The 130,000-nt window shown below is 46.9% G+C and overlaps 5 protein-coding genes across 6 annotated transcripts in view; 3 read left to right on the top strand and 2 right to left on the bottom strand.

The window, feature by feature from the left end:
- RPN1 (ribophorin I) overlaps positions 1-158 on the bottom strand; it is a 21,478-nt gene extending 21,320 nt beyond the window's left edge. The window contains exon 1 of the mRNA XM_040358961.1: positions 1-158. This exon is cut by the window's left edge and continues 174 nt beyond it. Within this exon, the coding sequence (XP_040214895.1) occupies positions 1-51 (51 nt within the window). The 5' untranslated portion in view covers positions 52-158.
- A 17,803-nt stretch (positions 159-17,961) lies between these two features.
- On the top strand, positions 17,962-74,901 carry RAB7A (RAB7A, member RAS oncogene family). 2 transcript variants are annotated; one of them, XM_040358959.1, is made up of 6 exons: positions 17,962-18,090; positions 64,295-64,362; positions 66,659-66,785; positions 70,449-70,667; positions 72,067-72,195; positions 74,613-74,901. In XM_040358959.1, the coding sequence occupies exons 2-6, from the start codon at positions 64,310-64,312 to the stop codon at positions 74,706-74,708; spliced, it is 624 nt and encodes a 207-aa protein (XP_040214893.1). In that variant the 5' UTR covers positions 17,962-18,090; positions 64,295-64,309; the 3' UTR covers positions 74,709-74,901. The 2 variants fall into 2 exon arrangements, with proteins under 2 accessions (XP_040214893.1, XP_040214894.1); XM_040358960.1 differs by lacking the exon at positions 17,962-18,090 and adding an exon at positions 31,043-31,067.
- Positions 74,902-89,287: 14,386 nt separating this feature from the next.
- Positions 89,288-90,468, top strand: LOC120945094 (histone H1.10-like). The gene has a single exon (XM_040358958.1). It carries the CDS (start codon positions 89,406-89,408, stop codon positions 90,081-90,083), a length of 678 nt encoding a protein of 225 aa, XP_040214892.1. The 5' UTR covers positions 89,288-89,405; the 3' UTR covers positions 90,084-90,468.
- A 7,398-nt stretch (positions 90,469-97,866) lies between these two features.
- On the top strand, positions 97,867-98,558 carry LOC120945093 (histone H1.10-like). Its single transcript, XM_040358957.1, has one exon. The coding sequence runs from the start codon at positions 97,910-97,912 to the stop codon at positions 98,465-98,467; it is 558 nt and encodes a 185-aa protein (XP_040214891.1). The 5' UTR covers positions 97,867-97,909; the 3' UTR covers positions 98,468-98,558.
- Positions 98,559-111,544: 12,986 nt separating this feature from the next.
- Positions 111,545-130,000, bottom strand: part of HMCES (5-hydroxymethylcytosine binding, ES cell specific) — a 19,030-nt gene continuing 574 nt past the window's right edge. The window contains exons 2-7 of the mRNA XM_040358956.1: positions 125,428-125,639; positions 121,285-121,428; positions 119,558-119,677; positions 117,302-117,462; positions 112,270-112,462; positions 111,545-112,182 (exon numbers count right to left, since the gene is read on the bottom strand). Coding sequence (XP_040214890.1) covers positions 111,979-112,182; positions 112,270-112,462; positions 117,302-117,462; positions 119,558-119,677; positions 121,285-121,428; positions 125,428-125,616 — 1,011 coding nt within the window. The 5' untranslated portion in view covers positions 125,617-125,639 and the 3' untranslated portion in view covers positions 111,545-111,978. The remainder of the gene's footprint in view (positions 112,183-112,269; positions 112,463-117,301; positions 117,463-119,557; positions 119,678-121,284; positions 121,429-125,427; positions 125,640-130,000) is intronic.

Raw genomic sequence — 130,000 nt, 5'->3', positions numbered from 1 at the left:
GGCGGACAGGGCGAGCAGGAAGAAGAGGGCGCCGATGGCGGGACGCTCCATGACTGAGGCCGGGAGGATGGAGGCGGATAGAGCCGGGACACTGTCACTTCCTTGTCAGAGGAGCCTCTGCTGGCCACTCATTCATCCGCCAAGAGTAGGGGGGGGGGGAGCAAGATGGCTGCCGGAGGACCCCTTCACGTAGCCTGGAAACCGAGGGCTGTCAATGAAGGTGCCTGTTCTAAAAACATAACAGAATTCTTTTCTGCGTACAAGTTTAATTTACAGGCAATTCCGGTAAACGGGACTGGATTCGGAAAAGTGCTGAAAATATACTACGTAGTTTTATAGAAGAGAAACGCGTCGCTTTTTTTATCAGGCACGCGAAGGACAGCTTCCTGTGAAGCGTCTTTGGTTACCAGCAGTCTAGAGATGAGCTGTCCAAATCAGAGGGAGGGAGGGGGGCGGAGCTTCCACATACACACTGATTTATCCAACTGTCATAGGGAGGAAGTCACCGGCCTGTCATTGGTGGCCAGTTGTAACTGGAGCTGTACTGACATTATTACTATGGAATGATTACTTAAAGTGGACCAATCAGTAACATTATAAATAAAATCTGCCATGTCACCATATACAGCAACGCCGACATTCTTAGCTAGATTCAGGTAGGGGCGCGCAACGTTAGGCAGGCGTAGCGTATGACATTTGCACTACGCCGCCGTAAGTCAGAGAGGCAAGCACTTGCCTCCTAAGTTACGGCGGCGTATCGTAAATTGGCCGGCGTAAGCGCGCCTAATTCAAATGAGAATGAGGGGGCGTGTTTTATGCATATTAACTGTGACCCGACGTGATTGACGTTTTTTACGAATGGCGCATGCGCCGTCCGTGTACATATCCTAGTGTGCATTGCGCCAAAGTACGCCGCAAGGACGTATTGGTTTAGACGTGAACGTAAATTACGTCCAGCCCCATTCACGGACGACTTACGCAAACGACGTAAAATTTAGAAATTTCGACGCGGGAACGACGGCCATATTTAACATTGATTACGCCTCCTAGGGGACAGCTTTATCTTTACGCGGCGTATCTCTTACCGAAACGGCGCCGGGCGCACGTACATTCGTGAATCGGCCGTCGTAAGTTTAAGTGTATTCTCAAACTGAGATACACTTAAACCTATCTAAGATACGACGGCCTGCGCCGTCGTATCTTAGGGTGCAATATTTAGGCTGGCCGCTAGGTGGCGCTTCCGTTGAGTTCGGCCTAGAATATGCATTTACATATTCTAGGCCGAACTCAACGGAAGCGCCACCTAGCGGCCAGCCTAAATATTGCACCCTAAGATACGACGGCGCAGGCCGTCGTATCTTAGATAGGTTTAAGTGTATCTCAGTTTGAGAATACACTTAAACTTACGACGGCGCAGATTCAGAGTTATGTCGGCGTAAATCTTTCTGAATCTAGCTATCTATCGTTAGCCACTTCAGCCCCGGAAGATATATATATATATTTTTTTAACCAATAATATTTATTGAAACATTGCACTAATACAATACAGGGAAACCAAGGTCTGCAGCCCCTGGAAGATTTACCCCCCTCCTGACCAGGCCATTTTTTGCGATACAGCACTGCGTCGCTTTACCTGACAGTTGCGCGGTCGTGCGACGATGTACCAAAATTAAATTGACGTCCATTTTCCCCACAAATAGAGATTTCTTTTGGTGGTGTTAATGGGTGTTAAACAGAACCAGCGCAAAAGTGGAGAGATAATGAGTAACAACAACTAGAGTAATTAAGCGGGCATGTCCAAAGTCCGGCCCGTGGACCAATCGCGGCCCGTGTTCTGGTTCTAAACGGCCCGCCGGGTTATTTAGACATATATATATCTTTTGTGGCCCTCGACGATCTCCCAGCGCCGGGCCACAAAAGATGTATATGCCTTGGAACGGGACAGGGAGGAGGTGGGACGAGCGCCGCCGCTCTACATACATAGGAGAATTTCCTGTTTACGGGCGGCCTCTGTAATAGGAAGTCCCGCGCTGCCATTGGACGACATTTCTGTCCATCAAAAGAGGCGGATCTTTCTATTAAAGAGGCCGCTGTGTACACAGGAGATTCTCCTGCAATAAATTTTTGGCACTCGTGAGTGCGTTCCTGGCAAATGGTGAGTGCGTTCCTGGCAAATGGTGAGTGCGTTCCTGGCAAATGGTGCTGCATTCCTGGCAATAGTGCTGCATTCCTGGCAATAGCAGGTGCATTCCTGGCAATTACGGGAGCATTCCTGGAAATGGTGCTACATTCCTGGCAATGTCAGGTGCATTCCTGGCAATGTCAGGTGCATTCCTGGCAATGGTGCTGCATTCCTGGCAATGGCAGATGCATTCCTGGCGAAGGCAGGTGCATTCCTGGCAATGGCAGGTGCATTCCTGGCAATGGTGAGTGCATTGCCACGTTACCTGTCACAATTTGTGGATTGTCACTTGCCACGTCACCTGTCACACCTTGCAGATTGACACTTGCCACGTCACCCGCCCCCACTTTGCGGATTGTCACCTGCCTACTAAGAGTTGTGTTTTGCTTGTTTCTTGCTGTGTCCCAGACTCCCAGAGTCAGGCAGCAGAAAGATAATGTAATCTCCCTGCTGCCCACGCTGCCTGCGCAGTGAGGGTGGAAGTTACAACAGGGATGCAGGGCGGTGAGATAGAATCTCATCTCTCTGCTCCCCCGCCCCCCGGCTGGCTGATTGGCCAGCTGTTAGCTCACGCCGAGCCGCCCACACACTGACCCACCAGCCCACAAACCGCGATGACCACCCACAAACCGCGCCGCAGAGCCTCTCGCGGACCCGCCCGCTCTCTCATTCGCCCGGCCCGCAACAAGTTTCTCGGGGTGGCAATTTCCCTGTTGCCCCCCCCCCCCCTGGATCCGCCCCTGCTCTGAGCCCAGTGGTCGAACTCCAGGGCCTGGCTTCAAGTGCATTTGTGACCCTGGTAGTTCCGTCACTGGTGTCAGTATTTTTATTATTATTTTATTCTTTTTTTATATTATTTTTTTACCATTATTTTTTATAATTTTATATTTTATAAAAAAACATATAAAACATTTTAAGAGCCCCGTTGGGGGGCTTTGGTGAAATATCAGGGGGTCTAAACAGACCTCTGATGTTTCACCTTTGAGAAAGGAGATGGAGGACACAGACTATTCTTTCACAAACTGAAGCAAAATAAACACAGGGAGTTATTTATTAAAAGTAGAGAGTGAAAAATCAGGTGCAGCTCTGCATAGAAACCAATCAGTTTCCAAGTTTTATTGTCAACATTTAATTTAATAAGCTGAAGCTAGAAGCTGCTTGGCTACCATGCACAGCAGCACCAGATTGTGAGTGCTCCATTTTTAGTAAATCTCCCCCATAGTTTACTAGGCTTCAGTTATGAATGGACAGAGTCAGTGATTGGTACTGATCACTGATTCTGTCTATTCAGAAAAAGAAGGGGCTGGTTAATGACATATTTACCGGCCCCTTCTCCGCTCTCCATCCTGACAAATCCCTCACAGCAACTGGCAGGAGAGGGTGGGGGGAAGCCGTCAAAGCTACGAGGGATTGGGGGGGGGGGGGCAGGGGAGAACACAGAGGCCCAGGGGCAGTAGAAAGAAGAGGAAGCTGGATAGGAGGGGCGGCATATATAAGAACCATTCCCCTCCATTTAGTTTCTGCAGTTGCTGAATGCCTGCAGGAGGGGGAGCAGAAGCTGGCTATTAGTGGCTGCAGGAGGCACTTGGAAGGCATCGGTTCTTCTATATGCCGCTGATCCTCTTGTCCAGGTTTACAGGGGAGCACGGGCCCCCTGCAGCATAGGGCTGGGTCGCAACTGCGACTCCTGTAATTACACCTCAGCCATTAGCCTTAAGTAAGTCAACCCCATCATATGGCAAGTTTTTCATATATTCTGTACAGTAGGATGAATGTAACTTGTGTAATTCCAGTTGTAAACTGAAGAGGGCAGCAACACCCTGATGCAAAACGGTATTAGCAACATCTATGTGTTTAACCACTTCAGAGCACACAGCGCAGAGCACAAGAGCATGCAGAGCACAGAGCAGAGCACATAGCACACAGTGCAGAGTACGCAGAGCACAAGAGTACACAGCAGAGCACACAGCACTGAACACACAGCACAAGATCACACTGCACAGAGCACACAGAGCAGAGCACACAGTGCAGAGCACACAGAGCAGAGCACAAGAGCATACAGCGCAGAGCACATAGAGCAGAGCACACAGCACAGAGCACACAGCACAGAGCAGAGCACACAGAGCAAACAGCGCAGAGCACACAGAGCAAACAGCGCAGAGCACACAGAGCAAACAGCGCAGAGCACACAGAGCAGAGCACACAGAGCAGAGCACACAGCACTGGGCACACAGTGCAGAGCACACTGCACAGAGAATACTGCACAGAGCACACTGCATAGAGCGCAAGAGCACACAGAGCAGAACACACAGAGCAGAGCACATATCACACAGTGCAGAGTACGCAGAGCACAAGAGCACACAGCACTGAACACACAGCACAAGAGCACAGAGCACACTGCACAGAGCACACAGCAAAGAACACACTGCAGAGAGCACACAGAGCAGAGCACATATAACACAGTGCAGAGCACACAGAGCAGAGCACAAGAGCACACAGGGCAGAGCACAGAGCAGAGCACATAGAGCAGAGCACACAGCACAGAGCACACAGAGCAAACAGCGCAGAGCACACAGCACTGGGCACACAGTGCAGATCACACAGCACAGAGCATACTGCACTGCATAGAGCGCAAGAGCACACATAGCAGAGCACAGCACAGATAGCAAGAAATACTTGCGACACATTTGTGGCAGTGCTGAATTGTAAGTCTGTTAACTTGCTGCACATTTTCACTGGCAAGTTGTACACTTGCAGAGCACATAAAATACAAGTTTTAGTTGACAAGTTTCCAATTTCTAGCAAATTTGCGTGGCAAGACTCTTGCAAGAGCAAAGTTGCAGTGGTGAGTCTACAGCAAGAGCTCTGCAAGTCTACAGCATAACAATTTAGTCACAGTGACCCCTGTGGTGGGATGACTATTACACGACATAACTGAACCAGAACTTGCAGAATGTTTGCAAAGAAGGTTGATCTGGAGTCATGCAATGCGGACTTGCTGCAATTGTGTAACAAACTTGGGAAGCCTGGCAAGTCATTTTCAAACTTGCAGCTCAATTGCTTGCTATCAGAGCAGAGCACACAGCGCAGAACACACAGCGCAGAACACACAGCGCAAAGCACACGATGCTCTCTGTATATTCAGTACATACAGAATGCTCTCTGTATATTCAGTACACAGCAAGGATCCAGAAAATAAAACCAATGTTTTTAAAACAAAAGCTTCCTGGTGATATTTTATACAGTGGAACCTCAGATTGTAACGCGGTTAACAAGCGTTTCGCAGTACGAGCGCTGTATTTTAAGAGCCGAATGGCGCCGATCTTTCAGGAAATGCACGGAAAGGCCAGAGGATAGCTCGGCTGACCTCGGAAAACCTCGCAAAGGCTCGGGAACTGGGTCTTTCCGAGGTTTGCCTTGGTCAGCCAAACTGTCCTCGGGCCTTTCCGAGGCTCTCTGGCGCCACCCCCCGCCTCTGCTTGCATGCGGTATTGCATGCCATTGAAGTTAATGTGGAACAAATTATTTTTGTTTCCATTGACTTCAATGGGAAAACTCGCTTTGATATGCAAGTACTTTGGATTACGAGCATTCTCCTGGAACAGGTTATGCTCGTAATCCGAGGTTCCACTGTATATTTATAGAGTGTATGGCCAGCGACCTCCCGACGGACATTCACTTTATGGAACGTTATGGGTTGGAAGTGGTTTACCGGGGATATGGATGCAGCTGTCAAGATTTTCAGCCAGACATTTTCTTTTCAATAAAAGCAATCGGAGCACCTGATTAGTCACAGGATCTCTTTTAGAAGCAGTGGGAGGGGTCATTCTCTAGGGCAGGGGTCTCCAAACTGCAGCCCCTTCCCTGCCTTTATCTGGCCCTCAGGGCAATAAAGATGGGGCACTATTTCTTCCACTGATACCAATTATGGGGTATTATTCCTGCCACTGACACCAATGATGAGGGGCAATTCCTCCCACTGATAACAACAATCAGACACTATGCTTCCCACTGACACTAAAGACAGTTAAGTTTGGCGCCATCCCACGAGTGTGCGCAATTTTAAAGTGTGACATGTTGGGTATCTATTTACTCGGCGTAACATCAGCTTTCACATTATACCAAAAAATTGGCCTAACTTTACTGTTTTGTTATTTTTTTAATTCACGAATCCATTTTGTTTTCCAAAAAAAGGCGTTTGAAAAATTATTGCGCAAATACCATGCAAGATAAAAAGTTGCAATGACCGCCATTTTATTCCCTAGGGTGTCTGCTAAAAAAAAAACATATGTAAGGTTTGGGGGTTCTGAGTCAATTAGGAGAGAAGTGCCCGAATAGGCAGGAAGTGGTAAGGAAGTGGTTAAACGTCGCCTATGGAGATTTTTAAGGGTCAAAGTTTGTCGCCATTCCACGAGCGGGTGCATTTTTGAAGCGTGACATGTTGGGTATCAATTTACTCGGTGTAACATTATCTTTCACAATATAAAAAAAAAATTGGGCTTACTTTACTGTTGTCTTATTTTTTTATTAAAAAAGTGTATTCCCCCCCCCCCCAAAAAAAAATCGTGAATGTGAGACCGTTGCGCAAATACGTTGTGACATAAAGTATTGCAATGACCGCCATTTTATTCTCTAGGTTGTCTAAAAAATATATATATAGGGGCAGATCCACAAAGAAATTACGCCGGCGTATCTATTGATACGCCGCGTAATTTCAAAATTTCTGCGTCGTATCTTTGTTTTGAATCCTCAAAATAAGATACGACGGCATCTCAGCTAGATCCGACAGGCGTACGTCTTCGTATGCCGTCGGATCTAAGATGCAATTTTTCGGCGACCGCTAGGTGGTGTTCCCGTCGTAATCCTCGTCGAGTATGCAAATGAGCTATTTACGGCGATCCATCGGCCCGTTTTTTTTTTTTTTTTTGTCGTTTGCGTTCGGCTTTTTCCGGCGTATACTTAAATATACTGAGGCGTACTCAATGTTAAGTATGGCCGTTCTTCCCGCATACAATTTAGAATTTTTTACGTCGTTTGCGTATAGGAATTTGCGTAGAATGACGTCATCGTCGTAAGCATTGGCGGTTTCAGGTTTAATTTAGAGCATGCGCACTGGGATACCCCCGGGACGGCGCATGCGCAGTTCCAAAAAACGTCGTTTACGTCGGGTCACGACGTATTAACATAAAACACGCCCCCATTAGATCCATTTGAATTCCGCGCCCTTACGCCACGAGAGATACACTACGCCGCCGTAGCTTACGGCGCAAATTTGTTGAGGATTCAAACCAAAGCCAAGTAAGTTACAGCAGCGTAGCGTATCTTACATACGCTGCGCCCGGCGCAGATGTATGTGGATCTGCCCCATAATGTTTGGGGGTTCTTTTCTAATTTTCTAGTAATTTTCTAGCCCAAAAAAAAAAAAAAAATTTTAACTTGTAAACATCAAATCTCAAAACGAGGCTCTGTCTTTGAGTGGTTAATGAATGTAAAGCTACATTGTTTCAAGTCTTTAGCTTTAAATGTCGTGTTTCTGATACATTTTACATGCTTTGGTCTGATGTGGAGACTTTAGATTACAGATAGTGTACTTCCAAGGATCACGTGCAATCAGAGCATGAGAAAGAGTCCATGTTGTGGAAAGCCATGCTAGAAATATGAAAACCTTTGATCTCACCCCGACCAATCCCTGACATACATGGTTAGATGACGCACACTATGTACAAGGTCAGACGACTATTGTTGTCCTTAAAGAGGAACTGCAGCCTGCTCACATCATTTGTAATAAAAACATAAATGTTTGTTAGAATGAGGGCCTAATAGAGAGGGAAACCCATCTTCCACACACTCCACGCCGAGGGGACGCCAGCCCGGCATATAATAGGAAGGAAAAGTATTGGAAAAGATGGGCTTTTAACCACTTAATCACCGCCTCATAGCCGAATTACGGCTACAAGGCGGTTCCTTAACTCTGGGAGGACGTCCTCCCAGAATCGCGCTCCCACGCGCCCCCTGGGGCGCGCACACGGGAGTGTCCGTGACCGCCGGGTCCTCTGATCGCGGTAAATTGCCGCTGATAGCGGCTGTTTACCACGTGATCGCTCCGTCCAATGACGGAGCGATCACATGTAAACAAACCGGCGTCAATTGAACGATAAAAATCGCTGATCGCCAACATTACTAGTAAAAAAAAATTATTAATAAAAATGCCATAAAACTATTACCTAATTTGTAGACGCTATAACTTTTGCGCAAATAGATCAATAATCGCTTATTGCGATTTTTTTTGTCAGTCAAAGTAATGCAGTGTAAGGCCCCATACACACGAGAGGATCCATCCGCTGGAATTGATCCGCGGACTGGCTCCAGCGGATAGATCCCCTGGTGTGTACAATCCAGCGGATCCCCAGCGGATCCCCAGCGGATAAAAATTTGAAGACATGATTTCAAATCTATCCGCTTGAATCCATCCCAACGGATTGATCCGCTGGTCTGTACAGACTCACCGGATCAATCCGTCCGAATGGATCCCCCGCATGCGTCGTAATGATTCGACGCATGCGTGGAATTCCTTATATGACAGCGTCGCGCACGTCGCCGCGTCATCATCGCGGCGACGGCGCGACACGTCATCGCGATGGGATTTCGGCGCGGATTTCGATCCGATGGTGAGTACACTCCATCGGATCAAAATCCTCGAGAGGATTTATCCGCGGAAACGGTCCGGTGGACCGTATCCGCGGATAAATCCTCTCGTGTGTATGGGGCCTAAGGCCTCGTACACAGAAAACTGCTGGCAGAGCTTTTATGCCGAGTATACCAAGCGTGTGTACGAGGCTTTCAGGTTTCTCGTCTGGAAATCTGCGCAGAATCTCGACGAGAAAAATAGAGAACATGCTCTCTATTTTTCTCGTCGTGAAATTCTCTGCAGTTTTCTTGCCGAGAAACCCGAGAGTGTGTATAATTACCTGTCGCCGTGGAAACCCGCGCATGCTCAAAATGACTTTGACGCATGCGTGGTAGCTTCCTATGCATAGGTAGGGTGCAGCAAGATGGCGGCGACGGCATCGAATGTGACGAGCGCATTCTCGTCGTACGCGATGAGACGTCACCGCGTTCTTTCCTTTCAAGAAACGACAGTCTGTACACTCGGGCGGCAAGAGATTCTTGCCAAGAATCTCGTCAGGAAAAAAACATTTTTTTTTCCTGATGAGATTCTTGCCCGCGTGTACAGGGCTAAATGCCGCTTACAAGCGATTGGAATTTCCGACAAGAAAACCGTGGATTTTTTTCAGACGGAATGTTGGCTCAAACTTGTCTTGCATACACACGGTCAAACAAATGTTGTTGGAAATTTCGAACGTCAAGAACGCGGTGATGTACAACACGTACGACGAGCCGAGAAAAATGAAGTTCAGTGCTTCCGAGCATGCGTAGGATTTTTGTGCATCGGAATCGGCTGCAGACGATCGGAATTTCCGACAATGGTAGAGGGCGCTATACCACTCAGTTACTTATCACTGAGGGGTATAGAGCCCTCTACCTATCTCTTCATATATTACAATCAGCATTGTTTAAGAGGTACAGCTTATTTTGTTTTTTATATTTATTTTATTATATTTTTGGCGCTGAATTTTACTTTTTCACTTTTAAGGAATTTCCGACAAGAACTTTTCCCGTCTAAAAATTTGAGAACCAGCTCTCAAATTTTTGCTGTCGATAATTCCGACAGAAAATGTCCGATGGAGCCTACACACAGTCGGAATTTCCGACCAAGAGCTCACACCGAACTTTTCTTGTCGGAAATTCCGATCGTGTGTACGCGGCATCAGAGTGGAGGTTTCCCATGGGAATTTTGCCTGGAAGGGGGTGGGGGATTGTTGTTTTTATATTGCTTTTTGTGTTTTTCTAGTTTTGAGCCCTGCGTGGCGAACAATTTTGTTTTTCTTTTCTACTTTATGCATAACCAACAAAATAAATGTACAAAAAAAAGTACCACAGTGTCAAAAAGCACAAAATTACCTGGTCATGAAAGGGGGTAAATCTTCCAGAGGACAAGTGGCAATACAATCTTTCAGAGGCTTCTCTCTAATTATGCGGTCACCTTAGGCCTCGCCCCCACAGGGGCCTCGCAGCCGCCTAATTTGTCTAAAGAATTGGTTAGAGAAAATGCTATAAACGGTGAATTCATAGTCCATACAATTTAACCACTTAACCCCCGGACCATATTGCTGCCCAAAGACCAGAGTACTTTTTGCGATTCGGGACTGCGTCGCTTTAACAGACAATTGCGCGGTCGTGCAACGTGGCTCCCAAACAAAATTGGCGTCCTTTTTTTCCCACAAATAGAGCTTTCTTTTGGTGGTATTTGATCACCTCTGCGTTTTTTATTTTTTGCGCTATAAACAAAAATAGAGAGACAATTTTGAAAAAAATGAATATTTTTTACTTTTTGCTATAATAAATACCCCCCAAAAATATATAAAAAAACATTTTTTTTTCCTCAGTTTAGGCCGATACGTTTTTTCTTCTACATATTTTTCGTAAAAAAAAATCGCAATAAGCGTTTATTGATTGGTTTGCGCAAAAGTTATAGCGTTTACAAAATAGGGGGTATTTTTATGTCATTAATATATTTTTTTTACTAGTAATGGCGGCGATCAGTGATTTTTTTTCGGTATTGCAACATTATGGCGGACACATCGGACACTTTTGACACATTTTTGGGACCATTGGCATTTTTATAGCGAACAGTGCTATAAAAATGCATTGGATTACTATAAAAATGCCACTGGCAGTGAAGGGGTTAACACTAGGGGGCGGGGAAGGGGTTAAGTATGTCCCTGGGTGTGTTCTTACTGGGGGGGGGGGGTGGCCTCACTAGGGGAAACACTGATCCTCTGTTCATACAATGTATGAACAGAAGATCAGCGTTTCCCCCGCTGACAGGACCGGGAGCTGGGTGTTTACACACACAGATCCCGGTCCCCGCTCTGTAACGAGCGATCGCGTGTGCCCGCCGGCGATCGCGCCCGCCGGGCACACGCACGGGAGTCGGGGGCGAGCGGGGGGCGCGCGCGCGCCCCTAGTGGCGGCTGAGAGAGATGACGTTATACTACGTGCTCTCGCCCAGCAGAGCCAACTTGCTGACGTAGAACGGCGGTGCGCGGTCGGCAAGTGGTTAAAACTCTTAATATATGCAATTTATACAGTTAATTTTTATCGCTTGAATCATTTTTCCCAATATTGATGTGAATTGGGACCTCATGTCTCAGATTTGCCTAAGGCCTCACAAAGCCTAGAGCCGCCTCTGCAATCTTTTATTGTATTATTATGTATATCTCATCTCCAATAAAACTGTATGCATGGGTTGGACTTGATGGTCTTTTTTCAACCTCACCTACTATGCAAGTACCGTATACACTCGAGTATAAGCCCAGATTTTCAGCCCTTTTTTTAGGGCTCAAAATAGCCCCCCCTCGGCTTATACTCGAGTCAGTGTACCTGTCGGGTTGCGCCGTTGCGGGCGTCCATTTTTCAAAAGTCGCAGCTTCCCCCTGGTCTGTGATAGGCGTTTGACACTGTGTTCCGCTGCCGCCTATCACGGAGGTCCTCTCATCCTCGGACTCAGTTTCCCAGCAGACACTGTGTTCAGTGTTCCGCCTATCGTGGATGTCCTCTTGTCCGAGGATGAAAGAAGGTCTGTGATTGGCGGGAACACTGAACACACTGTCTGCTGGGAAACTGAGTCCGAGGATGAGAGGACCTCCGTGATAGGCGGTAGCCGAACACAGTGTCAAACGCCTATCATGGACCAGGGGGAAGCCGCAACTTTTGAGAAATGGATGCCCGCGGCCTGTCAAGAATACAGGTAAACTGAGGCTGCAATGGGCACAGTAAGGCTACAATGGGCACAGTGAGAATAGGCACAGTAAGGCTGCAATGGGCACGGTAAGGCTGCAATGGACACAGTGAGAATGGGCACAGTAAGGCTGCAATGGCACAATGAGAATGGGCACAGTAAGGCTACAATGGGCACAGTGAGAATAGGAACAGTAAGACTGCAATGGGCACAGTAAGGCTGCCATGGGCACAGTGAGAATGGGCACAGTAAGGCTGCAATGGGCACAGTGAGAATGGGCACAGTAAGGCTGCAATGGGCACAGTAAGGCTGCAATGGGCACAGTGAGAATGGGCACAGTAAGGCTTCAATGGGCACAGTAAGGCTTCAATGGGCACAGTGAGAATTGGCACAGTAAGGCTGCAATGGGCAAAGTGAGAATTGGCACAGTAAGGCTACAATGGGCACAGTGAGAATAGGCACAGTAAGGCTGCAATGGACACAGTGAGAATGGGCACAGTAAGGCTGCAATGGACACAGTAAGGCTGCAATGGGCACAGTGAGAATGGGCACAGTAAGGCTGCAATGAGCACAGTGAGAACAGGCACAGTAAGGCTGCAATGGTCACAGTGAGAATGGGCACAGTAAGGCTGCAATGGGCACAGTGAGAATGGGCACAGTAAGGCTGCAATGGACACAGTGAGAATGGGCACAGTAAGGCTACAATGGGCACAGTGAGAATGGACACAGTAAGGCTACAATGGGCACAGTGAGAATGGACACAGTAAGGCTGCAATGGGCACAGTGAGAATGGACACAGTAAGACTGCAATGGGCACAGTAAGGCTGCCATGGGCACAGTGAGAATGGGCACAGTAAGGCTGCAATGGGCACAGTGAGAATGGGCACAGTAAGGCTGCAATGGGCACAGTAAGGCTGCAATGGGCACAGTGAGAATGGGCACAGTAAGGCTTCAATGGGCACAGTAAGGCTTCAATGGGCACAGTGAGAATTGGCACAGTAAGGCTGCAATGGGCAAAGTGAGAATTGGCACAGTAAGGCTACAATGGGCACAGTGAGAATAGGCACAGTAAGGCTGCAATGGACACAGTGAGAATGGGCACAGTAAGGCTGCAATGGACACAGTAAGGCTGCAATGGGCACAGTGAGAATGGGCACAGTAAGGCTGCAATGAGCACAGTGAGAACAGGCACAGTAAGGCTGCAATGGTCACAGTGAGAATGGGCACAGTAAGGCTGCAATGGGCACAGTGAGAATGGGCACAGTAAGGCTGCAATGGACACAGTGAGAATGGGCACAGTAAGGCTACAATGGGCACAGTGAGAATGGACACAGTAAGGCTACAATGGGCACAGTGAGAATGGACACAGTAAGGCTGCAATGGGCACAGTGAGAATGGACACAGTAAGGCTGCAATGGGCATAGTGAGAATAGGCACAGTAAGGCTGCAATGGGCACAGTAAGGCTACAATGGGCACAGTGAGAATGGACACAGTAAGGCTGCAATGGGCATAGTGAGAATAGGCACAGTAAGGCTGCAATGGGCACAGTAAGGCTACAATGGGCACAGTGAGAATAGGCGCAGTAAGGCTGCAATGAGCACAGTGAGAATGGGCACAGTAAGGCTACAATGGGCATAGTGAGAATAGGCACAGTAAGGCTCCAATGGGCACAGTAATGCTACAATGGGCATAGTGAGAATAGGCACAGTAAGGCTGCAATGGGCACAGTGAGAATGGGCACAGTAAGGCTGCAATGGACACAGTAAGGCTACAATAGGCACATCAGGCATGCAAATGGGCACAGTGAAGCTGCAAATGGACATTGTTGACCCTCTTTTCCAGTAGCTGCTGCATTCTCACCCTAGGCTTATACTCGAGTCAATACGTTTTCCCATTTTTTTGTGGTAAAATTAGGTGCCTCGCTTATACTCGGGTGGGCTTATACTCGGGTCGGCTTATACTCGGCTGGGCTTATATTCGGGTGGGCTTATACTCGGGTGGGCTTATACTCGGGTATATACGGTAACTACGTATTCTCATCCTTGTTCATGTAGTTACATTGTACATTGCTGTACTTTCAGGTTAGGCTGGAATCAGTTTCCATTTCTTTTCTGACAGGTGGATTGGAGGCTCTTCTATTTCTTGTTGTACTGGAAGCCGTTCTGTAATTGTTGTTTTTTACATTTTTCTTGCGTATGGAATTCAAAAAGTTGAAAAACGTCATTCTTCTTTAACATAAAAAGCCTTGATGTCTTGTAGATTCAACGAAAAAAAAAAAAAAAAAAAAAAATCTCTCCAATGTGAGGAAAATCCCCCCCCCCCCGGTTCACACCTATACAGGCTTCAGTTTCCATTTTCCGTCTTTCAATACACATTTTTGATCCATTGAAGTCTATGGAACCAAAAACCAGATGGGCCATCCCTCCTACAGTTAGAATCACTCCCTAGGACACACTTAACCCCTTCAGAGCCCCCTAGTGGTTAACCCCTTCCTCACATTTACACAGTAATCAGTGCAGTTCTATAGCACTGATCGCTGTATAAATGTGAATGGTCCCAAAAATGTGTCAAAAGTGTCCGATGTGTCCGCCGCAATGTCACGGTCACAATAAACATCGCAGATCGCCGCCATTACTAGTAAAACATAAATAAAAAAAATGCCATAATTCTATCCTCTATTTTGTAGACAGTGTGGGGCAGATCCACAAAGCGAGTACGCCGGCGTATCTACTGATACGCCGGCGTACTTTCAAATTACCCGCGTCGCATCTTTAGTTTGAATCCTCAAACCAAGATACGACGGCATCTGGGTTCGATCCGACAGGCGTACGGCTTCGTACGGCTTCGGATCTAAGATGCAATTCTTCGGCGTCCGCTGGGTGGCGTTCCCGTCGTAATCCGCGTTGCGTATGCAAATTAGCTATTTCCGACGATCCACGAACGTACGCGTGGCCGTCGCATTCTCTTACGTCGTCTCTAGTCGGCTTTTTCCGGCGTATAGTTAAAGCTGCTGTTTTGCGGCGTATAGTTAGATTTTCCATGTTAAGTATGGCCGTCGTTCCCGCGTTTAATTTGAATTTTTTATTTTGTTTGCGTAAGTCGTCTGTGAATCGCGGGATGGACGTAATTTCCATCCAAGTCTAAACAATGACGTCCTTGCGACGTCATTTCGCACAATGCACGGCGGGAAATTTAAGGACGGCGCATGCGCAGTTCGTTCGGAGCGGGAACGCGCTTCATTTAAATGAAACTCGCCCCCTACCCGCCCAACTTGAATTCCGCGCCGTTACGCCGCTTGAGATACACTACGCCGCCGTAACTTACGGCGCATCTTTATGGATTCGAACCAAAGCCAGGTAAGGTACGGCGGTGTAGCGTATCTCAGTTACAATGCGCCGGGGCAGATCTTTGTGGATCTGCCCCTGTAACTTTAGCGCAAACCGGTCAAATAAGCTTATTACAATTTTTTTTTAACCAAACCTATGTAGAAGAATACGTATCGGCCTAAACTGAGGAAAACATTTGTTTTAAAAAAAAAAATGATATTTATTGTAGCAAAAAGGAAAAAATATTGTGTTTTTTTTAAAAAAAATTTCGCTCTTTTTTGTTTATAGCGCAAAAAATAAAAACCGCAGAGGTGATCAAATACCACCAAAAGAAAGCTCTATTTGTGGGGAAAAAAAGGACGTAAATTTTGTTTGGGAGCCACGTCGCACGACCGGGCAATTGTCCTTCAAATTGCGACAGCGCTGAAAACTAAAAATTGGTCTGGGCTGGGGGTGAAAATAGCCGGAATTGAAGAAGCGGCATTGTGGGCACGCGTGCGCCCGAGAGCTCCGACCACGGGTCCCGTAGACATTCCTGCGATCGTCTCACAGAGAGGCTAATGTAAACAAGGCATTTCCCCATTCTTCCTAGTGACAGGACACTGATCACAACTCCCTGTAATCGGGAGAGGTGATCAGTGTCCTGTCACACATAGCCTATCCCCCCTGCAGTTAGAATCACTCCCTAGGACACACGTAACCCCTTCAGTGCCCCACTACTGGTTAACCCCTTCTCTGCCAGTGTAATTTTTACAGTAATCAGTGCATTTTTATAGCTCTGATCGCTGTATCAACGACAGTGGTCCCAAAATGGCTTCAAAAGTGTCCGATATGTCCGCTGCAATATCGCAGTCATGATAAAAATCGCAGATCGACGCTAATTACTAGTAAAAAAAAAAAAAATATTAATAAAAATGCCATAAAACGATGCCCTATTTGTAGACGCTATGGGGCAGATCCACAGACAGAGTACGCCGGTGTATCTACTGATACGCCGGCGTACTTTCAAATTTCCCGCGTTGTATCTTTAGTTTGAATCCTCAAACCAAGATACGACGGCATTTGGGTTAGATCCGACAGGCGTACGGCTTCGTACGCCTTCGGATCTTAGATGTAATACTTCGGCGTCCGCTGGGTGGAGTTTGCGTCGTTTTCCGCATCGGGTATGCAAAATAGCGATTTACGACGATCCACGAACGTACGCGCGGCCGTCGCATTTTCTAACGTCGTCTGTAGTCGGCTTTTTCCGGCGTATAGTTAAAGCTGCTATTTTGTGGCGTATAGATAGACTTGCCATGTTAAGTATGGCCGTCGTTCCCGCGTCGAAATTAGAATTTTTTTTTGCGTAAGTCGTCCGTGAATAGGGATGGACGTAACTCACGTCTAAGTTAAAAAAAAATGACGTCCTAGCGACGTCATTTAGCGCAATGCACGGCAGAAAATTTCGGGAGGACGCATGCGCAATTCATTCGGCGCGGGGACATGCTTCATTTAAATGAAACCCGCCCCCTAATCACTGATTTGAATTTCGCTGCCAGAAATACACTACGCCGCCGTAACTTACGGCACAAAATCGTTGAGGATTCGAACTAAAGCCAGGTAAGGTACGGCGGCGTAGCGTATCTCTGATACGCTGCGTGGATGTAATTGTATGTGGATCTGCCCCTATATCTTTTGCGCAAACCAATCAAACAAAACGCTTATTGCGATTTTTTTTTACCAAAAATATGTAGAAGAATACGTATCGGCCTAAACTGAGGGAAAAAAATAAAATACATTTTTTTTTGGAGATAATTATTATAGCAAAAAGTAAAAAATATTGTTTTTTTTTTTTTAAAAATTGTCGCTCTATTTTTCTTTATAGCGCAAAAAAAAACGCAGAGGTGATCAAATACCACCAAAAAAATGCTCTTTTTGTGGGGGGAAAAAAAAGGACATCAACTTTGTTTGGGAGCCACGTCGCACGACCGCGCAATTGTCAGTTAAAGCGACGCAGTGCCGAATCGCAAAAAGGGGCTAGGTCCTTTACCTGCCAAATCCTCCGGGGGGTGTAGTGGTTAGATGGACTGTAGTGCGTTTCCGCAGAACTGAAAGTGCACAAAAAATAAATAAAACAATCCATAGGTGTGAATCAGGCCTCAGGGTGATCATACACATTCCAATGTGATTGTACAATCTATAGAAGATCAGGGATTGTGGTTTTTGGGATGTCTGCCCAGCTACAGAAGAAAACATCCTCCTTCTCCTCCTCCTCCTCCTCAGCAGGTGACCCCTCCCTTGTGAATAGAGGAAGAGTCACATACAGTGGTCACATGACCTCTTTGTGTCCCTATACCCCTCCTCCCTCTATGAATACAGCCTGGGGCCCCTCCTATAAGCCCCTGCCGTGCAGAAAACATAAGTAGACCCCTACATGGCCTCCTTTTTTTATTGGACAAGCGCCCCAGACACCCTTCCACACCTGGCCCCAGGTAACATGGCGGCCAGGAGGTGACACAGCACGTCACATGACGCAGCCCTCCATCCCCCCCGCCCCTCCGGGCGCGCTCCAATTGGCGTGCGGGAGGAGGGGGTGACGTCAGCTGCCTCATGACCGCTCGTCACTTCCGGTGGGCAGAGAAGGGTTAGCAGGGAAGGAAGCGGAGAGCATCGGAGAGCCCGGCGGACATTGACACCGGCCCCGGGGAACACACCGACACCACAGCTCTACACAGCGCCGGTAAGTGACTAGGGGGGGAGGTCTTCGCTTTCCTCTGTGTACAGCGCGCCCTGTCACCGGCCTGCTGGGCTGTGTTCATACCGGGGCCTGTCATCCCCCCTCATAAGGGAATACAACCCTTCCCCCTCACTGTGTCCTCCTATACATACCCGGACCTGTCATCCTCATCCCTGTCACCCCAATACTCTCCTCCCCCTCTGTATCCTAGTAACCAACCCTCATCCATAGGCCTGTCCCTGGGGGGACCCCTTTTATATGTCCCCATCACCCTCATCCATAGGCCTGTCCCTGGGGGGACCCCTTTATGTGTCCTCATCACCCTCATCCATAGGCCTGTCCCTGGAGGGACCCCTTTATGTGTCCTCATCACCCTCATCCATAGGCCTGTCCCTGGGGGGACCCCTTTATGTGTCCTCATCACCCTCATCCATAGGCCTGTCACTGGAGGGACCCCTTTATGTGTCCCCATCACCCATAGGCCTGTCCCTGGAGGGACCCCTTTATATGTCCTCATCACCCTCATACATAGGCCTGTCACTGGAGGGACCCCTTTATATGTCCCCATCACCCTCATCTATAGGCCTGTCCCTGGAGGGACCCCTTTATATGTCCCTGTCCCCCTCATCCACAGGCCTGTCCCTGGAGGGACCCCTTTATGTGTCATCACCCTCACCCATAGGCCTGTCCCTGGAGGGACCCCTTTATGTGTCCTCATCACCCTCATCCATAGGCCTGTCCCTGGGGGGACCCCTTTATGTGTCCTCATCACCCTCATCCATAGGCCTGTCACTGGAGGGACCCCTTTATGTGTCCCCATCACCCATAGGCCTGTCCCTGGAGGGACCCCTTTATATGTCCTCATCACCCTCATACATAGGCCTGTCACTGGAGGGACCCCTTTATATGTCCCCATCACCCTCATCTATAGGCCTGTCCCTGGAGGGACCCCTTTATATGTCCCTGTCCCCCTCATCCACAGGCCTGTCCCTGGAGGGACCCCTTTATGTGTCATCACCCTCATCCATAGGCCTGTCCCTGGAGGGACCCCTTTATGTGTCCTCATCACCCTCATCCAAAGGCCTGTCCCTGGAGGGACCCCTTTATATGTCCTCATCACCCTCATCCATAGGCCTGTCCCTGGAGAGACCCCTTCATGTGCCCATCACCCTCATCCATAGGCCTGTCCCTGGAGGGACCCCTTTATATGCCCATCACCCTCATCCATAGGCCTGTCACTGGAGGGACCCCTTTATATGTCCCTGTCCCCCTCATCCACAGGCCTGTCCCTGGAGGGACCCCTTTATGTGTCATCACCCTCATCCAAAGGCCTGTCACTGGGGGGACCCCTTTATGTGTCATCACCCTCATCCATACGCCTGTCCCTGGAGGGACCCCTTTATGTGTCATCACCCTCATCCATAGGCCTGTCCCTGGAGGGACCCCTTTATGTGTCCTCATCACCCTCATCCAAAGGCCTGTCCCTGGAGGGACCCCTTTATATGTCCTCATCACCCTCATCCATAGGCCTGTCCCTGGAGGGACCCCTTTATATGCCCATCACCCTCATCCATAGGCCTGTCACTGGAGGGACCCCTTCATGTGCCCATCACCCTCATCTATAGGTCTGTCCCTGGAGGGACCCCTTCATGTGCCCATCACCCTCATCCATAGGCCTGTCCCTGGAGGGACCCCTTCATGTGCCCATCACCCTCATCTATAGGCCTGTCCGTGGAGGGACCCCTTTTATATGTCCCCATCACCCTCATCCATAGGCCGGTCCCTGGAGGGACCCCTTCATGTGTCCTCATCCATAGGCCTGTCACTGGAGAGACCCCTTTTATATGTCCCCGTCACCCTTGTCCATAGGCCTGTCCGTGGAGGGACCCCTTTTATATGTCCCCGTCACCCTTGTCCATAGGCCTGTCCGTGGAGGGACCCCTTTATATATCCCCATCACCCTCATCCATAGGCCTGTCCATGGAGGGACCCCTTTATGTGTCCCCGTCACCCTCATCCATAGGCCTGTCCATGGAGGGACCCCTTTATGTGTCCCCATCATCCTCATCCATAGGCCTGTCCCTGGAGAGACCCCTGTGTCCCCATCATCCATGGGCCTTTAACTGACAATTGCGCGGTCGTGCGACGTGACTCCCAAGCAAAATTGGCGTCCTTTTTTCCCCACAAATAGAGCTTTCTTTGGTGGTATTTGATCACCTCTGCGGTTTCTATTTTTTGCGCTATAAACAAAAAAAAAACGTAAATTTTGAAAAAAAAAATACAATATTTTGTACTTGTTGCTATAATAAATGGCTCAATTAAAAAAAAAAAAAAAAAAATCAGTCTAGGCCGATACGTATTCTTCTACATATTTTTTTTTTTTTTTACTAGTAATGGCGGCGATCTGTGATTTTTATTGGGACTGCGACATTATGGCGGACACATCGGACACTTTTGACACATTTTTGGCACCATTCACATTTATACAGCGATCAGTGCTATAAAAATGCACTAATTACTGTATAAATGTGACTGGCAGGGAAGGGGTTAACACTAGGGGGCGAGGAAGGGGTTAAATGTGTACCCTGTATAGTGTTCTAACTGTGGGGGGAGGGGGGTGACTGGGGAGGTGACCGATCTATGTCCCTATGTACAAGGGACAGCATCGATCTCCTCTCTCCCTGACAGCACCTGGATCTGTGTGAGCCGGCAATGAGAAATTATCTCATACAGTATGTTTACATATGAGATCATCTCTCATTGGCCGCACAGATCGCCTACCAAACGGCCACTCTGATTGGCCGTTCACGGCGATCTGTGATTGGCTGTGTCCAAGGGACACGGCCAGCACAGAAGTTCCCCGCTGCGCGCTCGGGGAACGAGGAAAGGGGCGGCCGTAAAAAGACGGCATCCCAGAGAAGTAAAACCACCCTGCGGCCGTATATAGTCGTACGGCCTTCGGGAAGGGGTTAAATCAATTTATTTTTTTATTTTTATATATATTTTTTTTATCCATACTGCCCCCCCCCCCGTATATGTAATACATAATATAGCTTTCTCCATCTGTGTGTGTGTATATATATATATATATATAATATAGTGTATGCATGCATCTATCATGTGGCTTCTCCCATCTTTCCCTCTGTACATAATAAATTATTGCTCCATTCATCTGAATTGTCCCAGGAAGAACCCCGGCACTGAATCCCAATATCTGTATATAACATCATATAGACACTGGCCTGTCTTTGGAAGGACCACTCGCTGTTCCCTCTCCCCTCCCCGTAGCCTGACCCTGGAAGGACCACTCGCTATCCCTCTACATATCACACCTCATATAGCCTGACCCATCTGGCCTGTCCCTGGAGGGACCCCTTTCTGTATCCTGTTATATATATATAATACATTGTAGAGCTCCATTCATCTGACTTGTCCCTGAAAAGACCCCCCATCTCTGTATTCCTCTTTGTTGCACATTGTATTACTTCATCCATCCTGCCTTGTCCTGAGATCCCACACCACAAATCCTCTATACATTGTATGTATTCATCTATCTATCCAGTCTATGATAGAATGATGTTTAGTAAAGACACCACTCTTTATTAGTTAATTCACTTGTAAAAGCAGGACTTTCTTTTTGCCTAAGGTCGATTTTGTTTGATAACATGCTTGTACAAATGTCAACTACACAATAAAGATCTTTTGACAAGGAGAAAAAAAAAAAAGAAAAAAAAAGAATGATGTTTAGTGTTCATAATATACATCATAAAGCTCTATCTATCTGGTCTTGTCCCTGGAAGGACCGATCACTGTATCCTTGTAATCTCTTCTGTATTGTATTACTTCATCCATCCCACGTCATGTTGCCTAATGTTCCCCCATATTATCATGTGTTCTATATGGAGAATGTATCCCCCGGTCTCTCTGGAAGGAAGACAACTATTATGTAATGTCATCCATCCGGTCCTGGTGATTCCCCTCCAATGTATTCCAGGAACATGTTCTATCCGTCCTCTTCTGTCCCTGGATCTTATTCAGTAAATATTATGTATTGTATAGTGTGATCTATCCCGGGATTCCCCTCATTACATTCTAAATACTATCGCTGTTGCGCTACATCTTGGTATTGAGATCTTTGCTGTATTCTAATCTCTATTTTTGTAGAAAGATCTGTTTTCCTTGTCCCAGGACCATGTACCCTGATAACCCCCCCCCCCATATTTATATTAGTTTTATCCAGCCCCGGCCGCCCCCCCCCCCCTGCTCTGTTCCGTGCCGGCTGTACTGTATCCGAACAATTTTCTGTATTAGGCGTTGTATAATTTCATTCTTCCACCCCGTCCCAGGACTCTTCCATGTGTCTTCTGATCACCCCTATTCTTTATATCCCGGCTTCTCTGTCCTGGCATCCGATGTGTTGTATAAGCTTCATCCTTTTCACCACGTTCTGGGATCCCCTTCAAGATATCCTCATAATGCATTATATCATATGTTATACGTATAACTTGATATAGCTAAAAAAAATCCAATAACACCGCTTAAAAGCAAACATTTTTATATTGTAATTTACCAATTCTTAAGCCCCATACACACTATCCGTTTTTTCTCTTCAGGTTTACCAAAACCATCTAATGATGTCAAACCTTAAAGCGGAGGTTCACCCAAAAAACAAGTATATAACATTACATTCAGTATACCTCAAACATGTACAGTATGGGTTTTTTTTTTTGGGGGGTGTACATACGGTATTATCGGTATTTTCCTCCCGGCTTCCGTGTACTCACTCCCGCAGGAGTGGGTATTCCTGTGCAATGCCATCTGGGACTTCGCCCAGATGATTGAGGTGCCCCCCCGGCGGATAAGGCGCGTCACGACTTTCGAAAAGTAGCCGAACTGCGAGTCGGCTCTATACGGCGCCTGCGCAGTCAGCTTTACACGGCTCCTAGTCGGTGCACAGGCGCCGTGTAGAGCCGACTCGCAGTTCGGCTACTTTCGGAAAATCGTGACGCGCCTTATCCGCCGGGGGGAGTTTTTTCAGGCACGTCAATCATATGAGCGAAATCCCAGATGACATTGCGACACTGCACAGGACCGCCCAGTCCCACGGGCGGAAAATACAGATAATACTGTATGTACACCACCCCCCCCCCAAAGAAAACAGCATACTGTACATGTTTGAGGTATACTGAATGTAATGTTATATACTTGTTTTTTGGGTGAACCTCCACTTTAATGCCGCGTACACACCATCACTTTATGTGATGGGGAAAAAAAAACGTTTTTAAAAACGTCTATTTAAATGACCGTGTGTGGGGGAAAACGTTGTTTTATGTCTTGTGAAAAACGACAAAAAAAAAAATTGAAGCATGCTTCAATTTTATGTGTCGTTTTTCAAAACGTCGTTTTTTACTTCACAGAAATTGACCGTGTGTAGCAAAAAAACAACGTTTTTACACCCGCGCATGCCCAGAAGCTAGTTATGAAACGAGCTTTAATGGGAAAAAAGTGGTGAACGTAACCGCGCTTTGCTAGAGCATTGTGAAAAAACGATGGTGTGTAGGCAACTTCGTCTTTGAAAATTGAAGTTTCAAAACCGTCGTTTTTTACTTCACAGAAAATGTCGTTTTTTTTCATCACATAAAGTGATGGTGTGTATGCGGCATAAGGGTTTACAACCACTTTAATGGGATACAATTCACGCCATCAATGAGGATAATGGTACCCCATCATTGGTGTCAGTTGGTGGAATAATGACCCAGGGGCCAGATAAAGGCAAGCACAGGGCCAAATCTGACCCCTGATCTAGAGGAAGGCAAAAGAAAACTGATAAAGCCCAACAAGGGAAAAATTCCTTCCCGACTTCTAAGGCAATCAATCGGATATTCCTGGATCTACGATCTCTGATGTTATTAATGTTCATATCTAGTAATATTCTGTGCTTGTAGGAATGCATCCATCTTTCTTTAATCAAATCTCTTCACATTCCATCTAATCCTCCTCCTTTCTTTGTGCCTAAAACTTGCTGAGCTGATATTTCTTTATCTCTTAGTTCTTTCTATTGTTCTGTTGCAGTGTAATCATTTTATTGATAAACTAATAACTTCTCTTACATACATTGTCCTTATTCACCAAACTCTCCCAGATATGAAATGTTACTTTCAATTTCTCTTCTCTTGCTATGTTGGGGAAGATGTTGTTTTTGGTTACATTGTTGCTGTATGACGCTTCTACACTGCAGCACACAATGTTCTGTGTTTTGTTTTTCCTCCTGGATAATGGTGTGTGAATTTGTAAATGTATAATTGACACAGGGTGGCCTGTCACAGCTAATTGAATTTGTATTACAAGGACAAAGCTTCTGTCAGGTCTCCCCTCCCCCCTCCTCTTCAGCACTATGGCCCTTGCTACCCCCCTTCCCCAATATGTGCATTTCACTTTATTTACTGTGTTGCTTTTGGTTGCACCTCCTAACATCTGTGTATTCTGTTCCCAGAGAAAAAGTCAGTCCTGTCTGTTCTTTAAAGATTGTTTTATAGTGCAACTTTCATTTTCCTTTTGGGCTGTTTTCTTTTATCAGCTGTGAGGGTGGGTGCAGCTCAAAGTACACAGATCACACAAGAAGTGGCATTACATTACACTGAGAACTTTGTGCCGGTGTTCTGAGACATGCCTTCCATCGAAAAAATCCTCTGATGGGTCTGCGCATGCGCAGTACACAATGTTACTCCAGCTGATATGTTGATCAGCTGGTGTGAAGTTAACACGGTGCAGATCGTCGGAGGCAGTATCTGATGATATACTAAGCACAGAGAGAGAATTAAATTGTCAGATTTGGCCTCACAGTTGCAGGGCAGGTTTTGGCTGTATTGAACAGCGTGTTTTATGTTGCATGGCGACTTGAGTGCGTTAAACTGATTTTTGGCTGTGTCTGAGGGCAGGTGAAAACAAACCCACAACCAGGCCCGGACTGGCCATAGGGCATACAGGGCATATGCCCGGTGGGCCGCGGCGGGCTGCATGTCACGTCTCCCCTCAACCCCCCCCCCCCCCCATGTACGTGGTCCAGAACTGTTAGGGGGGTGTCTGTGTAACAAACTGTGGGGGGGCTGTGTAATGTAAAGGGGCCCAGAGGTTCAAGGTGCTGGAACCCCACATCCCATCATTAACTGCCGCCGCGGGCCTATTTTTTTGTCCCAGTCTGGGCCTGTCCACAACACTCTCCGACGATCTGCACATGCGCTGTTGTCGTCACACCAGTTGATTAACATATCAGATGGAGTGACGTTGCATAGTGCACATGAGCAGACCCATCAGAGGCATTTTTCGACGGAGGGCATTTCTCGATGGAACCCTGGGACAAGGTCGTCTAGAGCCCAGGGCGAACAAACAAAACTGCCTCCCCCCCCCCCCCCCATGATGTATAAGCATCATGTGTCAATAAGATTCCCTCCATAAAAACACTGAACGCTTATCTGCATGCTTGCCCCCTAAGCATAAATTCCCCTTCCTCCCAGTACAAATCTGTCCCCCTGCTGCAATTCCTCCTCCCAGTACAAGTCTTTGTCCCCGTCCCCCCCCCCCCCCCCCAAAAAAAATCCTCTAAAAATTCCCTTCCTAGAACAATACCTCCTGCTAAACCCCAAATTCTTCCTTCCAACACAAATCCCCCTTTCCCCCCTCAATCTCATTGTGGGCCCCCCCCCCCAAACTCACATACCAGCTCCTCCTGCCCACCCCTTGTCCAGGCCCTGAGAACTACAAACCTAAACACTAGTTAAAAATAGTGCCTGAAAAACGGCCCGCTGAAGTCTCGGTGTGAAACCCAATGCTATGAGTCAACACTGAAGTTGGTGTGAAACGCGTCAGCTGTCCTAGGTTCCGTTGCTGTGATTTGTAGTACCTGTTTCCAGTTTTTTACATTAAAGTTACGTTGGATTGGAGTGCGGCTGTCCTGATCATCTTTTTGTTCTTATTGGCTTTCACACTGAGGCAATGCGCTGGCAGGACGTTGCAGCTGGTAGCGGGGGTTAAAAGCGACCCGCTAGCGGCCAAAAACGTCAGGAAATGACGGTAAAGCGACTCTGTGAAAGGACCCTCAAAGTTTGTGTGCTTGTTGTTTTTTATTTTTTCAAAGTCAGTCCCCCTAGTGCCTCTGACACTGAATACCGAGCGATCGAACGCTCGGTTCTCATAGCTTTGGGGGCAGAGCTGGTGCTTGTCGGTAAGGATGAGCTCCGGCGTGTTCGCACAGAACACGTGCAGAGCCCGCCAGGAAGTCGGCACCCGCGCTGCGCTAATCACAGCCAGGCAGACATTGTCCGATGCTTGGCTGCAGAGATCAGGAAATGTCTGCCTGGCTGTGATTAGCGCAGCGCGGGTGCCGACTTCCTGGCGGGCTCTGCACGTGTTCTATGCGAACACGCCGGAGCTCATCCTTACTTGTCGGTGTCTGTGCGCATGCTCACTGGAGCGCTGGGCTGTGAAGGGAGCAGCCTGCTCAGGCTCTTAGCGGCTTGCTGAGCCAGGTGCCGACTCCATTGTCATGATCTTGTCCATGCCTGAATTGGCTCTGTGGCATCAGCTGACAGAGAGCTTCAGCTCACTGTCTGCTGAAAACGGGTCACAGGAGTGCAGAGTTAACTGCACTGCTGTGATCCACAGGAAAAGTACAGCCAAACGAGTTTTGGCTGTAGTCCTTCTTTAATTCATTTTTAATCATCAAAGCAACCCCCCCCCCCCCAATCCATCCAGGTCTCCGTGCTTTATTTTGCTGAAAAATAATTTTGAAAATCAGTGCTGGAAAATAATGGTGGCCACTCAAAACATTGACACTTTGAGCTCAATTTTTCACTTAGGGGTGTACTCACTTTTGTTGCCAGCGGTTTAGACATCACTGGCTGTGTTATTTTGAGAGGACAGCAAATGTACACTGTTATACAAGCTGTACACTCACTACACAACATTGTAGCAAAGTGTCATTTCTTCAGTGTTGTCACATGAAAAGATAGAAGAAAATATTTACAAAAAGTCTCACTTTTCTGAGATGCTGTACAGTACGGCTGTCAAATTGGAAGCTGCAGCTGTCTGTGGAGCTGCAGCATCCCAAATGAAGTGACTGGTTCTGCTTGTGAATCCCTGAGTGGGCAAACGTGGCCCTCGCTCAGGTCAGGTGTAGTACGGCCCATGTGAATGACGTCTAATAATCTGAATTTGATTGATCTCTACATTCTGCATGTTTTCTACCTTTTCCTCTGACTTCCTCTTCTATTCTTCCTCTTTCTGAAGATTGTTGCCGTTGATGAAACTTGTAGCAATGGGATGTAGGGGAAGGGCTGACTTTTCACGGTTCTGACTTAGAAAGGGAAACCAAAAAGGCCTGAAATTTCTGCCAGTGCCCCCCCCCCAGACTCCACTTTCCTCTTTGTACTTTGCTGGCAGATTGTTGAACTAGAAGACTGATCTGTCATGTTACTAAACTGTTACTCTATTAGGCTGAATTCTCTCCTTTCTGGTAAAATACAAAAAAGCAATAAAGATTACTTTGGCAGCTCGCTTTGGTTGGGTTGTCGTTCCTTAAAGGGGTTGTAAAGGTACAATTTTTTTTTTTCCCTTAAATAGCTTCCCTTACCTTAGTGCAGTCCTCCTTTACCTACCTCATCCTTCCATTTTGCTTTTAAATGTCCTTATTTCTTCTGAGAAATCCTCACTTCCTGTTCTTCTGTCTGTAACTCCACACAGTAATGTGAGACTTTCTCCCTGGTGTGGAGTGTCGTGCTCGCCCCCTCCCTTGGACTAGAGGAGAGTCAGGACACTCTCTGCGTTGCAGATAAAGGAGCTGTGTGTTAGTGGGCGTCCTGACTCTCCTGTAATCCAAGGGAGGGGGCGAGCACGACACTCCACACCAGGGAGAAAGCCTTGCATTACTGTGTGGAGTTACAGACAGAAGAGCAGGAAGTGAGGATTTCTCAGAAGAAATAAGGACTTTTAAAAGCAAAATGGACGGATGAGGTAAGTGAAGAAGGACTGCACTAAGGTAAAGGAAGCTATGTAGGAAAGAAATGTACCTCTACAACCCCTTTAATGGACTAAAAGCATTGTTCACCTGCTATCAAGATGCTGCCTATGCAAGCAGGGGCACCTGTAGATCAAAACGGAGGAGATGAGGGCGCTCTGGTGGAGGTGGATAGCTGATCAGAGGGATGATGGTGAATAGATGGTGCTTCTGGTAGCACTTTGGTTAGATGAAAAGCAACTCTGAAGATATAAAAAAAGGAAAAGAAAGGCGCCTTATGCAAAGTGTAACAAAGGGTTAAAAGCACTTAAAAGATCATTGTGTTAAAAGACATGATAAAATCGGGAGTCCTCATCTGTGGCATGTGTCCATCCTCAGCATGGTGGTAGAGAGCAGTGTAGAGCCGTCCAGCAGCTGTAAAGCGTTTTCATGCGTGTTGGAGAGAGGAGGCAGCAGGGAAGCCTGTATTCCGGGTTCACTGCGGTATCCACAAGGCTGATGGTGTGGTCGGGAGAAGGGGGCGGTAATGTGTTTCGAAGCGTGTGCGGCTTCTTCGTCCGACCTCTGATGGAGCCGCACATGCTCCGAAACGCGTGGACACAGATGACTACTCCTGATTTTTTTTTTTTTTTTTTCCATATCTTTTAACACTCAACGATCTTGTAAGTGCTTTTAACCCTTTGTGCACCTTATTCAGTTTTGCATACTGCGCTTAGAGGCACCTTTGACAAAAGTTAAATTGCCCCAGCCGGGAGTGTCTCCGCGTTCCAGGAAGTGCTGGGAGCCACCTCTGGCCACATACATTACTGTACTGTATGCCGGCAGCTTTAAAGTACATATACACAGCCACTTTACATTAACACCAGACTCCTTAAAGTGGAGTTCCACCCAGGTATTTTTCACAAAAAATCCTAAAATAAAAAATGTATACTCACCCGAAATACCTGTTATGTGGAAGTCCGTAATCTGCCTCTTCCGTAACCACGGTCTGTCTTCATCCTCTTCTGGTGAATGGGGTGCGCTGCTTTCTGCAAACTGTGTAATCCCAGAGAGCAGCCGTCCCATTGCGCGAGACTTATGCATGTGCAGTAGGAAACGGGCAGTGAGGCCATAAGGCTTCACTTCCTGTTTCCCTTGGTATGGATGGTGGCAAGGGATTGATATGGGGGGGGGGGTGGAAGCAGGGTGGGCGAGTAGGACAGGTAAGTGTCAATATTAAAAGTAAGCAGCTACAGTGTTAGTAGCTGCTGACTTTAATATAAAAAAAAAAAAAATTGCGGGTGGAATCAGGCTTTAACATTGTGAGTGTAATTCATTATATATACGCAAACCAAGGTATTTCTGTAATTTATTGGTGTATAACTCGAATGTAACCTGATGGATCGCTCTGATCTGCAGCCACCACATGTATGTCGTCTTCTGCAGTTGTGGAGAAGCTGCTGTCATTCGTCGAGTTGAGAGATTGTCTGACAGACGCCTCCCTAAAATAAAAGCAACAAATTACTAAGAGTAGAACAATATATGATCACCCCGGTCTAGTCTAGGCCTCCTTCTAGGACTTCTAAACGCTTCATGATCAGATGTGGCCCTTCTATCTAACCTGTGGGAAATCCCTACTTCATACTCTTCTGGAGAGTGACAGAACTTTTTCTTGTAGGCAGAGTTCACGCTAGCTGTGAATCCGCTCCAAATTTTTACCTGAATTTGAACCTGAAACGGAGCATAAGACTCGCAGGACCCCTTTTTCCTGTGTGTGAACCGGGTCCATTGAGAGCCATTGGATGCGGATAAACCCACATCAATTTGCATAAGTGTGACGACGTGTGTAAACTATTTTCTTTTCCTGTAAAGTTGCTTCAGTTGAGATGGTGATCCGACTTGGAGGCAACTTCCATTGAAATATGAGTACAAGTTGCATTGAAGTAGTACAGGAACCTTTTCTGAAGTCGGAGCGACTTCAGTAGTGTACATTAAGGCGCTTCTCATTCACTTCAATTGAATTTCTTCTGTCCAGTGACTTGGGGCAACTTGAGGTCTGACAAGTCGGATCCCAACGGATCCCAAGCTGTAGTGTGAGCCGGCACTAAAACTTCCTCATCTGACTCATTGTTACAAAGCAAACCTCAATGTTTCTGTTCCCTGTCTTGGCTGATATTGATTAGTGAGCTTGATTGGGTTTGATGTGTATTAACAAGCTGTGGTCTGAGCTAAGCATGGACAACCCAATGGGGCCAGCAAATCCAATCAGGGAGCAAGCAGGCACTCCTCGGTCTATAGATAATCAATAGGCTTTTTAGTTGTCTGGATATAAATGTGAAGCTGATTTTATGCAAATATCAACTTGCTGTGTGTTATACGGAGGAATTCGTCATACAGTTTGGAAAAGATTTGTCAAACGTTAGTCATAGTATTTTGGGTACAAAGACAATCTACCAAGACTTGAAGTAGAACTTTAGGCAACACCCTTTTTTTTTTTTTTTTTTTTTTTTTTTTGCATAGAGTAAGGAAAGATTTATAACGCGTGTTCCCCCCCCCCCCCCCTCCCCATTATCTGTGTCCCATTGGGGAGATTTCCCTTCACTTCCTGTGCCAAATCAAGCCAGATAGTGAGATGACAGTTGCTGTTTGGCTGACAATTTTTCAGGTTGTCTTTCTTTCCCAAACTCGCTCTCTCCTCCCCTGAAAGAAGTTGAGTGGGAGGGGCCACTCATTAAGCAAATTTTATCCCCACTCATCAGGAACCAGACACAATTCGCTGAGTGTAAGGCCAGCTTTTAGGGTTTAGCTGCTGATCACACAATCCATTCTCTGCGGGGAGACTATAACCTTCAGTTGAGGCGGTTGGTAAATGTGTATCCTGCAAGGCTGGCGTTGTGCAATGTTGTCCTATCACATGCTGATTAGTATGGCTCATCTTTTTGTCCTGTATGGTTGATGTGTTGTGATTCAGCGCCTAATGACCCGGCGGGTGAGTGTTTCTATAATTTGTTATGTTAACATTTTATCTAGAGTTTCTTTGTTTTTACCAACTGCAGAGTTAAGTAAGAGGCGCCCATTTATAGTCTGATATCTGCAAGTAGTGTGACCTGTGGGCATCGCATGTGATAGTGGAGGAGATAACTGTGTATATAATGAGCACTGGGAAATGCCATACGAGCTTCTTATCACATGGAGATTTTCCAACAACTTGTAAAAGGGAATGTGAACCCCAACAATACATTTCTCCTATCTTCTTCTCCATTTTGATCCGTTAAATTTACTACCTCCGTGTCTATATCCTGGTGTGCACAACTTTCATGTCTTGGCATGTTTGGGTCTGGTGTGAATGTACAAGATATGTAAATTGACAGCGCTTTAAAAGTACCTGTAGTAATCTATTTACTCAATGCAAAACCATCATATAGATCAGAGATATGCAATTAGTGGGCCTCCAGCTGCTGCAGAACTACAAGTCCCATGAGGCATAGCAACATTCTGACAGCCACAAGCATGACACCCAGAGGCAGAGGCATGATGGGACTTGTAGTTTTGCAACAGCTGGAGGCCCGCTAACTGCATATCCCTGGTATAGATATTCCCCCCCCCCCACAATATTTTTTTTTATTTTTTTTTCTTTCCTGAAAATTGGCATTTGATGGTTCCACAAATATTGTATGACTAAAGAATGGTAGATATTTAATTTTTTATTTTTCATTTATTCAGGATTTCAGCTTTCAGGAAAAGAATTATGCATGTTCTAAGTAATTTACATTTGTGTGACTTGTCATGCGACTTTAGACGTGGGGTTTATTTACTAAAGCTAGGGAGTGAACAAAAAAAATCGGGCTCACTTCTGCATAGAAACCAATCCGCTTCTAACCTTGGCTTGTTCAGTTTAAGGGGTTGTAAAGTCAGAATATATGTATATTAGGGTTGTACCGATACCAGTATCGGGACCAATGCCGAGTATTTGCGGGAGTACTTGTACTCCCGCAAATACCCCCGATGCCTAAATAGAATACTTGTCCCCCCCCAGCCGCCGCCGTATAACGCAAATCCGCCGCTGCCGAGTTAATCACTGTGCGGCGAACATTACAGGCACCTTTAGCTTGAATAGCTGTTTTGTCCGCCGCGCCATGTATAGACACTCCCCCTTGGACGGATCTGTCCAATCCCAAGCAAGGTGGAGTGTCCTTTACACGGCATGGCAGGGAAAACAGCTATTCAAACGAAAGCTGCCTGTAATGTTAGCCGCACGGTGATTAACGCGGCTGCGGCATCATCATTAGGTATGGGGAACATGGCTGGATATATATATATATTATTAAAGTCATGCATGAATATAAAAAGCCTATGTGTAGTCTCCCACTCCCTCCTTTGGAGTCCCAAGTTGCACAAGTGTGGCGAGTAGGAGAGTCAGGATGCCCACTAACACACAGCTCCTTTCTCTACCTGCAAAGTAGAGAGTGTCCTGACACTCCTGCTTGCCCCCTCCCCCCTCAAGAGGCTTTCTCCACACCTGGGAGAAAGCCTTGCATTACTGTGTGGAGTTACAGACAGAAGAACAGGAAGTGAGGATTTCTCAGAAGAAATAAGGACATATAAAAGCAAAATGGAAGGATGAGGTAAGTGAAGGAGGACTGCACTAATGTAAATGAAGCTATTTAGGGAAAACCATTTTTATTTTTTTATTTTTTTACCTTTACAACCCTTTTAACTTCTGTCAAGGAGACATGTTGGAATTTTTCTGACAATCGGTGGCTGCAGCCAATCGGCTACACCCATTGATCTATGTATCAAGAAAATGGCAGGTGTTGACAGAATACAATGTCTTGGTGGGGGAATTCCTCCATCTACGTTGTGTAGATGAAGGAATTTTTTTATTTCATTCAGCCGTCTGGCTGAGCAAATAACTGACTGTGTATTGTTGACCCAATCCATCTTTTTAAAATGTAATTTTTTTCTTTCTTTGTAGATCCACTTGCAGGTAGTTGGGTGAAATGACGAATGGCGCTGTCAGTTTTGAGTCTAAAAAATGCAAGAGGTCACATTGTAGCAGTACAAGAATGTGACAACTTAATAAAGATGTCATTTGCCGTCACTCCAAGGAGGTTTCCTCTTACCGCTGGGACACGGAAATTGAAACAGAATCTCAACCCCTTCCCCCACTCCACCAAATAAGTTTGGGTTGGCGTTCTATTCAGAATGGTTACATTTTCTAGGAAATTATCCTTTCACATAAGAGTAGATAAAAAGGACAAAGAATAACTTTTACTAAAAAGCCCAAAACTGGCAGAAAAATAAATGACTCTGAGATTTACATCCTGTAACGTTCTCCCAGCCCGAGCTATAGGGTTAAATCCATGGTTGGTGTCCCTTCCTTTACATGCAGTGAGCAATCTGAGGGGGCAATGTAAAGGCAAAGGAGCTGTATCATCAGTGTTCCTTCCTTTGCATGCAGTGAAAAGGAACAATTGGGACGGGCCTATGTAAAGGCAGGGAGAGGAGTTGGACATATAGGGTGTCCATCAGAGGTTGGTGTCCGTTCCTTTGTTCCTGTTCACTGCATGCAAAGGAAGGAACACCAACCTCTGATGGACACCCTGTATGTCCAACTCCTCTCCCTGCCTTTACATAGGCCCGTCCCAATTGTTCCTTCTCACTGCATGCAAAGGAAGGAACACCAACCTCTGATGGACACCCTATATGTCCAACTTTTCTCCCTGCCTTTACATAGGCCCGTCCTAATTGTTCCTTCTCACTGCATGCAAAGGAAGGAACACTAACCAGGGACTTGACTTATACTGCTCTTCTCCCTGCCTTTACATTGGTCCCTCCAATTGCATGCAGTGAACAGGAGCACTATAAGGGCAGGGAGCTCCTGAGATTTGTTTTCTGTTCTCTGCATTCATAGGGGCCAATGTAAAGGCAGAAAGCTATAGGGTCAAATCCATGGTTTGTGTCATAGATATGGATTTGACCCTACAGCTTTCTCCTCTCCCTGTCTTTTCATTGGCCTCTCTTGGTCGTTTCCCACTCACTGCATGCAAAGGAATGGACTCTCAAGATGGGCTAATGTAAAGGCAAGGAGAGAATGAGCTGGAGCAACAAATCCATGGTTTGTGTCCATTCCTTTTCCATGCAGTGAGTGAAAGCGATCAGAGGGGCTAATGTAAAGGCAGGGGGAGAAGGAGCTCTAGGAACCGGTCCAAATACATGTATGATGGTGTAACTCCCCAACTTGCCCATCATGAATGGCTTTGAATAAAAAGCTGCCAACGCTGAGCCATTCTGTTTGAATGGCTTTGTTGCCCAAACGCTGGAAATTGTTAAATTGGTGACGATTGCCTCCTGTGGTTACCCCCTGCCCTGCCCATGATCAAATCCTAGAATGTATTTTTGAAAGCTAAGCAACAAAATGGCACTTTCTCCCTCGTCTTCCAGGACGGCACGCTGAGAGTAGACTGGCCACCTGACAGGAAACACAATCAAAAAAGAGGTTAAAAGGCCCCACCCTTCCCATGTGCCTCAGTTTCTGATTGTGTTTCCCCTACAGCGAAACAGTTTTTTATTTTCAAGCTGACCTAAGGCCTGGGGCTGGTGGTCCCCCCCCCCGGAGTCTAGACCACAGGTACTGGGTGCTTTTGGGTCCGGTCAAGGTGCTTGCACTTTCCCGGGGGGGTATCCCTTCTTTATGGTCTAGGGAGGCTGAAAGTGCTAACTAAGAAGAGTGCCTCCCTGGACGCCAGAGCCTCCTAGCTAGCAGGGCTTCCCTAGTGCTCTGAGGCGGCCGTACCTCTCTCCCCCCCCCCGTCTTCCCTCCTACCTTACAGGGAGACTTCCCCTCTGCAGCGTGGTGTCGGCTGGGCTGGGCGCCGCTCCGAGCGGCGCCGTCACTTGCTGGGCGCGTATTGATGACGCGCACGCCGCCCGACGGCGTGACGTCACTCCGCCCCTACAAGATGGCGGCCTCCACCGACGGATGCCACATTTCGCTGCAGAGCACAGCAGAGGCAGAGCAACACGCAGCCGGGGAGAGAGAAGGGCCGGGCGCCCTCATCATGGAGGACCGTCTGACAGACCTGGCTGCTGAGGAGTCCACCCGGGGTGAGTCCTCCTTGTGTTCGGGGGTGGGGGGCTTCCCCCCCCCCCCCCCCTCTTGTTGTAGAAACTCAGCTGTGAGAGTATGTTGCTAATGGGCCTTTCTATTTTACATTATGTTTTAGGAGAGGACCCTTCTGCCCAGGGGGAAGCCAGTAGATCTACTAAACCCCTTAAAAAGATTAAGAAATGTGGGAATTGTAATGATAAGCTCCCGACAGACTATAGCAAACCCTTTTGCTCCAAGTGTATCCTTAAACTAGCTGGGAAAGAGACCTCGCAAATCATGAAGGATTTTCTCTCTGTGCAGTCAGAAATGCTCGCCACTCTCAAGGATTTTAAATCTTCCTTGAAAAGTAGGGAGTCTGATCCCCCTGTACCTGGTCCTTCGTCTCAGGAGGGATCCACTTCTGCGCGGCTGGGTTCCCGCCAGCGAACTAGGAAGGCTCCTTCCTCTGACTCCGAGGATTCTGAGGTCACTCTTCAAGAAGAGGGCCTGGTGGAAAGCCAGGCGGAGGAAGAGGACGAGGATGCCAGGTCTGGGAAATATATATTTTCCGCGGATGATATGGAGGGTCTTCTCGCAGCCATTTACGCCTCTGAGCAGATCCAACATCCAGCGGAGCAGGTTTCAGCCCAGGACAGGATGTATTTGGGTTTAATTAAGCCTCAGTCTAAGACTATCCCAGTGCATCAATCCCTCAAGGATATTATCCGGAGGGAATGGGCTGAGCCAGAAAAGAAACTTCCCAAGTTTAAGACCTGGAAACGCCGCTGCCCCTTTAAAGATGAGGTGGAGGATACCTTTTTTAAAGTTCCTCGTCTTGACGCATCTTTAGCTCAGGTCTCTAGACAATCCGATCTCTCTTTTGAGGATGCAGGGAGTTTAAGGGATGCCATGGATAGGCGTGCTGATACCTCCCTCCGTAGAGCCTGGGAAGCCAATGCAGCCGCTTTGGGTCCTGCGTTAGCTTCAGCATGCGTCGCAAGGAACACTGCCGCTTGGACTTCCAGGCTGTTAGATCATCTAGCAAGTTCTTCCAAGTCTAGAGAAACTCAAGAGTCCCTCCAGGTGATCGGCAGTGCGGTAGCCTATTTGGCAGACGCAGCTATTGAGACGGTTCGCGCTTCAGCCAAGACTGGAGCACTTATTAATGCTTCTAGGAGAGCTGTCTGGCTGAAAACTTGGAGGGGCGACCTTGCGTCAAAAAACCGCTTGTGTGCGATTCCGTTTGAGGGTTCCCTCCTGTTCGGCACCGCATTAGATCAGGCCCTAGCGAGATCCTCTGAAAAAGGAAATAAATTTCCCTCCAAACCTAGAGCAAATAGGGGGAAGTTTTTTCGTCCCAACCAGAGGAAAAACCCCCCCCCCAGGGAAGAAATCGGCACCCGGCAGGCGCTGGGGGTTTGGAAAGGATAAGCCAAAGAGTGGGATCCTTTTTTCCAGCCCCAAGCCTGGTGAAAAGGATCCCAAGTGACGAGAGGGTAGGGGGCAGGCTCTCCAGGTTCCTTCCCGCTTGGGAGGAGATAACCAGGAGTCCTCACGTCCTTCAGATCATCAGGGAAGGTTACAGGCTAGAATTCCGCCAGTTTCCTCCCCCCATTTTTCTCCTCGCACACCTACCAAGCGATCCTCGCAAAGCCGCTGGACTTTCCCAGAACGTTGCCAGCCTGGCCGAACAGGGAGTCATAGTCCCAGTCCCTCCAAATCAAGAGGGCCAGGGAGTATACTCCCATATTTTTGTCGTTCCCAAACCACTCGGGAAATTCAGATTGATCATCAATCTCAGACCCCTAAATGTTCATCTTCAATACAAAAAATTTCGTATGGAGAATGTGTACAGTCTCAGGGGCCTCTTGTTAGAAGGCGTGTTCATGGTGACAATAGACTTGAGGGATGCTTACCTTCACGTCCCTATTTGTCCGGATCACCAGAGATTCCTCAGATTCGCCCTCACCTCTGCCCAAGGAGTTCAGCACTGGCAGTTCTCGGCCCTCCCCTTCGGACTGGCTTCCAGTCCGAGGGTGTTTACGAAGGTCCTGGCAGAGGTGATGGCTTTTCTACATTTAAAGGGGATCTCCCTCGTCCCTTACTTGGACGACCTTTTGCTCTTCAACCTGAGTCAGGATCAGCTCCTTCTGGACCTGGCCACTGTCATAACCACCCTGGAATCCCTTGGTTGGATCGTGAACAGGGAGAAGTCTTCTCTCCTTCCAGAACAAAGGAAGATGTACCTAGGTTTTCTTATAGACTCCCTAGAAAGGAAGCTTGTCTTATCCCAAGACAAAGCACAGGGTCTTATGACAGCGGTCAGGTCCCTAGTGGCGGCTGTAGATTCCTCTTTCAGAGAAATCATGAGGTTGTTGGGACGGATGACTTCGTGCATCCCGGCAGTTCCTTGGGCACAACTCCACTCAAGGCCCCTGCAGGCCTTCCTTCTCTCATCTTGGGGGAGAACGGAAGAGACGTTGGATACCAGGGTCAGTATCCCGGTTCCAGTAAAAGACACCTTACAATGGTGGCTATTGCCCCAGAACCTTTTAAAGGGTCGTCTGTGGAGTCAGGTCAACCCGATCAAAGTCACTACAGATGCCAGCAGCTGGGGGTGGGGAGCCCATACGGAGGAACTTCGAGCCCAGGGTTCTTGGAATCCCCAGCAAAGGCGGGCTTCTTCCAACTACCGGGAGTTATTGGCGGTTGGGGAGGCTCTGGAAGCCTTCGAGGAGAGAATTCAGGGCCGAGAGGTCCTAGTCCTCTCCGACAACGCGACTACGATCGCCTTTCTCAACCGGCAGGGGGGCACCAGGTCACACTCTCTCCTAGCCCTCTCCCTGAGGATCCTAAGTTGGGTAGAACAGAGGGTGCCCTCTCTTCTAGCGGTCCATATAAGAGGGACCCTCAATCTGGAGGCCGATTTTCTGAGCCGCCAGCCCATCCTTCAGGGGGAATGGGAATTATGCCCGGAGACCTTCAGCTGGATTTGCCAACAGCTCGGTCGCCCAGAAGTAGACCTCTTTGCGTGCAAGGGGAACAAAAAGGTGAGCAGGTTCTTTTCCCTCTCCCGAGAGCAGGGTTCACTGGGGGTGGATGCGTTGGCTCAACCCTGGAGATTCCGGTTGGCCTACGCCTTTCCTCCCTTGAATCTCATCCCAAGGGTTCTGCAAAAATTGAACGGCTCAGACACCAACCTGATTTTAATCGCTCCTTGGTGGCCCAAGAGGTCCTGGTTCCCCACCCTGAAACATTGGGCTCTAGCTCCCCCGCTTCCTCTCCCTCCCCGGGCGGGTCTTCTGCGGCAGGGGCCGGTCTCTCATCCGAACCCAGAATTCTTCAGCCTGACGGCATGGCTCTTGAGAGGTGGAACCTGCAGCAGAGAGGCTGTTCGGAAAAGGTGATAGGAACCCTGTTGGCTAGTCGCAAGAAAGTCACCAGACTCATCTATGCAAGAATCTGGGGGGTCTTTTCGCGCTGGTGCTCCGCGAAACAGATCTCCTACCCTGACATCCCCGTCATCCTGGATTTCCTCCAGGATGGGGTGGAACTAGGCTTAGCCACTAAGACCTTGAGAGTCCAAGTTACGGCCTTGTCCTATTTTTTGGACAGGAGCCTTTCTGGGGATCCTCTTATTAGGAGGTTTCTGACAGCCAGGGACAGACTTTCCCCTATAAAAGTCTCTAGAGTCCCCCCTTGGGACCTCTCCCTAGTCTTGAATCAGCTATCTAAGGCACCATTCGAACCTATAGATAGTATTCCAATTAAATTACTTTCCTTTAAATTTACTTTTTTGTTGGCTATCACGTCTGCCAAAAGAGTTGGAGACATGCATGCTTTTTCCATTAAGGAACCCTTTCTTCGGGTTTTTGAAGACAGGGTGGTACTGAGTCAGGATCCTCTGTACCTGCCCAAAGTGGCAACTAAGTTCCACAGATCCCAGGAGGTAGTCCTCCCTTCGTTTTGCGCAGATCCCAAGAATGAGAAGGAGGCTACTTTTCATTGCTTGGACGTAAGACGTTGTCTTTTGATTTATTTAGAGAGGGTAAGTGAGTTTAGGAATTCCCCTCATCTTTTGGTTAATTTTTCTGGTCAGAAAAAGGGTCAGCAGGCAACAAAAGCTTCTATATCCAGATGGATCAGGCAGGCTATTTCTTTATCCTACACCTTAGCGGGTAGACCAGTTCCTGTTATCAAGGCCCATTCCACCCGATCACTGGCAGCCTCCTGGGCAGAAAGAGCAGGAGCTTCCATAGAACAAATATGTAAAGCGGCGACCTGGTCAAGCCAGAATACGTTCGTCAGACATTACAGAGTCGAACTGCTGTCACCGCAAGATCTGTTGTTTGGTAGGAAGGTCCTACAGACGGTGGTCCCGCCCTAAGGTAGGCCCAAAGATTGCTTGTTTTTCTCTCAGCGTGCCGTCCTGGAAGACGAGGGAGAAATGACCAGTTACACTTACCGGTAGCTGGATTTCTACGATGTCTTACAGGACGGCAGGCCTACTTCCCTCCCTGTTATTTACTGCTATTCGGAGTTATTTTTTTATTAGGTCCTAGGACCGTGTTCTAATAGCGGTTACTTATCTACAAACTGAGGCACATGGGAAGGGTGGGGCCTTTTAACCTCTTTTTTGATTGTGTTTCCTGTCAGGTGGCCAGTCTACTCTCAGCGTGCCGTCCTGTAAGACATCGTAGAAATCCAGCTACCGGTAAGTGTAACTGGTCATTTTCTCCTTCTTTTTTTTTTTTTCCCCCTTACTGCAGTCAGAATGAAAGGCAACTTTTCCCTCATTTTTCCATATTCTGTATTATAAATGGAAAGGGATTTTAGGTTTGATCAGTGGCGGGTCAGCGTGGTGTAGTCAGAAGTAAAACATGCGAGTATCTGTGCTGCAGGGGGATCAAAGCTTGACGGCGGAGTGTATTCTCAGGGGTGCTCCTCAGAAGTGCCCACCCAGTACTATTTGCATACCTTAGTGTAAAGGGAACTCGTTTTTCAGATCTACATATGAAAAAAACATCTGCGTGTATAACTAAAGGCAAAACTATTTTTTTTTCAGTTTTGGTTTGAGGGGAGGGGGATGGGAACACTGTGTGTGTGTGTGTGTGTGTGTGTGTGTGTGTGTGTGTGTGTTGTTTTTCTGCCTTCCATTAGGAAGATTTGCTCTCCTCCTCCTTCTTTTTTTTTTTTACCATTTATTGGTGAAAGTAAAAAAAAATTCCCTATTTTGGGTTGTCCCCAGAAAATTAATAGAGGGTAAATCTTCCATTGGGCACACTAGTTCTGATGCCTGGGGGGGGGGGGGCGTTGTCACTAGAGATTCCTAATTTGCAAGTATTTCCTCTCACTTCTGTTTTGGCTATGGGACAGGAAGTGAAGGTAAATCTCCCCAATGGGACAATGGGACAAAAGGGCAAAAATAAATCTTTTACATGGAGATATCTAAAATCAAAGTGTCCCCCTATCTCCCCCCCCCCCTCTTTTTGGCTGTGCACCACTGAAGCCTGCTGACGTCTCACATCCCACTGACCAGCCCCCCCTTTGTTTGCAGAAGAAAACGGGACAATGCTGACAACACTGCTTGAGATTTCAGAGAAGTAGGGTCCAGAACCCAACGCGTGAGCTGTATGAAGTCCGGCTGCAGAACATCAATGCTGTGGTAACATCAGCACTTTGCCTTGGTGTGAATAGCAGCGGCAAAAATCTGATTTCCTACTGCTGTTTCTTTGGCACCTGTGAGCCACTAGCTGCGGCCGCAGAGCCTGGACACTTTAATGACAGGTTGACAGGGGCCGCGGCTATTTGTGACTGCACAGTCAGCGATTATCTGCTGTGATTGCAGTTGGACACAATGCACCCTCCTGCATCGATCACCGCAGATAATTGGTGATTGCACAAACAACCATGAATGGCTGTTCACAGGTGTCAAAAACGGCAGCAAGAATCCGCAGCTTTCTGCCGCTGCCATTCACACCAGAGGCAACTTCCCTGTGTGGATGTAGCCGAATGCCAAACCTAGATTCACATCAGTGGAGTCGACTTTCTGATGTAAAGTAAAGCTGTGGTTTGCCCATTATCTGTGCCCAGCATCACTTACCTTCCCCTCGCTCCTCGCTGTGTTCAGGTACTGGGAACAAAGAATACACAGTATGCATTAATGCTGAGCATGTGACTGACTCCATACTGGTGATTAGCCCAGTACAGTCACAGAAGTGGGGGGACAGTCCTGTGTACACTGACTGGGAATCTCACTTGATTTCTTGACACTCTTTTCATGCCGCTGGCAGCTAAATGCCGGTAAATTGCAGTTTACCAATTAAATGTAATTGCTGCATTCGTTTTCTTTTATTAAAGTGTTACTAAACCCAGGAGCCTGTGTGGTCTCCCACAGTACATGGAAATGCAATTGTATTAAAGCGGAGCTCCACCAAGATTTTTTTTTTTTTTTTAAATGCTGCAAAATAAATATTTTTTATTTTTTATATACATACCTGAAGTGCCTGTTGCTAGGCAGATCGTCTTAATCTGCCACTTCCTGATCCGCGGTCCGTCTTCTTTCTTCTGTTCCCTGGCTGCCTCCTGTGTAATGTGGTAGCGGTGTCTTCTGGGACCTTGTGTGTGTGTGTGTGTGTGTGTGTGTCCCAGGAGACATCATCTATTCACGTTGCGCGGCTCGTGCATGCGCAGTAGGGAATCGGGCGGTGAAGCCGCAAGGCTTCACTCCCTGATTCCCTCACCGAGGATGGCGGCGGGGCAGCCGAGACCCGATCGTTTGCCATCATCGCGGGCACCCTGGACATGTAAGTCTCCTTTAAAGTCAGCAGCTACAGTGTTTAGTAGCTGCTGACTTTTAATTTTTTTATTTTTTTTTAATCGGACCTCCGCTTTTAAATATAAACTGCTAAATGCCTTTTCTCAGTATATACAGTGGATATGAAAAGTCTACACACTCGTTCTAAAATGTCGTCAGATTTCTGTGTTGTAAAAAAAGAGACCAAGAGAAATAATTTCAGAACTTTTCCCACCTTTATAAACTGTACAACTCAATTGAACAACAAATTGACCTCTTTTAGGTGGAGGGAAGTAAAAAAAAATATGGTTGCATAAGACCCCTTTCACATGGAGGTTCTTTTCCGGCGTTTTAGCGCTAAAAATGGCGTCTGAAAGTGCCTCTCTAGCTACCCCAGTGTGAAAGCACTCGGGCCTGCACTCTGGGTTAGCTTGAGAGGTGGTGCACTTGCAGGACGGGGGGGGGGGGGGGGGGGGGGGGGGGGGAGTCCTACAAGCAGTATCTTTGGGGCGGTGTATACACCGCTCCCAAAACGCCCTGCGCTTTGAGATGAATGGGCAGCGCTGCTGAAGCGCTGCAACATGGGTGCCTTTAACCCTTTTTTCAGCCGGTGCTTTTAAAAACCCACCACACTAGGTGCTGAAAAGCGCTGCTATACCGCTAATGCACCCCTGCCCCAGTGTGAAAGTTGCCTAAAGCCTCGTACACACGACCGGTTTTCCCGTCAGGAAACCTGCCAGAAGAGCATTTGTGTATGCGTGTGTATGCTCCCTAGCAGTTTTCCCAGCAGGAAAACTCCCCTGCTCTCTATTTTCCCGTTGGGATTCCCGGCAGAGTGTTTCCTGCTGAGAAAACAGGTCGTCTGTATACTTACCTGTTCCATGCTAAACCCGCACATGCTCGATAAGAGTTAGACGCATGCGCGGTAGCATACACGTTTACTGTGGGGTGTAGCAAGATGGCGGCGACGGCATTGAATGTGATTAACCCAGGCTCGTCGTAGTTAATGCTGTCACTGCGTTCTTGCCATTCAAAAGAACGGCGGTTCTTTTGAATGGCCGTATGTATGCACGGCAAGCTTTCCAGGAATCCCGTCGGAAAAACCGTCATTTTTTTTCCTGACGGGATTCCGGCCGCGTGTACAGGGCTTAAGTGTGCACACCGTTAAACTACTACTTTGAGGCATCTTTTGATTTTATTGCAGCACTATCTTTTTGGGTATGAGTCTATCAGTATGGCACATCTTGACTTGGCAATATTTGCCCACTCTTTGCAAAAACACTCCAAATCTGTCAGATTGCGAGGGCATCTCCTGTACACAGCCCGATTCAGGTCTGGGCTCTGGCTGGGCCATTTTCAAACCTTTAATTTTCTGGTGAAGCCATTCCTTTGATTTGGATGTTTGTTTTGGGTTGTCATGCTGAAAGATGAAGTTCCTCTTCATGTTCAGCTTTCTAGCAGAAGCCTGAAGGTTTTGTGCCAATATTGACTGGTATTTGGAACTGTTCATGATTCTCTCTACGTTGACTAAGGCCCCTGTTCCAGCTGAAGAAAAACAGGCCCAAAGCATCATGCTGCCACCACCATGCTTCACAGTGGGCATGGTGTTATTTCGGTGATGTGCAGTGTTTTTGTGCCAAACATTTTATTTAATTATGGACAAACGGACCAGAACACCTTTTCCCACATGCTTTTTGGGAGACTTCAGATGTGTTTTTGCAAGATTTAGCCGAGCTTGGATGTCTTTCTTGGTAAAACAAGTAAATCAAATCTTCCTTCCAGTTCCTTTTTACTAATGCTAGCAGCATAAGGATTAAAAATGGTTATGTTGATTGAGAGAGGGAAGTTCTAAGGTTAGGTGTTTTCCAGGACCTCGTCTGTTTGACCATAAAAAAAATCAAATTTCAAGGTGTTGCTGTAAGCTGATCTAACGAGGGTTGCACAATGTATTTGTGTTGGGTATGCTTTGATACTTGCTGGGAAAAAGGATATAATAGGCGGTGTTGGCTGCAGTCTAGAGAATATGTATTTCTGCATGCTCATTGTGTTTTTTGCAAAGGGTTTCCTGATGTTTTGTAGAATACAGGAAGGTCATAGTATATTCTGAGGTGTGGCTAGCTCACTTGCTGTGCTGCCCTTGAGGCACTACATGGCCCAGCATGTCATTGTCAGCCTTGGTGCCTTAGATTTCATGGGTGGGTCACATTACACTGTATGAAATGTAACTTTATTGGTACATGGTGGGGGGAGGGGGGTGGGGGGGAACTACATGCTGGATATAGTCAGAGCCATTAAATTAGAAATCCAGGATCATGAGACTGCCATTTACTCTGCGGTCCGCCATGTTTGCTCCTTGACGGTCAGGTCACACCAGATGGCAATCTTCCAGTAAATCATTTCTCAGCCAATTGGGGAAGTATTAAAATTTGTGGGGCAGCTTCAGGCAATCTTTATGTATCTGGAATAGGAGGGAAGCTGCTGTATAGGTTAGATTACCATTAACCCCTTGACCTCTGGAAGATTTACCGTATTTATCGGCGTATACCGCGCACTTTTTTGCCCTGAAAATCAGGGCAAAATCGTGGGTGCGCGATATACGCTGATACCCGCTTTCCCGCGCCAAGTTTGAATACTGCGCCAGCATTTACCGAGTGCAGTACACTCGTGTATAGTCGGGCAGTCTCGGCTCCTCTCGCGCAGGACGTCAGCGCGAGAGTAACCGAGCCTGCCCGACTATACACGAGTGTACTGCATTGGTATATGCCGGCGCAGTATTCAAACTCGGCGCGGGGAGGACGCCGGACCCGACGAGGCCGCCGATGGACGCCGCGCAAGACACCAAAACTGAGTACAAAAATCTTTTTTCCACAGGAATTTCAGGTCCACTTTAGGGGTGCGCGCTATACCCCAATAAATACGGTAATCGATTACAATTTTCATAATCGATCGGCCAGTAACATAATGGGGTTAAAAAAACTAAAATTAGCCTTTTATAGTACAAAAAGCAAATCGCTACTGTAAATATTTCACTGTCCCCCAGTAAAAAAAATTAACCCCTTACAATAGCGATTATTTGCTCTTTTTTGTACTTATTTTTTTTTTAACCCCTTCTATGTTACTAAACATCTCAGGCCCGGAGTCTCACCTCTGTGTTTTTTGGTGCTTTTTGCAGAAACGCGCTACAGTTCATTTACATGTTTTCCTATGGGACACGTTCACATCCATTATTTTTTTTCAGCTACTGCGTATTTGGAAAGGGCAAGGACTTTTTAATGCAAAACGGTGCTATTTTGTCTTTTTTGGTTCCATATACTTCAATGGAGAAGCTGCAGAAAAGCATGTAATGTGTATTTGTGACAATTTGTGTTTTGTAATCTGCCCAACAACAAATTGGCCCAATTTTTTTAAGGCTATTCGATTAATTGAGACAATCGGCCAACTAATCGATTATGAAAATAATCTTTAGTTGCAGCCCTAATTTATACCCGCCCCCCATGACCAGGCCATTTTTTTTTGTGTTACTGGACACTGCATTACTTTAACTGACGATTGCACGGTCGTGCAACACTGTACCTAAATAAAATGTATGTCCTTTTCAACAAATATAGCTTTCTTTTGGTGGTAATATTTTACTTTCTGCTATAAAACGCATCCAATTAAAAAAAAAAAACGAATTTCTTCATCGGTTTAGACGAGTGATGGCAAACCTCGGCACCCCAGATGTTTTGGAACTACATTTCCCATGATGCTCAGGCACTCTACATTGTAGTTGAGCAACATGGGAAATGTAGTTCCGAAACATCTGGGGTGCCAAGGTTCCCCATCACTGGTTTAGGGCAATATGTATTCTACATATCTCCTGTTCCCAGGAGAGAGCGGGGACCAGTGACGGCGCGCACAGTTGAGGAATCAATTGGTTGAAGATCAAGCCATGTATTGCTACCTATATTCATTCATTGACCCTTACCAAGCATGCAGATCAGAAAGTCGGCATGGCCTTTAGACAGCCAACAGAATGAGTGCCAGTAAGACCCCTTTCACACTGGTGCGTTTTTCAGCCACTTTGGCGTTAAAAAAAAAAAAAAAAAGCCTGTAAAGCAATTGAAAGAAGCCTCAGGTGCAATCCTAATGTGAAAACCTGCGTGCTTTCAGAGCCCTTTCACACTGCCAGCGCCTGAAAAACGCTGGTAAAGCGCCACTAAGACCCCTTTCACATTGGGGTGTTTTTCAGGCGCTTTGGCGTTGAAAAAGCTCCCTCAATGGGAAGGGCTTTAGGCCGTGTATTCAACGCTGCAAAGAAGCTGCTTGCAGGACTTTTTTTTGACGCCCTGCCAGCGCAGCGCCTCAGTGTGAAAGCACTCAGGCTTTCACATTGGGATTGCAGATGCAGCTTCTTTCAGGTGCTTTAATAGACGCTTTTTTTAACGCTAAAGTGCCTGAGAAACGCCCCAGTGTGAAAGGGGTCTAATGGCCACTTCTCAGTCTCTCATGATGGGTTTCCATTAAATTCAGATTTCAAAGTCTGATGTTCCTCCAATAGGAATAGTCATTGCTGCCTGTATTGGAATATTACTGGTACGTGTGATTTGCTGGTAGATAACGGGCACAGTGTGCGGCGTCTCCTGCATGCAGATGGTAAATTGTCAGCTGGGAGAGGATGAGCAGATGGAGCCGCTGTTTCTGCAGAGATTTCCCATCACACACACAGCTGGTTTATTAATCAATCACCGCCGCCGTTCTACAATTCCTATTGACAGGCCTTCTCATCCTGCCATAACCTGTTCTGCGAGAGGCGGCCCTGCGGGGTTCCCCTATCCGGCTGCTGAGGCTTTTACTCGGCATCTTTCAGGCTCTTTGTTCACACGTGCCGTTCCCTCCCTTGTGACTCGAGCAGCTGATTAACCACATGATTCTTCATGCAATTAAGTCTTGGGGGGGGGGGGGAGGGGGGTGTGTTGGCAGTTGAAGCTTGGCTACATAAAGTTAACTGTTTTTTGTGATATATTTTTTTTTTCTTTTTTTTTGGATCATCCCCCATTAAACACGGACAAGAATATTTGCGATTCCTTTGTGTGATTGGATGAGTCTTGTGTGCGCTGAGATCAGCAAATTCATTGGTCTTGTTACCATGTTCAGTCCTTTCTCTGACCCCTCTCCATGGTCTCCATCAGTGGTCTCCAAACTGTGGCCCTTTGCTCCCCTTTATCCGACCCTTGGGGTACTTTTTCTTCCCTTGACACCAACAATAGGACAGAACGTATTTGTCAGTGTATAAGACGACCCCCTAATTTTATAGTTTAAGATTTTTTTTTTGTCTGTACTCACCGTATAAGATGACCACCCCCCCCCCCCCCCCCCCTTCCATTGGTTCCATCTAGCCGAAGCTACATACAGTATTACCACACATCCAGCAGGCATCTGAGCAGCTGACCTGGCGTATAAGGTAGTCTTATACGCCAGCAAATACAGTAATTCCTGGTGGGACATCAACAATGAGGGACTATTGACACCAATGATGGAGCACTAGTCCACCCACTGACATGACAGAGATCGATTCCACCCACTGACATCAACAGGGGGCACTGTTGCTTCTGCTGGCACTAGGGTTGAGGGGGCACTGTTGCTTCTGCTGGCACTAGGGTTGAGGGGGCACTGTTGCTTCTGCTGGCACTAGGGTTGAGGGGGCACTGTTGCTTCTGCTGGCACTAGGGTTGAGGGGGCACTGTTGCTTCTGCTGGCACTAGGTTTGAGGGGGCACTGTTGCTTCTGCTGGCACTAGGGTTAGGGGGGCACTGTTCCTTCTGCTGGCACTAGGGTTAGGGGGGCACTGTTCCTTCGGCTGGCACTAGGGGGCACTGTTCCTTCTGCTGGCACTAGGGTTAGGGGGGGCACTGTTCCTTCTGCTGGCACTAGGGTTAGGGGGGGCACTGTTCCTTCTGCTGGCACTAGGGTTAGGGGGGGCACTGTTCCTTCTGCTGGCACTAGGGTTAGGGGGGGCACTGTTCCTTCTGCTGGCACTAGGGTTAGGGGGGGCACTGTTCCTTCCGCTGGCACCAGTACAATTTCTACCAATGCCCACAGTCTGGCCTCACTTAAAGCGGAGGTTCACCCGTACAATATACTTTTCCCCCTTAGCTTCATGCTCGTTTTGTCTAGGGGAATCCGCTAGTTGTGTTAAAATATGAGCTGTACTTACCGTTTACGAGATGCATCCTCTCCGTCGCTTCCGGGTATGGGCTGCGGGAGCGGGCGTTCCTATTTTGATAGTCTTCCGAGAGGCTTCCGACGGTCGCATCCATCACGTCACGATTTTCCGAAAGAAGCCGAACGTCGGTGCGCAGGCGCAGTATAGAGCCGCACCGACGTTCGGCTTCTTTCAGCTACTAGTGACGCGATGGATGTGACCGTCTGAAGCCTCTCGGAAGACTGTCAATCAAGAAGGAACGCCCGCTCCCGAAGACCCATACCCGGAAGCGGCGGAGAAGATGCATCTCGTAAACGGTAAGTACTGCTCATATTTTAAAACAACTAGCGGATTCCCCTAGACAAAACGAGCATCCATCTAAGGGGAATGTTTGAAAAAATTGATTAATGGGTGAACTCCCGCTTTAAGTCTTAAGAACCATAAACTTTTGTTTAGAAAGTTTGCAGACCCCCCGCTCTGGATCTATGTAAACTTGTACAATCCCTATAAACCGAGAGCGCCTATGTTGAGTGATGGGACCTTTGAAACCTTTGTTTTATTATACAAATGGCAATGACACCTTTCGCAGCCAAATAAGGATAATGTGTATTTGGGTTAGTTCATCTTTTCAGGAAAAGGTGAACCAACATATCTTAGGAGGCAGTTGAGGCAGGAGTGCTGCTTTTGGAGCACTAAAATAAAGAAAGTCTAATGCTACTATATAATTTTTCTTTTATGTAAATGGTGAGGAATAAAAGATGTTTGAGTGAAGTTCTGCTTTGAAAGGTGTTCTTAGTTCTTTCTTTGCAGTGACCTTTGCTGTCTGTATTCTGTTTTAAAATCTAAGGAATTGTTTGGTTGCAGGGATTCACCTTTGATGTGTGGGAGAAGAAAACAAAGGCAGTGACCTGCTGCCATATGCAGTTGTGATAAAAATAAAATTCTTACTGAATGAGTATTCTTGTCTTGGCACGCTTCCATGCTATTTGCTGTATTGTGTGACGCATGCAAAATGTACGGCACTTTAAAAATCCTTGTGTGTCAGCAGAGCACTTGGATGTGTTGCAGGGAGTTTTGAAAATGTCCCGAATGTTGTAATTTTTCAGTTCTATGAATTTGCAGTTTTTGTCTTTTTTCAAATTAACCTCTTGACCACCGCCCCATGTCAAAAAGACGTCCTCTTTTTAAAGTTGAATATCTCGATAACGGCAGCAGCTGCTGCCACAACTGAGATATTCATCTTTTCAGGGGGCGGTGGTGTACACGATAACGGCGGTCTCCGCGGCGGATTCGCCGCGAGATCGCCGTTATCGGTGGCGGGAGAGGGCCCCCCCCCCCCCCCCCCCCCCCCCCGCCCCCCCCCCCTTACCGGAGCCGTCGGTAGCGGCGGAGGGGATCGGATGTGTCCGGCAGCTGAGCGGGGACGGGACTGAAGGAGAAATCTCCTTCACCCGTCCTCATAGCTCTGCTGGGCGGAAGTGACGTCAAAACGTCAGTCCCGCCCAGCCTCTTAAACATTTTTTTTTTTTGCATTTAAGTCTAATTATGAGATCTGAGGTCTTTTTGACCCCAGATCTCATATTTAAGATGACCTGTCATGCTTTTTTCTATTACAAGGGATGTTTACATTCCTTGTAATAGGAATAAAAGTGATCAATTTTTTTTTTTTTTTTTTCAGTGTAAAAAATTATAAAACTAAATAAAAATAAATAAGAAAACCAAAAAAAAATTTTTTAAAGCGCCCCGTCCCGACAAGCTCGCGCGCAGAAGCAAACGCATACGCGAGTAGCGCCCGCATATGAAAACGGTATTCAAACCACACAAGTGAGGTATCGCCGCGATCGTTAGTGAGAGCAATAATTCTAGCCCTAGACCTACTCTGCAACTCAAAAAATGCAACCTGTAGAATTTTTTAAACGTCGCCTATCGAGATTTTTAAGGGTAAAAGTTTGACGCCATGCCACGAGCGGGCGCAATTTTTAAGCGTGACATGTTGGGTATCATTTTACTCGGCGTAACATTATCTTTCACAATATATAAAAAAATTGGGCAAAATGTATTGTCTTATTTTTTAATTCAAAAAAGTGATTTTTATCCAAAAAAAGTGCGCTTGTAAGACCGCTGCGCAAATACGGTGTGACAAAAAGTATTGCAATGACTGCCATTTTATTCCCTAGGATGTCTGCTAAAAAAAAATATATAATGTTTGGGGGTTCTGATTAATTTTCTAGCAAAAAAATTGTGATTTTCACATGAAGGAGAGAAGTGCCAGAATTCACCTGGTGGGCAAGTGGTTAAAGACCTTAAAGCTGATCTCTGGGTAAATTCCCAGATGAAATGCATATAAGAATTGTGGAACAGATATATTTCTCTCCATACAATTCTGAAGTTTACACAGATCTGCAATTCCCTGTCTGGCATGTTGGAGACCTGATATTTCTCTGCTGCCAAGTCAGATCTACGGGTCTTGTCCCTTCAGAATCCTCAAACTACGGCCTTCCAGCTGTTGCGGAACTACACGTCCCATGAGGCATTGTAAAACTCTGACATTGACAGACACGGCATGATGGGAATTGTAGTTTCTGAGCAACTGGAGGGCCGTAGTTTGAAGACCCTCCGCTTTAGACAGCGAAAGGAAAAGCCAACAGACTAATGAGCCCATCTCTGTTGCTCTGCCCTCTCTTCCTAGGAAGATGCTGCTGCTTGGCACATAAGCGCTACAGCGCACCTGGATGGCTTTGTCCTGTTTTTCCGTCACCCAGTCTGAGCGCTGCTGTACAGGGACTGCAAAAGGCTATCTAAATACAATATTCATGTGATCAAATACCACCAAGGGAAAGCTCTATTTGTGGGGGGAAAATAAGGACATCAATTTTATTTGTGTACAGCGTTGCGGGACTGCACAATTGTCGGTTGAAGTCACGCAGTGCCGTATTGCAAAAAATTGTCCTGGTCATGAGGGGGGGGGGGGGGGGTAAATCTTTCAGAGCTGAAGTGGTCAAAAAATGTTTTCGTTCTCTGAGTTTTAATTAATTCAGAGTTGAAGTAATGTCTCTTTTTAAATCTGCTTCAAACTGGGCTCCTTTGCCATGAGTGTAATATGGTTGGTGCCATTGCAGATCTCTCCTGTGGGGGGGGCAGCTGCCTGGCTGTCATGCAGATTCATGGACTTCACTACGTTTTTCCCTGAAACTTTCATTAAGAGCCCTTTCACACTGGAAACGCCTATAGTGGAGCGTTAAAATAGCGGTAAAATACCGCTATTTTACCACGGTTTTTCCATGATTTTACTGCGATTTTACTGCGTTAGGCTGGGTTCACACTACGGTTTTCCCGTTCGTCAGCCGCATACGATTTATATGGAAAACCGTATGCGGCTGAAACGGACGGGAACGTATGGAACCGCGCATATGTGCGTTTTCCATTGACATTAATGTTAAGGGAAAACGTATGCGTTTGCCATACTGTTTTAAGAACGGCCGCAAAACCGTGGTTGAACACGGTTTTGCGTACGTTTAAAAAACGTTTTGCCAGCAAATCGTACGCACCCGGATGCATCTGAGTGCATACGATTTGCAATGCATTGTCTATCTATAAGTTTTCCCGTCCGGGCCCGTACGTTTTCAATACTGAAATCGTATGCGGCTGACGGACGGGAAAACCGTAGTGTGAACCCAGCCTTACAGTGTTTTCAATTTATTTCAATGATGAGGGGCGTTTTTGGAGCGTTTTAATAGCGCTATTTTTACTGCACAAACGCACCAGTGTGAAAGGGCTCTTAGTGTCAGTTCACACCAGACGCAGTTCCTTTCAGTTCCGTGTGCTTTTTTTTTTTTTCTGCACTAAAAATGCATGCACAGTGTTTTCCATGTATTCCAATGGCTCTAGTTCACACCAGTGCAGTCCAGTTTCTGGTGCAGAAAAAACTGAACTGCACGCTTGTTCCAGATCTATGGTTTAAAAGCCAGGCAACTAGCATTTTCAGGAGATTGCAGAGTAATATAACCTCCATAGGTTTCTAAGACCACTGTGCTTTCAGCTCTGAGTAATGACGGTGTGATTGCAGCCTGACATGGTCGGAAACTGAGGTTTTTTTTTATCTCGGAGCCTTTAGCAGCCGGAGCTCGCTGTGCGTGCGGTGGTGGGTGACTTGTCTCCTTAGCCAGAGGGAATCCTTTGGTTAAGTCTGAGCTTTTTTTTTTTTTTTTTTGTCATGTGATTTAGTGAGTCAGCTGTGGGGTGACTCAGAGGGGCTGGAGTCTCCGCCCACATTCCAGTTCCTGTTTATGCTGGTCACATGACCACCTGTTTACTCCTTCAGTACTTTGGAGCACCTCGCTTGTGGCCGTCTGATCAGGTCATTTTTTTGTAAGCAAAGTTCCCATCAGACGCACATCATTGAGGCATTTAGGGCAGATTATAGGACATTCTCCAATCTCTTATCCTGCAGGCAGAGTATGTGTTCCTCCCATTATAGTCCCAGATGTTGGAAACATTCTGTGTTTTTTGGGGGTGCCCCCCCCCCCCCGGGTAAAGAGCACGGGCAAACCTGTTCTCCTGTAAAATTTTAAGGCAAAAAGCTGCTGCTGAACCTGCACCAAGTGGTACGAAAGCTTGGGGAATTGTGTCCATGGACAAATGCCCAGAACAGACTTGTGTACAAGTGAAATGTATGACCGAAAGCAGCACCAGTTGAGGAAAACATTCACATCCTCTGGTGACCTGATCACTGAAAGAGAAGTAAGAGACTTGACTAAATATGTAACCAACACCGTATGACCCGATTTGCAGCAAATTTCTATTATGTTCCCTGTTTTGTTTTTTGTTGTTGTCCCTACTCTGTTTGCAGCCCTGCCCTAGGAATAAAACCACACTTTTGCATTGAGTCATCGAATGGTATTTGTTCTCACATCTACTGAGAACATGTCAATATAACCTTTCCTAAAGCTGAACTCAAAAACAAACATGTTCTACTTACCTTGGTTTTGCACAGAGCAGCCCAGATCCTCCTCTTCTCGGGTCCTTCTTTGCTGACCCCCGACCTCCTATGGATTGCCCCCTGTTATGTCGGATTGCCCCCTGTTATGTCGGATTGCCCCCTGTTATGTCGGATTGCCCCCTGTTATGTCGGATTGCCCCCTGTTATGTCGGATTGCCCCCTGTTATGTCGGAGTGCCCCCTCGATTGGGAGATACCATTTCACAGGCACAATTGAAACCTATACAAACAGCCGGGGGAGACTGTAGTTTTCACATTGTGCCTCGCTGTTGCGACTTTACAGTGTGCTGATGGCTCGGTTTCCCTGATTCTTTGTATCGGTTTAAATTGTGGCTGTAAAATAGTATCTCCCATCAAGAGATCCCTCCTATGATGTGCGCATGCTCCATGGTTACGTCAGCCCAGCTGATCGGCAAATCGGCAGTTGTGCTATAACATACGGCGCATGCGCCATTCGTCCCGGGCATATTCGATGGGGGGGCACTTCTGGACAGAACAGCCTTACAGTCGGCAGCAGCTTATGGGGGGACTGGAGCCAAGTCACAGCTCCGTGTGTCCATTCTGACACGGAGCCCCAACCTGGCCCCGCCTGCTAGTTTTAGCATTTGGCTTCCACTTTAACGTCAATGCAGATTGGCCAACGGCTTTCTTTCTTATGGTGTTTTGGAGAATTTAGATTCCTGCACCACTTATAATACTTTTAGTATATTAGTGAGTAATAAAAGTGTTTCATAGCAACAATTATGAGCATTCGTCATAACTTCTCTTCTTCCTGAGTAAACATCTGCGTTACTCTGAACTGGAGTTGTAGAAGTTTTCCTTTCAGAAATCGCTCTAACAATAAACTACAAATGTATTCCCGTTTGGGAAAGAGCCGCCTACTGGTATTGGTGACCCGTGTGAGGTCACTTCTTGGGCCTTGTGTACACTGCAGCTGCTAAACTGAAGTTTAGGAGCAATTGGGCTTTTTTTTTTTTTTTTGTTTTTTAGCAGCCCTTGAAGTCTCCTATTTATGTTGTGTAGATGTACACTTAGTCTTTGATAGTTTACAGGCTTCTTTTTCTTTTTGAATTTAGAAAAATTACATTCAGGACTGTATTTCTAGCATCTAAAACTCCAAATGCTTGTAACTGCAGTAAACCGCATTTTGTATTTATAGGCATTTTTTAAAAGGGGGGGGGGGGGGGACTTCTGATAATTTTTGAAAAACAGATTTCACCACATGCTGTTGCCTGCGTTTATGGATAAGTCCAGTAGCAACAATGTCTGTTCCTCTCGCGCAGTTTTCTATGTCTTCGGAGCCTCAGCAACATCAGGAGCATTTCCTCACACATGCTTATGATGGGATCCGTAGTGAAAACACAAATAAGACCACTATCTTCAAGCACACTTCTCTCTTCTCACAGAATTGCTGAAAGGGTTAATACTTTTTTTTTTTTTTTTCATTCGTTGTGGGCATTTGGGAGGGTCTCCCGAGGTTCTCTTTAAAAAAAACTTCTAACCTCAATTGCCCATAACTGTTGCTAAACTCTGTATGTAAAATTTGAAGTCTTTTTTTATTTTTTATTTTTACTTTTACGTTTCCAACGTTCAGAAAAGGGTTTTTGTGATGGGAGTCACTTTGGGCGGGGGGCTCATAGGACCCAGCTTACCTTGGAGAGCTCTGAAAACTTTGTGTCCAGCTCCCCCTGCCCCTCCTATGTGTAAATCTCCCTGGATCCATGAACCCCCAGTCTGATCTGTACAGCCACACTGGAATGGTGTATGTATGTTGTCTCCTGCAGTTGTGGTCTCGTTGCTGGGATTGATTGGGGTGTGGTTGTATCCTATTGTTCTATTGTGTCTGCCTTTTTATAGCAGCTGAAGAAGGGCTACCCCAAAACTCATTGTGGGATAACCAGGTTTTTTGTTTGGAATCCCTAAGGCTGGGTTCACACTGGTGCGACGTAGCCTATCGCATGTGATTTGCACCGCACTGCTGTGCAAATTGTAGGGCTAAATTTGCATTGCATTCGCACCAAAATAGAGCAAGACACTTTTTTTTTTTTTTTTTTTTGGTTTGCAGTGGAATTTGAATGCATGGGTGTTCACACCTCCTGCGATCCGATTCCTGCACCATTTGGCAGTTTACTCTGCAAACCGATCTGCGAGTGTCATTATCTTTGCTTTGACACCAGCAGCGGTTCACAGATGTCTGTGTGACCCGCCAGCAGGTGACACTGTAATCACTCTTGTTCCCGCTTTGCATTTATGTGAACCGGACTTAAAGCGGAATTAAACCTATCCATTTAAGTTTCAGAAAACGGTTACATTTCCGGCACGTGCTGGAAATGAAACATTCCCATTGGTTGTGCTCTCAACCAATTGGTAAAATCACCCAATGGCTGGTGTCATACCTGATCACATGTGCAGCATCAAGGCCGTTGTAGATTAAACAGAGGCCAAGATGGCAGCTTCCTTGGCTGAAAAGGATAGGCAAGTTTACTTCCACTTTAATAGAACTAGCATTTTAGGAATGGACCTGTTGTATTGGAACCATGCATAGGGATTTATTTTATTTTTACCTAGAGAAATGTTTAAAGTCGCGCAAGTCTTTTATTAAAGTGGTAGTAAAGTCCGTTTTTACAAAATTCGCTGACAGGCAGGGTTTTCATAACGACGGAGACCCTCGAGGTCTCATCTGTCATAAATCCCCCCCCTGCCTTTTGGCGAGTAATGTGATCTGAGCCACACAGGTGCAGCTCAGACCACATTTACGGATCGATCTGTGTGCCATTGCGGTTTGACTTCCATGCGCAGGATTACCTGGGCAAAAAATGTGAGCTGCTGTGGACAAGGGAGAGCGGTTACAGCGCAGTGCTGGAGGGCTGCGTTTGTAGGGAAGTCTGTCAAAATTTACCAGTATGCAGTGCATATTCGTACATTATGGCTTAAAGCTGCTGGGGGAACCAAAAAAACTCTAAACTTTTCTACTACTTTAATATAACCAGTTAAATGCACTGAAGAAAACCTGGTTTACTTTATAATACAAAATACAGGAATCGTGTATTCCTTGAATCTCGGTGTGCTTTGTGTATGTATTCCAGATCTGTGCATTATTCCAGTGCAGACTTCCTGTAATAAAGACCGCTCACTGCTGCTCTCTTCTTGAGTTGGCTAAATGGTCTTGTCTCCGCCCACTCCTGTAGTGTTCTGGGTGGGTGGAGCCTGCTGGGTCCCTCCCCCACATCTCTGCACAGTGATGATTCCACTGCTGTTTTTACAAAGTAATATCTGGGTCTCTGATAGCATTTGGTGCACTCAGTGGGTTTATATCCTCTGTGGCTATTAAGGAATATATTTGAGTTTTTTTTTTTTTTTTTGGAGTTGAGCTTTAAGCTCAGATCACATTAAAGTGCATGTAATGGCTGATGCTGCTAATTCTGCGCTGGGTTACATCATCATGTTCTATTCCTAAAACAGCCCTCTGTTCCTCCACACTTCCAGGAAATGAGAGACGATCGGCACCTTGGGCAATAGTTTAGGGACCGCCAAACCGCCCAACACAAACAAAAATCCCTTCGCCTAAAGTTATCACGGACAGCAGACAATGCTTGCTATGGCTAAAGTGGGCGTCTATAAAAAAAAAACTCAATCTTATAAAATACAGGAGGTTCGAGGGATTAAAGGTGGTGAGGAGGCCTGGTCATATGCTCTCTGAAGAGTGATCCGCATTCAGATCACAAGTGAATAAGCCCCAAGGCATGGCTTGAATTGTGGACAATTTTTATATTTTTATTGGATAGAATGGTTTAGGGCAGGGCTTGACAAATTTGCTTTGAATATCGTTGCCAGCTAAAGTTAGGAGACAATTTGTGTGTATGTATGTATATATACCGTATTTATCGGGGTATATCGCGCTCCCGCGTATAGCGCGCACCCCTAAAGTTGCCCCAATTCCTGTGGAAAAAAGATTTTTTTGTACTTGGTTTTGGTGTCTTGCGCGGCGTCCATTGGTGGCCTCGTCGGGTCCGGCGTCCTCCCCGCTCGTTTCCCGCGCCGAGTTTGAATACTGCGCCGACATATACCGAGTGCAGTACACTCGTGTATCGTCGGGAAGGCTCGGCAACTCTCGCGCTGACGTCCTGCAAGTCAGCGCGAGAGGAGCCGAGACTGCCCGACGATACACGAGTGTACTGCGCTCGGTATATGCCGGCGCAGTATTCAAACTCGGCGCGGGTATCGGCTTATACCGCGCACCCACGATGTTGCCCTGATTTTCAGGGCAAAAAAGTGCGCGGTATACGCCGATAAATACAGTATATATTTTTACAATTGAATCTTTATTTTTTTTTCTTCCCCCTATGTGCTGATTTTTTGTGACCGGTTCTCTTTAATGAGACATGCAGGGTCCAATAAGACCCTGCGTGTCTCTCCTGTGCTCCACTGAATGTAATGCAGATCACACTGCATTAAATTCCTTCCTGCCTGGGCAAGCTGTCAATGGGGACTCGGAAGTGATGTCCTACGCGTTGCGTCTGGAACAAGATGGGGACGAGAGCATACGTGTGGCTCTCTTCTACACTCAATGGCACCCACTATTCTGGTTCTGGGCCTGTAGATGTGCAAGCGGACCATGGGATTCATGTGGGGGGGGGGGGGGCACTTTGCTTCCACTCATGTGGCTAATCTGCTTCCACCTGGTAAGCGAGCCCCGCTGCTTTCCTGCGGGAGGGGTGAAGGTAGAAAGAAAAATTACCTGCCGGGCGCCTGGAACTGTATGTTTCGGGCATTTTGGCAATACAGATTGTACATCCCTGCAACAGTGAATGGGCTGACAAAAGCCCAGGCGCCAGGATGCGATTTCTAGTCACTATGGCAACTGGGATTTGTCCAGCCCTGTTTTAGGACGAGACCGGCTGTAATTTTTTTATTTTTTTGGTGGTCTTCATTAAATTCAGGAGTTTCACCTCCTATTCACAATGAGAGAAAGTGAGGAGACGTTGTATATTTTAGGTTGTCCCCAAACAAGAAATAAGAGGAAATCTTTCAATGGGGACACATGTCCACGAAGGAATTTCCCCTCCCAGTTTGGAAAATCTTCTCCAACTTCCTGTTGTGTCTTTTTAGATGTCATGTAAATCTAGGCGGTATGAAGGCCTCCAATGAGCACGTTGGCTTTTCCTCTATTCAGACTCGTTAAATGGCAGGCTGATGGGAGAGCGTTAATAATTGATTACATGTAGCGCTGCACACAGCTCATACAGAGACATGCAATCATATGTTGTGTATTTTATGGGACCCGAGTGACTTCCAAAGTCTGATTTTCTGACCCCAGAAGATTGTGTCAGTCTGACCCCCAGATCTGTTTCTTTGTGGCGGAGCTTTGCTGGAAATGTATGTTATTATTACATGATATATTTTAGCATGCGTAGAATCTGTGTGCTTTTTTTGCTGAGAGTGCCTGAAATATAACAAGGGAGTGCTCAGTCTCCTAGCAACCATTCACCAGCTGTCACTTTATAAAAATCAATGCAGTGACTTGCTACTCGCACCCTGACATTTACGTGACTACGCCTGTGACGTCGGTGAGAATGCAGTTTGTAAACTTGTGACGTCGGTGAGAATGCAGTTTGTAAACTTGTGACGTCGGTGAGAATGCAGCCTGTTTTTGTTTATTCACTTGCTGACCAAACCTTTTTTGGCACTTTTTGTTTACAAGTTTAAAGCGGGAGTTCACCCAAAAACTCAATTTTTAACATTAGATTGAGGCTCGTTTTGTGAAGGGGAATCGGGTGTCTTTTTTACAATCAAAGCTGTACTTGCCGTTTTAGAGATGTTCTCCGCCGCTTCCGGGTATGGGCTGCGGGACTGGGCGTTCCTATTTGATTGACAGGCTTCCGACGGTAGCATACAGCGCGTCACGATTTTCCGAAAGTAGCCGACCGTCGGTGCGCAGGCGCCGTATAGAGCCGCACCGACTTTCGGCTACTCGTGACGCGATGTAGGCGACCGTCGGAAGCCTGTCAATCCAATAGGAACGCCCAGTCCCGAAGACCATACCCGGAAACGGCGGAGAAGATCGCTCTCTAAAACGGCACGTTGTATTCGTCATCTGGTGACAGGGGACATGGCAAGTGACTTTCATTTGGTGGCAGGCGACGTGGCAAGAGACATTCCTTATCTGGTGGCAGGCAGCATGGCAAGTGACAAGCTGCTTATAATGGCAGATGACGTGGCAAGTGACACCCTCCGTTCTCCCACTGATTCTGCATTATGGTGAGTTGAACTATTTCATTTTATATCACAAAGTAACAGAAATAATGCGCTTCAATTATTATCCTGACACCATAACAACCATGGTGTCGTAATGATTGAAGTGTCAACACCAGCTATTGCGCCGATAAATTGCCCGTGAAAAATCGCTCCCCCCAACCTAAACCCCCCCGGGCCTTGACACAATTTTTGTTAACACAGCCGGTCCCCGGTGCCAAAAAGGTTGGGGGCTGCTGCTCTATGGAATCTAAGGGGTTAATCCTCTGCATTGTGTAAAAATGTTGTTTGATCCTGTTTGCTCTGATCCTCCTTCCACTGCCCCTAATGTTTCCTGATAATACAGAGCTAGGGGGACAGGCTGCACATGCTTGGTTTGTGTATTGCTAGATTTTTATTCTCCTTGGGAGGGTGCATGTAATCAGCATAGGGCCAATAGACACTGTTCAGACAGAGGGTCAGGGGTCATGCAGCCTCGTAGGACAGTCATAGGAGAATATAAACTCCTCATACAAGACTGCTATATACTGCTGTTGATTAAAGGTATTTAGCAGTTACTAAAATAATTGTATTTCCATGTTCTGTGTACTGTGGGAGATCAGATATAGTGAATGCAGAGTCCTGGGTTTGGTAACACTGTAAATAGGCCATGTCTGTTAGATTGCAGTAATTCATCCTCCATTCGTTCTGAGAAGCTGATTCAGAGAATTGCTCAACAGCAGTCCTGGGCTGGACGTTGCGCACTGCTGACGCTTGGCATGATTCTTGCTCCACAGCTGACTTGTGTCCTCCAAGCTCACAGAACCCGCTCTGCCTTTTCTCAGCATGGTCGGTTTTACATTCCAGTGATGCAAGTGTGACATCTCAAGAGCTCTCACCTTCAAGTGCTGTTCACTCTGGAGGTCCTAAAGGAAGGACTTGGACGTAAATACTTTTTTTTTTTTTTATATATTCCCAGCAACTCTAGATCAAGAGTATGCTGGTTGGAAAATTGCAATAATTATGAGGCTCCTCTGACCACTGGATCATTGACAATCTACAGCAAGGGGTTCCAAACTTTCTAAACAAAGTGCCAGTTTACTATTTAGATTTTAGGGGGGCTGAACTGTGGCCAGCAGGTATAGACATTTCCCTGGAATCGGTGGAAGTAAGCCGTGCCCTCCTTGGTGTCGGGGGGAGCGAGCGTGCCCTCCTTGGTGTCGGGGGGAGCGAGCGTGCCCTCCTTGGTGTCGGGGGGAGCGAGCGTGCCCTCCTTGGTGTCGGGGGGAGCGAGCGTGCCCTCCTTGGTGTCGGGGGGAGCGAGCGTGCCCTCCTTGGTGTCGGGGGGAGCGAGCGTGCCCTCCTTGGTGTCGGGGGGAGCGAGCGTGCCCTCCTTGGTGTCGGGGGGAGCGAGCGTGCCCTCCTTGGTGTCGGGGGGAGCGAGCGTGCCCTCCTTGGTGTCGGGGGGGAGCGAGCGTGCCCCCCTCCCTTGTTGGTGTCTGGGGTAGCTAGCGTGCCCCCCTCCCTTGTTGGTGTCTGGGGTAGCTAGCGTGCCCCCCTCCCTTGTTGGTGTCTGGGGTAGCTAGCGTGCCCCCCTCCCTTGTTGGTGTCTGGGGTAGCTAGCGTGCCCCCCTCCCTTGTTGGTGTCTGGGGTAGCTAGCGTGCCCCCCTCCCTTGTTGGTGTCTGGGGTAGCTAGCGTGCCCCCCTCCCTTGTTGGTGTCTGGGGGGGAGCGAGCGTGCCCCCCTCCCTTGTTGGTGTCGGGGGGGGGGGGAGCGAGCGTGCCCCCCTCCCTTGTTGGTGTCGGGGGGGGGGGGAGCGAGCGTGCCCCCCTCCCTTGTTGGTGTCGGGGGGGGGGGGGGGAGCGAGCGTGCCCCCCTCCCTTGTTGGTGTCGGGGGGGGGGGGGGGAGCGAGCGTGCCCCCCTCCCTTGTTGGTGTCGGGGAGCGGGGGAGCGAGCGTGCCCCCCTCCCTTGTTGGTGTCGGGGAGCGAGCGTGCCCTCCTTGGTGTCGGGGGGAGCGAGCGTGCCCCCCTCCCTTGTTTGTGTCGGGGGGGGGGGGGAGCGAGCGTGCCCCCCTCCCTTGTTGGTGTCGGGGGGGAGCGAGCGTGCCCCCCCTCCCTTGTTGGTGTCGGGGGGGGGAGCGAGCGTGCCCCCCTCCCTTGTTGGTGTCGGGGAGCGGGGGAGCGAGCGTGCCCCCCTCCCTTGTTGGTGTCGGGGAGCGAGCGTGCCCCCCTCCCTTGTTGGTGTCGGGGAGCGGGGGAGCGAGCGTGCCCCCCTCCCTTGTTGGTGTCGGGGAGCGAGCGTGCCCTCCTTGGTGTCGGGGGGAGCGAGCGTGCCCTCCTTGGTGTCGGGGGGGAGCGAGCGTGCCCCCCTCCCTTGTTGGTGTCGGGGGGGGGGAGCGAGCGTGCCCCCCTCCCTTGTTGGTGTCGGGGGGGGAGCGAGCGTGCCCCCCCTCCCTTGTTGGTGTCGGGGGGGAGCGAGCGTGCCCCCCTCCCTTGTTGGTGTCGGGGAGCGGGGGAGCGAGCGTGCCCCCCTCCCTTGTTGGTGTCGGGGAGCGGGGGAGCGAGCGTGCCCCCCTCCCTTGTTGGTGTCGGGGGGAGCGAGCGTGCCCTCCTTGGTGTCGGGGGGGAGCGAGCGTGCCCTCCTTGGTGTCGGGGGGGAGCGAGCGTGCCCCCCTCCCTTGTTGGTGTCGGGGGGGGGGGGGAGCGAGCGTGCCCCCCTCCCTTGTTGGTGTCGGGGGGGGGGGGAGCGAGCGTGCCCCCCTCCCTTGTTGGTGTCGGGGGGGGGGAGCGAGCGTGCCCCCCCCTCCCTTGTTGGTGTCGGGGGGGGGGGGAGCGAGCGTGCCCCCCCCTCCCTTGTTGGTGTCGGGGGTAGCTAGCATCCCCCCCCCCTTGTTGGTGTCGGGCAGAATGTCTTGTTTTAGTGGGACAAATGGTGCCCCAAGGGCTAGATAAAGGCAAGCAAAGGGCCGCCCCGGACCACAGTTTAGATCGGTGATCTAATTGGAAGTAAAGCGGGAGCTTTGCTAGTTGGCACATTTCTGACCCCTTATCCAGATTCTGTCTCGGAAATTACTGATGAGCCGTGTCTGATCTTCATGCAGTCACAAAGGGAGAGCCTGGAAATTTGTCTTTGGAATATCCTCACAATAAATATAGGACAGGAAGTGTGTCAAATGCAGCAGATTAGATTTTATATTTTTACAAAAAAGCTTGAGGCTTATGCTTGCCTGACATTTTGTTTGGATTCCAATAAAGATCCAAGTTCTTAAAATCTCGTTTTCTGGCCAGATGTTTAAATAAATTGCTCATTAGTCTCAAATTTGCAAACCCATATGGTGCCTTTTATAAAAGTAGCAGTGACTGTGCTGTACATGGCCTTACAGTGAGCAGAACTGTGGGAGGGGCTCAGCAGGCCCCACCCACTACAGGTTGCCTGCAGAAACTACAGGAGGGGGCGGAGACGAGACCAGTCACCCTGCACAAGGAGGGAGAGCAGCAGTGAGCGGTCTTTATTACAGGAAGTCTCACACTGGATTACTGCACAGATCTGGAAGAAATGCACAAAACACACCGAGAGCTCAAGGAAGAATACACACGACTCGTTTAGATCATTTGTTTGTCTCGGAGTTCAGCTGTATGTAACACAAAGATAAAGCTCTTTATATTAGTCATGCGGCTGTAATTTTCAGATCTTTGGGGCTGAAAATGTATTTTTCTTTTGAAAATTCACATCCTTATCCTGTTAGTCATAGTTGTTGAACAGGCGATTCGATTTAATTCACAAGGATAATGTCCTAGCGAGCTGAAACCCGTCAGCAGATTCCCTTGTGTGCGTTTTTTTTTATTTTTTTTTGCTTATTAAAATAAGATTATTTGTGCGCTTCTAGTGCCGGATGCTTTTTTATCTTGTCCTGTTCAATGTTTCATGTCTCTTTAAAGTTTTAGAATAGAATTTTATTTTATTCATATTTTTGTCTACTTTGCCTTTTGACAGAATGAATTTGTTCCCAACACATTTGGTCTCTGGCAGAGTTGCACAGCATATTTATTCCAGGCTCACACAGGGTTTGACATGTTTTTTGCGCTGTTTTACACATGGTTTTATGTGTGATCCCATTGACTTCTATTGGACTGTGCATTTTCTGATAGCGCATCAAAGATGCAGGACTTTTTTACAGTATTTATCCAAAACCTCCTGTTTAGCAGGTGCCTGGGCCCCGCTTTTGAACTGATGGGGTCCAGTACAGGGCTGGCTGTACTGCCTTAGTAGTGGCTCTGTGTATGTTTTTTTTCTTTGTTTTTTGTTTTTTTTTGCCTTTCACTTCTATTTTATACGGAAAAATTAATTTACAAGGCAAGTGCTCATAATTTTAAGGAAGTGATAAAAATATCTTCAAAATGAGAAATTCTGATTTAGACAGCAGTCATTACTTTATTATTATTATTATTATTATTATTATTATTATTATACAGGATTTATATAGCGCCAACAGTTTACGCAGCGCTTTACAACATCAGGGAAGACATTATAGTTACAGTACAATTTAATACAGGAATGATCAGAGGGCCCTGCTCGTTAGAGCTTACAATCTAGAAGGGACAACAAGTTTTTAATTTTTTTTTTTTTTTTTTTTTTTTTTTTTTTATTTGCTTTACCTAACTAGGTCTCATATTGTGTGAAGCAAGGCGTTCTCAAATGACATTTGTCAGTTTTTGTTGTAAAAACTTCCCCAAAGTTTACAAGGCCTCTGTTTTTAATGTCACATCCATAAAGTTTGTCATTTGTTGGATTTCTGCCCTCTGGCACCTTATTCACTCCCCCCAAATGTGTATATAGTCTTGACATGTGCTCTGTTATGTTTGAAGTCCATTTTATTAACTTTACTTTTTTTTTTTTTTTTTTTCCTCCTCGCAGTTTTGTTTTTGAAAGATGACGTCCAGAAAGAAAGTGCTTCTGAAGGTCATTATCCTGGGGGATTCTGGGTAAGCAAAGCACCTTCCATGACACATTTACATTCTCATTATGGTATTTAATGTCCAAAATTCTGTATTTGCTAAGAGGAAAAAAAGCCCATCTTGGCACTGGTTAGGATTGGCTTGTGCATTCTCTGCCAATCCAAGATCGGCTGATTGTTGGCAGGAAGTGGCTTTTAAGAAAAGCATAAACTTTCCTTTTCTGCATTAAGCAAGCCCTTGGCTGGGCACCCACTTATGTTTTCTGTGTAAAATGTGAAAATTTGGCTGCAAATTTGTGTAGAGCCTTATAGATTACAGTAATACCTTGGATTACGAGCATAATTTGTTCCAGAAGCATGCTTGTAATCCAAAGCACTCGTATATCAAAGCAAGTTCCCCCATAAGAAACAATTGAAACTCGGATGATTCGTTCCACAACCACTGCTGGTGTATGCAGTACTGTATGTGGCAGTGCGGAGGCGCTAGTGACACTCAGACACTCGAACTGTTGACACTTTTTGGGGTGCTCCAAACGTTACGGCTGCCCCACCCAGCTGGGAGTGTCTCCGAGTTCTCCAGTGACCTTTTGGCCACTTACGGTAAAACATACACCAGCAAGTTGAGTCTTGCGAGACAGCACTCGCATGTGAAGTCAGGATTTAAAGCGGAGTTCCACCTAAAAATGAAACTTCCTCTTAACCCACTCCTCGCCCCCTTACATGCCACATTTGGCATGTTTTTTTTTGGGGAGGGGAGTGGGGGCTTCAGGAGAAGGGGACTTCCTGTCACACTTCCTCCTTCAGCCGAGGGGCTGGAAAGGCGATTAGCTTAATCGCCTTTTCACAGCCCCTCCCCGTTGGCGAGTGCCTGTCCAATCGGACGCCGCCGCTCGCGCATGCGCACTGCCGCTCGCGCATGCGCAGTGGGTGCCCGGCCGTGAAGCCGAAAGCTGTCACTGCCGGGTGCCCACACTAAGAATGAAGACGGCGAGGGGGGGCGAGGAGCGGAGCCCTGGCCGGCGCGTCGCTGGAGCCGTGGAGCAGGTAAGTGTCCGTTTATTAAAAGCCAGCAGCTACACTTTTTGTAGCTGCTGACTTTTAATAAACTTAAAAAAAGTGGAAAACCCCCTTTAAAAAACGAATATAGCTTGTCTTGCGAAACGCTAGCAAACCGGAGTATCACTGTACTGGAAGCATTGATGCAGTCCCAGACCAGAAGCTTACAATCTAATATTCTAGCCCTTCTCATAGATTGAAATTCATCTAGTTCATTATAAGTAAGCTGAATTCGATCCGTCTGTGGATACGCTGCTTGTACTGACCTCTGCCAATCGGCAACAGTCTGTCAGGTTTTATTTTCATGTGATCAATGCCGGTGGCTGTAGCTCCAGCAGTGATCATTGTGTTCTGATGGTGAGAACCTCCCAGCTGTCTGAGTACAGACACATCAGGAGTGATTCCCTATAAACACTGACTGTTAAGGAAATCAAGCAATTTTCTTTCCTTCAACCCATGGTTAAAAAAAGTAAAATTGCATAATCTATTGCTAGCATTAGAGTTCACACACCCACTCGGCGATTGGATGCAAGAGCCCCAGCAGGGGCCCCATTGATTAGCATGCGGAAGCATTGGGAGGCTGTCATCTCCCACAGCTAATCGCCCACACTTGCATGTAATTGCTCATGCATTGCTTTCAGTGGGGCTGCCTCTCACAGCTAAGTGCAGCTAACTGGTATATTCAGAAGTGTGGCTGCACCCTAAAACGTGACCTTGGCAACACCACCTTACCATTCGCAGGAAATGCGATCCCAAACTGAGATTGTGTGCTTTGGTTTTGGTCCTAGGGCTGCCATCTGATCCTGGCTTCACTGCAGACGCGCATACAGCCACTGATGTCATTAAAGTCTCATTTTTTAATCCTGCAGTCAGTGACTGCCACCAAAGCTACACCTCTGAAATGCCCACTCCCATTTTTTTTGTCCTTCAGGTTTCCTTACATAGCAGCCAGTCAGTCTTTTACCTGATGGCACAGCTGTGAGATTGGCTGCTGCTGTTTACAACACTTTGGAAGTCCCTATACTTTTTAGTTCTTTTTTTTTTTTTTTATTATCCCAAGTGATTGTCGTGCAGTCGAAGTACCAAGTCAAGCCAGTAGGTGGTGCTGCCGATCTCTTCCTCCAGCATAACGGAATCCGCTGCCATTGATGGGACCCCTACCTTGTTACTTCATTGGGGATTGGGATGAAATGTGGAAATTTATTATTTTGACTTTGAAACGGTGTCCTTCACTTACAAATATTTTTTTTGTTTTTGTCCTGCTGCAGGGTTGGCAAGACTTCTCTTATGAACCAGTATGTTAATAAGAAATTTACTAACCAGTACAAGGCCACAATCGGGGCTGACTTTCTCACCAAGGAGGTGATGGTGGATGACCGGCTGGTCACAATGCAGGTAAATTACCACTATAGGGTAACAGCCAGTGGCTGTCAGGATCACCAGATAATTTGGAAACAAGAATAATAAATGGCAAGCATGGTCAAATGGGTATTAGTAAAGACCATGAAATTAAATAATGTATGCAACCTTTTAGGTTTACTGACATTTTAAAAAGGTATGTAAAGGATTATTTTTTTTTTTTTTAAATAACAAACATGTTATACTTGCTTCAACTGTGCAGCTCGTTTTGCACAGAGTGGCCCCGATCCTCTTCTGGGGTCCTTTGTCGGCTGTCTCGGCTCCCCCTCGCAAAAACTTATCACCTTCATGCGAGCGAGCTCGCATGGTGATGAGTTCTTGTGGGCACGCTCCTGTGGTATAGCCGCTCACTGTATCACCCGGCCCCGCCCCCCGGTGCACCGCGTCATTGGATGTGATTGTGATTCAATCAACCAATGAATGAGCCGAGAAGCAAGCGCGTTCACGGCCTGGGACTTTCGAGGGGTCAGGTAAGTAAAGGGGGGGGGGGGGGGCTGCTAACCCTCGGATGTTTTTTTCACCTTAATGCATAGAATGCATTAAGGTGAAAACTTTTACCTTTACAACGCCTTCAATAACTCATGGCAGGGGCCATCCAACATAAAAATGTAGGCATATTTTTCCCCCACATTTTGGAGCGTACAGCTGCCTGTAGACCTCAATGGCTGTACGTGGGTATATGCTCATACAGGCATTCACCCTTAGTGCTAGTTCACACCAGATGCATTTCTGTGTGCTTTTTTTTTTTTTTTTTCCTGCACTAAAAATGCATGCACAGTGTTTTCCATGTATTCCGATGGCTCTAGTTCACACCATGCAGTCAGTTTACGGTGCAGAAAACAAACAGCACTGCATAGAATCTGATGTGAACTGGCCCTTGATGCAGATTTTGGAGGTTTATTTTTCCATGCATGTGTATAGCCATTTATGTCTCTGGATCGGTTGTACGTGGCTCCTGCCCGGGGAAATGCACCCACAGTTGTTCCATTTTTTTTTTTTTTCCTTTCCTTCCTTGTGCTGGCCATGTGCAGGAGCTTTTAAAGCAGTTTCATCCTTCAGATTGTACCAGTGCTCTTTCATAGTTCAGAACTTGATGAATATTGCAGGATGTGCCCAAGCTTATTGTGACATCTCCTTACCACAATGCTTGCACCTCCTCGCTGTCTTGTCTCTAGAAGCCGGTATTTTTCTGGTGTCTATGGTAACCACATTTCCTATATACAAGAGTGAATCACATGACGAGGAGTGTGATCTGTTGCGTGCCCTGGGACCGGCTCATATCATAAAGTCAGTATTTGTCCTGAGCAGAAATGTGGTTACTCGCTTCTGATCTGTAAGCGTCTTAAAGAACAGAAGTCGCCTGCTAGTTTCACCATAGCAATTTATGTTTAGGTCAGTGTTGCGCCGCTTTTAATTGCACCATTCAAATAGTAATATAACTAATTCCATATAGCAATAAAGTGGCACAAATCAATAGTAATGTAAATAAAAAATTCCATTAGTCCAGGTTGGTGAATATAACTGACTTCCTAATAGTACTTCAATTCAACCCAGAACATTCAAACGGATTGTGCTCCACCACCAAAGTGACCGCTCACCTCCCATAAAAATTATAGGTCATATGCACGCAAATTCTCCATGCGTCCTTTCATCCATGCATAAGAAGGTGATGACCCCGACAGTGTCTGTGTCCCTTTTTTTTTTTTTTTTTTTTTTTTTTTTAAAGGCCAAAAGATATCCACTCAATGAAGATCTCAAACAAGAGGACTGAAAATGTAGTATTTTTATTAATCTTTGCTAAAAGTAGAAAATGCACTTCAAGAGTAAAAAGGACTCGTACATCGCTTTTCAAGTGGCTGTCCACTGCCATTTCCGGTTTTGTTTTCAACCAGAAGTGACGTCACCTGGCTCCATCTGACGCATTGCAACACTGGAGCTAGTCCTATGTCCAGTGATGCAGCACGGCGGGTGGAGCCAGGTGACGTCACATCTGGTTGAAATTGGTAGTAGCGGCAGAAAGCTGTTTGCAAGCGCAACACTGATTAAAATAAAAATAAATTGCTTTGATGTGGGAACACTTTGGGTGGATGCAGCCGCTCTGTAATTGTTATTCTGTAGGGTTTATTTTCTTACACGGGGTAGACTAATTAGGCAGCCCAAGTGGTTTTCGTTGGTTTCATGATAGATTTATTTTTTTTTTTTTCACCCATCTTTAAGTCTTACTGAGCACAAAAAAAAAACATGCTGTGGTGGTGATCCTTCCCTATGCTGTACCTGTTTAAATGCTCATTCATTAAAGTGTAAGTAATGGCAAAAAGTTTCATTTTGGATAAAGTAGTGTGTGTTGTCCCATTAGGGAGAGTTCAATTCACTTCCTGTCCCTTAGCCAAAACAGGAAGTAAGGGAATCCTGGTGTCACCAGAACTAGCATCCCCATTGAAAGATTTCCCCTCTTAGTGGTCTGATGTCAACCCAAAGTTCAGGAATTCTTACTTTTTAATAATGGCAAGCAGGACAAATGGAGAGACTAAATCTCCCTAACGGGCGCAGGCGACAATAGAATAAGATACGATTTCTCTATTACTTCAACCTTCTGGCTTCAGTACTGATTGAGTCACTGACAAGCATGCAGCAAGTGAAATCTGAGCACCCAGCCTCATTTTTTATGAATGAGGTGAGTAGTGGCCACTGCAGATTCAGGTTTTCTCTATGCAATCCAACACCTTAGATTAGACCTCATCACTGCCCACTCCAACCCTTCTCTGAAAAAAGACACGGCTATATCTATTGATGGGTGGCTGTGTGTGATTTTTGTTGTGCATCGTTGATAATGTACTCTTAAAGGGGTTGTAAAGGTTTCTTTTATTTTCTAAATCTGTTCCTTTTTAAGCTTGTGCATTGTTGGTTCACTAACCTTTTCTTTCAATTTCCCTTCTAAATGTTTTTTTTCCTTGTTTGTTTGAATTTCTCACTTCCTGTTCCTCCTCAGTAAGATTTCCACCATCATCTGAGCGGTGGAAAGTCATTTAGAACAGCTTACTGAGGAGGAACAGGAAGTGAGAAATTCAGACAAAGAAAAAAAACATTTAGAAGGGAAATGGAATGAAAAGGTAAGTGAACCAACAATGCACTAGCTATTTAGGTAAGTGAACCCATTTAGAAAATAAACAAACCTTTACAACCCCTTTTAAGTAATTAAAGAGTTTGCATTAAAGTAATGATACCTCTGTAGATGAGAGGAGGAGGGCGCCCTCTAGTGACTTTTAGTAAGAGTAGTAAAGATGGTAATTTTCAGTCCTTTAAACAGTGATAAATTATTCAGTGGCTCGGTCATTTAAGTGGCTTTATACACCGCCCCTGCCCATTGAAATGAATGGGCAGCGCTGCCGAAAAGCGATTCGGCACGTTTAACCCTCCCGCTGCAAGTGGGGCGTGAAAAGCGATGCTCAAACTAGCGGCGCTTTACCGCTAATACCCAGCTCAGTGTGAAAGGCTCTAAATGATGTAGTAATACAGAGCTGCATTATTTTGTCTTATTTATATTTCCCTGTGGTTCCGCATTCAGTAAGGTGTCCCCTGGTTTTCACACAGATTACAATTTTGTATGCAGTCAAATAGCTTTCTTCTCTCCTCCTGTAGATATGGGACACAGCTGGGCAGGAGCGATTCCAGTCACTTGGTGTGGCCTTCTACCGAGGGGCAGACTGCTGCGTTTTGGTTTTCGATGTTACTGCGCCCAACACTTTCAAAACTTTGGACAGCTGGAGAGATGAATTCCTTATTCAGGCCAGTCCACGGGACCCTGAAAACTTCCCCTTTGTTGTCCTGGGGAACAAGATAGACCTTGAAAACAGACAAGTAAGGTTTTATTTTTTATTTTTTCAACACATCCCAGGAGCTGTGAGCGAGGGGTGAGCTCAGATGCAGGGGTCTCTGCAGGGAGTGGGGTGAGCTCGGATGCAGGGGTCTCTGCAGGGAGTGGGGTGAGCTCGGCTGCAGGGGTCACTGCAGGGAGTGGGGGTGAGCTCGGATGCAGAGCTCGGCTGCAGGGAGTGGGGGAGAGCTCGGCTGCAGGGAGTGGGGGAGAGCTCGGCTGCAGGGAGTGGGGGAGAGCTCGGCTGCAGGGAGTGGGGGAGAGCTCGGCTGCAGGGAGTGGGGGAGAGCTCGGCTGCAGGGAGTGGGGGAGAGCTCGGCTGCAGGGAGTGGGGGAGAGCTCGGCTGCAGGGAGTGGGGGAGAGCTCGGCTGCAGGGAGTGGGGGAGAGCTCGGCTGCAGGGAGTGGGGGAGAGCTCGGCTGCAGGGAGTGGGGGAGAGCTCGGCTGCAGGGAGTGGGGGAGAGCTCGGCTGCAGGGAGTGGGGGAGAGCTCGGCTGCAGGGAGTGGGGGAGAGCTCGGCTGCAGGGAGTGGGGGAGAGCTCGGCTGCAGGGAGTGGGGGAGAGCTCGGCTGCAGGGAGTGGGGGGGGGCTCGGCTGCAGGGCGCGGGGGGGGGCGCGGCTGCAGGGAGTGGGGGGGGGCTCGGCTGCAGGGAGTGGGGGGAGAGCTCGGCTGCAGGGAGTGGGGGAGAGCTCGGCTGCAGGGAGTGGGGGAGAGCTCGGCTGCAGGGAGTGGGGGAGAGCTCGGCTGCAGGGAGTGGGGGAGAGCTCGGCTGCAGGGAGTGGGGGAGAGCTTGGCTGCAGGGTTCACTGCAAGGGAGTGGGGGTGAGCTCGGCTGCAGGGTTCACTGCAAGGGAGTGGGGGTGAGCTCGGCTGCAGGGAGTGGGGGTGAGCTCGGCTGCAGGGAGTGGGGGTGAGCTCGGCTGCAGGGAGTGGGGGAGAGCTCGGCTGCAGGGAGTGGGGGAGAGCTCGGCTGCAGGGTTCACTGCAAGGGAGTGGGGGTGAGCTCGGATGGGGGGGGGGGGGCTGATTTGGGTGGAATCAGGATGAGTTGAGACAAGTGATGAGTTACTGATGGGAGGGGGGAGCTGAACCGAGTTATTGCTTGGAGGCTAACCTTGTGGATGGGTTACTGCACAGTGCCTGCAAGAGAGGTCAGGGGCTTATTTTTAATCTCCTTGTGGCTTGTTAAAGGAGAATTTCAGGAATGTGACATACCAGATTTTCTGAGGGCCCTAATTGGCCCAAGGTTGAGAGGAGGGGCAGATGGCGTCATTATGTCCCCCTTGGCCAATCAAAGCCCGCCTAGTATTCATTGATGAGGTGTGCAGATTTTCATATGTCTGTAAAGTATCTCTCTTCATTTTTGTGCCTTCTCCACACAGGTCACCACAAAGCGATCACAGGTCTGGTGTCATAGCAAAAATAACATCCCGTACTTTGAAACCAGTGCTAAAGAGGCTATAAATGTGGAGCAGGCTTTCCAGACCATTGCACGGAATGCACTTAAACAGGTAATAAGCGTGTGCTGGCCTAAGGGGGTCTTGCTTGGCTGAGATCAGCTTCAATCTTCAAATTGGTTCTGATTATTTTTTTCTTTTTTAAACCTTCCCTTACAATCACACGGGCGATTGGGTGCATTTAGTTTGCTGCGTGCAAAGGTGACTAAATACTGCATATGGACACCGCAACACTCCTTGCTATGGCTGCATACAAACTGGCCAGTTATCTGCCGCCTGTGTGTGTCCAAAACCCTGCAGAAACACCGACCCTGGACCCACACTGGCTGCATCCAGGATCAGTGGGAGGTTCTATTCGCATGTAACCGCACAGATGAATTATATGTGAGCTGGGATGACGCCGGCCATAGATTTGTACAGGGTACAAATCTAACAGTTGCAACTGTTCACACAGTGCCAGCAATAATCTGCGGGCTTCCCCTGGCCACTGTTCAGTTGTTTCCTTCTATATAAATTCTAATTATGAGAGAGTTAAATTTTGTCCACTTATCAGAAATCTGTCTTGAGCTTAAACTCGGATTGCTGATGAGAATAGTTTAAACACTTGAGCCTCGTACACACAATCCGATTGTTGGCCAATCGAGCGTCTGATTCTTGTCAAAAGGACGTGTGCCAGGGGATCTTGTCTTGCATACTAAAGCTACACAATTGTCGGCCAACAAACGCGAACGTAGTGACGTACTACGAGGAATTTCAGCTCTTGAGCGCCACCCTTTGGGTCCCTTCTGCTAATTTTAGTGTTTGAGCATTGATTCCGAGCATGTGTGTTGGTAGTTTCAACTTTTGTGTGACAGATTTGTGTACTGAGCATCAGAAAATCTGACAACAGACCGTTGTCAGCGGAAAATTTACTAGCATGTCACGCAACATTTGTTGGACAACAATTGTCAGAAGGAGCGTACTAACAGTCAGATTTTAGGACTGCAGGTTGTCTTCAGCCAGGTGTTCCATGCAGGTATTGAAATGAATGACAGGTTGCCCGCTGTACGTACCTCCGCGCACATCCCTGTCCGGATCACATCCATGGGTCAGAACAGACTGAGTGCCTTCTGATTTGTGCATAGGCCTTCAACTGATGTACACTCTGGATGTGCATGGAGGTCCATACAGCTGGCCACCTGTCATTGACTTCAAAAGGGTGCCTACAAGCCCCTGCATGGAACACTTGTGCATCCTGGGCAGCTAAAGATGGCCCTTTATACGGATTGGTACACTTATGTGAATGAGGCCTTAAACTCCATCTGCCTGACACTGCGACTCACAGCAAGAGGGTTTCAGATACAGAGGCAGTGCTGCCAATACAGAAAGCAAGATGTTGCCAGCTGCTGATTGGCCAGTTACAGGCTTGGGAACCAGCAATGACAGGAGGAGCACTCTCCCCACTTCCTTGTGATAGGGAAGGGTTAAAGGGGTTGTAAAGGTACAATTTTAATTTTTTTTTCCTAAATAGCTTCTTTTATCTTAGTGCCGTCCTCCTTCACTTACCTCATCCTTCCATTTTGCTTTTAAATGTCCTGAGAAATCCTCACTTCCTGTTCTTCTGTCTGTAACTCCACACAGTAATGCGAGGCTTTCTCCCTGGTGTGGAGTGTCGTGCTTGCCCCCTTCCTTGGACTACTGGAGAGTCAGGACGCTCTCTCTGTTGCAGATAAAGGAGCTGTGTTAGTGGGCGTCCTGACTTACCTGTAGTTCAAGGGAGGGGGCGAGCACAACACTCCACACCAGGGAGAAAGCCTCGCATTACTGTGTGGAGTTAGACAGAAGAACAGGAAGTGAGGATTTCTCAGAAGAAATGAGGACATTTGAAGGAGGACTGCACTAAGGTAAAGGAAGCTATTTGGGGAAAAAAAATTGTACCTTTACAACCCCTTAGGCTGCATTCACACCTGAACGTGGCGTATTGTCCTACGATTTGCTTAGACAAAACGCTGCGTTTTTTAGCCTACAATACGCCGGAGGGGTGATTTAACATTGTCGGCTATGCTGAACGCCGAAGCCGCCTGGAAAAAAGGGTCCGGGACTTGTTTTGAGCTTCAGGCGTTCGGCGTGGAGATGTAAACCATCTCCATAGCTGACAATGTTAAATCACCCCTCCAGCGTATTGCAGGCTGCAATAGCGTCGGGCGTAAAAACGCCTAGGTGTGAATGCAGCCTGAATCTCTATTGCTGTCGCATAAGAGAATTGGGGGTGCAAGTCGCTTGCGCCTCCCCCCCCCCCCCCAAAACCCTGAAGTATTGGATTCACCCCAAGCAGCTAAATGTAGCAAGAGGGGAAGCTAAGGAAAAAATATATGCAGAAGAGGATTGGATGTTGGTGGACTGGTTGTATTGCCATGAATGAGCACAAGTTTAAAGAGGTCTATGTGGCCTTGCATTGTTCTCACTTGATTTCTTGCTTTTCTTCCTCCTAGGAAACAGAGGTGGAGCTCTACAATGAATTCCCAGAGCCCATTAAACTGGACAAGAACGACCGGGCAAAGGGCTCGGCGGAGACCTGCAGCTGCTGAGAGGGAGAGGAAGGCAACGGCAGAGCCCTTCACTAACAGATATCACACTTAGGCCTTCGAACACGAAACCCTCTCTCTTCCCTGCCCAGAGTGTCAAGGAATAAATATTAATCTCCTGCACCCTCTCCAGCTCCCAGGCACCGGTCCAAAAAAAATAAAATGATTAAATAAAATAAAAACACTTGTATTATAAGCAGAACAGCCATTTTTCTCACCCCCCACTTCCCTGTGGACTACTCGACCATGTCGGGTTAACCCCTGTGTAGCCAAGAGGCCTACAAGCTTTGGCTTTGCTGGCCCTGTTGGCAGCGCAGAGCGGTTAACATTACATACTGTTTGTTTGAACATGACTTACTTTTTGTGTCTTGCGGAGAGACAGGTTTTCTTTGTGACTTTTTTTTTTTTTCGGTTTGTTTTTTTCTTTTTACAGTTTTGTGTATAATTAACCTATTTCATGAAGTTAAATAATCCTTTTTAATTGTTCCGTGTCCCATTTGAAGGCTCTAAATAGGCTGCATATCCAACGATAGGTGGAGGTAGGTGACCTGTGACCACTCCGCTGCTGGCGAACTGCTGGTGCAGTATGCAAAGATTTTCTAGGCCTTGTCCACACAAGAATAGGTTTGTATAGGAGTTCTTTGTGCAGCAAGTGATTGCAATGCTTCCGGTAAGCTCCAAACACCATTTGTTAAAGCCTTTAAGAAAACCACCTTGAGGATGTTAACCCAAATCGAGTTTAGTCCTGTCACTTTAAACAGCTGCTTATCTTTAGTGCTACTTAAAGCTTATATTAGAGATTAGGCCTCATTCACATTGGCATACTGACCCGTGTGAAGGGCCGTCTTCACCCACGCAGGGTGTACAGGTGTTCCTGCATCTACTTAAGAACAATCCCTTTTTCATGTCTTTGGACTCGGGGGTACTTTATAGACACAGCCACGAGTCCCATTTTTATAGCTGTGCGGGTGCGTGACCCCCAAACGCATACTGCCTTTAGAGACATACACCCACATAGCTGTCTAATTGGGACCGGGGGGGCTATGTCCATACAGATGCTGAGTCCCAATTGAAGTGAATGAGACTGCCTGCATGCAGATGCTCAGGCACCTGTGCTTTGCCCCAATAGAAATGAATGGGACTGCTTGATTGCAGATGCTTGAACAGCTGTGCTGTGTCCCAATAGATATTAATGTGACTGCCTGCATTCAGATACTGGGAGCACCTGTGCCCCAATAGAACTGAATGGGACTGCCTGCGTGCAGATTCTGGAGAGACACCCTTGCTGTGTTGCAATAGAAATGAAGCTGACTTCCTGCATGCAGATGCTTTGAACATCTGTGCATCTTGCACGCGTTTATGTAACGGTGTCTATACAGCTGGGAAGTCCCAATAGAAGTGAATGAGACTGCCTGCATGCAGATGCTCAGACACTTGTGCTCCAATAGAAATGAATGGGACTGCCTGGTTACAGATGCTACAGCTGTGCCGTGTCCCAATAGATAGTAATGTGACTGCCTGCATGCAGATGCTGGGAGCACCTGTGCCCCAATAGAACTGAATGGGGGAACACTTTTGTTGTGTTCCAATAGAAATGAATGGGGGCTGCCTGCATGCAGATTCTGGGGAACACCCTTGCCATGTTTCAATGGGACTGCCTGCATGCAGATGCTGGGAGCACCTGTGCCCCAATAGAACTGAATGGGGGAACACTTTTGTCGTGTTCCAATAGAAATGAATGGGGCTGCCTGCATGCAGATTCTGGGGAACACCCTTGCCATGTTTCAATGGAAATGAATGGGACTGCCTGCATGCAGATTCTGGGGGAACACCCTTGCCATGTTTCAATGGGACTGCCTGCATGCAGATTCTGGGGGAACACCCTTGCCATGTTTCAATGGGACTGCCTGCATGCAGATTCTGGGGAACACGTTTGCCGTGTTCCAATAGAAATGAATGCGACTGCCTGCAGATGCTTGGAACAGCTGTGCATCTCGCACGGGTTTATGGAACGGTGCGCCTATTTAAATGAGGCCCTTAAAGTGACAAATTCCATTCACATCTGTGTTAAACATCCCCTACTTTTTTTAAGGCTTTAACAAAGCTGCTGGAAACTTGCTGAAATTTTGCAAAAATGCTTTGTCTAAGCTTGCTGTACCCACCGCTCTTTACGCATACCCAAGCCCATGTGTACAAGGCCTTCCTCCAGCGGTAGCGAAGGCGTCCCAAGTTGCCCACGTCCGCCATTCTCCTTTTTGCAAGCTCAGCACCCAGTCTCAACTAGGTTTTTGAGTTTTGTATGTATCTGTTTATTGCTTGTTTACTTTTAAACTAATCATTACTTTTACAGACTCCATTTATTATATAATGCTTCTTTAGGTCGGAAAAAAAAGTGAAAAATCATATAGTACATGTTAATATATGCAACCAATTAAAATGTATAAATTAGTGTAAGATTATTATTAATTTTTTTTTTTTTTCATTTTGATTTAAAGCGGTAGTTCACCCTCCTTCACCCCATTATTCCATTACTTTCGGCATCGTAGCGCGAGCTACGGTATGCCGGTCTTAAATTTTTAAACCCCGTACTCACTGTGCTATTGTTGATTGAAGAATCCGACTCCCGCGGGGAATGGGCGTGCCTATGGAGAGGGAGGATGATTGACGGCCGGCTCTGGCACGTCACGCTCCCCGAAGACAGCCGGAGTAGGTCTCGGCTATTCACAGCGCCTGCGCACAGGCTATGCGCAGGCGCCGTGAATAGCCAAGCCTATTTCGGCTATTTCCGGAGAAGCGTGACGTGCCAGGGCCGGCCGTCAATCACCTTCTCTCACCAGAGGAACGCCCATTCCCCGGATTCTTCAATCAACGATACCGCAGTGAGTACGGGCATAAAAAATGTAAGACCGGCATACCGTAGCTCGCGCTACGATGCCGAATTTAATTGTCTAATAAAAAAAAACTTTTTTTTTTTTTTTTACAGGGCGAACCCCCGCTTTAAGTATTGAAGCACAGGTATTTAGACAGTAAAGGACATGTGTTATGTTTTGCGTGCTTGGCCTGCAAATGTTCAGCCTGAAAAGAAAAACCCGCAGCTTTCAAGCGAAGTAGAACGTTTTGGCGACGGCTAAAGCGCACCAGTCTCCTCCACTCATTGGCGGTGGCTGTTTTCAGGCGTGATGGTGGTCCAAGTTCATATTTGGTTGCCTGGACTGTAGGAAGGGGGACCGCTATGTAAAGAGCCGGATAATGTTCCTTTTTCATTTCACTAGATGAGCTGTCCTTGGCTCCTTTGTGACTACAGTTAGGTCTGTGGTGTGCATTACTGGACTCTAATATATGTTTCAGTAGGCGTATTAAGTCATTGTGGGCCCAGTTAAAAAAAAAAAAAAAAAAAGCTTTCCTGGAAAGAATTTAACCTCTTCCCAGTTGCTTAGAGGAATGGCTCTTTGGTGACTATCGGGCCCCGGGCTCCCCAACAGAAACCTGTAGTGAGAGCAATGTGTAGACTGCCTCTGTTGACCTCCTATTGGTAATGCTAGTTGGCTGGCTGTCATTTGGATCCGCTTGCATCCATGCTTTTTGAGTCTCTGACCTGGAATGATTATGCAATGAGTAAATTGAGAATGCCGAATCCTCTATACATGCGGAAGGTGAGTGCCTCGGGGCCAGTGTAACAATCGCATGACTAGTGTGTTTTTTTAAATTTCCTCTAAAGGAGGTCTGACATGGCAGACTGCAGGTTTTTCATGTGACTCTTCCTTTTTAAATCCCAGTTCGGTCAACCTGCTAAATGCATTCCAGGTGCATCAAAACAAAAGGTGTTCAATTTTTTTTCCCTTTAAAGTGGAATTCCACCCAAAAAAAAGTGGAACTTCCGCTCACTTTGTCTCCATGCCCCCCGCCCCCCCTCTCTGGTGCCACATTTGACCCCTTTTGGTGGGGAGTGGATACCTGTCATTGACAGGTATCTGCTCCCCACTTTTGGGAGAACAGACTGCAGCGCATTGGGTCAGCAGCTCAACTCCCTCCCTCCTCCCCTCTCAGCCGGGCCAGTAGGAGAGCGCAGCGATGCCTCGCTCATGCGCAAATGGGACCCGATTTTTGAAGCCGTAATACTTCAATACCAGGTTCCCTAAATTACAATGGCGGCAGCTGATGGAAACATCAGCTGCAGGAGCCAATATCGCTGGACTCCAGGACAGTTAAGTGACCCATTATTAAAAGTCAGCAGCTGCAGTAATGTGTAGCTGCTTTCTTTGAATTTTTGCAGGGGTGGGTGGACCTCCTCTTTAATGAAGGGTGTATCAGGGCTTCTGGAGAGAGACCACTGCTTCCACACAGAGGGCAAGGGTCCTGGCAATGGCCTCAGATAATAGAACCTGTCCCCTGCCAGCATGCTAAAGAGAAGGATCATTGCTCTGTGTGTGTGTGTAACCCCCTCCTGGGTTAGATTCAGAACTCTGCTGAGAGACCGCTGCGTCCACACTCGGGGCAAGGGTTCCGCTCAACATCATGCTGGCAGGCAATAGGCTTTTCCATTCAGGCTGTGGCTACTTTTTGGATTTTTGTACCTTTTGTTGAAAATCCAAATAAAAAATAATTGGAAATAAAATTAACAGACGTTAAGTGCTGGTTCACACAGAGGTGACCTGTCAGGCGACTTAGCCGACAAGTCGTGCTCCATGCATTGCAACCGTTCTAATAGGAGCGACTCGAGTTGCTTTGACTTGGGGGGGAAAAAAAGGCTCCTGTACTTCTTTGGAGCGGCTTGCATTGACTTTTATACAGAAGTTGTTTTGCAATAATTTGGGTATATATGTATATATATATATATCAGCCTCTCCCAACAACCAAGCTGCTGTATATACTCCCAGCATGACTGACCTCCGAGTAGGACTCGGGATGAGCTGAAGGCCTTTATACCTTGATCTGCTCTTCTCTGCAACTGGGAAGACTTTCACTGGACGGCCGCTTGAGAACATCTGAAATAATTTGTACCCGCGGCTCCAGATATCGTTTTCTTCCAATCCTGATTCCTGAAGACTCATCTGGCTGCAATGTGTCGGTTCTTTCAGATGTTGTATTATGGTGGCTTTTTATTCTTTCCCCTTTTTATAATCTTGCCTTGTCTGCAGGGGATATTTTGCGAAGCTCTCTCGGGGGGGGGGGGGGGGGGGGGATGTAGGTTTCCCCAGGTATTCTGTGGAATGGGTGCTCTTCCCAGTCTGGGGTGTATCCTTCTTTTCTTTTCTTTTTTTTGCGCCCTCTCTTCTCCACTAGCAGGTCATGTAGTATTAGCCCCTCACCCCCCATCTTCCTCCTCACCCCCTGTACTGCAGATCAGACTATTGGTATGAAACCCCCTCTCTGCCTCTTGAGCTCCCCCCGATGTCTGTGTTCTGGCGTTTGTGGCTTGCTTTCATATAGCACTTCTGCCTTCTTTTTTTTTTTTTTTTTTTTTTTTTTTATATGTGTTTTGTTTTTTTTTCTTTCTCCTGGCAGTCTACATAATACTGCGTAGGCTGGACTCTTCTGTAAAGATGACAATGATGCCAATAAACTTAACAAGAAAAGATCTTCTGTATGTCTGTCTTTGTGTGTTGGGCGCCAATTCTACTTTTTAAAAGTGCATTAGTCAGACTTGAACGATTCACATTTCTAAAGGGGGTTATTTTACGAAAGGCAAATCCACTTTGCACTACAAGTGCACTTGAAATTGCACTGAAAGTTAACTTGGAAGTGCAGTCGCTGTAAATCTGAGGATTTTTGTTTTTTCTTCTTGGGGAGGACCGGAAACCACCATATAGTTAAAGGATGGTAGTATTGAGCTGCCTTCTAAGTGTCAAGGCATGTTAAATGTTGTATGTAAAGAAAAAAAATCTAAAAGTTTTTAATTATAAAAAAAAAAAAAATCTGAGAGGAAGATCTAAAATGGGGGGGGAGAAGCTCTGCTGATTTTATCATCCAATCATGTGCAAGCTAAAATGCTGTTTATTTTCCTTGCATGTCCCCCTCGGATCTACAGCGACTGCACCTCCAAGTGCAGTTTGAAATTGTATTGCAAAGTGGATTTGCCTTTTATAAATAACCCCCAAACTGTCCATTCTCGATAACTTTAATTTGGTTGTAAAGGCTGAAGGTTTTTTTACATTCAAGGCATGAAGGTAAATAAAAAAAATTGTGTGCTCCTGCTTCCCCCCTCAGCCCCGTTTTGCTAAACACATAAAAAAAAAAAGCTTTTCTTTATTTGGGGGGGGGGGGGTTTTGTTAAAAAGTATGTTTTCTCCTTCACTGATGGGCACTTATAAGGTGGTGCTGATGAGATGGCACTGATGGTCATTGATAGGTGACACTGAAAAGATGCACTTATGGGTGGCACTGGTAGGCATTGTGGATTGGCATATACCTGGTGGTCTAGGCTGGCATACCTCAGGGGTGGACTGACAACTCATGGGGCAATAGAAGATTATGGGGACCCTGGGCTTACAAATGGCCACCATGCCAGGAGGCAGTGCAGCTAAAATCTCAGAATTTTAACATCAAAAGCATGTCGGTTTTGGACATAGCAGGGACAGATGTAAAAAAAAAAAACAGATTTTTACATACTGTCCCTGGTTTTATTAAGCCTGGCAACCCTGATGGGGCCCCCTAGTGGCAAGGGGCCCTCGGGCAGTGCCCGAGAGTCCCAATGGTCAGTCCACCCCTGGCATACCTAATGGGCCTGTGTGGTAGCAATCTCTGGTGGTCCTGGGCAGGCATCGGGGGGGGGGGGGGGGGGGGGGGGGGGGGGGGGGGGTTTTATCAACTTTCCCTCACTCGCGTCTGACAGACCCCCTCTGTCGGGAGAGCCGCCGACAGACTCGTGTCTGTTGGATGCGAGTGAGGAAAAGCCAATAACCGACACTTCCTGTTTTTCCGTGATTGGACGCGGCTGATCACGTGGTAAAGAGCCTCCGTCAGAGGAAGTACCGATATAGGTGTTGCAGCGGGTCAGACTGACATGTTACACCACCAATTGCCATGCTACCCCTCCATCCCAGGGTAGGAACCTGTAAAGTTGCCCAGAACCCTCCCCCCCCCACACACTAAGGAGCCAAGAAGGTGGGATTACATATCTGAAAAATGAATAAAGACACTAAACTGCCAAAAATATATATATTTTATATAATAAACAAATGACTCCTCCACAGTGGCAATACTAGGAATAATAATAATAATTAAAAAAACATACACAACCCAAAACTACAAGGGAGGGGGTTATAACCCTTGTCAGTTTTTTTTCTCTGTCCCATCGGAGACTTATCCCATCACTTCCTGTCCCATAGCTGAAACAGGAAGTGAGAGGAAATCTCTCCAAACCAAGAAAATCCCTGGTTGTCACCTGAACTTTTGTCCCCACTGGAAGATTTCCCTATTTTGGTTCTGGTGACAACCCAATAGTTGGGATTTTCTTTCACTTTCAATAACAGTAAACGAGATAAACAGAGAGGGGGCTAGATTCTGGTAGCTGCGCTTGACCGTACGGCGGCGTATCGTATCTACACTACAATTTACAGGAGCAAGTGCAGTATTCACAAAGCACTTGCTCCGTAAGTTGCGGCGGCGTAGCGTAAATGGGGCCGGCGTAAGCGCGCGTAATAAAAATGTGGAAGGGGGGGCGCGTTTTATGTAAATCTATGATGACTTGACGTTTTTCACGAACGGCGCATTCCCCGTCCGTGTACATATCCCAGTGTGCATTGCTCCCAAGTACGCCGCAACGACGTATTGGTTTCGACGTGAACGTAAATGACGTCCAGCCCTATTCGCAAACGACTAACGCAAACGACGTAAAAAGTTCAAAAATCGAAGCGGGAACGACGTCCATACTTAACATTGCGTGCGCCTCATAGAAGCAGGAGCAACGTTGCGCCGACAAAGCCTTACGCAAACGACGTAAAAAAAACTACCGCCGGGAGCACGTACCTTTGTGAATCGGCGTATCTAGGTAATTTGCATACTCTATGCCGAAAACGACGGAAGCGCCACCTAGCGGCCAGCATGAGAATGCACCCTAAGATACGACGGCGTAAGAGACTTACGCCAGTCGGATCTTAGCCTAATTTCGGCGTATCTTGCTTTCTGAATACAGAAAAAAGATACGCCGGCGCAGATTTGAATTAACGCGGCGTATCAATAGATTCGCCGGCGTAAATTCTTTCTGAATCTACCCCAGGGTCTCTAATGGGGACAGCAATAAAAACCTGACAGGGGCTCTAATCCCTCTCCACAGACTGGTTTGCCTTTAGTTATGCATTACATCAATGAAGGACGTCTATGCCCTCACGTTGTAAAGCGCTGTGTAAACTGTTGGCGCTATAGAAATATAATATTGCTGCTAAGGAAGCTCCAAATACGGTAAAACCTTGGTTTGAGAGCAACTTGGTTTGAGAGCGTTTTGCAAGACAAGGAAAATGTTTTAATACATTTTGCCTTGATATACAAGCGATGTCTTGATTTAAGAGTAGCGTCATGTCACAACTGAGTATAAAAGAGAAGAGAGGAGCCTCTAAGTGTAGCAATATGGTTACATTTAAAGAGTCACTAAAGGAATTTTTTTTTTTTTTAGCTAAATAGCTTTCTTTACCTTACTGCAGTTCTGGTTTCATGTCCTCATTGTTCGTTTTTGCTTTCATGTTGCTGTAAATCCTCTCTGTTCTGAACACTTCCTGGTTGCCTGTTTCCTGATCACCACAGTACTGGGAGATTTCTCACGGTGGTCACTAATCAAGGAGGTGTGATTACTGTGTGTAAAACGAAACTGGATTGGTGCTGAGGAGTTTTAGACAAAGTATCACTGCTCTCTATTGGCTGACTGCCCTCTAGTGGCTCAGAGTACATCAGAGAACCAGCAAACAACAGCAAAAACGAAACTAAACTGCAGGCACATTATATGATTGTTTTTTTATCTATTTTTAATAATTTTTAAAAGGAATCAGTTAACTATCATGTCTCTATGCCCTGTAAACAGTCATTTCAGCTAAAAAATTTTTTTCCTTTAGTGACCCTTTAATGAAGGTACAACATTTACCATCTTATTGCTACACTTAGAGGCACCTCTCTTCTCTTTTATACTCTGTAAAAAAACGCTTTGATATGCAAGTGCTTTGGATTACAAGCATGTTTCCGGAACGAATTATGCTCGCAATCCAAGGGTTTACTGGACATGAAAGGGTTACATTGGGGCGCTTCATGACAAGTCCGCAGAGTAGAAGAATTTGGTACCATATCAAAAATAAATAAATCTCGATTTTCTCATATAATATCCGAAGCATTTAGAGGAACTTCCAATGCCCTATCGGGGTTCAATAGTCTATGAAGGCGAAAAAATAGGAGGAGCTGGGAACCATTTCATTGGGATGAATATTTCATAAAGGAAGAGAACCGTTTACTAGGCCGGGCTTCTGCAGACCGTCTTGGGGGATTTAAGCGAAACTCCACCCGAAAGGGGAAGTTCCAATTTAAGCCCCCCCCCATTTGACAATCTTTTTTTTGGGGGGGGGGGAGCTGGTACCTTCCAAGTGGAACTTCTCCTTCCCCTCCACCTTCTTGCAGTTTTCTGGGGCACGTGACGGGTCCCAGAAGACGGCAGGACCATTTCCAATGTGGGACAGGTGAGTGTCTGTCAAAAGTCAGCAGCTACATTTTGTAGTTGCTGACTTGAAATTTTCACAAAAATTACTGGAGCTCCTCTTTAAATATGGTGTTTCTTGTAGTGCCCCATCGTTGGTGTCAGTGGGAGGAATAGTGCCCCATCATTAGTGCACCAATAATGGGTCACTATTCTTCCCACTGACACCAATAATAGTGCACTATTCCTCCTACTGACACCAACAATGGGGCACTATTCCTCCCACTGACACCAATAATGGGTCACTATTCTTCCCACTGACACCAATAATAATGCACTATTCCTCCCACTGACACCAGTGATGGGGCACTATTCCTCCCACTGACACCAACAATGGGGCACTATTCTTCCCACTGACACCAACAATGGGGCACTAGTCCTCCCACTGACACAAATGATGGGGCACAATTCCTCCCACTGACACCAACAATGGGGCACAATTCCTCCCACTGACACCAGTGATGGGACACTATTCCTCCCATTGACACCAATGATGAGGCAATATTCCTCCCACTGACACCAGTGATGGGGCACGATGCTTCCCACTGACACCAACGATGGGGCACTAGTCCTCCCACTGACACCAACGATGGGGCACTAGTCCTCCCACTGACACCAACGATGGGGCACTAGTCCTCCCACTGACACCAACGATGGGGCACTAGTCCTCCCACTGACACCAACGATGGGGCACTAGTCCTCCCACTGACACCAACGATTGGGGAACAATTCCTCCCACTGACACCAACAATGGGGCACTATTCCTCCCACTGACACCAGTGATGGGGCACTTTTGACCCACTGACACCAGCGATGGGGCACTATTCCTCCCACTGACACCAACAATGGGGAACTATTCTTCCCACTGACACCAACAATGGGGCACTATTCCTCCCACTGACACGAGTGATGAGGCACCATTCCTCCCACTGACACCAATGATGGGACACTATTCCTCCCGCTGATACCAATAATGAGGCACTATTCTACCCCCAATACCAATGATGGGGTGTTGTTTGCTTCCACTGACACCAGGACATTTTCTACTCCCACTGGCCACAGTTCAGCCCCCCTAAAGTCTGATGGACAGTAAACTGGCCCTTTGTTTAGAAAGTTTGGAGACCCCTGATCTAAAGGGATCCTATGAGTGGTATATATACAATATAATTACACTGGTTCAAGCTGGCATCCCAGGTATGAATAGGTATAAGCAGTGGCGGCTTGTGGGTCCTTATTTGCTGCCCCCCAAATAACACCCCCCGGTGGTGTGGCACGGCATTGAAACGGCAACTCCCCCCGCACGCACAGGTGGTCGGGAACTTACCCGCTCATGTGGCCGGGCTGTTGTGTCCTCTCCTGGAGTTCGGGCAGCGCATTTCGTTTGCCCGCACTGGATTGCAACACACATTTCAAAAAGAAGTGCATGCGCTACTTTCGGTGCCGTGCGATTTCAGCCCATTCACAACCAGGGCTGGCGCAAGGATTTTTGACACCCTAGGCGAAACCTCATTCTGCCCCCACCGGCTTCACTCCTGATGCCACCCGTTTTCCCTGCCCATGTGTACCCCACCTTTTTTAATGAAGTGCCCATCAAATGCAGCTCACCATCGCCCATCAAATGCATCGCCCATCAATGCAGCCCACCAGTGCTTATCAAATGCAGCCCACCATCGCCCATCAACGCAGCCCACCATCGCACATCCACGCAGCCCACCATTGCACATCCACGCAGCCCACCATCGCCCATCAACGCAGCCCACCATCGCCCATCCACGCAGCCCACCATCGCCCATCCACGCAGCCCACCATCGCCCATCCACGCAGCCCACCATCGCCCATCAACGCAGCCCACCATTGCCCATCAACGCAGCCCACCATCGCCCATCAACGCAGCCCACCATCGCCCATCAACGCAGCCCACCATCGCCCATCAACGCAGCCCACCATCGCCCATCAACGCAGCCCACCATCGTCCATCAACGCAGCCCACCATCGCCCATCCACGCAGCCCACCATCGCCCATCCACGCAGCCCACCATCGCCCATCCACGCAGCACACCATCACCCATCAATGCAGCCCACCATCGCCCATCAACGCAGCCCACCATCGCCCATCCACGCAGCCCACCATCGCCCATCAAATGCAGCCCACCATCGCCCATCCACGCAGCCCACCATCGCCCATCAACACAGCCCACCATCGCCTATCAAACGCAGCCCACCATCGCCCATCAACGCAGCACACCACCGCCCATCAAATGCAGCCCACCATCGCCCATCAAATGCAGCCCACCATCGCCCATCAAATGCAGCCCACTAGGCATGTGCAAAAGGGAAAATTTCGTTTCGTTTCGTTATGTTTTAATTCGTTATTTAATTAATTTCGTTAAGTTAGGTTCGTTACATGTGTTAAATTCGTTTTCGGAACTCGTTCGTTTTCGACCGAATTTCGAAAAATCCGGTCGAATTCGAAAATTCTCTCTTCGAATATAATTTCGAAATTCGATCAAAATTCGAAAAAAAAAAAAAAAAATTCGAATTCCAAATCGAAAACCCGCGGACGAAATTCGATCGGAATTCCAAAAAAAAATAAAAAAAATTTTTTTTTTTTCGAATTCCAAATCGAAAACCCGCGGACGAAATTCGATCGGAATTCCAAAAAAAAAAAAAAAAAAATTTTTTTCGAATTCCAAATCGAAAACCCGCGGACGAAATTCGATCGGAGTTCCAAAAAAAAAAAAAAAAAATTTTTTTTTTTCGAATTCCAAATCGAAAACCCGCGGACGAAATTCGATCGGAATTCGAAAAAAAAAAAAATTTGAATTCCGATCGAATTTCGTCCGCGGGTTTTCGATTCGGAATCGAAAACGTTCGTTCGGATTCGGTAAATTCATTAATATTGCAATTCGGGAATTCGTATGCATCCGAATGTCCGAATAATGAAAAATTCGTCCGAATTTCGATTCGGAACGAAACGAAATGCACATGCCTACAGCCCACCATCGCCCATCAACGCAGCCCACCATCGCCCATCAACGCAGCCCACCATCGCCCATCAAACGCAGCCCACCATCGCCCATCAACGCTGCCCACCATCGCCCATTAACGCAGCCCACCATCGCCCATCAACGCAGCCCACCATCGCCCATCAACGCAGCCCACCATTGCCCATCAACGCAGCCCACCATCACCCATCAACGCAGCCCACCATCGCCCATCCACGCAGCCCACCATCGCCCATCAACACAGCCCACCATCGCCCATCAACACAGCCCACCATCGCCCATCAATGCAGCCCACCACCGCCCATCAATGCAGCCCACCAGCACCCATCAATGTATGTTTGATTGGGAGTCGGGACACAGTGTCAGAGGTGCAGCAGCGGCGGCGGAGGACTGTGTCTATGTGCGAACGGAGTGGCATCTGCCTGCTGATGCTGAGACTTAGTTGTTCGCGGCAGAGAGAAAAGAGTAGGAACACCAGTGGCCAGGCGCCCCTAGGCAGCAGTGCGCCCTAGGCGACCGCCTAGTTTGCCGAGTGGTATCACCGGCTCTGTTCATAACGAACGAGCTTGAAATCGCACTGCGCGGAGCTGCGTGTGAAGCGCACAGCGTACCCGATGCGATTTACATACAGTTCTAGTGTGAATGGACCCTAAAACTTATACATACCTGGAATATTTTTTTTTTTTTTTGTATGCACATTTCTCGTGACAGGTTCTCTTTATATTTCTACAGCATCTCCATTATTTATGGAGGAAAAAAAAATGAAGAAAAATATATTTTATTGTAATGAATTCGGGAATTTATATATATATATATATATATATAAATATATGTATATATATATATATATATATATATATATATATATATATATATATATATATATATATATACACATACATATATAATATATATATATATATATATATATATATATACATACATATACATACATATATATATATATACACATATATTTATATATATATATATATATACACACACACATATATATATATATATATACACACATATATACATGTATATATATATATATGTGTGTGTGTATATATATATATGTGTGTATATATATATATATATATATATATATATATGTGTGTGTATATATATATATGTGTGTGTGTATATATATATATATATGTGTATATATATATATATATATATATATATATATATATATATATATATATATATATGTGTGTGTGTGTGTATATATATATATATTTTTTTTTTTTTTTATTATTATTATTAAAAAAAATTGTTATATAATATTTATTTATTTATTTTTTCCTGTGCCTGGTACTCTTCACTCATAAAAAAATATATATATAAAAAAAAAAGAGAAGAAACGTCAGATGCTGACACTCTTTTATGACCCGCATGCTTTGTTCTCTGTATACAATGTATCACCTCTCCGGATATAGGTGTGCCTCTATTTTGATACACTGAGATTCCTGCTGGCGTGTCCTAGCGCCATGCGGCCACCAGAGGGCGCGCCCTGTGTTAGTTCCAACAAATTAACCCGATTAATTTAAATGTCCCCCCACGTGCAGACCTCCCCCGTGGCGACCAGCCTCCTCTTTAACCTCTTCTCCTCCAGCCCCCGCCTTTTAATCCCGCAAAGCCAACGCGCGAGGGAGATAGAAGCCTCCGAACAACAGCCCCCCATCCGCAGCTGCCAGACATTTGCAGGGTGCTGCTTTTAAATCGCACCTGGAGGGGGCATCGGGGGCGCCCATGGGGCAGATCTGCCCTGGGCTGCGTGGGAAAACGTCTCTAGGGGTGGGCTGGAGGGGTGGCGAGCCTGGGGGGGCCGCAGGTGGGGGGCTAGAGGGGGGAGGAAGGGAAGGAAGAAACACAAGTTGCTGCAAAGAGCTGCTGAGGCTGGCGAGGTTCTCAATTCGGTCCGCTCAGCCAGTACAAGAGCAGCAGAGCACCGACTGGCGGTTCAAACAAGGCTGCAGCTTCTGATCAGTACCAAGCATCTTCATCATCATCATCATGTCCCTACAACTGGAAGAGAATGTCCCCACCACAGAGGAGGAAGATGAAGAAGAGGAGGAGGAGGAGGATGAAGATGAGGAGGGATCTGAAGAGGGATCTGACACCAAGTCCTCAAGGAAGAGAAGCAAAGCAGCAGCAGCCTCTTCCTCTGGGTCCAAAAAGAAGAACAAGAAGAAGAACCAGCCGGGCAGGTACAGCCAGCTGGTGGTGGACACCATCCGCAAGCTGGGCGAGCGGAACGGCTCCTCCCTGGCCAAGATCTACAGCGAGGCCAAGAAGGTCTCCTGGTTCGACCAGCAGAACGGCCGCACCTACCTCAAGTACTCGGTGAAAGCGCTGGTCCAGAACGACACCCTGGTCCAGGTCAAGGGGGTCGGCGCCAACGGCTCCTTCCGACTCAACAAGAAGAAGCTGGAGGGGGGAGCCCCCGAGAAGAAGGCGGCCCCCGCCCCCAAGCCCGCCGCCAAGAAAGCCACCCCGAAAAAGAGCCCCAAAAAGACGAAGGCCAAACCCAAGCCTACGAAGACGCAGACACCCAAGAAAAGTAGCCCCAAGGCGGCGGCGGTAGCGGCGGCGCCACCTGCCAAGAGCCCCAAGAAGAAGGCGGCCGGCGGCGGGGGCAAGAAGGCGGGCAAGCCTAGCAGGGCCAAGGTGCACAAGACTAGGAAGGCATGAGGGGGATGGATGGGCTCTGGAGAGGACTGGGATCTTTGGGCACGATGAGACTTGTAGTTCCGCAAAACGCTTTTTTTTATTATTATTTTTTTGTGCAATGATGGACTATCTCCCCGGGGCTGAATGATCGCTAATACCCCCCGAGGCCCCCGGACGTCAGGGGGCGAGGAGGTCCTAACGGTTTCCTGCAATGGGGGAGGGGGTTTCCGAAATCGAGACTGAGACACTTTCTTCAAAGCACATAATTGCCCCCCCCCCCCTTCGAATCGCAGGCTCACTTCGCAAAGCTTCCCAAGGACGATAAGTATCTTTATTTCCAGTCCTGACTGTAATGTTCGAACCTCGGCGGACGTGAAAATAACTGTCACTTTTTTTTATTTTTATTTTTTGAAAAATAAGCATCCTTACCCTTTTGTGTGTGTTAGCTTTGTGAATTGAGCCAATTGCATCGGCCGGTTCTCCTCCTTTAGAATTTTCGTAAACGGCAAGCTGCGCTTTCCTATTGGCTGCCAACGCTGCCGAGCAGGCGTCTCCGTAGCAACGGCGTTGGGAGGGTGGGGCTGATGTGACAGCTTGCCTTGCTGGACTGCAGGGGGGAGGGGATTGTGAATTTCTTATCGTTTTATTTTTTTTATTGTTTTCTATAATTATTATTATTTTGGTTTTGTGCCCGTTTTGGAAACTGAATATCCTTGCTGGGACCACGAGATTTTGTTTTTTATTTTTATTTTTTTTAAATGTTGTGTTGATCGCAATGTATAAGCTTTTTTTTATTTTGCACATTGGTGTTTTATTTTTATGTGAACAACATGCTCTTTAATTATATATTGTTTTTGGTTACTTTTTATGCTGAATAAAAAAAAAACATTGCTAAATTGTTGTGGTTATTGAGCAGAAAGAAAGAAATAGAAAAAACTTACCGGGGTACAGTATATTTGTCAGGCAGTGAATCTGACATTCACCAAACATTTGCTGCAGGTGAATCTTCCAGGTCGATGTGTTTTCACGTGCCAACATTTCTCTCATATATGTAAAAATCTGTGTTTTTTTTTGTTTTTTTTTCCTCGTAAATTATTTAGAACCCCAAAACATTTTTAGCCGACACTAAAGAGAATAAAATGGTTGCAATTTGTTATGTCACAGTATTTGCCTAGCAATTTTTCAAATGCGTTTAAAAAAAACAAAAAAAATAATAAATGATTTATTTTTATTTTTATAAAAACTCAATATTTACCCCAATTTTTTGTATAATGTGAAAGGTATCTATTTACTCGGTGTAACACTTCTTTCACATTATACAAAAAATTGGGGTAAATATTGAGTTTTTATAAAAAAAAGATTGAGTTTTTATAAAAAAGAAATATATTATTATTTTTTTGTAAACGCATTTGAAAAATTGCTGGGCTAATACTGTGACACGTTAGGTATCTATTTACTCGGTGTAACACTTCTAACATGTCACAGTATTAGCCCAGCAATTTTTCAAATGCGTTTACAAAAAAATAATAATAAATTTTTTTTTTTTTTATAAAAACTCAATATTTACCCCAATTTTTTGTATAATGTAAAATAAGTGTTACACCGAGTAAATAAATACCTAACATGTCAGTATTTGCCCATCAATTTTTCAAATGCGTTGGGGAAAAAAAACGCATTCATAAATAATTTTTTTTTTAAATAAAAACTAAATTTTTACCCCAATTTTTTGAATAATGAGAAAGAAGTGTTACACCGAGTAAATAGATACCTAACATGTCACAGTATTAGCCCAGCAATATTTCAAATGCGTTTAAAAATACAAAAAAAAAACCACTTTCATAAATACATTTTTTTTAAATAAAAACTCAATATTTACCCCAATTTTTTGTATATTGTGAAAGAAGTGTTACGCCAAGTAAATAGATGATGGCGAGACGATAAGCCTCTCGTTCTGGGCCAATGTCATGTGACGTCTTCGCCTTCCGGAGCCACTAGGGGGCGCGCGCACCCGCCTCGTCACTGGGGACCCGATGCGCGTGCCCGGTGGCTGCGATGTCCGCCGGGCACCCGCAATTGCTCAGTAACTCAGCAGGGCCGTGGATCTGTGTGTGTGTAAACACAGAGATCCACATCCTGTCAGGGAGAGGAGACCGATGGTGTGTCCCTATGTACACCGATTGGTCACCTCCTCCAGTCAGTCCCCTCCCCCTACAGTTAGAATCACTCCCTAGGGAACACATATAACCCCTTGATCGCCCCCTAGTGTTAATCCCTTCCCTGCCAGTCACATTTACACGGTGTACATGCATAGTAACCCATTATGCTTTACCTTTGTAGGGAATTATAGAGGAAGTACAACCCATCAGGGTTTACTTCCTCTATAACCACTTCAATACACCTTCCTGCCCAAGCCAATTTTTTTTTACCTTTCAGCGCTGTCGCAATTTGAATGACAATTGCGCGGTCATGCTACACTGTACCCAAACACATTTGTAATCATTTTGTTCCCACAAATAGAGCTTTATTTTGGTGGTATTTGATCACCTCTGCGATTTTTATTTTTTGCGCAACAATTAAAAAAACAAAGTTTAATTTTTTTTGTAAATAAGTACCTTTTCTTCTTCAATGACGGGCACTGATAAGGCGACACTGATGGGCACCGATACGGTGGCACCAATGAGGTGGCACTGATGATGGGCACTGATAGGCGGCACTGATAGGTGGCACTGGTATGCGGCACTGATGGGCACTCATAGGCGGCACTGATGGGCATTCATAGGCGGCACTGATGGGCACTCATAGCTGGCACTGATGGGTACTTATGGGTGGCACGGACGGGCACTAATAGGTGGGCACTGATAAGCACAGATGGGCATGGATGAGCACTGATTGGTGCCACTGATGGACACTGGTGGGTGGCACTGATGACACGGGTGAGTGGCATTGCTGGGCAACACAAATTTTGTCTGTGCCATGATAGTGCCAGTCAGTGCCCATTTGTGGGCACTGATTGGCATATGTTATGCATGCATTTGTACATGTGGATGGCCATGGGGACTTACCTGGCCACTTTAACCTACAGGTAAGCCTAGATTAAAGCGGGGGTTCACCTAAAATGTTTTTTTTTTAAAAGCCAGCAGCTACAAATACAGCACCTGCTGACTTAAATTAACACTTACCTGTCCAAGTCACCCACGACGTCGGCGGCCGAAGCCGAGCGGTAGCTCGGCTCTCGGCTCCCCCCGCCGCCATCCTCTGTAAGGGAATCGGGAAGTGAAGCGCTGCGGCTTCACTGCCCGGTTCCCTACTGCGCATGCGCAAGTCGCGCTGTGCAGTTCCCACTGGTCCCCACTGTGTTCTGGGAGCCGAGTGTTTCCCAGAACACAAAGGGGGGGGTGACGCGGAGGGGCCGGACTATACCTAGAAGTGTTGCAAATACCTGTTTTATACAGGTATCTGCACCCCCTCCCCCCTGAAAGGTGTCAAATGTGACACCGGAGGGGGGGGAGGGTTCCAAAAAGCGGAGTTTCACTTTTGGGTGAACCTCCGCTTTAAGGCTTACCTGTAGGTGCAAGAAATATCTCCCAGACCTGCACGGTCTAGGAGATATTTGCAATTCGCCGTACGCCGATTTGTTCTGCGCATGCACATCACCCATTTACGTCGCACCGCGCGGCTCGTGCATGCGCAGTAGGGATTCGGGCAGTGAAGCCGCAAGGCTTCACTTCCTGATTCCCTCACCGAGGATGGCGGCGGGGCAGCCGAGACCCGAGCGTTTGCTCGGCTTCGGCTGCCATCATCATCGCGGGCACCCTGGACAGGTAAGTGTCCTTATTTAAAGTCAGCAGCTACAGTGTTAGTAGCTGCTGATTTTTTATTTTTTTTAAACCGGACCTCCGCTTTAAGGTGAAAAAACACCTTGCAGTGTCCGGCCCCCCAGCCCCCCGTTTTACTTACCTGAGACCCGAATTTCCGTGAGGCGCGTCTCTGCTGTCCTTCTCTCCACAAAGATCCAGCTTTGATTGGATAGATTGATAGCAGTGCAGCCATTGGCTCCCGCTGCTGTCAATCAAATCCAATGACGCGGGCGCCCGGGGGGGGCGGGGCCGAGTCATACATTTAGCGTCTATGGACGCTGAGTGTATGACTCAGGAGCGCGCCAGCAAGGTAACCCCCTCAGTAGAGCGCTTCTCCCAGGGTGTTATCTAATGCGGGGAGGAGCCACCGTGGGACCCCAGAAGATGTGGATCGGGGCCACTCTGTGCAAAGCGAGTTGCACAGTGGAGGTAAGTATAACATTTGTTATTTTAAAAAAAAACGAAGCTTTAGTGTCACTTTAATCAACACCGTATTCTCCTCAAAGTAAATATATTGGGCCAGATTCACAGTAGAGATACGACGGCGTATCTCCTGATATTTCCAACCTAAGACTTTACAGATATTCTGATCTATCCTAAACTGAAGATTGGACAACCAAATTGGAAGTGCATATGAGATAGATAGATAGATAGATAGATAGATAGATAGATAGATAGATAGATAGATAGATAGATAGATAGATAGATAGATAGATAGATAGATAGATAGATAGATAGATAGATAGATAGATAGATAGATAGATAGATAGATAGATAGATAGATAGATAGATAGATAGATAGATGCTAACAGATTTGTGTGGATGTCGCATAAATATACAATAAAAAAATATCAATAGATAAATAAATAGATATCTCAATGTTCGGTTTGTCACAGATGGGACACTTGGCCTTACTAGACAGACTGATAGAGAGATGCCCAATACTAATGGATTTGTTATTCTTAGAAGGACCTGATAATTATGATGGAGATTCTGCAGTCGGGTCTGATGGGTTTGGATTGACCTGCAGTCCTCCCAGCAATTCCTAACAATGCACATCTCACTCCCTATCATTGCAAATCTCACTCCTTATCATTACTGATCTCACTCCCTATCATTACTGATCTCACTCCCTATCATTACTGATATCACTCCCTATCATTACTGATATCACTCCCTATCATTACTGATCTCACTCCCTATCATTACTGATCTAACTCCCTATCATTACAGATCTCACTCCCTATCATTGCTGATCTCACTCCCTATCATTACTGATCTCACTCCCTATCATTACTGATCTCACTCCCTATCATTACTGATCTAACTCCCTATCATTACAGATCTCACTCCCTATCATTGCTGATCTCACTCCCTATCATTACTGATCTCACTCCCTATCATTACTGATCTCACTCCCTATCATTACTGATATCACTCCCTATCATTACTGATCTCACTCCCTATCATTACTGATCTAACTCCCTATCATTACAGATCTCACTCCCTATCATTGCTGATCTCACTCCCTATCATTACTGATCTCACTCCCTATCATTACTGATCTCACTCCCTATCATTGCAGATCTCACTCCCTATCATTACTGATCTCACTCCCTATCATTACTGATCTAACTCCCTATCATTACAGATCTCACTCCCTATCATTGCTGATCTCACTCCCTATCATTACTGATCTCACTCCCTATCATTGCAAATCTCACTCCCTATCATTACTGATCTCACTCCCTATCATTACTGATCTCACTCCTTATCATTGCAAATCTCACTCCTTATCATTGCAAATCTCACTCCCTATCATTGCTGATATCACTCCCTATCATTACTGATCTCACTCCCTATCATTGCTGATCTCACTCCGTATCATTACTGATATCACTCCCTATAAATACTGACATCACTCCCTATGAGTTAGGGTTGCCACCTCATCCCTTTAAAACAGAACACATATGAATTACACAGGTTCTGTGGCTAATTAAGGTGGTAATTAGACTCATTTGGTGCCTTACCTGCATTAAATCAGCCACAGAACCTGTGTAATTCATATGTGTTCTGTTTTAAAGGGATGAGGTGGCAACCCTACTATGAGTACTGATATCACTCCCTATCAATGTAGCTCTCGCTCCCTATGATTACTGATCTCACTCCCTAAGGATGCAGATCTCGCTCCCTACCATTACTGATATGACTCACTATCAGTGCAGATCTCACTCCCTATAGATACAGATCTCTCTCCCTATGGATGCAGATCTTACTCCCTATGGATGCAGATCTTACTCCCTAAGATTGCAGATCTCACTCCTTATGGTTGCAGATCTCACTCCCTATGATTGCAGATCTCACTCCCTATGGATGCAGATCTCACTCCCTATGGATGCAGATCTCACTCCCTATGGATGCAGATCTCACTCCCTATGATTGCAGATCTCGCTCCCTATGAATGCAGATCTCACTCCTTATGGTTGCAGATCTCACTCCCTATGGATGCAGTTCTCACTCCTTATGGTTGCAGATCTCACTCCCTATGATTGCAGATCTCACTTCCTATGATTGCAGATCTCGCTCCCTATGGATGCAGATCTCACTCCCTATGATTGCAGATCTCGCTCCCTATGAATGCAGATCTCACTCCCTATGGATGCAGATCTCACTCCTTATGGTTGCAGATCTCACTCCCAATGATTGCAGATCTCACTTCCTATGATTGCAGATCTCGCTCCCTATGGATGCAGATCTCACTCCCTAACATTACTGATATGACTCCCTATCAGTGCAGATCTCACTCCCTATGATTGCAGATCTAACTTCCTATAGATACAGATCTCTCTCCCTATTATTGTAGCTCTCGCTCCCTATGGATGCAGATCTTACGCCTTAAGATTGCAGATCTCGCTCCCTATGAATACAGATCTCGCTCCCTATGATTTCAGCTCTCGCTCCCTAAGGATGCAGATCCCACTCCCTATCATTGCTGATCTCACTCCCTATCATTGCAGATCTGACACAGGGTCCATGTAATACAAAGTATCTCCTCAGTCATCTCCTCCTCAGTAATGGATACAATGACATCTTTCGACCTAATAAACAATTTTCAGCTGTAACATTTGTACTGCTGATTGTCAGCTCTTCTGGCGACAGGTATCCTATAGAACCCCATTACAGTGCCAGGTGTACCCCCATCCTCCCCCCACTCAGTGCCAGCATCACCGTCCCCCTCCATCCCCAGGATCACGTGAGGGGCGCTCTGTGTTATTTCCTCCAAATTAAACCCCTCATATCTCCCTTCCCCCTCCCCCCAGAGACCCCAAATAAAATTTACCACCTCCGTCAGAACCCCCCCTCCCGCTTCCGACACCCCCCTCCCCCCGCACCGACCCCCTTCCCCGCCAAAACCGGCCGAGAACAGACCGCCACCCCGCCGCTAGGGCTACGGCGGCCAGGGGCGCGCCTAGGAATCCGCCGATTTCGGGCCGAATTCCACCGGGGAGGGTCGGGGTTTCGAGGCGGGACGGCGGAGGGGGGTCCGGGGGTGGGCGGGGGTCGGCGGTCCCGGTGTCGGGGGGAACGGGGGGAGGAAAATAAAGGGGGGGAAGCGCGGGAGAAAACACAAGTCAGCGGCGCACGGGGGCTGGGAGCTGTTGTTGTTCTCAACGTGGTCCGCTCGGTGGATATTAAAAGGGGGCGGAGCGACGGCGCGTAGTGTCATTCTGCCGCTGAGAGCCGGAGAGGGAAGAACGAGACCCAGAGAACCCCCCCCTCAGAGCCGGAGCGGGAAGAACGAGACCCAGAGAACCCCTCAGAGCCGGAGCGGGAAGAACTAGACCCGGAGCCGGACCCTCCAGCCAGAGTCGCAGTACCCCTCAGAGCGGGAAGGACTAGACGCCGGAGCCTCCAGCCAGAGCCGCAGTTTCCCCCCTCAGAGCCGGAGCGGGAAGAACGAGAGCCGGAGCCGCCGCTGATAAGCTCGCCATGGCACAGCCCGAGGTCGCCCCCGCCGCCAGCAGGCAAGCCAAGTCCGCCGCCGCCGCCGCTTCAGCCGCTAAGAAGTCCGGCAAGAAGAAGAAGAACCAGCCCGGCAAGTACAGCCAGCTGGTGGTGAACTCCATCCGCAAGCTGGGCGAGCGGAACGGCTCCTCCCTGGCCAAGATCTACGGCGAGGCCAAGAAGGTGACCTGGTTCGACCAGCAGAACGGCCGCACCTACCTCAAGTACTCGGTGAAGGCGCTGGTCCAGAACGACACCCTGGTCCAGGTGAAGGGGGTCGGCGCCAACGGCTCCTTCCGACTCAACAAGAAGAAGCTGGAGGGGCTGGCCGTGCCCAAGAAAGCCCCCGCCGCCAAGCCAGCCGCTAAGAAGCCGGCGCCCAGCACCCCCAAAAAGACCCCCGCCAAGAAGGCCAAGCCCGCCGCCAAGAAAGCCAGCCCCAAGCCGGCCGCCAAGAAGGTGAAGAAGTCCCCCCGCAAGGCGGCCAAGAAGGTGAAGAAGGCGGCCAAGCCCAAGGCGCTGAAAGCCAAGAAGGCCAAATAGATGGACTTACATTTTTGGGACTAAAAAAAAACAAAAACTTTTGTTATTTTTTGATGAGAACTTTATCGTCCATTTTTTTTTTTTTTTCCTTCTAAAGAAGATGACTCTAGCACTTATCGCGCAGCATGTTAGAAGATCCCTGCGGAAAGGGTTAACGTGCTGCCGCCTCCCATCTTTTCTTTCCAATCCGGTAACATTCCGTGGAAGCCACCAGGACTGGTCCTTCTTTACTTTGCATGGCTTGTCTCTGCAGTATATCCCGTGCTTGGTAGAGTTCGTATTTTTTTTTTTGTATAAATAAAAAAAGATTTTTGTTTTTCTACAAAGTTTGTGATTATTTAGTACTGTGGGGGGGGGTAGACTGGCACCTGTTACGGCATGGGTGCTCAATACTGACGGGGGGTAGACTGTCACCTGTTACGGCATGGGTGCTCAATACTGAGGGGGGTAGACTGGCACCTGTTATGGCATGGGTGCTCAATACTGTGGGGGGGGGGTGGTAGATTGGCACCTGTTACGGCATGGGTGCTCAATACTGAGGGGGGTAGACTGGCACCTGTTACGGCATGGGTTCTCAATACTGGGGGGGGTTGGTAGACTGGCATCTGTTACGGCATGGGTGCTCAATACTGTGGGGGGGGGGGTAGACTGGCACCTGTTACGGCATGGGTGCTCAATACTGAGGGGGGGTAGACTGGCACCTGTTGCGGCATGGGTGCTCAACATGTGGCTCTCCAGCTGTTATGGAACTACAAGTCCCATCATGCCTCTCTGCCTTTGGGAGTTTTGTATAACCCGGTCTGGCAATGCCTCCTGGGACTTGTAGTTCTGCAACAGCTGGAGGGCCACAGATTGTGAGCACCCATGTGAGGTTTAGGTTTGTAGTTCTGCAGAATGAAAGAATTTGTAAGTATGAAATGGTTGCCTTTTGGTGTTGTAAAGCTTCATGATTTTTTTTTTTTTTCCCCCCGCCTTTAAAGGGGTTGTAAAGGTAATTTTATTTTTTGTCACCTTTAATGCATTAAGGTGAAAAAAAAATCTGGTTGTCTGTCGCCGTTTTTACTTATCTGACCCTTTTGAAGGTCCTGTGCTCGCCATCGTCCTTGAGTCGAAAGATTGGCTGCAGTGGATGGATTGAGAGCAGAGCATCCATTGGCTGGCGCTGCTGTCAATCGCATCCAATTGGGGGGGGGGGGTGCCGAGTGATGCGGCGGCTATGCCCGCCGCTGTATCACTGGAGCACACCTGCAATAGCCACACACCATGCTCGCTCGCGTGTCTGTGTGTAGTTGTTGCGGGGAGGAGCCGCCAAGGGACCCCAGAAGAGGAGGATCGGGGCCACTCTGTGCAAAACGAACTGCACAGTGGAGGTAAGTATGACATTTTTTGTTTAAAAAAAAAAAAAGAAAAACAATTTCCTTACAACTCCTTTAATGCATTATGGTGAAAAACACCTTGCTGTGTTCAGACCTCCATTTTTACTCTCTGCTCTTCATTGGATAGATTGATGGCAGCGCAGCCATTGGCCTCTGCTGTCAATCAAATCCAATGATCCAGGGGGCGTCCCTCGGCAGCTCCTCCCTGTATTAGATAACCCCCTCTGAGAAGCTCTCCCAAGGGGGGTTACCTTGCGGGTGCATGCAAGGTAACCCCCTCGGTAGAGAGCCCCCCAAAAGGGGGCTTTCCAATGTGGGGAGGGACCCCAGAACAGGGCCACTCTACAAAAAAAAAAACGCACAGGGGTGTTTGTTATTTTTTAAAAAAAGGGACCTTTACAATCGCTAAGTTCAAGCAAGGGGCAATAGCACAGTAGCTGGAGGTGAAGTGGTAGATGGGTGGAGCTACACTCGTTTACTAATGTAAATGTTTGGGTCTTGTGTGTGTGTGTATTTTTTTTTTCTTCCTATAAACCAAAAAGCCTGCTATTAAGATCCATAACAATACGTTGGTAAATTAGTGACGCATCCTGTGACCGCCATGGTTTTAAGATTCTTAAACTATATTACCAAGATCCTCCAGTGTATTACAGTTTACATAAACATCCCTTTCACACTGGGGTGGTTTTCAGGTCCTTTCACACTAAGGCGGTGGGTGCGCTTTACCGTCAATTTCGCTCCGCTATTCGGCCGCTAGCGGGTGTTTTTAACCCCCACTTGCGGTCGAGAAAGTGTTAAAAGCGCCTTTGCAGTGTCGCCTTGCTGGCGGTATAGCCGCAGTGCCCATTGATTTTAATGGGCGGGAGTGGTACACACACCGCTCCAAAGATGCGGCTAGCAGGACTTTTTTTTTACCGTCCTGCCAGCGCACCGCTCCAGTGTGAAAGTCCTCGGGGAGAGACAGCAGAGGCTCTTCCAGGGTGCTTTGCAGGCGCTGAAGCGCCCCAGTTTCAAAGGGGTCCTAGTGCTGAAAACTGCCTCCCATTCATTCCAATGTTACTTCACACTGGGGCGATGCGCTTGCAGGACGGTCCCAAAAGTCCTGTAAGCAGCATCTTTGGGGCGGGTTGGTAGCGCTGTATTTAGCGCTCCCAAAACATCCCTGCCCATTAGAATGAATGGGAAGTACTTCTGAAGCACTGCAAGACGGGAGTTTTAAACCCCTTCTTTGGAGTTAAAAAAACGAGCTGCACTGTTGTGGCCCCAGTGTGAAAGGGGTCTTAAGAAAAGTTCCGCCCCCCCATCGCCCCATGTAGTTGCCATGGGGCGATGCAATGATTTACTAATGTCAGTTGTAGTAGTCTGGACTTTAGTAAGACATGGGGGGGGGGGGGGGGGTGTAGCACTACATAGTTGTTGGTAGATCGTAGCCCACACTCACACTTGTGTAGCAGTGAATATGCACATAACACGCATTGTGCCCGTGGTGCCACTTTGGCCTCGTTCACACCGGGTGTATCAATGTGTCCCCATGTGAGGGCGCTGTATACCAGCACTGGGATGTACAGGCGTTCTATGCAGGCAGCCCCATTGATGTCTATTGGGATGCAGCCGCTGCTCCCAATTGGACATCCAAGCAGGGATTCGTCTCCCGAATGTAGACAGGACCGTGCAGCAGCAGCGGCGGCCGTGCACACCCCTATCCATGCGTCCGGCCCCCTGATCTACATATCAGGGCACCGGACTATGGATTCCTATGCGGGGTGGGTGTTTCTTTTGAAGCACCTGATTAGAACCAGAGGCTGTATTTGGCTATAAAAAAGGGTGGGCTCGGGGCGCAGAGCATTGCGCTCCAAACCCACCAAGTTGTGTAACAATAGCAAATTAAATTTCACTATATTCACGCTTATGTTCCTCCCCGCCAATCAGGAGGCAGGTCTCCTGATTGGCGCCTAAGCGCTAGGCATCCAATAGGATCGCCTGGCGCTTTGGCCAATCGGGAAACAGGTCTGTTTCCCGATTGGCCAAAGCGTCAGGCGATACTATTGGATGCCTGGCGCCTAGGCGGAAGAGAGAGGAGAAGTAGGAGAGAGAGGAGGAAGCCGATGAAGGAGCGGAAGCCGGAGCCGCTGCCCACACCCTGCCGCCTGCACACCATCCCATGTGGTCTCCTTTCGGGGGGGCCTTGCTGTCAAATCGCAGCCTATTGTCGGCAATATGAGTGTCCCAATTGGTGCGACTTTGCGGCACCGATTTCTAAAAGTAGCTCCTTTTGGCGACTTCAATAGACGTCTGTGCGTGAATGAACCCCCACCCATTTCTTTCCAGTCGCACTGAAATGCACCTTTAAAATCTTTCGAATTTCAAAGCCGTGTTCAGTGTGAATGAGGGCTACGCCCACTTGGTTATCGACTAGGAAGACCACGAGTGCCCCACAAGTCTTGCACCCTGGGGGGGGATCCGGGTGGCTCAGGGTCCTTAATTCTTCTTCTTCGAAGGACCACGTGTCACCTTGCGGACGTCTTGTGTGCTCACTTGTTTCTTTTTGCACCTGGTGTTAGTCTTGAGTACGCTCCCTGCACCGCAGAGCGTAAAAAAAACACGAAACAAAGAGATCGTAGAACGTTTGGCAGATTTTAAATTCCTGATCTGTAGCTTTGAGCGCCAAGGCGGCTTTGGACCGTTATTTAGTGCTGAAATCTGTTGTGTTGCGACCACGCTGGGCCTGTAGGGGGTGCTGTCCCCTGCGTGTCAATGCAGGCTTTATTTAACCCAATGTGGTGCACAACTCATACCGTCACAGCCATAGACACTCGTACAGTGCCGATCCTGACCTCCCTGGGGCCCTAAGCAAAATTACATGTCACATTAAGAAAGGGGGGGGGGGGGGATTCTGCCGGCAGTGACATGTCACATTAACCACTTAACCCCCGGACCATATTGCTGGTCAAAGACCAGAGCACTTTTTGCGATTCGGCACTGCGTCGCTTTAACTGACAATTGCGCGGTCGTGCGACGTGGCTCCCAAACAAAATTGGCGTCATTTTTTTCCCCATAAATAGAGCTTTCTTTTGGTAGTATTTGATCACCTCTGCGGTTTTTAGTTTTTGCGCTATAAACAAAAATAGAGCGACAATTTTGAAAAAAAATTATATTTTTTACTTTTTGCTATAATAAATATCCCCCAAAAATATATAAAAATAAATTTTTGTTCCTCAGTTTAGGCCGATACGTATTCTTCTACCTATTTTTCGTAAAAGAAAATCGCAATAAACGTTTATTGATTGGTTTGCGCAAAAGTTATAGCGTTTACAAAATAGGGGGTAGTTTTATGGCATTTTTATTAATATTTTTTTTTTACTAGTAATGGCGGCGATCAGCGATTTTTTTTTTCGGTACTGCGACATTATGGCGGACACATTTTTGGGACCATTGGCATTTTTATAGCGATCAGTGCTGTAAAAATGCATTGGATTACTATAAAAATGCCACTGGCAGGGAAGGGGTTAACACTAGGGGGCGAGGAAGGGGTTAAGTATGTTCCCTGGGTGTGTTCTAACTGTAGGGGGGGGGGGGTGGCCTCACTTGGGGAAATCACTGATCGCAATTCATACATTGTATGAACAGACAGTCAGGCATTTCTCCCCCTGACAGGACCGGGAGCTGTGTGTTTACACACAAAGCTCCCGGTTCTCGCTCTGTAACGAGCAATCGCGGGTGCCCGGCGGCGATCGCGCCCGCCGGGCACCCGCACGGGAGTCACGGACGAGCGGGGGGGCGCACCCTAGAGATCACAGAGAGAGCTGACGTTATTGTACGGGCTCTCGCGCAGGGGAGCCGACCTGCCGCCGTGGAACTGCGGCGGCAGGTCGGGGAGTAGTTAAAGATTAAAGTTGAGAAGCGGGGGGAGGGGGTGTCCTGCTGTCGGAAATGACATCTTACATTAAAGTGAAAAGCGGGGGGTGCTGACTTCTTACCTCTTCTCCCATGCAGCCAGCGAGTTGAGAAGCGGGGTGAGGGGGCCGAAAATGACTTCTCACCAGGCGGGGCCTCTAGTAAAATTTGGGGCCCTCCGCAGCTTTTCGGGGGCCCCCCAAGCAGCTTGCATAGTGAGCCTATAGGGCGGATCGGCCCTGCACTCATACCACTAAAACCTATCACTATACAGGTAGGTGGGCAGATCTTCGGATCTGCGACTTTCCACACATTGTAGTAATAATAATAATAATAATACATTTTATTTATAATTCCCTTTTCATCAAAAGATCTTCAAAGTGCTACAAATCAAAAACAAAAGAAAAATAAGCAATTTATACAAAGAAACATTGCAATGATAAAGCGGAGATCACATCTGTGTGGCAGGGAAGGGGTTACACCAAACTTGCAGGGAGGAGATTAGACGACTCATCGGGATTGGACGATCAGAGGCGGTATTGTAATGAAGTGGGTGGGGCCAAGAAGTGATTATATAACAAGCTACGCAGATTGGGAAGAATAACAAAAACAAAAAAAAGCGCTGACACAGTGTCACTGAGATCGGCCAATCAGGTTCCAGCTGTCACTGTGTCAGGCTGGGATTAGGAAGGAAAAGGGGGTTTCTTGGGTGTAGATGGAGGAGGAGGATTGGTTACAATGCCGTCGGTGTCCGCATGGAGTAACGCCCCATTCCCACCCGAGCGATTATCTGCGCGAAGCTCAAAAACGCTGGAGGAGAAATAATCTTTGATTCTCTATGGAGACGGTTCACATCTCCGTTCCAAATCGCATGAAGCGCAAACAAGTTCTGGAGCTTTTTTTTTTGTCGCTCAAATTGGGCAGATTTGGGCGTTTTTGGCACGTTTGTATTTCCATAGAAATGAATCGAAACGCGCCTTTTGCCTGCTTTTTATTTTTTCTCCGCTGAAAAAAGTTAAAAAATAAAATAGTAATAATATATGAATAAATACATTTAAAAAAAAATACAAAAAATCGTCATAAATAAGTAAAATAAATGAATAATATGTAATAATACATTAATAAATAATAATTAACCTCTAGCCTTAAAAATATTAATAACATTATTATTATTAATAAAATAACAACACCCAAACTTGAGCAAAAAAAAATACATTATTAATAATAATAATATTTTTTTGTGTTAGGGTGTCAGGATCACTAATTTAACCTTCAACCTACCGCTAATTTACTCGAGAGCTAACTACCTACCGCGGAGCGAAACCTACCTTACCGCTAATTTACCCGCGCGGAGCGCAACCTACCTCCCGCGGAGCGCACTTAACTGCTGGTCTCAGACTAGAGCAGTGTTTCCCAACTCCAGTCCTCAAGGCGCACCAACAGGTCATGTTTTCAGGATTTCCCTCAGATGAAACGGCTGTGGTAATTACTAAGGCAGTGAAACTGATCAAATCACCTGTGCAATATAATGGAACGCCTGAAAACAAGACCTGTTGGTGTGCCTTGAGGACTGGAGTTGGGAAACACTGGACTAGATAAAAGTTCCCATCGCGACAGACAGTCCTGTACTGAGCGCAAGCCACGCCCACCCCGGCCTTTCCTTGCAGGCCGCTAGCCTCAATTGGCCCGCCCCCCCTTACGTTCCCCTCTTCTAATTCGTCCGAATTGCCATCCGTAATTTGCATAGACACGCCCTCTTGCTGATGAGTAGAGAGGCTCCCTCCTGCAGAGGGCGATCAGACGGGCTGCATGGGGGTCATCCGCTGGTCCTGAGTCTGCATGGATGGGGGTGGGGAGGGCAGAATACTGCAGAGGGGGGGGGGGGGCACTATTTTTTTTTTCTATGTTAAAGGAAAGCTATAGAATTTTTCTTTACATAAATATTAACCAATCATATTTATGTAATTAATACTATAAAGCCATTCTGTAGCAAAAAAAAAAAAAAAGAAATAAAAATTATTATTTATTTATTTAACTAATTAATTTATTCATCAATAAATGTATAATTAATGAATAAATGTAATGATTATTAAATATAACAATGTAAAATGAATTCACGTAAAATCGATTTTATGTCTTTTATCAGGTTCCTTTTATTTTTTGTTTATTTATAGATTTTACATTAATTAATTTTACACTTAATAATTATTACATTAATTAATTATAGATTTATTGGTGAAATAATTAATTGGATTAATAAATAAATTTAGGACATTAAAGCGGAGTTCCACCCACTTTTACAAGGTGGTCTTAAACTCCACCCCTTTTGGATATCTATTTTTTTTTTTTTTATTGTTAATTTTTTTCTTATCTACCATTTTAGAAAGAATAAATTTACTTCCGTCAAAGCCCGGCCGCGGCGCAGTACGTCACGTCCTCTTCTGCGGCGAGCCCTTCCTCCTTCTCCCCCCGCTGCCTTCTGGGACCTATGTGTGTGTCGCAGAAGACAAGCTGGCCATTCACAGAGCGCCGCGCAACTTGCGCATGCGCAGTAGGAAACCGACTGTGAAGCCTGAATGCTCCACTTTCCCGATTTCCCTTAGTTGGAATGGCGGCCCTTGCACCTGAAGTCGGTGAATGAATCGGCCTCGGGGGGGGGGGGGCAACATCATGGGCTCCCTGGACAGGTCAGTGTCTTTATTTAAAGTCAGCAGCCACAGTACTTGTAGCTGCTGACTTTTTTTGCAGCTGGAACTCCACTTTAACCACTTCAGGCCCGGGCCAATTCTGACACTTCGTTTCTACATGGAAAGATCATTTTTTTGGCTAGAACATTACATAGAACCCCCAAACACTATATATATTTTTTTAGCAGAGACCCTAGAGAATACAATGGCGGTCATTGCAACTTTTTATCTTGCACGGTATTTGCGCAGCAATTTTTCAAACACTTTTTTTGGGGGAAAAAAAAAAAAAACAGTTTCATGCTTAAAAAACACAAAACAGTAAAGTTGGCCCAATCTTTTTGTATAATGTGAAAGATGAAGTTACGCCGAGTAAATAGATACCTAACATGTCACGCTTCAAAATTGCACACGCTCGTGGAATGGCGCCAAACTTTGGTACTTAAAAATCTCCATAGGCGACGCTTTCATTTTTTTTACTGGTTACATTTTTTGAGTTACAGAGGAGGTCTAGGGCTAGAATTATTGCTCTCGCTCTTAAGTTTGCGGCGACGCCTCACATGTGTGGTTTTAACACCGTTTTCATACGTGGGCGGGACTTGCGTATGCGCTCTGTGCGAGCACACGGGGGCAGAGGCACTTTAAAAAAATAAATACAAATTTTATTGTTAATTTTCCTTATTTTTTTTTTTACACTTAAAAAAAATAAAAAGTTTTGATCACTTTTATTCCTATTACAATGTAATAGCAATATGGCATGACAGATCCTCTTTACAGTGAGATATGGGGGGGGGGGGGTCAATAAGACCCCACATCTCACATCTGGGAAGCCTAAAAAAAAACGAACACCGATTCACAGCCAAAGTGGCGCCGTTTTTTTTTTTAATGCAGAGGCCGGGCGTGACGTCATAACATCGCGCCCGGCCTCCGACGATCATAGAGGCTCCGGCAACCATCTGGCCTGCCGGAAATCTTTGTGATCAACATCCGGGGCCGGCCGTTCCCGTCACCGACTTACCGATCGCACAGGTGAGTCGGGAGATAATAAATATTCCTAAAAAAGATATAAAAAATTTATTTTTTTCCTCAGTTTAGGCCGATACGTATTCTTCTACATATTAGGGTGAGCTGAGCTGCCGATTCATTGATGGGAGGAGGCAGCAAGATACACAGCTGAGCGACTGCTGGGGAGAGGAGAGGTGAGCTGAGCTGCTGAGTCACTGCTGGGAGGTTGGAGCAGAGCTGCTGTTGGAATGACTGAACTTCAAGAATGTAGCATACAGCTACAGAAAGGTTTCCTTTAGGCTAGGTTCACACTGCTGCGAATTTGCTGCGATTTTACAGCTGCGATTTTGCTGCGATTTAAGAGACATCTGTGCAGGGTTCAATGTAAATCGCGGCCCGAAATCGCAAAGAGTAGTACAGGAACTACTTTTTGAAATTGGTGCAGCGCCGCACCGATTAGGACAGTGCCATTGCCGGCAAATGCCGCCGATTTGAGATGCGATTTCAAATCGTACCAAATCGTACCCAGTGTGAACCTGGGCTTAATCTGAGATACATCACATTACTGGTAACAAGAAAAATACCCAACCAAATCTTTATGCACTGGATCAGATAAAAAAAAAAAAACACAAGATGAAAAACAGAGCAGAGGACGTTATAATCAATATAAACCGAATCTTTATTAAACAGATAATAAACATAAACTAGATCTTTATTAAACATCCATAAAAGGATACAAACTATTAGACCTCTTTCACATTGAGGCGTGGAGCCGCGGTGACGGTATAGCCGCGTTATTTGTAGCGCCGATATACCGTCGTATTTACCGCGATATTCGGGCGCTAGCGGTGAGGTTTTAACCCCCGCTAGCGGCCGGTATTACCGCGGTTTCCTATTGATTTCAATGGGTAGGCGCGGTAAACACACCGCTCGAAAGATGCGGCTAGCAGGACTTTTGGAGCGTTCCTGCTACCGCACCACTTCAGTGTGAAAGCCTTCGGGCTTTCACATTGAAGCCTGCAGGGCATGATTTTTCATGCGGTATAGCAGCGCTATTTTTAGCGCTGTACCGCATGAAAAACGCCGCAATGTGAAAGGGGCCATAGTGAAAGGTTCTTGGACAGCCAAGGTTAACCACTTAAGGACCGGAAGATCCCCGTTCTCTCTTCAGGAAGCGATCGCGGGTCGCCTGCAGGCACATCAAGGACGCAGGCCAAGCGCAGCGGCTCCAACGTTGCACAGCGGGCGCGCCGTCCCCTATACCCCTTAAAGCGACCGCCATATAGCTATGGCCGTATAACAATGTTGGCTGGTCAGCAAGTAGTTAAAGGTTAAATGCACTTTAATACAAACCTAACTTACCCTCCCCCTCCACAGATCCATTACTGACCTACCTTGATCTAAACAGAAGTGGTTCAGCTGTTTGTTTACATTCAGCAGTGAAAGTCTTCACTGTCGCGTCCATGCTTGCACATTACACAGCAACAAAAATGTAATTAATCGGATGGGAATTTTTTTTTTTTTAGGCACTATAGAAATATCCACATAAAATATAAAAACATAAAATTACATATTTTATATGTACATAACTAAAAAACACGGTCATGATAGACGAGATGAAACAAAAAAAGCTGATACTTACCTTAAACCAGTGGTCATCAACTCCTGTCCTCAGGGCCCACTAACAGGCCAGGTTTTAGGTATTACCTTGGGGAGATGCAGACTAGAATACTGCAATCACTGAGCAGCAAATTATATCACCTGTGATGTATTTCAGTTATCTTGCAAACCTGGCCTGTTAGTGAGTCCTGAGGACGGGGGTTGATGACCACTGCGTTAAACCACCATAAGGAATCATGAGCAGACAAGAATAGCTGCCATATATGATAAATAAATTGACGCGTTTCGATTCTTAAAGGGGTTGTAAATGTACAATTTTTTCCCCCTAAATAGCTTCCTTTACCTTAGTGCAGTCCTCCTTCACTTTCCTCATCCTTCCATTTTGCTTTTAAATGTCCTTATTTCTTCTGAGAAATCCTCACTTCCTGTTCTTCTGTCTGTAACTCCACACAGTAATGCGAGGCTTTCTCCCTGGTGTGGAGTGTCGTGCTCGCCCCCTCCCTTGGACTACAGGAGAGTCAGGAAGCCCTCTACGTTGCAGATAGAGAAAGGAGCTGTGCGTTAGTGGGCGTCCTGACTCTCCTGTAGTCCAAGGGAGGGGGCGAGCACGACACTCCACACCAGGGAGAAAGCCTCGCATTACTGTGTGGAGTTACAGACAGAAGAACAGGAAGTGAGGATTTCTCAGAAGAAATAAGGACATTTAAAAGCAAAATGGAAGGATGAGGTAAGTGAAGGAGGACTGCACTAAGGTAAAGGAAGATATTTAGGAAAAACAAAAATTGTACCTTTACAACCCCTTTAATTAATATAGATCTTCATCAGTGGGTCAATGTGGTGAATTCTGAAATATAGATGAATATAGACATCAAAATCATAAAAACAGCAATAATGTTATTTAAAAAAAAAATGCATTACATAAGGATGCTTGTGAGTGTCCTTATGTAATGCGTTTTTTTTATTTATTTACAATTATATATATATATATATATATATATATATATATATATATATATATATATATATATATATATAATTTTTTTTAAAACTGCATTACATAAGGACACTCAAAAGCATCCTTATGTAATGTATTTTTTTTAAATAACATTATTGCTGTTTTTATGATTTTGATATCTATATTCATCTATATTTCAGAATTCACCACCATATTGACTCATGAAATAGAAAATAGAAACGCGTCAGTTTATCATATGTGGCATCTTATTGCCTGCTCATGATTCCTTATGGTGGTATAACTTTGTTGGATATACAAATCATGATATTTTCCGTTTTATCTGGTCTACCACGACTGTGCTTTTCAATTATATAAATAAACATGTCATTTCAGGTTTTTATCTTTGTTCATGTGGGAATTTCCACCCAGCCAATAATCTTACAATTTATACTGGTGAAAATAGGGAATATGGCGCTTACTAAACTAAATAAATCAATTTACAATTATTATAAATCAATGAGTCCTGTGTAAGTATGTGCAAAAATTGCAAATGACAAATACAAATAAACTATTGCAAATAGCAAAAAAAAAGTGTGCAAAAATAACAAATAAAGTGCAAATGACAATCCAGGAAGTTTATTTGTTATTTTTTGCACAATTGTGATTTGTGACACTTTTTTTGTTATTTGCACTTGTTTATTTATATTTGTCATTTGCAATTTTTGCACATTTATTGTTTGCACATATTTACACAGGACTCATTGATGTAATTTATTTATAATCATTTTAAATGTATTTATTTAGTTTAGTAAGCGCCATATTCCCTATTTTTCACCATTTACGTTCAGTGTGAGAACACCTTTAGAGCCGGTTCACACTGGGGCGGCACGACTTCAGGGGCGACTCGTCAAGGCGACCTGAAGACGACTTCAGAGGCGACTTGCAAAATTACTTCTGTATAGAAGTCAATGCAAGTCGCCCCCCGAAGTCGTACAAGAACCTTTTTCTAAGTCGGAGCGACTTGCGTCGCTCCTATTAGAACAGTTCTGGTGAATAGAATGGGACGCGACTTGTCAGGCGGCTGAGTCGCCCCAGTGTGAACCGGCTCTTATGTTGGCAGCTACTTGTTTAGTGTTAGTTATTCCTTCACCCTTGTGGTTTGTGCATTAGTATCCTTTGCATACATTACAATTTATACTACTAGTAGGGATGTGGCACTATTAGGCCTCTTTCACACTGGGCGGATCAGTAATGATCCGCCCTGTGCACCTCCGCTTGCTCAGCGGGGATCGCTCCGTTGATCCCCGCTGAGCCGGCGGATGACAGGGCGGTCCCCGCACACTGTGCAGGGACCGCCCTGTCTTTTCTCCGCTCCCCCTATGGGGGGGATCGGATGAACACGGACCGTATGTCCATGTTCATCCGATCCGATGACGGAAGGAAAAGTAGGTTTTTCCTCTGTCACACTTTGGCGGGTCGGATGTCAGCGGGCATGTCACCGCTGACATCCGCGGCTCCATAGAGGAGCACGGAGCGCCCGTACAGGCCTGCAAAAAAAAAACGACAGACGGACCTGTACAGGCACTCAGTGTGAAAGAGCCCTTAGTCTGGCCTGGTTGGTTGATAAATGCACATTAGACAGATTTCCAGGTGTAGCAGGACAGCGAACATTTGCAGAGCTGGATGTAAAAACCGGAGGCAACGGCCGTTGGATTGAAGCCAGTATTCATCTCTGGAGGGGGGGTGGGTAAGATGACAGAGGATAAGGACACTTTGTTTTCAAAGTTTGTGTAAAATTCTGTTTACAATCCTGGTACCATTTCTGCAAAATGGGAAGCAGAGTAACCCGACCAATCGGATTGTTTTATTTCCAAAGAACGGAAGTAAATAAAAAACGGGAAAACTGCTGGCAAAGACAGCATAATGCTTGTTGACGGGAACAGCCATTGCGCGAATTGTAGCACGCCATCTGCGCCATCATCTCTTCACCCTCTTCGGAGAAGGCTCCCCTTCTTTCTTCAGCCACTGGTGCATTAACCCCGCGCTGGTCTTTTTTGGTGACACCGCAAACTGAGAAAGTTTTGGGGACTTCAGCAGACCTCCTCCCGACTCTTCTTTTTTTGGAGATTTACTCTGCAGCCATTCCAACATCTTCTTACTGCTGGTGCTGAGTGCCGGCTCCTGGGCGGGGAAAATAACTATGTATGAGAGAAGATAAAAAAAAAGTAACATCTCAGAACACAAAGAACATCTTGGTTACATAATGACCTTTTTGGGTTTCAGAACGATGGGAACGATGCATTCCGGGGCGTTGTTGCGGGAGTTGTTCACTACGGTGGACACGGGGTGGTAGGTGACGTTTTCAGTGGGGTGAATGAGTTTAAGTGCTTCTTTGGGAGGCACCTCCCCAAAATCCAACCATTTCTGGATCTCCTCGTCTCCATCCAGTATAGCCGGCATTCTGCAAACAAAGCAGGTGACAGGAGACATGAGACAACCGTACATTACAAGAGAAGTAACTATAAACAAAATAAGATATGCAATTCAAGAAATGGAAAGGCTGCTGTCCTTGGCCCCCTGAAAATGATAGTTTCCTGGCTGTGCCTGTCTTTAATTCCCTGATGTAAGGAACGGCTCTATGGGGACCCTGATGCAATACATATACATACATTATTAGGCAGATCCAGGTATAGTTACGCCGGCGTATTAGTAGATACGCCGTTGTAACTCCGAATTTGCGCCATTGTATATATTTAAGCGTATTCTCAAATTGAGATACGCTTAAATGGTGCTAAGATACGACCGCCGGCGCCGTCGTATCTTAGCTGTCTATTTACGCTGGCCGCTAGGGGCGTGTACGCTGATTTACGCCTAGAAAACGTAAATCAGCGAGATACGCCTATTCACGAATGTACGCACGCCCGTCGCAGTAAAGATACGCCGTTTACGTAAGGCGTTTTCAGGCGTAAAGATAATCCACCAAAAAGATGGCGCAGCCAATGTTAAGTATGGACGTCGGAAACCGCGTCAAATCTTTCAATTTTTACGTCGTTTGCGTAAGTCGTCCGTGAATAGGGCTGGCCGTAATTTACGTTCACGTCGAAACCAATAAGTCTTTGCGGCGTAATTTGGAGCATGCGCACTGGGTTAGGTCCACGGACGGCGCATGCGCCGTTCGTTCAAAACGTCATGTACGTGGGGTCATGCTTAATTTACACAAAACACGACCACCTCTTCCACATTTGAATTAGGCGTGCTTACGCTGGCACATTTACACTACGCAAGTTGTTTGTGAATACTGTACTTGCCTCTCTAACTTCATACGCTACGCCTGCCTAAAGTTAGGCACATCTACCTGAATCTGGATATATATATATATATATATATATATATATATATATATATATATATATATATATATATATATATATATATATATATATATACACACACATACATACACACACACACACATATACATATACACACACACACACATATATAGATATACATACACACACAGTGAAACTTTGGATTGCGCGGTTAACGAGCGTTTCGCAATACAAGCATTTTTTTTTTTTTTAATCCTGACTCTGTTTGCGAGTATTTGTTTTGCAAAACAAGCAGGATTCAAGCCTTTGTGGTATGCAGTACCGCATTTGGCCAGAGGTGCGTGGGCGCCGGAGCCGAGCAGGAAATACTCTGTTCCCGAGCCTTTCAAAGGGTTTCCAAGTTCAGCCGAGCTGTCCCTGAGTATTTCTGAGGCTCTCTGGCGCCCCCCCCCCACCTCTGGCCACATGCGGTATTGCATGCCATAGAAGTCAATGCGGAACAAATTATTTTCGTTTCCATTAAATTCTATGGGGAAACTTGCTTTGATATGCAAGTGCTTTGGATTACGAGCATTCTCCTGGAACGGAATATGCTCGTAATCCAAGGTTCCTCGGTATATATATATATATATATATATATATATATATACACACACACACACACACACACACACACACACACATAGATATATAAAAAAAAACACACATGCACATATATTCTATACATGTGTATGCCCCGACCAAGCGTATGACTTTCTTTACTTCGCTGCTATGGGCTCTAGCCCCAGATCTTTTGTAGACCTAGCAACGCCCCTGCCCAACACCAAAGGATTGAGGGTTCCGGCTCATTCACAGACAGAGCATTGCACGATCTCCCCTCTGTGAGCTCAGCCACTGCGCATGCATGGTCTTTAAAGAAGCTGGCGCACTTGACTTTGAGAGAATGCTTGTAATTTATCCTGGATGGGGGAGGGGTCATCTACATTGAGCTTTTGCAGACAGGCAGTCGACACCTACATGTATTGAATGACACAGAAGCATTTTTTTTAGCTGAAGAGGGGATTGTAATGTGTTTGGGACGCTGCAGTGCATGGCGGGGCTGTGGAAAATGTCCCTAAGACCCCTTTCACATTGAGGCGTTTTTCATGCGGTACAACGCTAAAAATAGCGCTGCTATACCGCATGAAGGCTTTCACACTGAAGCGGTGCAGTAGCAGGACCGCTCCAAAAGTCCTGCTAGCCGCATCTTTGGAGCGGTATAGGAGCGGGGTGTTTACCGCTCCTATAGAGCGCCTTCCCATTGAAATCAATGGGAAACCGCGGTAATTAACCCTTTTTTGGACGCTAGCGGGGGTTAAAACCTCACCGCTAGCGCCCGAATATCGCGGTAAATACGACGGTATAGCGGAGAGAATAAGATTTTTTATCATCTGTGCCCAGTCTTGCCACACAGAGTTAATCCAGCTCTGAGCAATCCTCTTTTTATTTTTTCAGGGAAATAAAACAGACTTCCAGATAAAAACCAAAGTCCTTGCTTGAGTGACAGGTTATTTACATATCTCGTGCACTAGCTTGCAGACAAGCACAGCTTCTGTAAAAAGTGCTCAATTCACATCCCCCTCCCCTCTTCCCTCCAGCTCTATGTATATTCTGATGGCCGTTGCATTTTCTCATGGCACTGAACCGCAACTGTAACCATATTTTGAAAACATTTAATCAAAACACAGGGGAGGGGATGTGAATTGTGCACTTTTTTTCAGAAGAAAGGACTTTGGTTGTCTGGTTTTGTCTGTTGTATTTCACTGAACAATAAAAGAGGATTGCTCAGAGCTGGATTAACTGTGTGGCAAGACTGGGCACAGATGATAGGAAATCTTATACTCTACATTAAGACATAAAAAAAAAAAATTTACATCCACTTTAACTGGGCATTCAGCTTTTCCAGGTGTTGTGCTCAGACAACACTCTGCAAGGAGAAGACACTGAAATGAAGTGAGGTTGTGGTACATTCTGCCATCTTCTATACAGAATTCGTTTTTTTTTTGGTTTGTTTTTTAGAGCTCTGTGTTTTTAATGTCAGTAGTGTTATAGAAGAGGAGGAGGAGTCACAGGCACTGTGGTTGTTACAAGAGTTCAGCCGGCTGGATGGAGGAAGAGAGATGATCCGCTTCACTGAGCACTGAGTCAACAGGAGAGGCGAACACAGCGGAAGACCTCCACCAGAGGAACACAGAGAAAGGCTATAGAAACAAAAACGGCTCATCACTTTCTCCCGAGAGTGGCGGATCACTAAATGTATGAATCTGCTCTGCCCACAAAACCGCAAATTGGAGTTTTCAGATATGAATCGAGGTGGTAAAAAACATTTTATTCTGTTCTGTACCAGCTTTCCATCACTGCTCTGTGGTAATGGACATTGATTACTCCTTGCAGACGGCAGAGGCTCCGGACATCTCTAGATAAGAAGAGACTTTCCATTCACTGGACTGAGAACATTTGTAAGAATGGTAATCATTATAGATCATAATATTCAGTCACATTTAGCTGGACTCATTCTGTAATGATGAAGACGTTTTGTAGCTTCTCCAAGCCACAACTTCAGTTCTAATTAGTGTCAGGAATATGTAAGAGAGGAATTAAAGTGATACAGTACTAAAGTCTCTTGTTTTGTTTTTTTCTTCCTCTTCTTCTTTAAAAATAACAAACATGTTATACTTACCTGCTCTATGCAGAGGTTTAGCACAGAGCAGCCCCCGATCCTCCTCTTCTCAGGTCCCTCGCTGGCTCTCCTGGCCCATCCCTTCTGTCGAATGCTTGCTATGGGGGCATCCGAACCGCAGCTCTATGTGTCAATTTGTAGCCACGGTTAATTCTACCCAGTTTACCTCACTCTCTTCATAGGCGTTTAAAACACACTGCTCCATTACTTCTGTCTTACTTCCTGGACAGACTTTAGGTTATGACACAGGAAGGGGTTGACCAGCTGAAGGTAGATAAAACAGGGTGTGTGCTAATGAGATCAGCTGGTCATCAACTTCTTCCTGTGTCATGACCTATAGTCAGGAAGTAAGGCAGAAGTAATGGAGCAGTGTGTTTAAACAGCTATGAAGAAGAGTTAGGGAAGCTGGAGTAGAATTAATGGAAAGCTTTTATTTTTGCAAAATAAGTACAATGAAGCGGAGTTCCGCCCAATTTTTTTTTTTTTAAAAGTCAGCAGCTACAAATACTGCAGCCGCTGACTTTTAAAATATGGACACTTACCTGCCAGGGCGCCCATGATATCTGCCCCCAAAGCCGATCTGTCCCTTGGCTCTTGGGTGGAGGCGCCGTCATCTTCGGTAAGGGAATCAGGAAGTGAAACCCTGCGGCTTCACAGCCTGGTTCCCTACTGTGCATGCGCAAGTCCCACTGGTCCCTGCTGTCTTCTGCTGGACCTGTGTGTCTCCCAGAAGACAGCGGGAGGGGCCTGACATGGCGTAGATCACTGTGAGCCTGCGGCGATCTATGCTCGGAAGTGGGAGCAAATACCCGGATTAGACGGGTATCTGCTCCCCCTCCCCCCGAAAGGTGCCAAATGTGATACCGGAGGGGGGGGGGGGGGGGGGGGGGGAGGATTTCCGAAAAGCGGAAGTTAAATTTTTGGGCGGAACTCCACTTTAATGCTATATTGGTACATAGGAAACATGGAATTTAGAAGGAAAAAAAAAAAAGAGACACGGTAGTGGTAGATCAGCCCTGCCAGCAATGTATTCTCAGCCAGCCACGCTCCCTTGATGCAGGAGGTCATCCTGGGTAAGCTTTGGTGATAGCGCACACCCTGGTGGGTGACATCACTGCCCCACCCACATGACAGTGGCCTGGTAACTGGACAATGAAAAATCAATCAGCATCATCTGTGCTTATATAAGCTTTCCACAATTCACATGGACTATACACAAGGCCTACTCATTTCGGGTTTTTATACTTGCCGGTCATGTATCCAGTTCATGGCCTTGGATGCGTCCACTGTAATTACTGTGTAGGAATACAGAGGCTCCCCTCCGTTGGGTGGCTCCCAGCAGTCAAACAGTCCAGCCATAGTGAGTAATCTGCTGCCACCACCATCAGTAGAACTCTTCTCATCTGAAGGCTACAAGGAGAGTGCAAAACAAGAACCATCAGTCACACTTGTTTTATGGAAGTAATGTCTAAGTTGTTAGCACCTTAACCACTTAAGCCCCGGACCAATATGCTGCTAAATGGCCAAAGGCGTTTTTACAATTCGGCACTGCGTCGCTTTAACAGACAATTGCGCGCTCGTGCGATGTGGCTCCCAAACAAAATTGATGTCCTTTTTTCCCCCACAAATAGAGCTTTCTTTTGGTGGTATTTGATCACCTCTGCGGTTTTTATTTTTTGCGCTATAAACAAAAATAGAGCGACAATTTTGAAAAAAATGCAATATTTTTTACTTTTTGCTGTAATAAATATCCCCCAAAATATATAAAAAAAAAATTTTTCCTTAGTTTAGGCCGATACGTATTCTTCTACCTATTTTTGGTAAAAAAAAAAAAAAATCGCAATAAGCGTTTATCGATTGGTTTGCGCAAAATTTATAGCGTTTACAAAATAGGGGATAGTTTTATTGCATTTTTATAAATTTTTTTTTTTACTACTAATGGCGGCGATCAGTGATTTTTTTCGTGACTGCGACATTATGGCGGACACTTCGGACAATTTTGACACATTTTTGGGACCATTGTCATTTTCACAGCAAAAAATGCATTTAAATTGCATTCTTTATTGTGAAAATGACAGTTGCAGTTTGGGAGTTAACCACAGGGGGCGCTGAACATTTTAGGCTTCACCTAGTGTGTGTTTACAACAGTAGGGGGGTGTGGCTGTAGGTCTGACGTCATCGATTGTGTCTCCCCTATAAAGGGGATGACACGATCGATGCGCCGCCACAGTGAAGCACGGGGAAGCTGTGTTTACATACGGCTCTCTCCGTTCTTCAGCTCCGGGGAGCGATCGCGACGGAGCGGCTATAAACGAATAGCCGCGCCGTCGTCCCGGATCCCCAAGGGAATCCGCCCGCCGCGGGGGGGGGGTCCTGATCGGACCCCCGACCCGCGCAAGGGCAAGGACGTATATATACGTCCTTCTGCCTGTCCGTGCCATTGTGCGGACGTAAATAGTCGTGCGGCGGGCGTTAAGGGGTTAAAGTCAAACTCCAGAAGACAGGAACACATATTTAGTAGAATAAGGAAGGACAGGAACATTTGCCAATGTTTAAAGCTGAACTCCAGCCTTCCCTTCAGGCTCCTCTCCTATACTGATATGGCTTATTCTAATTTCACTGCACGCTGTGAGCTTCTCACTTTGTATATTAGGTGCTAAAGCAAGTCATATAGAGCCCGCTTCATTACCTGGCTGGAAGGCGTCCAGCATCATTTAGCGGTTTCCTCCCTAGGGAGGTATGTGGGAGTGACGTCATCATGGCTCCGGCGCTGCGATTGGCCGGAACCGAGAGGACGTCACTCCCGCGCATAAGCCGCCAGTCACGGCATGACCTCCTTTAGAAACACCATGATCGCCGTTTCTAAAGTGCGCCTGTGTGGCACAAGTGGCGTTTCTAAAGGAGGTCATGCCGTGACTGGCGGCTCCCGCGCTCATGCACAGGAGCGACGTCCTTGTGGTTTCGGCCAATCACAACCTTGAAGGGGTAAGACTTGTGCCTGATCCCCCGGGGCGCAATGCTCCTGACAGGGGCACATACTAGGGCCAAGCTAGACAAAAGCCAATGAACCTACCAGCATATGTTTGGAGTGTGGGAGGAAACCGGAGTACCCGGAGGAAACCCATGCAGGCACAGGGAGAACATTCAAACTCCAGGGAGGAGTTTTTTTAATCATGGAAGCTAGGCATCACGTGCAGGCATTATCCAGGGAGGTCTTTGTGCAACTGCAACCTGCCTAAGAGTGCATACTCCTCCAAACTGACACCCAACCATCAAAGCAAATTTTTAAAATTGCATAACTGCTCCCAAGAGCTTGCCCACTCTTTGCATCAGAATTGAGCGCTCAAGTGGAGTACAGACGAAGGGTGCTGTGATGTGTTCAGAGGCTATGAACAGCACCCAGCTGGACCATTAGTCCCCCTCATCAGCCACAATATACCTGCAGTGCATAGAGAATCACAGAAGCAGAAGGTAACAAGGTAATTTAGTGATTCCGGGTAGATACCTGTTCGGCTTTAATTGGTGGGAAATATATATAATATGGCTGTTTTTCACCATCCTGCCTTCTCCACTCAAAGAATCCATCTGCTAGAATCACACAGCGCTTTCCTTTAAAGAGCGGCCCCTGTGAAGAGACATCTAGAAAATTAGAGACTGCATCCTGAACACCTTTTCTAAACTAATCAGATCGCAGGGGTGCTTATCACCAATTAGGGAGTCACCCCCTTTCCCTCCTACCACATAAATAAGACAAGTAGTGAAAGATCCACACGAAAAGATATTAGGACACATGTATCATATCACAGAGTGACACTGTGGATACATCCAAATATAACACGTGCCGTGTCCTCATAGGAAGTTATAAAAAGAGAACAAATAGAGGGGCTATTTTAGGACTTTGTAGGCGGTCTGTTACTGTGCCTACAAAGTCCTGAAATAGCCCCTCTATTTGTTCTCTTTTTAACCACTTAAGCCCCGAGCCTGTTTTTCAGATTCGGGATTTAAAAGACTAAAACTGTTTTTTTTGCTAGAAAATTACTTAAAACCCCCAAAAATTATATCTTTTTTTTTTTCTAACACCCTAGAGAATAAAATGGCGGTCATCGCAATACTTTTTGTCACACCGTATTTGCGCAGCGGTCTTACAAGCGCACTTTTTTGGGAAAAAATTCACTTTTTTGAATTAAAAAATAAGACAACAATAAATTTGGCCCAATTTTTTTATATATTGTGAAAGATAATGTTACGCCGAGTAAAATGATACCCAACATGTCACGCTTTAAAATTGCGCCCGCTCGTGGCATGGTGTCAAACTTTGACCCTTAAAAATCTTGATAGGCGACGTTTAAAAAATTCTATAGATTGCATTTTTTGAGCTACAGAGTAGCTCTAGGGCTATAATTATTGCTCTCGCTCTAACGATCGCGGCGATACCTCACTTGTGTGGTTTGAATACCGTTTTCATATGGCGGCGCTACTCGCATATGCGTTCGCTTCTGCACGCAAGCTCGTCGGGACGGGGCGCTTTAAAACATTTTTTTTTTTGTTTTCTTATTTATTTTTATTAATTTTATTATCTTTTACACTGAAATAAAAAAAATAAAAAAATGATCACTTTTATTCCTATTACAAGGAATGTAAACATCCCTTGTAATAGAAACAAGCATGACAGGTCCTCTTAAATATGAGATCTGGGGTCAAAAAGACCTCAGATCTCATATTTAGGCTTCAAAGCAAGAAAAAAAAAAAAAAAAGAAAAATTTGTCATTTAAAAAAATTACAAAAAAATTGTCTCTTTAAGAGGCGTCACTTCCGCCCAGCAGAGCTATGAGGACAGGTGGGGGCCATCTTTCCCTCACTCAAGTCCTCACTCTCCAGGCGGCAACATCCGATCTCCTCCGCCGCTACCGACGGCTACGGTAAGCGGCGGAGGGCGCGGAAAAGCGGCGGGAGGGGGGGGGGGCCCCTCTCCCGCCACCGATAACGGCGATCTCGCGGCGAATCCGCCGCGGAGACTGCCGTTATCGTTTACACGGCCGCCCACTGTAAAGGTGGATATCCCGGTTCTGGCAGCAGCTGCTGCCGTTACCGAGATATTCAGCTTTAAAAAGAGGACGTATATATACAGTGGGCGGTCGTTAAGTGGTTAAAGACAAATCTCCAGCCTTCTCCAAGAGAACGACGGACACACACAGAAAAAAAAACTACAAAGAAAAACGAAAGAATTCTGACCTTGTACAAGGTTTTCTCAGCCATGGTGTCGCTGCGGCAGTTGCTGGTGTTGTACTGCATTTTGGAGGGGTCGGTTTCGGTGAACCAGGAAGGGATAAGACCCCAGCGCATGGCGGCAAGAACTCGCTCTGATGAGTCGGCATCCTACAGGCAGAAAAATAAATCACGATTATGTCATTAGTTCAAGAAGGAGTTCAAAGAGCAATGCCAGGGAACAAGTAAAATCAATCGGTAATCGGCGCATTCTAGCCAGAAGAGACTGATAATGTGCCAACGTTAGACGTACCCAATGGTTTACTGTAAAGTGTATCTAAACCCAAGTACAAATATTTTACAGATGGCAACCTACCAGTCCTTAGATGTGCCAACTGCAATCATTTTTATTTTTCCTCCTTGTTTTCTTTTATTTCACCCTGTAATCCTGCAAGTAATGTTCTTCCAGTCCTAGGAGCACAAAGCTCACTCACTGTACCTATAGAAGAGTGTTGTCACCCTGGGACAGATAGGCCGAGATTCACAACCGAGATACGCCGTCGTATCTCTGTGTTGCGCCGTCGTATCTATGCGCCCGATTCTTAGAATCAGTTACGCATAGATAGCTGTTAGATCCGACAGGCGTAAGTCTCTTACGCCGTCGGATCGTAACTGCATTTTTACGCTGGCTGCTAGGTGGCGCTTCCGTCGAATTCCGCGTCGAGCATGCAAATTCGGTAGATACGCGAATTCCCGAACGTACGCCCGGACGACGCAGTAAAGTTATGCCGTTTACTTTAGGCTTTTTCCGGCGTATCGTTGCCCCTGCTATATAGTGGCATAAGTGCGGCGTAACAATGTTAAGTATGGCCGTCGTTCCCGCATCAAAATTTTGCGTCGTTTGCGTAACTCGTCCGTGAATGGGGCTGGACGTAATTTACGTCCACGTCAAAACCAATACGTCCTTGCGGCGTATTAGGAGCAATGCACACTGGGAGATTTCCACAGACGCCGCATGCGCCGTTCGTGAAAAACGTCAGTCACGTCGGGTCACAGAACATTTACATAAAACATGCCCCCCTGATCCAAATTTGAATTAGGCGGGCTTACGCCGGCCGATTTACGCTACGCCGTCGCAACTTACGGAGCAAGTGCTTTGAGAATACAGCACTTGCCCGTCTAAGTTGCGGCGCCGTAACGTAAATCGGATACGGTACGCCGCCGCAGAACTACGAGAATCTGGCCCATAGTGTTTTAGGACCAAACACCCTTCCCCTTCTCTTCTCCAACACACAAGGAAGGTGTTTTATAGTTCCCAGAAGCCCAGCACAGACAGAAGCAAAGGAGGCTATGAAAGTCATAATGTGCCACCGCTAAAGGCGCTTCCATCTTCACCTGGTCTGTCTTCCTAGTTCGCGGGGGCTTCGGCGATATGAGCAGTCGAGCCAGAGATGACGCCACTCCTGCGCTCACCGTTTATGGCGTGGCTCTGAAGAAACCGCACCAGTATGCCGTTCCTTCAAAGCGCATATGCCGTTGACATCGCCATGGCTGCATCTAAAGTAAGTATCTCCTAAATGGTGCATGTTTTGGAGATATTTACTGTACCTATAGCTTTCAAACAGAGAGCACTAGAAGAATTTCTTCTTTGTCTCTGATGGAGGAGGAGAGGAGGATGAGAGTGTTATAAGGCATGCATGTGCCTCCACTGTGGGGACACTCATTAGTTAGCGTTAGGTACCACAGATACCAGCGTGCCGCGGCGCGGCTCTATGGCTTACGCACACATTTGCAAAGATGATGATATGTCCTTTGCCTTAGTGCCGTCCTCCTTCACTTACCTCATCCTTCCATTTTGCTTTTAAATGTCCTTATTTCTTCTGAGAAATCCTCACTTCCTGTTCTTCTGTCTGTAACTCCACACAGTAATGCAAGGCTTTCTCCCTGGTGTGGAGAAAGCCTCTTGAGGGGGGAGGGGCGAGCAGGCAAGTCAGGACACTCTCTATTTTGCAGATAGAGAAAGGAGCTGTGTGTTAGTGGGCGTCCTGACACTCCTGCTAGCCCCCTTCCCCCTCAAGAAGCTTTCTCCACACCAGGGAGAAAGCCTTGCATTACTGTGTGGAGTTACAGACAGAAGAACAGGAAGTGAGGATTTCTCAGAAGAAATATAGACATTTAAAAGCAAAATGGAAGGATGAGGTAAGTGAAGGAGGACTGCACTAAGGTAAAGGAAGCTATTTAGGGATTTTTTTTTTTTTTTTTTTTTTACCTTTACAACCCCTTTAATCTTAGGCAAAAGGGCAAGGGGCGGTTGGTAGCCTCAGCTGTCAGCAGTGCAATTTCTGCTACGGTCAGATTCCATTCTACAGGTCCCTGGCTGTCATACCGGTTCTCTAACCTAAATATTATGAGTCACTTACCGTACTGAGAACAAGCATGCAGATCAGTAGTTGTGACATCAGCGGATACTTGTTCCAGGACCACGACCCAGCAATAGCAGTCCACTCCATGTTTTAAACAACGGTTTAAAAAAATTGAAAAAACAGCTGCATTTTCATTCTGAAACCAGCTGTGTCATGTCTGTCCCTGCGGTTGCGGTTTACCGAAACCATACAACAAACTTAGCACTGGCCTTATTATTTTTAAACCCGAGAACAGCTGGTAAGCCGGCTACAGAACCTGACAAGGGGAGCTCTCAATGGCCACAATCTAACATTCATAATGTGTTTGGTTGTAAGCCCCCCCCCCCACCCTACCGAGACATGTTTACATATAGGTAAGCCTACAATAAGGCTTACCTATATGTACTGAAAACATCTAAACGTGCGCCGTTTAGGACAGGGATCCTCAAACTACAGCCCTCCAGCTGTTGCGGAACTACACATCCCATGAAGCATTGCAAAACTCTGAGATTCACAGACATGACTGGGCATGATGGGAATTGTAGTTCCTGAACAGCTGGAGGGCCATAGTTTGAAGACCCCTGGTTTAGGAGATATTTACCTTGACGTCATCGGCGCATGCGCAGTGAAGAAACGGCCCCTCCGTGCCGTTTCTTCCCCAGCATCCACGGCCCCAGAAGGAAATGGGGCAAAGATGGATGCTTCCACCAGCGTGGACATCGCAAGGCTTTGTTTTGAGTGAGTGAAAAACTTGTAAAGCGCAACACCTGCGAACTGAATCGCCTCTGGGCGCTGTTTCCATTCCATGGGTAAGGAAAAACCTGTTGACCTCAGAAGAGATGGGTTTTAATCCTTCTCCTGAAGGCCCAGTGGTCCGACTCTAATCGGATGGTAGTTGGTAGCGCATTCCACAGCCGAGGTCCCTGGACTGCAAATCTTCGATCTCTTTTGGACCTGTATTTGGCTTTGGGTATTTGGGGCCAGATTCACAAAAGGGATACGACGGCGTTTCTCCTGATACGCCGTCGTATCTCTGTTTCTATCTATGCGACTGATTCATAGAACCAGTTACGCATAGATATCCCTAAGATCCGACAGGTGTAATAGTTTTACACTGTCGGATCTTAGGATGCAGTACCGCGGCCGCCGCTGGGGGGAGTTTGCGTCGTAAACCAGCGTCGGGTATGCAAATCAGGAGTTACGGCGGATTCCCGACGGATTTTCGCGTTCGCTACGTCGCCGCTAGTCTAGTTTCCCGTCGCAAAGTTAGTCGTCGTTTTAGGTGCCCGAACTTTAGTCAGCAATCGTATTGCTGTCTAAAGTATGGTCGTCGTTCCCGCGTCGAAATTTAAAATTTAACGTCGTTTGCGTAACACGTCTGGGAGTACGCTACGCGCGTCGCCGTTCGACAAAAATTACGTCACGGCGGGAGTTAGGAAACGGAGCATGCGCAGCAGGTCCGGCGCGGGAGCGCGCCTAATTTAAATGGCACACGCCCATTTGAATTGGCCCGCCTTGCGCCGGAGGCCGCGGGGCGTAGTTTTCATCGCAAGTGCTTTGTGAATCAGGCACTTGCGATGAAAACTTGCGGCGGTGTAACGTATCTACGATACGTTACACCGCCGCGATTCTACGTGAATCTGGCCCTTGGAGTAGGTTTTCAGGTAAGTGCCACATAATGGGCTAGTATGCTATGCATACTAGCCCATTATGCTTTTGCAGGGTTTACTTCTTCTTTATAAATCATAACATTATTGATAAGGATCACCTTCTGAAAATGCTTCAAGGACAGGAGGACGGGGCTGTTAGACTGGGGACATTTGTTGTACGACGGCTTGTACTTGTCAGAATCGCCGTCCCGCCACCCAGGACGCTTTCTTTCTCCCTGTTTGTTTTGATATTCACAAGCTTTGCCGACGTCGTCCGGTGCCAGGGTACAGGCTGTGCGTCCGCACATCTTTGCTGCAGCCTTACAGAGACCTGAGAAAAAAAAGAAAAAGAATGACGACTGCGCATGATTTATCAACAAATTAAAGGGGTTGTAAAGGTAAATGTTTTTTTCCACTTTAATGCATCTTATGCCAAAAGGTGAAAAAACATCCGATGGTACCGCCCCCCCCGAACCCTCGTTTTACTTACCTGACCCCTCGAAAGTCCCGCGCGCGTCCACGTGATGGTCTTCGGTTCCCAGCCTGGCCGTTGATTGGCTAGGCTGGACGGATTGATAGCAGCGCAGCCATTGGCTGGCGCTGCTGTCAATCACAGCGGATGATGCGGCGCGCCAAGTGATACAGTCAGCGGCTATGCCCGCCGCTGTATCACGGGAGGGCGCTTGCAAAAGCTTTCCACCATGCGAGCTCGCATGATGGTAGAAAGCTTTTGCGAGGAGGAGCCGAGACAGCTGCCGAGGGACCCCAGAAGACACGAATCCGGGGCCACTCTGTGCAAAACGAGCTGCACAGTGGAGGTAAGTATTACATGTTTGTTATTTAAAAAAAAAAAAAATTAATGACCAGGCCATTTTTTGCAATACAGCGCTGCGTTACTTTAACTGACAATTGCGCGGTCATACGACACTGTACAGAAATAAAATGTGTGTCCTTTTTTCCCCCCACAAATAGAGCTTTAAAAAAAGGAAAAAAATATTCAAAAATGTAATTACCGTATTTATTGGGGTATAGCGTGCTCCCGCGTATAGCGCGCACCCCTAAATTTGCCCCGAAATTCCTGTGAAAAAAAAAAGATTTTTGTACTTACAGTTTGGTGTCTTGCGCGGCGGCCTCGTCGGGTGTCCTCTTCGTCGGGTCCGGCGTCCTTCTGCGGCGTCCTCCCCGCCGAGTTTGAATACTGCGCCGGCATATACCGAGCGCAGTACACTCGTGTATGGTCGGGCAGGCTCGGCTACTTTCGCGCTGACGTCCTGTACGTCCAGGACGTCAGCGCGAGACTGCCCGACTATACACGAGTGTACTGCGCTCGGTATATGCCGGCGCAGTATTCAAACTCGGAGCGGGAAAGCGGGTATCGGCGTATATCACGCACCCACGATTTTGCCCTGATTTTCAGGGCAAAAAAGTGCGCGGTATACGCCGATAAATACTAATATATATATACACATACACATACATACATACATACATACATACATACACACTTTTTGCTTTCTGCTATAAAATACCCAATATAAAAAAAAAAAAAATCGAATTTATTTATCAGTTTAGGCCAATTTGTATTCTGCTATATATTTTTGGTAAAAAAAAAAAAATCCCAATAAGCGTATATTGATTGGTTTGCGCAAAAGTTATTTTGTCTACAAACTATGGGATATGTCATTATTATTTTCTTGGTGCCTATCAGTGAGTTATAGCAGGACTGTGCCATTGCGGCAGACACTAACCGACACTTTTTGGGGACCAGTGACACCAATACAGTGATCAGCGCTAAAAAAATATATGCACTGTCACTGTACTAATGACACTGGCAGGGAAGGGGTTAACATCCGGGCGATAAAAAGGGTTAAGCGTATGCCTAAGTTGTGCTTACTCTCTGTTGGGGAGGGTGCTTTGACTGGGGGGGGGAGGCAAAGATCTGTGTCCCTGCATTGCAGAAATGCAGGATCAGTACATTCCCCTCAGAGAACGGCGACCTGCCTTGTTTATACAGGCCGATTTAGGTTCTGCTTGTGTTCCGGCAGACATCGAGTCCGCCGGATCCGCCGATTGACTCCCGCTGTGTCCAATCACTGTGGGAGCGAGTCACCGGCGGCGTGGGGTGCCCCAGACCCGCAGGTGTCAGATCACGTACTAGGTAAATAATCTGGCACAGAGAGGCCGCCATGCCACAGTAAATGTACGTGGGACGGTCGCTAAGCGGATAAATACTAACAAAAGAAAGCTGTGCGAAAATAAATATATAAAACAAACGCAGGTACAGTGTTGCATGCCGGAGTAATTGTTACTCACACTATCACAGCACTGACAACTGAAAGGGGTATGTATGCTGTACACAGGCCGGCAACATTGTATCGGTTTTTGCAATACTGCAAATATTTTTAAATCATTACAGGAAACATTGTTTCTTTTTAAATGCAGCTTCAACCCCCCCCCCCCCCCCCCCGGGGACACAGCTGAGACACAGCAAGCTGAATGAAATAAACAACATCAGGGGCAGAGGGCCAGAACCCCCCAGCGGCACTTCACACGACATCCCTATAAACCAGGAGGAAAAAGGGGCGTTGTCTACAGCAACCGGGTGTAGGATTTACAGTGTATGTACAGATACAACTTTTTGTTGTTATTGTTTTGGATGGGGAGTAGGTCTAAGTTCTTGCACGGCTGTACTGCACTACAGAGGAGGACTACAAGTCCCAGCATGCAAGGCTGTACTGCACTACAGAGGAGGACTACAAGTGCCAGCATGCAAGGCTATACTGTACTACAGGAGGACTACAAGTCCCAGCATGCAAGACTGTACTACAGAGGACTACAAATCCCAGCATGCAAGGCTGCACTATACTACAGAGGACTACAAGTGCCAGCATGCAAGGCTGCACTGTACTATGGAGGACTACAAGTGCCAGCATGCAAGACTGCACTGTAGTGCAGAGGACTACAAATCCCAGCATGCAAGGTTGCGCTGTACTATGGAGGACTACAAGTCCCAGCATGCAAGACTGCACTGTACTACAGAGGACTACACGTCCCAGCATGCAAGGCTGTACTACAGAGGAAGACTACAAGTCCCAGCATGCAAGGTTGCGCTGTACTATGGAGGACTACAAGTCCCAGCATGCAAGACTGCACTGTACTACAGAGGACTACACGTCCCAGCATGCAAGGCTGTACTACAGAGGAAGACTACAAGTCCCAGCATGCAAGGCTGCAATGTACTATGGAGGACTACACGTCCCAGCATGCAAGGCTGCAATGTACTATGGAGGACTACAAGTCCCAGCATGCAAGGCTGTACTGTACTACGGAGGACTACAAGTCCCAGCATGCAAGGCTGGACTATACAATGGAGGACTACAAGTCCCAGCATGCAAGGCTGCACTATACTATGGAGGACTACATGTCCCAGCATGCAAGGCTGCGCTGTACTATGGAGAACTACAAGTCCCAGCATGCAAGGCTGTACTGCACTACAAGTCCCAGCATGCAAGGCTGTACTGCACTACAAGTCCCAGCATGCAAGGCTGTACTACAGAGGAAAACTACAAGTCCCAGCATGCAAGGCTGCACTTCACTATGGAGGACTACAAGTCCCAGCATGCAAGACTGCACTGTACTACAGAGGACTACACGTCCCAGCATGCAAGGCTGTACTACAGAGGAAGACTACAAGTCCCAGCATGCAAGGTTGCGCTGTACTATGGAGGACTACAAGTCCCAGCATGCAAGACTGCACTGTACTACAGAGGACTACACGTCCCAGCATGCAAGGCTGTACTACAGAGGAAGACTACAAGTCCCAGCATGCAAGGCTGCAATGTACTATGGAGGACTACACGTCCCAGCATGCAAGGCTGCAATGTACTATGGAGGACTACAAGTCCCAGCATGCAAGGCTGTACTGTACTACGGAGGACTACAAGTCCCAGCATGCAAGGCTGGACTATACAATGGAGGACTACAAGTCCCAGCATGCAAGGCTGCACTATACTATGGAGGACTACATGTCCCAGCATGCAAGGCTGCGCTGTACTATGGAGAACTACAAGTCCCAGCATGCAAGGCTGTACTGCACTACAAGTCCCAGCATGCAAGGCTGTACTGCACTACAAGTCCCAGCATGCAAGGCTGTACTACAGAGGAAAACTACAAGTCCCAGCATGCAAGGCTGCACTTCACTATGGAGGACTACAAGTCCCAGCATGCAAGACTGCACTGTACTACAGAGGACTACACGTCCCAGCATGCAAGGCTGTACTACAGAGGAAGACTACAAGTCCCAGCATGCAAGGCTGCAATGTACTATGGAGGACTACACGTCCCAGCATGCAAGGCTGCAATGTACTATGGAGGACTACACGTCCCAGCATGCAAGGCTGTACTGCACTACAAGTCCCAGCATGCAAGGCTGCAATGTACTATGGAGGACTACATGTCCCAGCATGCAAGGCTGCACTACAGAGGAAGACTACAAGTCCCAGCATGCAAGGCTGCACTGCACCGGTATGCTGGGACTTGTAGTCCTCAGAGCCGCACACAGCCCGGTATGCTGGGACTTGTAGTCCTCCTCAGAGCCGCACACAGCCCGGTATGCTGGGACTTGTAGTCCTCAGAGCCGCACACAGCCCGGTATGCTGGGACTTGTAGTCCTCCTCAGAGCTGCACACAGCC

This window comes from Rana temporaria, chromosome 7 (assembly GCF_905171775.1).
Source record: "Rana temporaria chromosome 7, aRanTem1.1, whole genome shotgun sequence".
NCBI classification, from domain to species: domain Eukaryota; kingdom Metazoa; phylum Chordata; class Amphibia; order Anura; family Ranidae; genus Rana; species Rana temporaria.
The sequence above is the reverse complement of the archived record's forward strand: the minus strand, read 5'-3'. Positions and strand labels throughout refer to the sequence as shown.

Excerpts from the sequence above, each read along its gene's own strand:
- LOC120945094 (XM_040358958.1), top strand. The coding sequence starts at position 89,406 with ATGTCCCTACAACTGGAAGAGAATGTCCCCACCACAGAGGAGGAAGAT.
- LOC120945093 (XM_040358957.1), top strand. The coding sequence starts at position 97,910 with ATGGCACAGCCCGAGGTCGCCCCCGCCGCCAGCAGGCAAGCCAAGTCC.
- RAB7A (XM_040358959.1), top strand. The coding sequence starts at position 64,310 with ATGACGTCCAGAAAGAAAGTGCTTCTGAAGGTCATTATCCTGGGGGAT. Across the intron at positions 70,668-72,066 it reads TAGACCTTGAAAACAGACAA|GTCACCACAAAGCGATCACA; the intron begins GTAAGGTTTTAT and ends TTCTCCACACAG. Across the intron at positions 72,196-74,612 it reads CACGGAATGCACTTAAACAG|GAAACAGAGGTGGAGCTCTA; the intron begins GTAATAAGCGTG and ends TCTTCCTCCTAG.